Consider the following 144,179-nt stretch of genomic DNA (forward strand, 5'->3'; position numbering starts at 1 on the left):
ACAGAAAATTCTAGAGTTGTGGTTAGCAAATATTTTCCGTGAAAATTTTTGGTTTTGTAGTCTCTGTCAGTCAGAACTACTTAACTCTATTATTCAGGCAGAAGTTGTCATAAATAATATGAAATGAAGGGGTGTGGCTGTGTTCCAATTAAACTTCACTTACAAAAATATGTAGCAGGTTAGACTTGGCCCAAAAGCTATCGTTTTTGAGTGATGTGGCATTTGCCAATGTTTTTTCTAAAGAAGAGAATAATAATCAAGGTAAAAGTCTCGTTGTCCAGAAACTATTGGATATTTTAAAAATACTGCTAAATTTTTTCTAGCCACTACACTGTTTCTGATGTTAATGGCTTTGTTATCATCTTAATCAGTGTTTCTCACATGAGAAATGTAAGGAACCATTTTAAAGAGAAAGCACTTTTGTATAATGCTAATGGTTATTTAAATTACTCTTTACTACGGTATTACTTAAATATACAAAGCATAGGAAGAAGTATAATATTCTTTTGTTTAAAGTTCTTAAAGGTTTCCCTGGTGGTCCAGTGGATAAGACTTCCCTTTCCAATGCAGGAGATGTGGGTTCCATCCCTGGTCACAGAGCTATGATCCCACATGCCTCACGGCCAAACAACCAAAACATAAAAACTCTGTTGTATGTTGTAATGGTGTATTAGATTGGTGCAAATGTAATTGCAGGTTTTCCATTGTTGAAATTTACCATTTGATATTGGAATGCATTCTTAATACATGTAGGTTATGTTATACATCATTTTAATGTGCATTTCTTGCTTTGTTTTTTTGCTAATAACATTACTTGCTGTTTATTTTATATTTATTTTAGACTATGAAAATGATGGGGCTTCCCAGGTAAAACTAGAGGTAAAGAACCTGCCTACCAATACAGGAGATGTAAGAGACGTGGGTTCAGTCCCTGGGTCGGGAAGATTCCCCTGAGGAGGAAATGACAACCCACTCCGGTATTCTTCCCTGGGAAATCCCATGGACAGAGGAGCCTGTCAGGCCACAGTCTACAGGTTCACGAAGAGTCGGATGCAGCTGAAGCGACTTAGCACATGGAAATGATGGTAGACAAAAGGCAAATTTGAGTGATTTTCTTATTCGAGTTCAGAATGAGTCACAAAGCAGCAGAGACAACTCGCAACATCAACCACGCTAATGGCCCGGGAACTGCTAAGGAGTGTACAGGGCAGCGGTGGTTCAAGAAGGTTTGCAAAGGAGATGAGAGCCTTGAAGATGAGGAGCACGGTGACTGCCCATCTGAAGCTGACAATGACAAACTGAGAGCAATCATCAAAGCTGGTCCTCTTACAACTTATGTGAGAGGCTGCTGAAGAACCCAGTGTTAACCATTCTATGGTTGTTGGGCATTTGAAGCAAATTGGAAAGGCAAAAAAGCTTGAGAAGTGGGAGCCTCTTGAACTGATTGAAAAAAAAAAAATCATCGTTTTGAAGTTGTCTTCTCTTATTCTATGGGTTTCCTTTGTGGCTCAGCTGGTAAAGAATCTGCCTGCAATGCTGGAGACCTGGGTTCGATTGGTGGGTTGGGAAGACCCCCTGGAGAAGTGAAAGGATACCCACCCCAGTATTCTGGCCTGGAGAATTCCATGGACTGTATATCCATGGGTCTCAAAGAATCGGACATGACCAAGCAACTTTCACACTTTCTTTCTTCTCTTATTCTACACAACAACAATGAACCATTTCTGTATCAGATTGTGATGTGTGACGAAAAGTGGATTTTATATGACAACCAGGGATGACCGGTTCAGTGGTTGGAAGGAGGAGAAGCTCCAAAGCACTTCCCAAAGCCAAACTTGCTCCAAAAAATTGGTTGCGGTCACTGTTTGGTTGTCTGTTGCCCATCTGATCCACTACAGTTTTCTGAATCCCAGTGAAACCATCACATTTGAGAAGTATGCAGGAAATTAATGAGATGCACTGAAAACTGCAATGCCTGTAGCGGGCATTGGTCAACACAAAGGGCCCACTTCTCCACGGCAAGGCCTGACTGCACGTCACACAACCAATGCTTCAAAAGTTGGCGAGCTGGGCTGTGAAGTTTTGCCTGATCCACCATATTCACCTGACCTCTTGCCAACCGACTACCACTTCTTCAAGCATCTCAACAACTTTTTGCAGGCAAAATGCTTCAACAACCAGCAGGAGGCAGAAAAAGCTTTCCAAGAGTTCGTTGAATCCTGAAGCATGGATTTTTATGCTATAGGAATAAGCCAACTTATCTCTCATTGGCAAAAATGTGTTGATTATAATGATTCATATTTTGATTAACAAATATATGTTTGAGCCTAGTTATAATGAATTAAAATTCATGGTCTGAAACTACAATTGCTTTTGCACCAACCTAATAACAATAGTCTTTAAAAATGGTCCCCATCAAAAAATCTTAAAGAGCTCTGGTGTGTTTGTATAAGCAAAACTATGAAGCCAAGGACTTCCCTAGTGGCTCAGACAGTAAAGTGTCTGCCTACAATGCAGGAGACCTGGGTTTGATCTCTGGGTTGGGAAGATCCCCTGCAGAGGGAAATGGCAACACACTCCAGTACTCTTGCTTGGAAAATCCCATGGACAGAGGAGCCTGGCGGGTGGCAGTTCACAGGGGCGCAAAGAGTTGGACAGGACTTAGTGACTTCACTTTCACTTTCATGAAGCCAATAAAACTAATATTAACACAATTCATTTGATGTAATGAATGAATATCTTGTTCAAAATAAATAATTTTCCCAGGCTGAAAATGGTATGAAGTCTTTTAAACAAGGACTACTTTTAGTTTGAAGTGACTATGTGATGACTCAAGTCTCCATAACTTTTTTCTGTTGAACTACTTTGAATATTTTGTGTAGTCAATATACTGATGTAGTTGGCCTTTACTTAGCACAACTTACTAGTTATATATAAATGGTCACTTTTTTATTATACTCTGACAATTAAAAGCTCTTTCTTGTTATACTGTTTTCATAAACATCAAGGGGTACTGAGTTTATAAGCCCATTCTTACATTTAAGATGGTTTTCACAAGATCTGGAATACCTTACATTAAATATCATATAAAAATTAAATCATAAATTTAAAAAATATTCTAGACAATAATCCTTATAAATACATAAAACATCATAAAAATCATTTGGGAAATGCTGATCTTGAATCTTTCTATTTAAAGTTGGTGCAGTCTTTCATGAAAATAACATCTGCCTAAACTTATCTATGGGAAGATCTCCTGGAGAAGGAAATGATAACCCACTCCAGTACTCTTGCCTGGAAAATCCCATGGACGGAGGAGCCTGTTTGGGTACAGTCCATGGGGTCACAAAGAGTCAGACACGACTGAGCAACTTTACTTCACTTCAAACTTATCTAAAGTCTTTTGGAGAAATGGGTACGTGTAATTTACTTACAGGTGTTCACTTATGTATAATTATTTTGAGGGATTTACATGGAAGCCTTGTCATCAGATTCTGAATTCTAATTAGTAATATAATGTTCTTCTGAGATATAACACAATGCATTTTTGTACTGTTATTTAACAGGTATTCCTGAAGGAAGAAATGGGTTCCCATTCCAGTGTTCTTGTCTGGCAGGCTACAGTCCATAGGGTTGCAAAGATTTGGACACGACTGAGTGACTGAGCACACACAAATTAACAGGTGTTCGTTGAATATCTACTGCATGCTAGTACTGGAAATGAAAAGAAAATTAATGCTTAGTCCTTGCCCTGGAGCAGTTTATTAACCAGTTTAGAAAACAAGACATTCATATTAAATTTGTAGTTATCAGTAGCAAACAATTATCAAAAGCTTACTATTAAAATTTCCAGGTTCTATTCTAGGTTCTTTACATGTGTTAAATTATTTACTCATACAAATAACCTTACAAGGTGAGTTTTATTATTTTCCTTCCTTTATAGAAGTTACTAAATGACAGTTTAAGTAATTTGCTCAAGATCTCACAGCTAATAATTGGTGAAGCTACCATTCAAATCATAGCAAATAGATGGGGGAAAAAATGGAAGCTGTGACAGACTTTATTTTCTTGGGCTCCAAAATCACTGCAGATGGTGACTGCAGGCATGAAATTAAAAGACAGTTGCTCCTTGGAAGAAAAGCTATGACAAACCTAGACAGCAGAGACATCATTTTGCTGACAAAGGTCTGTCTAGTCAAAGCTATGGGTTTTCCAGTAGTCATGTATGAATGTGAAATTTGGACAATAAAGAAAACTGAGCACCAAATAATTGATGCTTTTGAACTATGATGCTGAAGAAGACTCTTGAGAGTAACTTGGACAGCAAGGAGATCAAACCAGTCAATCCTAAAGGAAATCAGTCCTGAATATTCAATGGAAGGACTGATGCTGAAGCTGAAGCTCCAATACTTTGGCCACCTGATGTGAAGAGCCAACTTATTTGAAAAGACCATGATGCTGGGAAAGATTGAAAGCAGGAGGAGAAGGGGACGACAGAGGATGAGATGCTTGGATGGCATCACCGACTCAATGGACATGAATTTGAGTAAACTGCAGGAGTTGGTGATGGACAGGGAGGCCATGGGGTCACAAAGAGTCAGACATGACTGAGTGACTGAACAACAAACCATTCAAATCAATCAATCTAACTCAATAGCCTGTGACTTTAATTCTTACTCAGTATTGTTTCCTCCAAAAGGAAATTAGTATCATCCAATTGGCTGGTCAGAGCCAACCTTTTAGTCAATTGATTCTACAGGTTGCATTTTACTATCTAATACCCCTTTGTCAATCCAGTCAGTATACTAATACAACCGTTTTTAGAAATTATACATAATTGGGGAAATTATCTGGTCATTATAATGACTAAATTTGATTGCATTTTTGGGAAAAAGTCCACTACCTAAGCATTTTCAATTTTCTTTTGAGAGGCTCTTTCAGAATGACTGACCCTTCTATGGATTGCCCTAGGTTGGACTGGAAAAGGCATTGAATTTAATGTAGAGATTTTATTTCCTGTATAGCCATGTTGAATATAAAAAAGAATCAGGAGTTAAATGTATCGAAGTCAAATAAACCTAATAAAGTTGAAAATGTTATTGATATACTTTATTGATATATTGGTATACTTTAAAGATTGTTTCTAAATATATTTAAGTGGTCACTTGACACTTTTAACATTCATGAATTAGTCCAAAGAGGATGAGTAGTTTTGTTTGTTTGTTTGATTTTTAATAACTTCAAAAATAATATTGACAAAAGACAACCCTCAGAATGGAAGACAATATTTGCAAACAAAGCAACCAATAAGTAGTTAAGCTCCAAAATATACAAACAGCTCATGTAGTACAATATAAAAAAAAAATAACCCAATTAAAAGATGGACAGAAAATCTAAATAAATATTTCTCCAAAGAAGACATACAGATGACCAAAAAGCACACAAAAAGAAGCTCAATATCACTATTCATTAGAGAAAGACACATCCGAAAAATACCCTGAGGTACCACCTCACACCAGTCAGAATGACCAGCATCAAAAGAACTGCAAAGAGTAAATCCTGGAGAGGGTGTGGAGAAAAATCTCCCATAGTGTTGATGGGAATGTAAATTGATACAACCACTATGGAGATTCCTTTAAAAAGCTAAAAATAGAACTACCATATGACCCAACAATTCCACTCCTGGGCATATATCTAGAGAAATCCATAATTCGAAAAGACACACATGCCCTAATGTTCAATGTGTGCGTGCATCTTTTCATTTACAATAGCCATGGAACCAACCTAAAGTCCATCAACAGAGAGATGGATAAAGAAGATGTGACACATATACACAATGGAATATTACTCATCCATAAAAAGAACAAAATAATGCCATTTGCATAACATGGATGGACCTAGAGATTGTAATACTGAATAAAGTAAGTCAGACACAAAAAGACGTATGTCATATGATAAGTCATTCCACATATAAGTCATTCCACTTATATGTGGAATCTTAAAAAAGGGTACAAATGAACTTATTTACAAAACCGAAGTAGAGTCATGAATGTAGAAAACAAACACGGTTTTCAGTGGGTGGAAGAGGAGGAATAAACTGGGAGATTGGGACTGCCGTGTACACTGCTGCTGCCAAGTCGCTTCAGTCGTGTCCGACTCTGTGCGACCCCATAGACGGCAGCCCACCAGGCTCCCCCGTCCCTGGGATTCTCCAGGCAAGAACACTGGAGTGGGTTGCCATTTCCTCCTCCAATGCATGAAAATGAAACGTGAAAGTGAAGTCGCTTAGTCGTGTCCGACTCCTAGCGACCCCATGGACTGCAGCCCACCAGGCTCCTCTGTCCATGGGATTTTCCAGGCAAGAGTACTGGAGTGGGGTGCCATTGCCTTCTCCGGACATATATACACTACTATATATAAAGTAGACAGCTAATAAGAACCTGGTATATAGCACAGGGAACTTTACTCAGTACTCTGTAATGGCCTGTATGGGAAAAGAATCTAAAAGAAAGTGCAAGTATGTATGTGTATCACTGATTCACTTTGCTGTACGTCTGAAACTAATACAACATTATAAATCAACTATACTCCAATAAAAATTTTAAAAGCTGATCAATAGAACTTAAATTTGATGAAATATTTTTCACTGAGTAATTTTTATGAATACTATTTAGTGAAAAAATTGCAAATATAAAACTTAGTTAACCTTTTTTTGTGATGACTTGATAATTTGGGCTTTTTCTTCCTCTAAATCTGAGCCATTTAATAAACAGCATATCACTATAATTTTATATTTGCTTGTCCCCATAACTACTAAACCACAGAAACCAAGTGTTTATAGAATAATACCTTAGTTACTTTAATAAAATAACACCTTAGTTATTTTATAGTCTTATTTGTTGTGCCTATTTAATTGTTAATATAACAGTGAGGATATACAAATATGATTTGTTTGGTTACAGTCCTCAGAGAAGAAATGGCATATACTTGATCCTTTAAAAGATTGACTTGTTTAGTCATTTTAAAACCAAAAAGAATGGTAGCCTGGGGGCAGCAGGAGTAATCAGAGTGATGAAATTGGTGGAGAAATAGAATGAATTTCAATAAAATGTGAACACTTATAACTGAATATAAAATATATATATACATACATAAAATTTATATATGTATATATAAATATATATACATATATATGTGTATGTTTACAGCCCAAAGCTGTATTATCTAATTCTATCTAATTTTATCTAATATTATCTAAGTTCTAATTACACACACACATGTATGTGTGTGTATTCAGTTGCTCCAGTTGTGTCCAACTCTTTGCGATGTTATGGACTGTAGCCCACCAGGCTCCTCTGTGCATGGGATTTTCCAAGCAAGAGTACTGAAGTGGGTTGCCATGCTCTCTTCCAGGGGATCTTCCCACCTCAGAGATCAAACTGTGGCTTCCATGCCTCCTGCATTGCTGGTGGATTCTTTACTGCTGAGCCACCAGGGAAGCCCCTGTTATATATACACACAAGTTAATGCATGTGAATGAAATTATTCTAAGTTACATAGCAGCTTAAGGAACAATTGTTCAAAACATTTTTTAGTAATTTTAGTAATTAGAAGATTTTAGTAAGGGACATTTTAATTTGATTCAGAGAAACATTGTCCCCACATTTTAACTTTTTTTTTTCACATTTTGAAATTGAGGTGCATTGTATAATCGCAGTTTCATTCACAGCCCAATGACAAAATTTGGTAAAGAAATAATTTGTTATGCTGAAACTGAGCAGGATCCTATGGTCCTTGCCACGCCCTCATGCCCCACCCTGTCCTCTGTCTGCCTTTTGCCTGTGAAACACTTTAGTTAAAAAGTGTCCTTAATCAGAGAAATAAGAAATGCTGAAACAAAGGAAAACAGTCAAAGGAGACTAAATAATACTAATGTAAGCATTACGCATAGTCAAGGACCTTCAGTTCTTTCTCAGGGTTATAGATAAAATTCTGAGCCACATCCTGTGAGCTGTCTCATAGATACCAAAATACCAGGTGGAAAAGTTAACTACCTGATGATCAGACTGTACCCATGACATGAACTGCCACAATTCCGAGAACTGACCACAAAGAAATGGGAACAAATGTACCTTGGAACTGAAGATTGCTGCTAAGTCGATTCAGTCGTGTCCGACTCTGTGCGACCCCATCGATGGCAGCCCACCAGGCTCCCCCGTCCCTGGGATTCTCCAGGCAAGAATGCTGGAGTGGGTTGCCATTTCCTTCTCCAATGCATGAAAGTGAAAAGTGAAAGTGAAGTTGCTCAGTTGTGTCCAACCCTCAGCGATCCCATGGACTGCAGCCTTCTAGGCTCCTCCGTCCATGGGATTTTCCAGGCAAGAGTACTGAGATGATATTGTTCAGACCACTGATGACCAATTTGAAGATGACTGTTTGAGATGACTGTGCTGCTTCTGCATGTAACCTCCCACCCTCCAACTCTGTCACTAAAAACTCTCAACCTCTGCTAGTCAGAGGGGTATCGGCCTTTGGACAGATGTCCACCACCCTGCCCTCCTCAGTTGCTGGCATCTGAAATAAAGCAAACTTTCCTTTTCACCAATCTGGCCTATCTATTGGCTTTTGAGCGGCAAGCAGCCAGACCCACAAACACATACATCTTTCGGTAACAATGTGGTCTACCTTACCTATGAACCTAATGCTGTAGGTGTAAGTGTATATTTATCTAATTGTTTACTCAGCTAGGTTATTTGCAAGTTGACTGAAATTCAAACAGAAGATTGAATTTTAAATTAATTTGGAACCATAATTGTAACCCCAAATTCATACAAATTATTATATTGAGATGGAACATGTAAATGAAAAATATTAGATTTAAAAGAACATAACAGATCTGTATGATGAAAATTTATTACAAACTGAGCAAATATTTGTTGCTAGAGCATTATCTGCATATTTTTAAAGCATCAACCAAGTAATTTACAGAACCTACTTAGAAAGTACACAAGAAGATAAAGCTGAGTTTTGTTTTGTCATCAAGACATTTAAAAAGGATTTCTGGTCACACTCCAGGCAATGCAATTAAAGAGAAGAGAAATTGCCAAATCTCTTGGAACAGATCACAGAATTTTCAAAGCTAGGAAAGGTTGGTGTGATGACTCATACATCATGAAACTCTATTCCTCAGATACTGAACATGTAACATTCAAAGGCTTCCAGCTGACTTCCAAAAGAAGCTGTTAACTTCCAGGGATACATAAGTCCTATAGGGAGAAAAGGAAACCTTGAATTTAACTAAATTGTAAATGCAGGGAAAATCTTGATATTCTTTGATATGCCAGAAATTATATAGTCCATCCTAAACGTGCTAAAGCAGTCAGGTTCATGAGCATTGACTATAAAATGCAATATTTCTGTGTTCTGTAATTGCATATGCCTGGAAGTGATTCAGGAGAAGCTTTGAATTCTGAATTATTATAATATTTCTGTATTCTCTGGGATAGGAAGACTTATTTCACAGCTAATGTCCAAAGGCTTCTAGCCTATAAATAGGACATTTCTCTTGTCTCCTAAATCAAGATTGTAATTCAAACAATAAAGGGGAGACCTAGAGCAAAGGCTAAAGAGAGAAGTGTGCTGTGCTAAGTCACTTCAGTCATGTTCAACTCTTTGTGACCCCCAACTCTTTGTAGCCTGCTAGGCTCCTCTGTCCTTAGGATTCCAGGCAAGAATATTGGAGTGGGTTTTCATGCTCTCTGCCAGGAGATCTTCCTGACCCAGGGATCCAACTCAGGCCTCTTGTATCGCCTGCATTGGCGGGGGGATTCTTTACCACCGGCTCCACCTGGGAAGCCCAAAGAGTGAGGAGGAGATGCTGAGAGAGAAGAGTAAAGCGAATAGAGGGCCTCCCAAGCTTGAGAGTCTGAACAGGCTGAAAGGAAATAGGCAGAGAGAAGGGAGGAAGACCAGTGGAATGTAGTGTCAGGAAAGTGACAGTCACTCAGTCGTGTCCGACTCTTTGCTACCCCATGGACTATACGGTCCATGGAATTCTCCAGGCCAGAATACTGGGGTGGGTAGCCTTTCCCTTCTCCAGGGGATCTTCCCAACCCAGGGATCAAACCCAGGTCTCCTGCATTGCAGGCGGATTCTTGACCAGCTGAGCCACAAGGGAATCCCACAAGTGTCAGGAAAGCAACGCAAAATTAATGTTTCAAGGAAGGAATATTCAGTCGCTAAAAGCTGCTGAGATACTGAGTAGTGTGAGGCAGAAATGTTTCCACTGAAATTAGTTCTAGAGAGTCAACTGAAACTCAAGAAAGTGGTTTTCACACGGAGTAGGACATTAAAAGACTAACTTGATCTGAGAAGTTAACTGGACAAAAAAAGTACAGATTAAAATAACTTTTCTGATAGGTTTAAATGAGTGAAGGACATGAGCCAAAAGAATATTGGAGGTAAAAGTTTTTTTAATTTTTAGATGGAAAGAATTTAAAGATAAATTTGTATGGGAATAGAATAATTCACGGTGGTTTGAACTGTAGGTTACGACTTGTTAATGTGTTGTAATATTAATTCAGTGAGTGGTGACCAGCATTAATTTTAAAAAAAGATAAAATATCAGTGTATCATGCCTAGTAAGGTAATGTTATCTTGTAAAAAATTTTTTTGGTATAAATTGTCAATTGCAAGTCACAATGAGATATATTTAGTATATTTATACATGATATTTATATATAGTATATATAAAATGTGAATGGGCTTCCCAGGTGGCGCAGTGGTAAAGAATCCGCTTGCTGGTGCAGGGGACACAGGAGATGTGGGTTTGATCCCTAGGTCAGGAAGATCTCCTGGAGAAAGGAATGACCACCCACTCCAGTATTCTTGCCTGGAGAATCCTATGGACAGAGGAGCCTGGCGGGCTACAGTCCACAGGGTTGCAAAGAGTTGGACATACACACACATAATGTGTTTATAATGGGTCACAATGTAATACATGTATTCCTGGTTGTGAGTCTTAGTAAAGAAAAAAAAATACTCTGACAATAAAACATAAAATATTAGCATAGATTCTGAAGAATGTGGGATGAACTGAGACTCAAATTTCATGTAGAAGAACTGGCCTTCAAGAAGAGGAGTAACATGTACTTCTTTGTATTAGAAAGGCACAAGGAGAAGATTGTTACACACACAGGCTAATGACAGATTTGGCAGCCAAATATTGAAGGAATTCCTGTCTGATGGCTCCAGTCATTTTACTTAAGTACAATGCAATCATCTGCTGAGACTGAAGTGTATGGACAAGGTATCATAGTTTGTAAATGATAAAGATGTTTGAAATATGTTATGGAAATTAGGTCAAGATGATCAGAGAGTTACACTGATTGTGTGTAGGTGAGGTTGTTGATTGAACTGATCAACCCATTTGTGTGTTACCAATCCATTTATGAGTGTTTAGTTATCTGAGCATACATACAGACGCTGGTAACAAAGATGAATGGAATCGAGATTGGGAATTTTCTCACTGGAGACTTTAAAAGGATAAATGGACAAGAGAGGTTAGTGTATCGGCACCAAAACGACTGATGTGAAAGACTAGAAAGGTGTAAGAAGTTTGATATTTGGAAGAAAGGGAGTGATCAATGGAGCTGAAGGCTCAGAGATTGCAAAACAGTGAGAATTGGGGTTCTGAGCAGGCAAATGGAAATTTTCCTAAGAGAATGAAATGTTTATAATTTTGAAAGTGGAAATTTTTTCAATAAAGTATAAGAGATTGGTGGAGTTGGTTTGAAATATGCCATTAACAGTAAGAAAGTCTGGAAATGATTAAAACATGATGTTGGATAGGTTGTCTATGTGGACACTGAATTTCCTGAGATGGTGGTAGGAATAGAGAAGGAATGGAATACCCTGAGCTGGATACCAAAATCTTTAGTGAATGAGATGAATTGGACAGGGGGTTGGTAGATGAAAACAACAAAGAACAGGAGTTTTAAAAAGTGGCTGGCAGAGCTTCTGTGAAACAAGGCAGGCAGTGAGAACAGGGAGAACTAGTGCCCCACTTCCAATCCGTGAGGAGAAGGCATTGCCTGAGAGTTCCAACTCTGGGTCCAGACTGCTTGGGTTCCACTGCTGGCCTCATTGCCCTCTACTTCTATGACCTGGATTAATCTCTTTCTGTCTGAGTTTCACACCTCTAAAATATGAATAAAATGCCTACTTCATAGGATTGCTATAATAATTATATGAAATATGGGTATGAAATTAATTCATGAATTAAGTCCATGTACAGTACAGCTGTACACAGGAAGTACACACCAAATGCTTGCTATTATTATGGCTATTACTTTCTAGAATGTTTGACAATTTCTACTTGAGAGAGCTGTGGAAGGTTTCTCACTAGTAATCCAGTTTCAGTTAAAGTAATGTTTGGGGAAGCTGCTAGGATTGTAGGGATTTGCTGGTTTCACTGGGAGTGTTCCAGAAAGGACAATGGGGTTGTTTTGGAAGGAAACGAAGTGTGAGTAGGATAGCAGGTGAAGGATCAAACATACTGAGTATCACAGAGATGAGAATAGAGCTAGGAATAACTTAAAGATCCTGTGGCTTCACAAATACAATGAGAAGTCACAGTCACGACCACAATGGCACATCATTCACACAGACTCTACACAGAAACTGCAGTAAAAACAAGGATATGAGGCATTTAGTGAATTTAGTACCAACAGTCTTTTGAAAGAGGAAAGATATTTTGGCCTTACAGAATACATGCATGTGTGATGCATGAAGGAAAGGAGGTCTTGTAAGTGTGGGGTAGGGTGAAATATTTCCTTTCCTTCTGATGTTGTGAGGGTAACTGTGACTGGGGCTTTGGGTAAATGAGCATAAGCCACACTGACTCTCAGGGAAGTGAAACAGGATGCACTTTGACTATAATCTCCATGCATATGTAGTTGATATAGCTGCCCATCACCCTAATCACTACTGTCTCTCTGTTTCCAGAAAAGTCATTGATCAGTTGTGTGTGACTCTTTGTGACCACATGGACCATAGCCCACCAGGCTCCCCTGTCCATGGAGTTTCCCAAGCAAGAATACTGGAGTATTCTTGTAGAATACAGGCCTATCAGGTCTATACCCTGAGGAAACCAAAACTGAAAGAGACACATGTATCCCAGTGTTCATTGCAGTACTATTTACAATAGCTAGAACAAGGAAGCAACGTAGAAGTCCATCGCCAGATGAATGGATAAAGAAGTTGTGGTACATATGCACAATGGAATATTAATCAGCCATGAAAAGGAACACATTTGAGCCAGTTCTAATGAGGTGATTGAACATAGAACCTATTATACAGAGCGAAGTAAGTCAGAAAGAGAAAGATAAATATCGTATACTAATGCATATACACAATATCTAGAAAGATGGTACTGAAGGATTTATTTGCAGGGTAGCAATGGAGAAATAGACATAGAGAACAGACTTACGGGCATGGAGAGAGGGGAGGAGAGGGTGAGATGTATGGAGAGAGTAACATGGAAACTTACCTTACAGTATGTAAAATAGATAGCCTATGGAAATTTGCTGTGTGTCTCAGGGAACTCAAACAGGGGCTCTGTGTCAACCTAGAGGTGTGGTTTGGGCAGGGAGATGGGAGGGAGGTTCAAGAGGGAGGGGACATATGTGTACCTATGGCTGATTCATGTTGAGGTTTGACAGAAAACAATAAAATTCTGTAAAACAATTATCCTTCGATTAAAAAAAAAGAATAGGAAATAGAAAAAAAAAGAATACTGGAATAAGTTGCCATTTCCTTCTCCAGGGAATCTTCCCGACCCAGGGATCTAATCTATGTCTTCTGCATTGCAGGCAGATTAAGGTCATTGTTTACTTTCTCATTTGCTCATTTACTGAATGTAAAGTAACAAAAAGCAACGCTTCTGTCTCTTGTTTACCATAGCATCTACAGCACCTAAACAGTCACCATCATTTCTTAAACGGAGAAGATCCTCCACTCCTTTCAATTCAGGTGACGTATATAATTCTGAGAATGCTATTCCTCAGTTTAATCTGTGAAGTTACTTTGCCTTTCAAAAATTTCATACTTCTGTTAAGTGCCTACTACTTGGTATAATTTCCTCTTTTGAATTTCTCCTTCTTGTGATACAAGTGGAATCATGATGAATGACTAAGCATGGTTTTGTTGTACCATGGTATACATAATATATTCAGTCTAAATTTAGAATTATTTTCAGTGAAACTTCATACATTTTGTTCTTTTTATTAGTCCTCAGCAAGGAAGAACATTTGGCTCTTCCAAATGTTCTTTACTTGAAATGTGCTGTACTTGAAAGGAGGTGGAGGAAGTATGACAACTTACTGATGCTTTTCTCTCTGAATTGGCCTCTGCTCTGTAACAGCCCTCCTTGGCTTTCCCTCATGGCTCCCAAGATGAATGGAAATTAGTTTCAGCACTGAAAAGTCCAGTAGCTTCTTGGAGAATTCAGAATCATAGCATTTATTATTATTTTTTTTTCTGGGAGCAAATGGTCAACTGGAAACCTTTCCTCAGGGCAAGTGAATAGACATTTTAGAAAGCACAGCTTTCTGAATAATAATAAAGTAGTGAAAGTGTTAGTTGCTCAGTCACATCCGACTCTTTGTGACCCCATGGACTGGAGTCCTCCAGGCTCCTCTGACCATGGAATTCTTCAGGCAAGAATACTGGATTGGGTTGAAATTCTCTTCTCCAGGGGGTCTTCTCAATCTAGGGATTGAACCCGTGTCTCCTGCATTGCATGCGGATTCTTTACCATCTGAGTCACGAGGGAAGCCACAGCTTCCCTGTGATGGTAAAGAGTTTGCTTGCAATGCAGGAGACCCAGGTTTGATCCCTGGGTCAGGAAGATCCCCTGGAGGAGGGAATGGCAACCCATTCCACATTCTTGCTTGGAGAATTTCATGGACAGAGGAGCTTGTTGGGCCATAGTCCATGTCTCTCAACTCAATAAAGTAGTTCCTTCATATATATATTTGCTTTGACAGTCCTGTGGGGTTGAAGGTGTCTGTCTACAATGCAGGAGACCTGAGTTCCATCCCTGGATCAGGAAGATCCGCTGGAGAAGGAAATGGAAATCCACTCCAGTACTATTGCCTGGAAAATCCCATGGACATAGGAGCTTGGTAGGCTGCAGTCCATGGGGTCGAAAAGAGTCAGATAAGACTGAGTGACTTCACTCACTTCACTTTGATAGCAGAGACCACATTTAGCATTTGGAAATTAAGCATCTCATAAGATTCTTCTTTATTATTCACTTTTTGCAATAGGGTTATAGTGAATATTAACAATTCCTATATTTTGTCTTATATTTTGTTCCATTTCAGTCTACTTTGTTGATGTTCCTTAGGACTTGATCTGGGTCTTGCTAAGTTCTCTGTCTGCACTCATCCCTTACCTGTTCTAATTTCAATATACATATATATAGATAGATATATTAACAGAACTTCCCAGGTAGTTCAGTGGTAAAGAATCTGCCTGCCAGTGCAGGAGATGCAAGACGTGTGGGTTCAATCCCTGGGTTGGGAAGATCCCATGGAGGACGAAATGGCAACCCACTCTGGTATTTTTGCCTGGAGAATCCCATGGCCAGAGGATCCTGATGGGCTACAGTCCATAAGGGTCATAAACGGATACACACACACACACACACACACACACACACATATACATATATAACTTAGCTCATACCTTTCTCCTAAGATTCAGACTCATGTATCCAACTGTCTTACTGACATATTCACTCAAATAGGCTTAAGTTGTTTCAAGTTTAACAAGAATGGATTTACCTGATTTTCTTATTCCCCAAATCCAGTTTAGGTTTCTTTCTTGCATTGTTTGGGACCACCATCCATCCATCCTCTCTCATAAAACAAAGTCTGAAGTATTTTTCTTCATTATTTCCATCTTTTCTATTAGGAAGGCCAGTCAAATCTACTTCAAAGATATGTTTACAGTTAGCCCTCTCTTCTCTTTCTCCTTACTCAATTCACCATCCTCTCTTTTAGATTACAGTTGACTTTTGAATAGTGCAGAGGTTAGAGTCTTCAACCCCCTACACAGTAGAAAACCCTAGTGGAATTTTACAGTTGGCCTTTTGTATTCGCAGGCCACACCCGCACATTCAGCCAACCGCAGCTTTTGTAGTACTGTGTGCACACGGAAGAGTGCTCAGTCGTGTCTGACGCTTCGTGACCCCAGGGACTGTGGCCCACCAGGCTCCTCTGGCCATGGGATTTTCCAGTTAAGAATAGTGGAGTGGGCTGCCCAGGGATTGAACTCCCGTCTCTTGTGTCTCCTGCATTGACAGGAAGATTCTTTATCACGGTGCCACCTGGTAAGCCCTTTGTAGTACTTTCTATGTATTTATTAAAAAAAAATCCACATAAAAGTGAACCTGTAGAGTTCAGACCCACTGTTGTTCAAGGGTCAGCTGTACCACAACTACTGAAGCCCAGGCACCCTAGAGTCTGGGTTCACAACAAGAGGAGCCACTGCAATGGGAACCCCGAGCACTGCAGTGAAGAGTGGCCCCACTCACCGCAACTAGAGGAGAGCCTGCATGCAGCAAGGAAGATGGAACGCAGCCACGAATATAAATAAAATTATAAAGAAGCTCTATAAGAAATACTCACTCATGGTGTTTATTGCATTTAGACTACTTCTCCAGCACCTTGTATTGTCTGTTAGACCGTGAGCTATCAGGAACATGTTCACCATTCAGTCTCATTCCATGCCACTAACTCCCTCACGCACTTACACTCTTAGATAAAAGTTCTTTTTGTGGCAAAATTGTTTTCCCACCCTAGGACATTTGCACTTGCTGTACTCTTCCTGCAGACATCTTGTGCCTACTCTTGCTATCCTATTATTTCGTATCCCTCATGTCATGGTGCAAACGTCACTTCTCGAGAGAGGCTGTCTCTGCTACTCACAGCCACACTCTTAATTTTCTATTATAGAGTCTATTTCTTTCCTTCTTATGCTTCTCCCAAGCTCTAAACATCAGTTGCTATTGCACGTCTTCCTAAATGCAATATAAGCTCCATGAAGAGAGGAATTAAATTACTATTTTTTAAAACTCAGAATTTACTACAATCTCCCTGGGTCAATATAGTCTGAATCACTAAATCCCTAAGGGCTATTTATGCCACTATTCATTTTTTATATCTTCTTACACAGGTCAGTGCAATATTGTGTAATATTTGTAGTATCTAACTGCTTTACTATTAAAGTTTTATAATGTGTATTCTATACCAGCATTAACAAGTTTCTCTTATTTGAATCAGTTGCTCACATAAAATAATTCTTTTCCTATATTTAAAAAATGCCTTTTAAAATATGTATCACTCATCTCTCCCTCCCTGTACGACTAAATTATATTACCTTCCTTCTCTATAACATATAGATCTAATTTTATCCATTTTAAGATCAATATATCCTCCAGTTATTCTGTCATGTATGCTTTATTTTTCCAGTTTATTTGCATTTTCAATACCTTGCAAGGTCTGAATGGGTCATATTTAGAGTCTAGATGATGATTCATGAAAATGTAAGATAAAGCAATAGGATATCTTTTAAACTACCAAAGGTAGAAGGGACAGGATACAAATGTTTCCATTTGTGAAAGTGAAGTCACTCAGTCGTGTCCAACTCTTTGCAACCCCATGGACTGTAGCCCACCAGAATCCTTCGTCCATGAGATTTTCCAGGCAAGAAGCCTGGAGTGGGTTGCCATTTCCTTCTCTAGGGGATCTTCCTGACCAAGGATTGAACCTGGGTCTCCCGCATTGTAGGCAGACGCTTTATCGTCTGAGCTACCTTGGCAGCTTCCATTTGTACTGTGGAATAAATTCAACGAGAAGTGTAGAAACTAACAATGCTCAGTGTATAGACAATATCTGTAAATATGGCCGAAAGCAGAGGCTAGTGACATTTTCACTGACCTGTACAATTATAGTCATATGAGACTCTGTCCATTCCTTTTGTGAGATATAAGACTTTTTATTACTTATTTTTAGAATAAACAGAATATAGTTTTTGCTAAATGGTAATATTATTAGTAAAAGTTAAATAATAAAATGCTTTTAAATGAGAATTATGTAATTTACCAGACTTTAAAAACTTTTAGTGATAAACTAGAGTATAAATTACTTTTTAGAAGTGGCTGTATGTATCAATTTATAATTTTTTGACTTAATGTGAAAGCTATTACTATAATGTATAGCACTATCATTAACATTTGTATGATCTATGTTTCTCAGTTGGAAATCAAATTGTTGTCAGGGGCTATGCAGCAGACATGTGGAAACAAGTCCAGCGGCAAAATCCCATGGAAGAATCAGTAACCAGAATTTTCAACAAGGTACCAAGAGCTCTTGCAGTAATGTGGTCAGGCACAGGGATTAAAGGAACAGACAGGCATTGTGCTGTGGGGGACAGTATTCAACTTCACTGATGACAGAATGGCTTTTGTATGGTAGATTTTGTCCAGGTAATTTTTTAAAGCACTCTTCTACTCCTTCCAAAAGCAGTTGCATATTTGTTAGGAGGTAAATCGCCTGTCTCTGGTCATTATACCCGGATCCTTATAGTTCATAGAACTGGGCTTCAGGTGTTTCTGAACCTATCAATAACTTAGTACTAAAAGCCTTAATCTGATGATTGTAAGGGATCTCAAAGATAATATAATCTTTTAAAATTACTAGACTTTATCTTTTGGAGCTGTTTTAGATCTATAGAAAAACTGAGCAGAAATTATACAGAGCTCTCATATTGCTCCTCTCTTCCTGCACAGTTTCACCTATTATCATCTTTCATTGTTTTTACTGTTTCCTTAATTCTTGTGCCAGACAACCTGAAGAATTTTAATATGATCTCTATAAATAAAATTTATTCCAAGCATCTCTAGATCTACACATTTGGAGTGGTGGTTGAATGTATGGTCTTTAGTATCAAATAGTTGCATTTGTGATCAAATTCTGGTTCTGTTGCCTGCTAGCTGTGGTATCTTGAACAAGCCCCTTATGGTTTTTGAGTCTCCAATCCATTGTCTGTAACATAGAAGTAAAAATATCTGCCTTGATAGGTTGATGTGGGAATTAAACCAGGTTGTAACACAATATCTATGTTGATAAAGAGTTCAGTTCAGTTCAGTCGCTCAGTCGTGTCCAACTCTTTGTGATCCCATGAATCGCAGCACTCCAGGCCTCCCTGTCCATCACCAACTCCCGGAGTTCATTCAGACTCACGTCCATCGAGTCAGTGGTGCCATCCAGCCATCTCATCCTCTGTCATCCCCTTCTCCTCCTGCCCCCAATCCCTCCCAGCATCAGAGTCTTTTCCAATGAGTCAAGTCTTCGCATGAGGTGGCCAAAGTACTGGAGTTTCAGCTTTAGCATCATTCCTTCCAAAGAACACCCAGGGCTGATCTCCTTTAGAATGGACTGGTTGGATCTCCTTGCAGTCCAAGGGACTCTCAAGAGTCTTCTCCAACACCACAGTTCAAAAGCATCAATTCTTCAGTGCTCAGCCTTCTTCACAGTCCAACTCTCACATCCATACATGACCACAGGAAAAACCATAGCCTTGACTAGATGGACCTTTGTTGGCAAAGTAATGTCTCTGCTTTTGAATATGCTATCTAGGTTGGTCATAACTTTCCTTCCGAGGAGTAAGCGTCTTTTAATTTCATGGCTGCAGTCACCATCTGCAGTGATTTTGGAGCCCCCCAAAATATCTGACACTGTTTCCACTGTTTCCCCATCTATTTCCCATGAAGTGATGGGACAGGATGCCATGATCTTTGTTTTCTGAATGTTGAGCTTTAAGCCAACTTTTTCACTCTCCAATTTTACTTTCATCAAGACGCTTTTTAGTTCCTCTTCACTTTCTGCCATAAGGGTGGTGTCATCTTCATATCTGAGCTTATTGATATTTCGATAAAGAGTGGATGCTGTTATTTTTATTACAAATAAATCTCCCTCTCTTTCTTTTTGTTTTACAGGTAACATTATGGAACTTCAGGAACATTGAAGGAAAAATTTTTAGGAAAAGTACAGTAGTGTAGTACAAAAGAAAAATCAGAAGCTTTGAAATGAAACTGTTTGAAACTGCGTGACTTTGGAAAAATAGTTTAAATAGCCTGGTCCTCTATTTTTTTCAACTTAAAAATGGAAATAGTGTTAATTATATTTTCTCTTGAGAATTAAATGAGATGATACATGTAAAGTATCTTCCAAAGTGTATTTAACATAACTGGCCAAAATATATGACTATGCCTCTATAAGGAAGATGCATATGTAGTCTTTTCAGATTGTCTGAAATAATAAAATATAAATATGGTAAGTGTGGGGCTTCCCAGGGAGCGCCAGTGTTAAAGAACCCACCTGCCAATGCAGGAGACATATGGTTCAACTTAGGTTCAGTCCCAGGGTTCGGAAGATCCTCTGGAGGAGGAAGTGGCAACCCACTCCAGTATTCTTGCCTGGAGAATCCCGTGGACAGAATAGCCAGGTGGGGTACCATCCATGGGTTGCAGAGTTGGACACGACTGAAGCAACTTTGCATGCACGCATGTGCAAGACCTAGTATGAGTTATAATAAGATTTTTGACTGTGCAGAGGGTCAATGTGCCAGCATTGCTCAAGGATCAACTGTAATTTAACATTTTTAATGACAATATTTAATAATATACGTAGAGTTTTACAAACAGCACTAAGTGATGCAGTGGTATAAAATCTAAGTTCTGAGAGACTTAGAAGCAAATAAAGATGTTGACTTTTAAGTAGGTTAGAATTTTGTTTGAAATCTTACAACTAATAGTGACCAGAGCTTGGACTAGAACCCAGGTTTTCCAGCCAACTGCTTTTCTCAGGAAACCATGCTGAAAAGTAGTAGGTGATGTTTTATGTTATTAAGTGCAGAAATACATTTACAGAAAAATGCTTCCAACAATATCTATAGACATAAATATTAAGATTTCAGTAAGCATTAATTTTTCAAAAGGAATGTTTTACAACTGCTGAAAATATTTGAAGAGTAACTACTCATAGTTGCTTGGGAATGGATCTGTCTTTGGAGGATTTGAAAGAGGGTGATAGGGAAATTTCTACACGAATAGGTTTACTGGTTTGGGCCCTCAGCTTGTAATACTGGAGTGGGTAGCCACTCCCTTCTCCAGGGGATCTTCCTGACCCAGGAATAAAACTTGCCTCTCCCACACTGCAAGCAGATTCCTTACTGTCTGAGCCATCAGGAAAATTAAAAAATTCCACTCTTTTTCTGTCTGGAAGCTACACATTAAAAGATAAAGCTCCGAATGATTCTAGTGAGATAATCTTCTATTTTCCAATCAATTCAACTGTTTGATAGTATTTTTTAGAAAATAGGGACTTCCTTCATGGTCCAGTGGTTAAGACTCTGCACTTCCACTCAGGGGACACTGTTTGATACCTGGTCAGGGAACTAAGATCATGTGCTCATGGCCTAAATAAATAAAAATTAAAAATACATTAAAATACCTATTTATTGAGTTTTACTGGTTATTCAATGCTGAACATTTTTGCAGTATATCACAAAATTGTAAATTCATGTGTTTATACATTTAAAATATGTATATTGTGATTTTTTAAATAAAATCTAATATTTGTTTAGATGTGTAGAATAGATAAATGCATGAGGAAAGGAAATGAGCCATAAACTCATTGACAAATCATGAAAAATGAGTGTTTCACACCAGTGCATATTACCCAGAATACTTTAAGAAAAAAAGCATTTCTTAAAGCATAATGACATGTAAATATAAAGAACAGTAAAAAAGAAAGCAAAGTATTGAATGCTCTGTAAATGAAATTTTCATAATCTTTAATGACAAACGTTAGAATATTTGCTGAGACTAGATCACGTGCATTTCTTTAAGTGCCTAGCGGAGTATCTTTCTAAGTAGGAAATAAGTACTTAACAGTGTGTCACTGAATTTATTATTATGCTGGTTTATTTTCTTTCTAGCATTTATACTTGGTATTTGAATTTCAGTTTACATTTAGTAATGTACTCAAAACACTTTCAGTTTTGTGCTCAATACAATTTTTATGGGTATAGCATTTGCTAGTGAAGGCAGGGAAACATTGCATATCAACAAAGTGTGACTTTGTCAGGGTCAGTCAGAATCACTCTCCAAATGCTGCTGCTCATACTGCACTGAATGTCACATTTATGTGATTCAGGCAGATTGATGTCTCTAATCACTTGACAGCATTGCTTATTCAGAAAAGATTGCGTCTTCCATTCACAAAAGATCGCATCTTCCATTCACAAAATATCGCATTCTCCAATGCCTTCATCTCAGTCTTGACCCACTTGGTTAACTTTCAACTAGGCTCTTTTGATAATCCTGATTTCCTTATTTTCTGTTCATAGCTTTTCCAATTTTTCAATGTCCAACCTAAGCTAGATCATAAATGCATTTTCTTTTTCTTTTTTTGGTTCTTACTCCCAATCTTCAAAGCATTAGTGGTTTCAGCCACAAAATTGACCTGATTAATGTTGAGTCCAGTTTTATCTCCCTTGTGAAGTTATGTACGGGTCAATTCTAGAGAAATAAAAAAGAAACTAGTATAATGTATTGAGATCTTGTCAAGTGACTGGCCTGGGGTTGATATTTAACACATACTTTTAACCAGTTCTATCTGCTTCTCTGGTGGGTCAGTGGTAAAGAATCAGCTTGCAGTGCAGGAGCCATAGGAGACATGGGTTCAGTCCCTGGGTTGGGAAGATCCCCTGGAGGAGGTGATGGCAAATCACTCCAGGTTTCTTGCTCGAAAATTTCCGTGGACAGAGGAGCCTGGTGGGCTACAGTGCATAGGGTCGCAGAGAGTCAAACACGTGTGAAGCGACTTGGCACAGATGCACGCACAATAGCTATGAGAGTCACGCCCTTCTTTTCTTTACCATTGCCTCTACACAGATTAAGGATTCCAATTATTATTGGATTATTGGTTTATTACACAAAACCTGTAACAAATTGCCCTATTTCCAGGATATCTATTTAGATTAACTTTAGATGTTGCCCTCAGATAAATCTTTCTATGATATAGTTATCACATTATGCTTCTGTTTCAAAATTTGTGTTGGCTTGCCATTGTCTTACAGTACATTCCAAAGAAGCAAGAGCATATTTAAGTGAAAGCACAAGCACTATGATATGGGAAGAACAATACTAAAGCTTTATTTGTATTATTATAGTAAAAAAAATTATATTTTATAAGTAAGTAAATCAATATAAAAGTGGGGGGTGAGATTTTTCTAATACGGTTTCATGGTTGTTAATAATTGGAAACTGTCATGCCATAGAATGATATCCAGGCACTCGTTTCCTCTGGAACCTTTACCCGAACTCTCACTTTCATGCTGTATTCAGTCTTTATTATAGTCAAATGCAACTTACATTTAGCCACAGAAACTCGCTACTTTCCTAAGCATTTATTCTTTCTACCTGGATTGTCTCCTTTCATCCCTTTAGGCTTCAGCCTTGACCATTTTTCAAATTCTAGCTCAGACACTCCTTTGTGAATTTTTTAGCAGTTAGAACAGAGAACCACTCCAATTGGTGTGATTAATGAAAGAAATAAAGGCTCACATCAGTGAAATATTAAGGTAAGAGAAGGCTCCAAGAGTAGTTTGTCAGGCCCCAAAGCCATTTCTTCATGTGGTTTTTCTCCTCAGGTTGGTTTTCTTTGTGATGACACAGGTTGCCGCAGTTGAAAGCCTCATATGTGCATTCCACACCACACAGAGCAGGCGAGGAAGAGACACTCCCCTCAGCCCCCACCATCGGTGCCCAATTCAGTAAAAACCCTTGGCTTCACACTGAAGTAGCTTAGGTCATCTTCTCACCAAAGAAACACTGATTAGATTAGGTTAGCCAGGCCCTAAATTTTTTGCTTTCATTTGAAAATATTTGTGTATTTATCTGGCTGTACTGGGTCTTTAGTTGCAGCATGTGGGATCTAGCTCCCTCACCAGGGGTCGAACCCAGGCTTCCTGCACTGGGGGTGCAGAGTCTTAGCCACTGAGCCATCAGGGAAGTCCCAGCCCTGTCTCTGTGTTAAGCTAGCCGGGTACCCCCGACCCACTTCTCCCCTTCCCCCTTATCTCTCCCTCTCCCCACCCCCCTCTCCAGCTTGCCCAGAGTTTGTAGGTTATCAATTTCATGGCTGCTTCATAATGGAAATAAAACATTGTATTCTGAATAGGTAAACAACAATATCCACCAGAAGTCTTAAGTCATTTACCAGCTAAAAGTGGGCTTTTCATCTCTCGAATTACTATGATATTTTATTTATGCACTTTCTTTTGTTCTTATTTTTTCCTCATATCATTGCAATTTTTCTTTCATATCTATCAGGTTTTAAGCTGCTTGAGGAGCAAGTACCTATATCTAATTCTTCTTTTTATTCAACTTTCCCCTGTCTAGCATTTAGCAAAGTGTTTTGTTAATATAGTCTATGTAGAGCTAATGAAGAAATACATAAATGAATAAATAAGTGCATGATTGAATGATTATATAAAATTATTTCCTTGAAATATAGGTTCTCTTTTATTAGAAGAATTCAAGCAAAGTTTGGCATAATATATTCAGATATGTTTGGCATAACATATTCAGATATTCAAGAAAGGACTCATTCATTTTTAGAGAAAAGCTGGATACAATGATCTTTAAGAAAATTTCCACTTCAACAATTCATTTACTTCTTGAAGATTTGATCTTTTGAGAGGAGGGACTATCTTTTAAATAGGTTCTTCTTAACTGCATGTCTTTTGTAATTCACAGCTAGTTTGTTAAAAAACAAAAAAACAAAAAAAACCTCTACTTGTGCAGAATAAAAAAAGGAAAGTACAAAGTGGTTTGGGAGGGTTGGAGGGTTGTTGTTCCGTCACTAAGCCATGCCCACCTCTTTGAGACCCCCTAGACTGCAGCACGCCAGGTTCCCCTGTCATCCACTGTCTCCTGGAGTTTGCTCAAATTCATGTCCATTGAGTCAGTGATGCCCTCCAATCAGCTCATCCTCTGCCAACCCCTTCTCCTCTTCTCCTTGTTCTTACTTGTATTTAAATGTTCTTACTCATTCTCACTTGTATTTAAATGTATAATGCTCATTTAAAACTATTATTAGATAAATTAGTTAATTTTGTCTTGAAAAGGCAATTTCTTCTCATTAGAACTTTAATTTAATGACCAAAATGTACATAGTTTTTAAGCTTCCAGATTAACTTTGGTTAAGGTGAACATAAAAACTGTACTTAATGATCACAAAATGTGGACGCTATAGTTAATGAAAACTGTTTTTAAATATCTTTACTTAGACACCTTACCTCAAAATACTTCACTTGAGGATGACACATTAAATTCAAACTGATCTCAAGAATTCATATTTATAGTGGCTTGTTTGAACATTCCATGTTGGTGCCTCACAGTCAGAAACTGAACCTATGATCAGCCCCATCAAACCAGTTTCTCTTGTAAAGTTATCTGTCTTACTAAGTGACTTTTCTCATCCACTGAGTTCTTTTCAGAAACCTGGGAGTCATCCTTGACATTCCCTTTCCTTAGCTCCCTTATATCCAATTCAAATCTTGTCAAGTCTATTCCCAAACGTGCAAAATGTCTTGATTGTGTTTACTTCTCTCAGCCACTCTTATTGCTACTCCAAACCACCATGATCAGCTTCCTGGGCTTGGGCAAATAACCTCCAAATTAGTTTTCCTGTTTCTTATCTTGTCTTTCCCCATTCCAGTACTCACACTTTCACCAGGGTGCTAAACTCCTCATTAAAGCCTTTAGTAGCTTTCCATTGCTCTATGGATAAGCATAAACTCTATAAGATTTAGATACTATTGTTCCTGCCTGTTTCTCCACCCTCACTCATCTCTCTTCTTCACTTGGCTTCATCCACACCAACCTTCTCTGTTTCTGAAATGTCTTTTGTTTTTATAGTCCTTGCACATCCTATTACCTGCCTATGAGGTATTCCCTTCACCTTTTTCTCTTCCTGTCTGCTCCCACCCCCATACTCATATTTTTCCTAGCAAAGCTAACTTCTACTCATCCTTCAATGTCTCACATGAAAGATTTGCCAGGGAATATATCAGATTTTAATTTTCCAGGGAATATTTCTCAGAATCTCTTACCAGTTTAGGTTAATTCCACCTACCATATAAACTTTTATAGTCCCCGGTACTTTTGCCTATTATTATGTATAATGGTCATATTAAATACTTGTTTGTGCAATAATTTCTCAAACACATATTGTCTCTTTTACACTAGAAGTGCCATGAGGGTAGTCACTTTGTCTGTTTTGTTCATTATTGTAGTCCCACTACGTGCTGTAGTGCCTAACATTTAGAGTATATTCAGTAAATATAGAATAAGTTAATAATGAAAGCATTACCAAAGAAAAAGATTTACTAACTGATTCTGTTTATCAAAGGGTAGCTCATAGAGAAAGGTGAGATATGGCCAGCTAGGAAGGGAAAGTGTGAGGCAACAAGTCATAACAAAAGTGTTGCCCACTTGATTAAAAAAATTTTTTTAGCTTATCTATTTTTAGTTGGAGGAGAGTTTCTTTACAATGTTGTGTTAGTTTCTGCCATATATCAACATGAGTCAGCCACAGGTACACATATATCCCTTTCATCTTGAGCCTCCTTCTCACCTTCCAGTCCATCCCACCTCTCCAGTTGTTACAAGCACCAGATATGAACTCCCTGTGCCATACAGCAAATTTCCATTGACTATCTAGTTTTACATATTATAATGTAATGCTTACAATCTCTATGAGCAATGCTTTGACAAACAGAATCTTCATAAAAATCTCCCTAAAACATCTTTCTACCCCCAAATTGTATAGCACTCTGACGCCAGATTAATCTTCATAAAGCAATTCTCTTCATGTCACCCACACTTCAGAAGTCCTTGTTCTTCAGTTTGATTCAGTCACTCAGTTGTGTCCGACTCTTTGTAACCCCATGAACCGCAGCACGCCAGGCCTCCTTGTCCATCACCAACTCCTGGAGTCCACTTAAACCCATGTCCATAGAGTCGGTGGTTCCATCCAACCATCTCATCCTCTTTCGTCTCCTTCTCCTGCCCTCAATCTTTCCCAGCATCAGGATCTTTTCAAATGAGTCAGCTCTTCGCATCAATTGGCCAACTTATTGGAGTTTCAGCTTCAACATCAGTCCTTTCAGTGAACATCCAGGACTGATCTCCTTCAGAATGGACTGGGTGGATCTCCTTGCAGTCCAAGGGACTCAAGAGTTTTGTCTAACACCACAGTTCAAAAGCATCAATTCTTCGGCGCTCAGCTTTCTTTATAGTCCAACTCTCACATCCATACATGACGACTGGAAAAACCATAGCTTTGACTAGATGGACCTTTGTTGGCAAAGTCTCTGCTTTTGAATATGCTATCTAGGTGGTCATAACTTTCCTTTCAAGAAGTAAGTGTCTTTTAATTTCATGGCTGCTATCACCATCTGCAGTGATTTTGGAGCCCAGAAAAATAAAGTCAGCCACTGTTTCCACTGTTTCCCCATCTATTTCCCATGAAGTGATGGGACAAAATGCCATGATCTTCATTTTCTGAATGTTGAGCTTTAAGCTAACTTCTTCACTCTACTCTTTCACTTTCATCAAGAGGCTCTTTATTCTTCTTCACTTTCTGCCATAAGAGTGGTGTCATCTGCATATCTGAGGTTATTGATATTTCTCCCGGCAATCTTGATTCCAGCTTGTGCTTCTTTCAGCCCAGCGTTTCTCATGATGTACTCTGCATATAAGTTAAGTAAGCAGGGTGACAATATACAGCCTTGACGTACTCCTTTTCCTATTTGGAACCAGTCTGTTGCTCCATGTTCAGTTCTAACTGTTGCTTCCTGACCTGCATACAGGTTTCTCAAGAGGCAGGTCAGGTAGTCTGGTATTCCCATCACTTTCAGAATTTTCCACAGTTTATTGTGATCCACACAGTCAAAGGCTTTGGCGTAGTCAATAAAGCAGAAGTAGATGTTTTTCTTGAACTCTCTTGCTATTTCCATGATCCAGCAGATGTTGGCAATTTGATCTCTGGTTCCTCTGCCTTTTCTAAAGCCAGCTTAAACATCTGGAATTTCATGGTTCATGTATTGCTGAAGCCTGGCTTGGAGAATTTTGAGCATTACTTTACTAGTGTGTGAGATGAGTGCAATTGTGCAGTAGTTTGAGCATTCTTTGGCATTGCCTTTCTTTGGGATTGAAATGAAAACTGACCTTTTCCTGTCCTGTTACTACTGCCAAGTTTTCCAAATTTGCTGGCATATTGAGTGCAGCACTTTCACAGCATCGTCTTTCAGGATTTGAAATAGCTCCACTGGAATTCCATCACCTCCACTAGCTTTGTTCATAGTGATGCTTTCTAAGGCCCACTTGACTTTACATTCCAGGATGTCTGGCTCTAGGTGAACGATCACACCATCGTGATTATCTTGGTCATGAAGATCTTTTTTGTACAGTTCTTCTGTGTACTCTTGCCACCTCTTTTTAATATCTTCTGCTTCTGTTAGCTCCATACCATTTCTGTCCTTTATTGGGCCCATCTTTGCATGAAATGTTCCCTTGGTATCTCTAGTTTTCTTGAAGAGATCTCTCTTCTTTCCTATTTTATTGTTTTCCTCTATTTCCTTGCATTGATCACTGAGGAAGGCATTTATATCTCTCCTAGCTATTCTTTGGAACTCTGCATTCAAATGGGTATATCTTTCCTTTTCTCCTTTGCTTTTTTAAAAAATTTATTTTATTTTTTAACTTTATAATATTGTATTAGTTTTGCCATACATCAACATGAATCCGCCACAGGTATACACGTGTTCCCCATTTACAGCTATTTGTAAGGCCTCCTCAGACAGCCATTTTGCTTTTTTGTATTTCTTTTTCTTGGGGATGGTCTTGATTCCTGTCTCTTATACAATGTCATGAACTTCCATCCATAGTTCAGCAGGCACTCTTTCAGGTCTAGTCCTTTAAATCTATTTCTCACTTCCACTGTATAGTCATAAGGGATTTGATTTAGGTCATACCTGAATGGTCTAGTGGTTTTATCCACTTTCTTCAATTTCAGTTTGAATTTTGCAATAAGGGGTTTATGATCTGAGCCACAGTCAGCTCCTGGTCTTGTTTTTGCTGACACTATAGAGCTTCTCCCTCTTTGGCTTTGACATCTATAAATCTAGGCAGCTTACTTTGGCATTCATTGCCTTAGTCTCATTTTTTTGATCTGTTTCTTATGTAAATTATCTGTATCAGTAGTCACACCATATATTCTCACCTGCACAATTTTGTTCATTTCTTTTTTTCCCTTCTTAGGAAAACTTTCTTTCCTACTTTACATGTGTTTTTTTTTTTTTTTTTAACTCCACATTGTATTTCCTGATTTCTCTTGCTGATAGCCATGAACTTTTTCCTCTGAAATTTCTCATCTACATTCTAGGATAATCACATAGGATAATCTATGTAATATTTTCTATCATTTATTTTATTATAATATATAGGAGCTGAACCCCCAACTGAATTGTTAATCATCTGAGAATTTTATTGAAGTCACAGCATCTAGAATAGTAACATCTAGAACAGTAATAAATTAATTGTAGTTTCTTATAACTCATGGTAATACCAGCACTTAGAATGATGTTTAGCATGTAATATAGCTAATGAATATTTAATATTGACCATAATGGAAATCACTTAGTGAAGGGAGGTGGGCCAGATGAACAGAATATCTCAAGAAATACCAAACATGCAGAATATTGCTAGTAGAGGAGCTATACAGTTTATAAGCTTTGAGATTCCTACTGTTTTGTTGGTATCAGCATTAGCTGAATTATTCCCTGTTGCAAGAGACCATGAACAAAGGGCATGTCAATGGAAAGAATGGCATACGAAAGGCTCATGTGTATTAAAGATAGATTAATTTGATAAAAAGGAGAAATTTCTCACCCCATGTGGAGACCATTAGATTATTATCCATTTTATTTTATTTATTTTTTGGTAGGAGGAGGAAAGTCAAGCTGTATTTAAATGAAAAGAAAACTTTTGTAAAGCCTGCATAAAAAGAATCTTCTTTCCTATACCAAGCTATTTTTTAGATAGTGAAAGTGAGAAAATTTTGGCCAGGAAAAGAAGAGAATTGGAGTATAAATAGGTATGTAGCAAACTAGGTAAATAAAATGATACAAACTGAAAAAAAAAAAATTTGAGCCAATTTCCCATGTTCTTACATCCACATTTCAAATTGTATCTCATTTTCCTGAACAGACAAATAAACTATTTCTTGATGTTGATGTATAGTAAATATTGTTGCTTTACACATCCAAATGATTACTTTTATAATTTGGATTTTTTTCCCATTCCTCAATGAGCTGTTGGTATTAATCAATATTTAACTAGAAGAGAGAAAAGTTTAAATCCTTGGAATTCAATAAATATAAAAATTATCTTCTATTTTCTTAAATTTGGGGCTGGAAAGTAATCTATTAGGCCAATAATTAATGAAAGTAGATTATTTTCTGGTTAATAGAAGTCTAACACATCAAAACTATATAAGTTGGTTTCTTAATGGTAAAGTAATATCTTGCTCTAATATTCAGAGAGGCATTTGAAATTTGATATGCTCTGTCCCTCTGGTCCTTAATACAATTTGTTTTTATATTTACAAACCTTTTAGATGTTACCATGTTGATCAGAGAGGCTTGAATATTAAATATTTTTGCTCTGCAAGCAACTTGGTCTTTTAAGATTGCTTTCTCAGGGTTTTGTTCTTTAAGTTTTGTCTTGATTTGTTTTGGTTTTGATTCCACTTACTTGAAAGAGCTCCCAGATCTTTGCTGCAGGACATGCTAAGTAACGGAAGACTGAGTTATGGAAAGCAGGCAAGCGGGTTATTTTGTTTTGTTTTGGTTTTGCTGAAAGTGTGAGCTTGGGGGCTTTTAAGGCATTTAAGTTATCATGTGGGCTGCTTAACCACAGACACTCTAAGACAGAGACCTGTAAAATCATTCACATCAGCTTAATATGCCTCCATATTTACCCGTAGTGACCAATGTCACATGTAGTGACAAATTTGTATTTATCAATTGCCTAAATTTAATTCTATAGTCATAGTCAAGAATATAACAATGCAGGACAAAGCACAGAAGTAAGGTACATGAAACCATGAAGACCCCTCCTCAAATTCATTCAGCTTTTTCCTTTGTGACCTAGCAACCTATGAACCACTTTTTATATTGGAGCAGGCATCAGTGACATTGTTACATCAGTTGTGTTTAGGTGGTAACATCATTGTGTATTTGATGTATTTGATGTGTGGTTGTATGAAGCTGAAAAAGCCACCACTTCTAGAAGCTGTCATGGTGAGAAAGTGAGGAGACCTTGAGAAAAGTCGAGGCTTCCTTGGTAGACAGATTAAGTCTCAACCGTGTCCTTCCTCCAAGTATGAGTGTTGGAAGGCAGAAAAAGTGTATGGTTTTGCTTTTTGTCACAAACACTCATTGCTAGCTGAGTAAAATATTTTCTTTGGATTGATTTTAAGAACTTTGGAAAGTACTGGTAATGTATATTACATTTCCAGTGGCCTAGCTGACATTACTATGGTCTGGAAGGTTGAATACATTGAATGCCCATTTAAAAGGACCTAACCAATGCAATATTGTAAAGTTAAATAAAATAAAATTTAAAAAAAATAAAAGGAAAAAAATAAATAAAAGGACCTAATGATCCTAGAAAGATGGATCACTGTTTCTGGTTTGAAATTACATTTTAATAGAATTCCAGAAAAATAATATGCATTTCAATAAGTTTTATGAAAGGGCAACATTTTCAAAATGCAAAATAAATAGCAAGAGTGATAGTAGTATTTGACCCAGAATATGAAACTTGAAAGTTCTGAGAGATTATGACAAGCTACAGAATGTGTAAGTTGTATTCCTTCTTCATAGTAATAAAGAAGGAATTTGAAAGATTTATAGTCAGGGTCTCAGAAACATAGGATGTACACTATTGAAAAAGGTTATCCTTTTCGAGATAGGGAAGAATGTAGGGAACAGATCGTGAAGTGGGAGAGAGACGAATTGCATGTGCATTGTCAGGGAACACAGACTGTGGTTTGTGAGTAGTGTTTCAAAAATTTTAGTTCTCCTGCTATATCCCCATTATCTATGCATATGTTTAGATCAAGAGTTGGCAAATATTTTCTGTAAAGGAACAGATGGTAAATATTTGAGGCTTTCTATGTCGTATAGTTACTGCTGCAACCACAACCACTATAATCATAGACAATACATAATAAAATGGGTGTGGCTGTGTGTTGACATAACTTTATTCCATTTTATTTTAAACAATGTTTGTTTATTTATTTGGCTGCACCGGGTCCTAGTTGTGGCACTCAGGATCTTTGATCTTTGCTGCATCATACGAGATCTTTAGCTGTGGCACACAAACTCTTAGGTGTGGCATGCGGGATCTAGTTCCCTGACCAGGGATTGAACTTGGACTTCCTGCATTGAGAGCATGGAGTCTTAGCCACTGGATCACCGGGAAGTTCCTCGACATGACTTCTTACGAAAGTAGGTGACAAGCTGATTTGCCCACTCCTTGTTTAGATTCTTGCTCACCAAGTCAAATTTTGCCCAGACCATGACATTAGTTTCCTTGCTATTTGTAAATACAGTCTTCATCTCTTCATTCATTTATTAAAGAGATTTTATAGACCATCAAGTACATACCATATCTCATATCATACACTGTGATACTGTAGTGAAAGAAGACCCTTTCATCTAGAAGTTTTTATTTCTAAGAAATAGATGATAAATAAAGAAGCAAGTAAATGAGATAATAAAACTAATTTTATTACAAAAGAAATAAAGACTATGATATAAAAGAAAGTAATTGGAGGTAGGAGCCCAACTTTTAATAGAGTAGTTAAGGAATGCTTCCTGAAGAAGTTGACATTTAAGCTGAAATCTGAATGATGGAGAAAACTAGGCATCTCACAAGCCTGGGGAAAGAGTATTCCAGGAAAGGGAAATAAAAAGTATAAAGGCTCTGAGATGGAAAGATGCTTGGTATATTCTGAGAACATAAGGGAAGACTGTGTGTCTAGAATGTTGGGTATAAAAAGAGACTGCAGATGAAGATAGTAGCCAGATCAAGAAGGGCCTTGAAGTTCATGGTATTGTGTGTGAAATGTTTCCTAATTGCAGTGAGATGTGGCTGAAAATGCTTTATAAGGGAAAGAATGGGATATCATACCTATTTTAAAAATATTCTGGCTGCTAGATAGTGAATGAAAGAGCAGAAGTAAAGAGATGAGAAATTTCTGAGTGGTTCAGAAGAACGGTTCTGAGAGTGGCTGTAGTTTAGAGAGAGAAAAGAGGTTTGATGGGATATGCACTGAGTGCCAAAGAATTGATGTTTGCAAACTGTGGTCTGGAGAAGACTCTTGAGAGTCCCTTGGACAGCAAGGAGATCAAATAAGTCAATTCTAAATGAAATCAACCCTGAATATTCATCGGTAGGACTGATGCTGAAGCTGAAGCTCCAATACTTTGGCCATGTGATGTGAAGAGCTGACTCTTTGGAAAAGATCCTTATGCTGGGAAAGATTGAGGACAGGAGGAGAAGGGGACAACAGAAAAAAGATGAGATGGTTGGATGGCATCACTGACTAATGGACTTGCATTTGAGCAAACTCCTGAAGACAGTGATGGACAGGGAGGCTGGCGTGCTGCAGTACACGGGGTCACAGTCAGACGTGACTTAGCGACTGAACTGAACCTGAAATACAATAATGGAATGCTGGTGTATTGGATATGACAGTGGAGGAAAAGATGAGTGAGAGATAACTCAAGATTTTTGAATTGAACATCTAGGGGGCTGACATGTTACGCATATTAGGATCAATAGAAGAGAAATGGGTAGGGAATGGGTGAATCAAGAGTTTGCTGTGTGCTTTGGATAAGTTGACTTCTCTGAATAAATTGGGTTTAGAATGTCAATGAGAACTTAAGGAAACATAAAATGGGAAATTGGATATGTGTTTGTAGTTCAAGGGAGAGTGCTGAACTAAAATTTTAATTTTTAGGGGTATTAGCATATACATGGTATTTAAAACATTGTGCTAGGCGTCTGCTTCTGACCACATGGGCACACCTCTACACCTCAAACAAATGAAAGTAGGACAATACTATAAGAAACAACGTTTTTGTTTTTTTTTTTTTTTCTGGAAATTTAACCACCAGCATCTGAGAGAGGGGAAACAAATGAGGTGAATCCTAGTATTGATCCAACTTATTGCCCTAAGAGAATCTCTAGGATGCAGTGCAGAGGGAAGGGACCCAAATGGGCCCTCACAGTTCCCCTGAGTTGAGGAAACAGAGCTGAGAGTGTAGAGAGAAATTTACAGTGCAATGCACAGAAAAAGGAGGTACGTGGAGGAGAAGACAGAGCTCCAGAAGTTGGAAAGGCTTCCCCTTGAGCCTTCCACTGAGCATTGATCAGACTTGATCTGAGACTGGGAAAAGAGGCACACATACTTTGACACTCTCTCCTTCTTCCAGAGGTAGAGTTAAAGGAGGAGAAACTTGGAGATATAACCTTTTTTAAGTGACTGAAATTAACATCATCGGTAATGATATATATTGGTATTATACATCTCCCTGATGTGCTCAGTCATGCACTGCTCCTCTGTGGTCTTATTTCCAAAAATCTGTAACACCAGTGTAATCACGAGGAAACATCAGACAAACTCAAAGTCCATGACTAGTATTCTTCTAAAGTATGAAGAAAAGATAAAGAAAGACTAAAGAACTGTCCCCTGGAGAAGGGAATGGCTACCCACTCCAGTATTCTTGCCTGGAGAATCCCTTGGACAGAGAACCCTGGTGGGCTATAGTCCATGAGGTTGCAAAGACTCAGATATGACTGAGAAATTAACACTAACTACAAAACTGTCAGAAATTAGAAGAGATTAGAGACATAACCACTAAACCCAATATGATATCCTGGAATAAAAAATATATATCAGTGGGAAGGCTGGAGAAATCCAAAATAAATGTCAGTAGTATTATAGTAATGTCAAATTCTCACTTTTCATACTTATGCCTTGGTTATGTGAGATGTTAACATTAAGGAAAAGCTGAATAAAGGTTATAAGAGAACTCTCACTACAATCTTTAAACTCTTCTGTTAAGTCAAAAATTATTTCACCGTATTTTTTTTAAGAGCAAAATTAAGGCTTTACAAATAACGAAGCAGAGCACTGACACATCACTGGTTGGAAACGTCTCTAATTAACCACACACACGCATACAAACCAATGATGTTCATTCAGTCCTTTAGTATAAATATACTGGGGACCTATAATGGATCAAGCACTATGGGGTTAATAGAAGCAAATGAAAGATACATGTTCTTTTAGTTGTCAAAGAGGATGATGTGTGTTATTATTCATGAGTAAAGGGAGACTGAGAAAGTTTGAGTTTGCAATAATGAAATTGGTTTGGGGGCTCATTCATAAGAGTCTTTGAATCATCCTCAAATTTTGGTTATCTTCAATGTGGATGTGTATTGAGAAAACTAACATTTTGTAGGAAAATAACAAAACCATGTAACTGAAATACTTCTAATCTCTAACGGTTATGCAAGAACCCTTTTTTCTGGTCTTTGATGATCACATGTACCATAGGCTTCTTCATTACCTGAATGAATTTTGGGTTTAATTTGAGTCAGTAGTGTTGGTATTGGACTCTTCTGGTGGCTCAGATGGTAAAAGATTTGCCTGCAATGTAGGAGACCCAGGTTCGATCCCTGGGACCGGAAGATCCCCTGGAGAAGAGAATGGCAATACACTCCAATATTCTTGCTTGGAGAATTCCATTGACAGAGAATACTGACAGGCTACATTCCATGGAGTTGCAAAGAGTTGGACCTAACTGAGCAACTAACACACACACACACACACACACACAGCTATTAAGGCAGGCTTGCCAAAATGTCTCAGGTGTATGCCAAACATTATATATTTTTTTAAAGGTTAAGCAGTTTCTTTTTTATTATTTTTATTTTTATTTATTTATTTTATTTTATTTATTTTTTAAAATATAAATTTATTTTAATTGGAGGTTAATTACTTTACAATATTGTATTGGTTTTGCCATACATCAACATGAATCCACCACGGGTGTACACGTCCTCTCCATCCTGAACCCCCCTCCCTCCTCCTTCCCCATACCATCCCTCTGGGTTGTCCCAGTGCACCAGCCCCAAGCATCCAGTATCATGCATCGAACCTGGACTGGCGATTTGTTTCTCATATGATATTATACATGTTCCAATGCCATTCTCCCAAATCATTCCATCCTCTCCCTTTCCCACAGAGTCCAAAAGACTGTTCTATACGTCTGTGTCTCTTTTGCTGTCTCGCATACAGGGTTATCATTAAAATTAACACCAAAAACATTTTTTATTGGGGTATAGCTGATCAACAATGTTTTAGTAGTTTCAGGTGAACAGTAAAAGGACCCATATACATATATTAATTAGTATTAATGTTGTGAAATCAATATCCATATGAATACTTTTCCCACTTCCAATATTCCTGTTCTGCATCTTCTATTAAAGGACACATTTAACAGAGCTACTTTTCTATCTTCTCTTCATTCATATGTGAATGGTAATATTTAAGGGGATTATAAATATATTAAAACAAGTAGGCTGAATTTCAAATGATTGAAGAAAGAGGTATTTATGAGATTTGTATGCTTCTGGAATCCTCCTGGGAGCTTTTGCTGGCAGTGTAGCCTGAACATATTTAATATTTTCCAGAAATTATCCTCAGAGGCTCAATCCATTAACTCAAGAGCATGCTATAAAACAAATTCATATACTATTGACAGTACATGAACAGAGGAAGGAAAGAAAATGGAATGAATTTTCTATCAAGTGGCATGATTTAGTCACCTCTGTGTTCTGTGGATTTAGTTCAATTGTTGGCAATATTAGAACTTATAAATTCAATTTTGCTGAAGTTAGTGAATAAATGAATGAACATATCATCAGAAGCTTCATTTAAAGAGCTTAAAGCATCACAATCTTTTTCTTTTGTCTCCTAGAGTGTCCTTGGCAAAGCCATTTTCTAGTGCAGTTCAACTATTTCAGGATTATTTCCATATACCAGTAGATGGCAGTCCCTCTTCACTTCTCATTTTTATTTAACAGAGAGGAAGCAAGAGATTGAAAAAGAAAGGGATGGAAATGAAAACGGATAAAGATAGATTTTAAAATTCAGCACACTGTGTTTATTTAATTTTTACAAATGGATTTTTTAAAGCAAACTAAGAAGAAAGGACAAGTAAAATATGTCTTAAGTTAATTTGAAATAAGTCATCAAACACAATTGACTTTGTGCTAGCTCATCAAATTTCATACCAATGTGTTATATTTTGATTAAATGACATGGTGTATTTTCTTCTGAAAAGTAAGCTCATCAAGAGTCATGTGGAATATGTATTTTTTCCGTGTAAATGGCACTTAGTTTCTTGCCAAGCTGAGTTGTTTTTTAGGATTTTGGGGGTCCACTTTGTCATCAGCCTGATACCTTGGAGAGTGCTTAGGGAACGCCTCAAACTATTTTCCTCTCCAAAATGTTTGAAATTTGTTGAGCAGCTCAGGATGCTGCCGACATCTGGACAAATACATGCCCTAGCACTGAAGCATAATAAGGAAAACTGTCCCAACAGGAGGTCATTATACATTTCCATGGAGATTCCCAATATGTGAAACACATTGATGCATTCAAAATACATCTCTGCTACAGTAGTTGCTAGCGAGCAAACTGAGATCACCAATTTCATTTCCTTTAGAAAGTGTCTTCACTTGAAACTTAAATCATGAGTTCCAGAATAATTTCCTCAACTTCTTCCCCTCATTACATTCATCACTCTTCCATCTACTTCAACCCTCTCATGCTGACCCTACACCAATATGAAAAAGCACGACTGAAGCCTGGGGAACTATTCAGAATTTTAAATACCAGATCTAGTTTCAGCTTGATTTTGGTATCCTCTTCTTTAGCCTATATTACAATTTGTCAATAACTAAAAGCATAACAACCTTAAACATTTTTCTAACTTTAACCATTTTTAACTGAAGAACACAGTCATGGGAAAATACATTTTTCTTGAAGAGGGGTGTCTTCTCATTTGTTTCTCATGAAATTCATTCATCTGAAAGTAAACTGCTACAGGGATAGTTTGAGCAATTTTATATTGTATTCAGATCTGTATTTTATCTAGTTGTCAATTTTTAGGGGATATATAAAACCAGCTACATAGTTATAGTAGAAATAGGAAATAAATAAATTGCAAAGGATGTAGAAAGATACTTCATATACACAATGAACATATGTGTTTTCCCTTGATTGACCTGGAAATAACAGAATGAATGCACATAAGTCAACCACTGCAGATACATACTCTATTATAATTTCTGATGTTTGTGTGTGTTTCCCCATTAGACTTTAAGACCGTTGAGGGCAAGAAATATTCACATTAATTTATTCATGCAATCATGTTTTTATCAACCATTTATTGGATACTTAATATGCAACAGATTGGGGGATAAAATAATGAATAAAACATAACATCTGCCTTTAAGAAGTCTAAAGTATGCAAAGGCAAAGCAGACACATAAAGGTAAGGTCAATAAATCACAGGTGCCATGATGGAAGTATGTATTGGTTGCAGTGGAATAACAAAAGATAAATCTTTTCTGTCTATTCAAATCCAAGGTGGAGTGACGGAAAGCTTCGTTAAAGAGGAAGTCAAACTATTTTGGAAGTTGTATAGGAGTTCAGTAGATTGACTAATTGTGAAGTATAATAATCTACACAGAAGGACAATTGTAGAAATTTTCAAAGCGTGTACATAGTGTGGTTTATTTGAAAATAGAAGATTTGTGTGAGAAAGTGCAAAATACAGTAAATGTGGATAGCAAAATGATCAGGAAAGCCTTTCATGTCATATCAAGAAATTTGGACTTTATTATGTGGGTACTTAGAGTCAAGAATGAGTTCTAAGAAGGAAAGTGACATCTTAAATGCATTTTTGAAATTTCACTCTGACAGAGTATAGTGGACAGATTGAAGGGTGGGAATTGGGGAGCAAGGAGGTAAGTTGGGAAACTTTGCAGTAGTTTAGCAAGAGATGGAGAATGAGATGAGTCCAGGAGAAAAAAAAAAAAAACAAGCTCAGTTTTGGATAGATTTCAGTTGAGATGCTTGTTGAGATTCCAAGAAGATATATATAGCAGCATTTGGAATCAAGGGACAAGTCGGATTAGAACTGTGGCCTTGGGAATCTATCCATGTATAAATAGCTACCAAAGACATGGATATGGATGAGATCCTCTAGTGAAAATGAGAAAAGAAGAAAGGACAATCCATTGGAAAATGTAACATTTAAGTAAATGAGTAAAATGGAGCTCTAAGACGAATAATATGAGAAAGGTGGGAACAAAAGAAGGAGAAAAGGGCCTTGTGGAAATAAAAGTAGAAACATGACAAATGCAGAAAGGAGACAAAATACGGTAAAAATTGACAAGAGTCTATTGAGTTTGGCAATAAGAAAGTAATGAGGATCTTTCCCAGAGTGGTTGATATGGAGTAATAGGCCTGATGGTTGAAGACTGAAGAGGGAATGGCAGATGAGGAAGAGATAAATATACAGATTATTCTTTCAAAGAACTTGATAGAGGGAAAATGAAAGAGATACCAACTGAGAGGGTATTACTGTATATATTTGGAATCGACCTTACCAGGCATACTTGGTCATCATCACAATATTGCTTGCAGACGCAGGTATGACCCATATAACACTCAGAAACATTTATGTTCTGTAAGTGGATGTAATTCTCAGAAAACTTACTGATATAATCAGGTGGAACAATCAAGGTGTAGTCTGATCAAAGATGAAAGCTTATGGTCATGTAAGGGGAAACAGTGTGGAATTAATTCATAGCTCTACTTTTGAAAATTCTCTTTGAGTTCATCAGATGGATGGGGTTTGTTTTAGCTCAGCATCGCTTGGTATTGTGAGTTGGAAGCAGAGAATTTCATGAGCTATTTAAATGTATGACTAAATGGAACAAAGTGTGTGTGTGCTTAATCACTCACTCAGTTGTGTCTGACTCTTTGTGATCCCATGGGCTGTAGCCTGCCTGGTTCCTCTGTCCATGGGATTCTCCAGGCAAGAATACGACAGTGGAGTGCCATTTCCTCCTCCAGGAGATTTCCCCAACCCAGGGATCGAACCTGCATCTCCTCCATCTCCTGTAGTGCAGGTGGATTCTTTACCACTGAGCCACTTGGGAAGCCCAAATGGAACAAAGAGGAGCTGTTAGCTCATAAAATGTGAAAGCTGGAAAAGTCCTCAGCAGTCATCTGACCACAAAAAGGCCTGTACTCCAAAAACTATAAGAAACCACGGTGAAAGAAATTGAAATTGACACAAGCAGATGGAGGATATACCATATTCTTGGATTGGAAGAATCAATACTATTAGAATGACTGTACTACTCATGGCAATCTACAGATTCAATGCCACCTTCATCAAATTACCAATGACAGTCTTCACAGAAATATAATAAAAAAATTAAAATTTGTATGGAAACACAAAAGACCCTGAATAGTCAAAGCAACCTTGACACAGAAAAAAAAGTTAGTAGTCTTATTAATAGAATCTTGTTTTCCTAAATAAATTTATGTAATGCCAATATACAACACTGATAAAAGTGGAATTTAGTTTAAACTTACACATTTAGATTTATAATAGTTATATATTTTGAACTTAAGAAAATTAGTTTAATTAACACAAATGTCTAAAAATCTGAATTTTAAAGTTGCAATTATATTATCACACAACATCCAATTTATTTGTGTATTTTTCTTTGATTGTACTCTTCAGAGGAAATCCTGAATCACACAGGTAAGTTGTTGTAAATGGAAACAATTTTTACAACAAATCATTTTGGAATCTTAGGAAACTCATCAAATAAACTATCTGGAAGGAGAAGGACACTGAATATTTGTCTATTCATACACAGATTATAATTGAGACTATTATGAAGCACCCATTAAACATTTTAATATATGAAGACGTTTGAGCCTTGTCGTACAGCTGCTAAGTCATGTCTGACTCTTTGCAACCCCAAGGACTGTAGCATGCCAGGCTCCTTTATCCTCCACCGTCTCCTGGTGTTTGCTCAAATTCGTGTCCATTGGGTCAGTGAGACTATCTATCATCTGACACTCCCATCTCTTTTTGCCTTCAATCTTTTACAGCATCAAGGTCACTTTATTTTAGATACTTACAAATATTTAAAAATTTAAAGAGATATTTGTATACTTGTGTTCATAGCAATATTATACAAGATGGTCAAAAGGCAGAAGAGACCCAAATGGGCATCAATGGATAAATAAATGTACTATATAAGTGTAGTATACACATGCAGTGAAATATTATTCACCCTGATAAAGGAAGGAAATGCTGACACATGCCATAACATGGATGAAACTTGGGAACATGTGGCATGAAATAGGCCAGTCACAAGAGGGCAGAACTGTGTGATCTCTCTCAGATTCTGTGATTCTCAAAGAAACACAAAGTAGACTGGTGGTTAACAGGGGTGGGGGGAGGGGGACATCAGGAGCTGTTTAAAGGGCATAGAGTTTGAATATTGCAAGACGAAAAAGTTCTGGAGATTTGTTGCATACCAGTGTGAATACACTTAATACTACTACATCATGAGCTTAAAAATGGTTAACATGGTAAATTTTATGTTCTGTGTATTTTACGATAGTTAAATATATACATATATTTTAACAGTAAACTAGAATAAAGGATTTATGGAATCCCTACAGCCACTGTGAACACAATTTAAAAGCCATTGCAGGGCAGGAATAGATACAGATACAGAGAATGGACTTGTGGACCCAGCAGGGGACGAAGAAGGTGGGACAAGCTGAGAGAGCAGCATCATTCTACCAGGTATGAAATAGGCAGCTGGTGGGAAGTCGTACAGCGCAGGGAGCTCAGCTCGGTGCTGCGTGATGACCTAGGAGGGTGGGATGGGGTTGGGAGGGAGGCTCCAGAAGGAGGGATATCTGTATGCTTAGAGCTCATGCACACTGTTGTGCAGCAGAAACACAACATTGTAAAGCAATTATCCTCCAGTTAAAAAAACAATCTATGATAAACCATCATGGAAAACAATATTTTAAAAATGTATATATGTAAGTGTAACAGAATCACTTTGCTGTACAACAGGAATTAACACAGTAAATCAACTAAACTTCAATAAAAATAAGAAAAAAAAAAAGAAGCCATTGCTTTACCCCAGCCACTTAGATTTGAAACTTGAATGTAGAGCACCTAACCAAGCTGCTCATGTGTGCCCACAATGTTTGTGAAATCTTTACACATGACTCTGAGTTGAGTTCTTTCTGAAATAAAATACTTTTTATAAATCCCGCTTTGTCCTAAGAAAGTCTATTTCTATTACTAGCACTCCTATTAAGAAAATAAGTATTCATTATGTCTGGTTTGATTTTTCCTTTGTTGTGGCAGATAGAAAACATACTATATTTGACTCTTGATTTTGAAAAGAACACTAGAAAAATGCAGGCCCCAAATATATATTCAGATTTAAGAGATATATGAATTCATTTCCATATTAATAATTAAATAAGAGTATCTTTATAAACTTGATTATCTTTGCTTCTTGTGGTATAAGCGCTAATATATTTGTTTGATTTCTTTGAGGTTAAATTGTGGTCATAAACTTATATTACAAAACAAATGAGCAAAAACTGGATTTTACATGGGGCTTGACTTAATTATTGTACGAGAGGTTTTATGCCATTTTAGAAATGAGCGGCACCACAGTCTACAAATACAGCATCTTGTAAAACTAAATGGCAGAAAATTAAAAACAGATTGAGAACATGTTTAAACTAAAAAAAGCCTTTATACTCCAATACATTTAACCGCATAGATTAACTCCGGGGAAACCTATAACCATTGCAATTTGCTCAGTTGTGTTCACGTGTCATGATATAACTAGAATGAAGTCTGCAATTATGCAAGTAGTAAATGTAACAGCCGTCCTTGAAAATCAATTGTACATGTCATAATATAATAGCATATACTCAATTTATTTTGTCTATATCAACAACTGTATGTGAATTTGTAAAGAAAAGCACTTTTTTGTTGTCTAAATAGTAAGACCTCTTAAGCAGTATAGTGTCACAATAATTACAATACATTGTAATGCTGCTAAATGTATTGCAATGCAAGAAGTGCTTTGAGGCTTCAAGTTGGCTTAATAAAGGATCTCCCCTCAAACGGTTAATGAAAGAGAAAGACTAAACATTTCTCTTCGTGCCTTTCCTTGATTCACTTTATCTTTTGCATGTTTTTTTCTTTTCCCATCCTCCTGCTTTTCTGCTTTGCATATTTGATCTGGTTATCTGTTACCTCTTCCTGTTCATTCTTTTCATTTTTGTATTCATGCCTTAATTATATAGTTTTTTCCTTGATATACAAATGTTTTATTTGTTCTCTGTGGCTGAGTGTAAGAGACAATTAAATGTGAGAAGTTAAGAGAGTGAACAGTGGCAAGTGGTAGATAATTGTGTGAAGTGGCTGAAAAGATTGAGGCTTTTCATTTGAGTCATAAGAAGGTCACTAGTTACGTTTGTAGATTAAATATCTAGTGTTGAGTAGAATGCTTCAAATAGATGTTTGAGAGATGAATTTGAAAGGAGGAATAAAAAATAGATATTGATCTTTGCCTAGAAAATGTAATGAACAAATGGAAAACAATGCTTTACCAAATGTAAAGAGACAAACTCAATCCATGTTTTTCTACAAAAATTGTTAATTTTAACAAGAAAAACATTGAGAAATATATATTTTACTATGTCTGATTCTAAGATTACCATGTTTCCCCAAAATTAAACATCTAATTATTTAAATTTAATAATTAAATTTAGAATTTAAATTTTATAGTGGTATGATAAATCTCCATTTTCCCAGAATGATATATGCTAAAGTATTTTGACTAATGGAAAATTCTTGTTAACTGAGTCTTGCCAAAGAGCTCATATTTTTCACGGATCCTAATGTTTTGAAATCTGTACCTTCAATAATTACCAGTTTGCTACCAAAACTTCTTAAACATTTAAAGTGCAGAATTAGAATTCTTCAGACCTCTGTTTTGTGTTCCATCATTCTTTAAAGGTGTAACAAATTTAATGAGAGTAATAAATACATTTTTAAAGAAAGCTGAAGGATAGGGAGGCCTGGCATACTGCAGTCCATGGGGTCACAAAAAGTCGGACACAACTGGGTGACTGAACAACAACAACTTTATAATTATACAGCTGCTTTTTAACACACTTCTTATTCATAATCATCAGTGTTTGTGTAAAGTACTGTGTACGTTCAGCTCTGAATATCTTGATTGCAGGGAGTTAAGGTGTTCTTCTTTGAATCCTCAGCATACTTCTTTGCATGTAACAAACAGTAAACATTTATAAACCTATTGAACTTGTGACTTAGGGCTTTTCATTCTGACACAGAAAAGAGGCAAAAATCCTAGAAGCCTACCTACTTATAATCCACTTGGTGAGGGTCACCTGGGCTCCAGAGCACAAGCTCAATAGTTGTGGCACACTGGCTTGGTTGCTCTGTGGCACTGTGGGATCCTCCTGGACCAGGGATCAAATCTGTGTCTCCTGATCTGGCAGGTGGATTCTTTACCACATGACTTCCCTCATGGCTCTCAGTTCAGTTCAGTCACTCTGTCGTGTCAGACTATTTGCAACCCCATGAACCACAGTACCCCAGGCCTCGATGTCCATCACCAACTGCCAGAGTCCACCCAAACCCATGTCCATTGAGTCGGTGATGCCATCCAACTATCTCATCCTCTGTCGTCTCCTGTTCCTCCTGCCCTCGATCTTTCCCAGCATCAGGGTCTTTTCAAATGAGTCAGCTCTTTGCATCAGGTGGCCAAAGTATTGGAGTTTCAGCTTCAACTATCAGTCCTTCCAATGGACATTCAGGACTGATTTCCTTTAGGATGGACTGGGTGGATCTCCTTGCAGTCCAAGGGACTCTCAAGAGTCTTCTCCACACCACAGTTCAAAAGCATCAATTCTTTGGCACTCAGCTTTCTTTATAGTCCAACTGTTACATCCATACATGACCACTAGAAAAACCATAGCCTTGACTGGATGGAACTTGGTTGACAAAGTAATGTCTCTGCTTTTTAATATGCTATCTAGGTTGGTCATAACTTTCCTTCCAAGGAATAAGCGACTTTTAATTTCATGGCTGTAATTACCATCAACAGTGATTTTGGAGCCCAGAAAAATAAAGTCAGCCACTGTTTCCACTGTTTCCCCATCTATTTGCCATGAAGTGATGGGACAGGATGCCATGATCTTAGTTTTCTGAATGTTGAGCTTTAAGCCAACTTTCTCACTATCCTCGTTCACTTTCATCAAGAGGCTCTTTAGTTCTTCTTCACTTTCTGTCATAACAGTGGTGTCATCTGCATATCTGAGGTTATTGATATTTCTCCCAGCAATCTTGATTCCAGCTTGTGCTTCCTCCAGCCCAGCGTTTCTCATGATGCACACTGCATATAAGTTAAATAAGCAGGTAGACAATATACAACATTAATGTACCCCTTTACCTATTTGGAACCACTCTGTTGTCCCATGTCCAGTTCTAACTGTTCCTTCCTGACCTACATAAAGGTTTTTCAAGAGGCAGGTCAGGGGGTCTGGTATTCGCATCTCTTTCAGAATATTCCACCGTTTATTGTGATCCACACAGTCAAAGGCTTTGGCATAGTCAATAAAGCAGAAACAGATGTTTTTCTGGAACTCTCTTGCTTTTTTGATGATCCAACGGATGTTGGCAATTTGATCTCTGGTTCCTCTGCCTTTTCTAAAACCAGCTTGAACATCAGGAAGTTCACAGTTCACGAATTGCTGAAGCCTGGCTTGGAGAATTTTGAGCATTACTTTACTAGCGTGTGAGATGAGTGCAGTTGTGCGGTAGTTTGAGCATTCTTTGGAACTGCCTTTCTTTGGGATTGGAATGAAAACTGACCTTTTCCAGTCCTGTGGCCACTGCTGAGTTTTCCAAATTTGCTGACATATTGAGTGCAGCACTTTCACAGCATCATCTTTCAGGATTTGGAATAGCTCCACTGAAATTCCATCACCTCCACTAGCTTTGTTCATAGTGATGTTTTCTAAGGCCCACTGGACTTCATATTCCAGGATGTCTGGCTCTAGCTGAGTGTAAGTGATCACACCATTGTGGTTATCTGGGTTGTGAAGATCTTTTTTGTACAGTTCTTATGTGTAGTCTTGCCACCTCTTCTTAATATCTTCTGCTTCTGTTAGGTCCATACCATTTCTGTCCTTTATCGAGCCCATGTTTGCATGAAATGTTCCCTTGGTATCTCTAATTTTCTTGAAGAGATCTCTAGTCTTTCCGATTCTCTTGTTTTCCTTTATTTCTTTGCATTGATTGCTGAGGAAGGCTTTCTTATCTCTCCTGGCTATTCTTTGGAACTCTGCACTCAAATGGGTATATCTTTTCTTTTCTCCTTTGATTTGTGCTTTTTTTCTTTTCACAGCTATTTGTAAGGCCTCCTCAGACAGCCATTTTGCTTTTTTGCATTTCTTTTCCATGGGGATGGTCTTGATCCCTGTCTCCTGTACAATGTCATGAACCTCCGTCCATAGTTCAGCAGGCACTCTTTCAGGTCTAGTCCTTTACATCTATTTCTCACTTCCATTGTATAATCATAAGGGATTTGATTTAGGTCATACCTGAATGGTCTAGTGGTTTTCCACACTTTCTTCAATTTCAGTCTGAATTTAGCAATAAGGAGTTCATGATCTGAGCCACAGTCTGCTCCCAATCTTGTTTTGCTGACTGTATAGAGCTTCTCCATCTTTGGCTGCAAAGAGTATAATCAATCTGATTTCAGTGTTGACCACCTGGTGATGTCCAAGTGTAGTCTTCTCTTGTGTTGTTGGAAGAGGGTGTTTGCTATGACCAGTATCTTCTCTTGGCAGAACTCTATTAGCCTTTGCCCTGCTTCATTCTGTACTCCAAGGCCAAATTTGCCTGTTACTCCAGGTGTTTCTTGACTTCCTACTTTTGCATTCGAATCCCCATTAATGAAAAGGACATCATTTTGGGGGGTTAATTCTAGAAGGTCTTGTAGGTTTTCATACAACTGTTCAGATTCCTCAGCGTTACTGGTGGAGTGATAGCCTTGGATTACGGTGATATTGAATGGTTTGCCTTGGAAACTAACAGAGATCATCCTGTCATTTTTGAGATTGCATCAAAGTACTGCATTTTGGATTCTTTTTTTGACTATGATGGCTACTCCATTTCTTCTAAGGGATTCCTGCCCACAGTAGTAGATATAATGGTCATCTGAGTTAAATTCACCTATTCCAGTCCAACTTAGTTCACTGATTCCTAGAATGTTGATGTTCACTCTTGCCATCTCCTGTTTGACTACCTCCAATTTGCCTTGATTCATGGACCTAACATTCCAGGTTCCAAAGCAATATTTCTCTTTACACCGTTGAACCTTGCTTCTATCACCAGTCCCATCCACAACTGGGTGTTGTTTTTGCTTTGGCTCCTTCCCTTCGTTCTTTCTGGAGGCTCTGCTGGTAAAGAATCTGCCTGCCAATGTGGGGCATGCAAGAGACATGGCTTTGATTACTGGGTTGGGAAGATTCCCTGGAGAGGGAAATGGCACCCCACTCCAGTATTCTTGCCTGGAAAATTCCAGGCACAGAGGAGCCTGACTACCTACAGTCCATGCAGCACAAAGAGTAGGACATGACTGAGCACACATGCCTTCTTTACCACTGAGACACCAGGGAAACCCCTTCTCTAAATTTTTGAAGTAGCTACATTTGGAACTTTTGGTTCTCAGCCTCAAGAATACTGTACCTTGGCTGAAGACAGTTTAGAGAAAGTACACATAACTTTCATTAGTAGAGATCAGAAAGTATAGGCTTTAATTGACCTTGTTATAAAACATTATCTTACACTGAATAAGAGTCCTAGAGGGGAAAGTAATTTTGGGCCTTATTTTCTTCTCATGACATTAAGTATTTAAGTGACTGTGAAACTTCCAGTCTAAGAAAAAGGAAAAACAACAAGAACATGTTTAATTTCTGTGATTATAATGGTTGTACAATTAAGAGTTATATTGGAACAATAGCCAAATTGCAATGGGATTACTTAAGTAAAAATCTATACATCCTCCATTTTCTATCATGATTATATGAGCTTCTCTATGTTTGCTGAGGAAAGAACAGTGCAGGATATTCAGCTATTTAACTATGATTTTTGTGATTAATTTCCCAAGAACATAATATTTGTACATGAAGTTTGTGATGACTAGAAAACTGACATGTTTGTCATAGGTTATTCTATTTATTTGCTCAGGCAAGTAGAATGCATTTATTTAATGGAAAATTGGATTTTATAAATTGCCTGTAAATGAATTTATTAATTTTGAGAAAATTAACTCAGTGCTCTATAAATGAATACCATCATATAATCACCATGTGTGGATTTTCTGGTTAAAAAGAACATTTTGACTAGCTTTCTTCCATACCTGTTAAAAATTAGTATTCCATTAATAGATCTAATTTAAATACAATGTGAAATTTGGAGCATTTTACATGGGTGACAACAGCTTAAAGTTTAGGACTTTTAGTTAGAAAACATAAAATCTGGGAGTAGCAATCACCTAAGTTTCATGAAGATAATGGATATTGTTAGCATTGACTTATTTACTTGGAAACACTCAAACTTGAAAGAATAAACCTGAGACAAATGAGAATATGCAGGTGAATACTAAGAAATGTTAAAGGCTTAAACATGAATTAGGCCAAGATGATATTAGTTCAATTAATGACAGATGAAGTCAAGATTAAGATAGGGGAATATCATTAAACCTTCTGAGTTTGTTTTCAGAAAAATTACTCTGCTTCTTCACCAAAACACATCTTTATATGCTACCATCAAAGTATTATTGGATTAAATAAAATAAATTATTGTGTCTAGTGTTTGAAATCTATATATGTAAGAAATACATTAAATATTTGCAATTAGTTGATAATTTTTACAATATTTTAAAAAATTTTCTAATAATGTTACCATTATCAGATGATCATTATATCTACTACTGTGGGCAGGAATCCCTTAGAAGAAATGGAGTGGCCGTGATGGTCAACAAAAGAGTCCGAAATGCAGTACTTGGATGGAATCTCAAAAACGACAGATGATCTCTGTTCATTTCCAAGGCAAACCATTCAATATCACTGTAATCCAAGTCTATGCCCCAACCAGTAACGCTGAAGAAGCTGAAGTTGAACAATTCTATGAAGACCTACAAGATCTTTTAGAACTAACACCCAAAAAAGATGTACTTTTCATTATAGGGGATGGGAATGCAAAAGTAGGAAGTCAGGAAACACCTAGAGTAACAAGCAAATTTGGCCTTGGAGTACGGAATGAAGCAGGGCAAAGGCTAATAGACTTTTGCCAAGAGAACACACTGGTCATAGCAAACACTCTCTTCCAACAACACAAGAGAAGACTCTACACATGGATGTCACCAGATGGTCAACACTGAAATCAGATTGATTATATTCTTTGCAGCCAAAGATGGAGAAGCTCTGTACAGTCAGCAAAAACAAGACTAAGAGCTGACTGTGGCTCAGATCATGAACTCCTTATTGTCAAATTCAGACTGAAATTGAAGAAAGTGTGGAAAACCACTAAAGCATTCAGGTATGACCTAAATCAAATCCCTTATGATTATACAGTGGAAGTGAGAAATAAATTTAAGGGACCAGACCTGATAGAGTGCCTGCTGAACTATGGACGGAGGTTCATGACATTGTACAGGAGACAGGGATCAAGACCATCCCCATGGAAAAGAAATGCAAAAAAGCAAAATGGCTGTCTGAGGAGGCCTTACAAATGGCTGTGAAAAGAAGAGAAGTGAAAATAAAGGAGAAAAGGAAAGATATAAGCATCGAATGCAAAGTTCCAAAGAATAGCAAGGAGAGATAAGTAAGCCTTCCTCAGCAATCAATGCAAAGAAATAAAGGAAAACAAGAGAATGGGAAAGACTAGAGATCTCTTCAAGAAAATCAGAGATACCAAGGGAACATTTCATGCAAAGATGGGCTCGATAAAGGACAGAAATGGTATGGATCTAAAAGAAGCAGAAGATATTAAGAAGAGGTGGCAAGAATACACAGAAGAACTGTACAAAAAAGAGCTTCATGACCCAGATAATCACGATGGTATGATCACTCACCTAGAGCCAGACATCCTGGAATGTGAAGTCAAGTGGGCCTTAGAAGCATCACTATGAACAAAGCTAGTGGAGGTGATGGAATTCCAGTTGAGCTATTTCAAATCCTGAAAGATGATGCTGTGAAAGTGTTGCACTCAATATGTCAGCAAATTTGGAAAACTCAGCAATGGCCACAGGACTGGAAAAAGTCAGTTTTCATTCCAATCCCAAAGAAAGGCAGTGCCAAAGAATGCTCAAACTACCACACAACTGTACTCATCTCACATTCTAGTAAAGTAATGCTCAAAATTCTCCAAGCCAGGCTTCAGCAATACATGAACTGTGAACTTCCAGATGTTCCAGCTGGTTTTAGAAAAGGCAGAGGAACCAGAGATCAAATTGCCAACATCTGCTGGATCATGGAAAAAGCAAGAGAGTTCCAGAAAAAACATCTATTTCTGCTTTATTGACTATGCCAAAGCCTTTGACTGTGTGGATGACAATAAACTGGAAAATTCTGAAAGAGATGCGAATACCAGACCACCTGACCTGCCAATTGAGAAACCTATATGGAACAACAGACTGGTTCCAAATAGGAAAAGGAGCACGTCACAGCTGTATATTGTCACCCTGCTTATTTAACTTCTATGCAGAGTCCATCATGAGAAACGCTGGGCTGGAAGAATCACAAGCTGGAATCAAGATTGCTGGGAGAAATATGCAGATGACACCACCCTTGTGGCAGAAAGTGAAGAGAAACTAAAAAGCCTCTTGATGAAAGTGAAAGAGGAGAGTGAAAATTTGGCTTAAACCTCAACATTCAGAAAACTAAGATCATGGCATCCTGTCCCATCACTTTATGGCAAATAGATGAGGAAACAGTGGAAACAGTCAGACTTTATTTTTGGGGGGCTCCAAAATCACTGCAGATGGTGATTGCATCCATGAAACTAAAAGATGTGTACTCCTTGGAAGGAGTTATGACCAATCTAGATAGCATATTGAAAAGCATAGATATTACTCTGTCAACAAAGGTACATCTAGTTAAGCTATGGTTTTCCCGGTGGTCATGTATGGATGTGAGAGTTGGACTATGAATAAAGCTGAGCATCAAAGAATTGATGCTTTTGAACTGTGATATTGGAGAAGACTCTTGAGAGTCCCTTGGCCAGCAAGGAGATCCAACCAGTCCATCTTAAAGGAGATCAGTCCTGGGTGTTCATTGGAAGGACTGATGCTGAAGGTGAAACTCCAATTCTCGGACACCTCATGTGAAGAGTTGACTCATTGGAAAAGATGCTGATGCTGGGAGGGATTGGGGGCAGGAAAAGAAGGGGACGACAGAGGATGAGATGGCTGGATGGCATCACTGACTCGATGGATGTGAGTCTGAGGGAACTCCGGGAGTTGGTGATGGACAGGGAGGCCTGGCGTGCTGTGATTCATGGGGTCGCAAAGAGTCGGACATGACTGAGTGACTGAACTGACTGATTATCCTGCAATCCTATTCCTGGGTATATATCTGGAGAAAACTCCAATTTGAAAAGATGAAGGTTCAGGATGGGGAACACGTGTATACCTGTGGTGGATTCATGTTGATATATGGCAAAACCAATATAATATTGTAAATTTAAAAAATAAAATAAAATTAAAAAAAATAAAATAAAATAAAAAAAGAAAAGATGGTTGGGCCTCTACATTTGTAGCAGCACTATTTACAATACAATAGCTAAGACATGGAAACAACCTAAATGTCCATCAACTATAAATGAATAAATAAGATGTGGTATATATACATATACATATATGCACATATATTGATATATAATAGAATATTTTGTGCTCAATCACTCAGTCATGTCCAACTCTGTGTGACCCCATGGACTGCATCCCACCAGGCTGTCCATTCATGGGATTTTTCAGGCAAGAATACTGGAGTCAGTTGCTATTTCTCCTCAGGGGATCTTCTCAACTCAGGGATAAAACCTGCGTCTCCTGTATTGGTAGGCATATTCTTTACCACTGAGCCACTTGAGAAGCCTTATAATGGAATATTACTCAGTCATAACATGAGTGAAATAATGCCATTTGCAGCAACATGGATGAACCTAGAGATTATCCTATTAAGTAAACTAAGTCAGATGGAGAAAGACAAATATCATATGATATCACTTGTATGTGAAATCTAAAAAAAAAAAAGAAGAAGAAAACAACAAAAACTATGTTGTTTTTGTTGAATGAAGTTATCTACAAAGCAGAAAAAGACCCAGAGACGTAGAAAACAAACTCAGGGTTACCAAAGGCTTAGTGGTGGTGGGGGGAGATAAATGAGGAGTTTGGGATTACAGATACACAGTGCTATATATAAAAATATAAACAGTAATGGACCTACTATATTTCACAAAGAACTATTCTCAGTACCTTGTAATAACCTATAATGGAAAAGAATCTGGAAATAAATGCACAATTGAATCACTTTGCTGTACGCTTGAAAGTAACACATTTTAAATCAACTATACGGTAATGAACAAAACATATTCTAACTTTTACCTTCTAACACGCTCTTTTTGGAATCTCCCTTTCCTGTCTCAGGAGATCCCATAAATTTCTGGTCATATTTGGATTAAAAAAATTCTAGTTCAGTTAGTTCAGTTCAGTTCAGTCGCTCAGTCGTGTCCGACTCTTTGCGACTCCATGAATCACAGCACGCCAGGCCTCCCTGTCCATCACCAACTCCCGGAGTTCACTCAGACTCACGTCCATCGAGTCAGTGATGCCATCCAGCCATCTCACCCTCTGTCATCCCCTTCTCCTCCTGCCCCCAATCCCTCCCAGCATCAGAGTCTTTTCCAATGAGTCAACTCTTCGCATGATGTGGCCAAGGAACTGAAGCTTCAGCTTCAGCATCATTCCTTCCAAAGAAATCCCAGGGCTGATCTCCTTCAGAATGGACTGGTTGGATCTCCTTGCAGTCCAAGGGACTCTCAAGAGTCTTCTCCAACACCACAGTTCAAAAGTATCAATTCTTCGGCGCTCAGCCTTCTTCACAGTCCAACTCCCACATCCATACATGACCACAGGAAAAACCATAGCCTTGACTAGACAGACCTTTGTTGGCAAAGTAATGTATCTGCTAGTTCAGTTAAGTACAATCTAAATCAGCTGAGTATTTTAAGTTCATATTCTTCCCTCTGAATAACTCTTGCTAGACCTCAGCCTGAGGGACTCATTGCAAAAGTGGGCAAAGTCAACTTTTTAACTACGCTCCTGCCTTCTTCTAGGATCAGAGATGGGGAAAGGGGCAGAAATCTGTGGCTTAATTGATGTCCTTCCAGTATTCATGGTTTTCAACGAGATGGATATGGCCAGCACTTAAATGGTGACTCTTTCATGGAGATCCTGTGAGATCATCTCAGATTTTGGAGGTTTTTCCACTTAACAGTTTCATATTAATAATATGGAAGCCATCTTTTCACACCTTCCTTCAGCTCTCTCTCTCCACAGTATACTCTTCTTTTGCTGCTGGAAACAGCTTCTGAATTGACTTCAAAGCTGATTTACCTTTTTATCTGGTTCATGGGAAATTCCCACACCCTTATCATGCCAAACAGTTGAAATGTTGGGTGTCTCTCTGCCATCTCCACTCTTTGCTTTGCATGATATCTCCATTTCTCTCTTCTTCCTTCACAAATAACCTTGAGGGCCATAGGCTGTCCACTTAGGACCATAGGGCCATAGCTGTCCACTTAGACACTGAGATGCTATCTTGTCTTCTTATGTGAACCCCAGTCTCTGTAAGTAGTTCTCTGGGAGCCTCTTTACTGGAATGAGAGAAGCAACCTTTATCCTCCCTTTGTGAAGGGAGGATATAAAATTTTACTACGATATCTACACTTCCTGGGGCTTGCTTCCCTCGTAGCTCAGTCAGTAAAGAATTTGCCTTAAATGCAGGTTCAATCCCTGGATTGGAAAGATCTCCTGGAGGAGGAAATGGCAAGCTACTTCAGTATTCTTGCTTGGAAAATCCCGTGGAGAGTAACGGATTTTATTTTACTGGGCTCCAGAATCACTGTGGATGGTGACTGCAGCCATGAAATTAAAAGATGCTTGCTCCTTGGAAGGAAAGTTTTGACAAACCTAGACAGTATATTTAAAAGCAGAGACATTACTTTGCCAACAAAGGTCTGTATAGTCAAAGCTATGGTTTTGCCAGCAGTCATGTATGGATGTGAGAATTGGACCACAAAGAAGGCAGTGTTAACAAATTGATGCTTTCAAACTGTGGTGCTGGAGGAGACTCTTGAGAATCTCCTGGACTGCAAGATCAAATCAGTCCATCCTAAAGGAAATCAGTCCTGAATATTCATTGGAAGGACTGATGCTGAAGCTGAAACTCCAAGACTTTGGCCACCTGATGTGAAGAGCCAACTCACTGGAAAAGACCCTGATGCTGGGAAGGATTGAGGACAAAAGGAGAAAGGGGCAGCAGAGGATGAGATGGTTAGATAGCATCAGTGACTCAATGAACATGAATCTGAACAAATTCTGGGAGATAGTGAAGGACAGGGGAGCCTGGCGTGCTGCAGTCCATGGGGTCGCAAAGAGTCAGACATGACTTAGCGACTGAACAACAACTACACTTCCTATAACTCTATTAATGGACTCTTATATTTTATTTTTTCTCTCGTATGGTCTTGGGGGATACCAGTAGGGTTGATGGTATCTATTTCTCTCAGTTACTACTCCCATAAGCCTTCTTTAGAATACTCATGGTTGTACTTGAATGCAACTCTAAAGCAATAGGAAAAGTCATATTAACAATTGATTACATATTATATATCGAGCTGGAGATTTGCAGTAATACTTTTTATCCAATTTTTTTTAATTCTCCGCCTCTCCAATTTCTAGATACAATAAATTACTTGAAGAAGGTGCTCTTTAATGAAATAGTAAACACTTTAGAATCATTCTATCCTCCATATTTTCTCTCTTTAAACCTGAAGAAGTTTCATCTATCACTCAAAATTTAAATCCCTTTTTCCAATTTCTCATTCAATTAATTATTCATATAAGTAATTCTCAACTTCCTATCCTTGGAGACCTATGACTATATTATGATAAAAAAGAATAAGTTTTATCACTGTGAATATTTTTTATAACTAATATTTATTTAAATGTTTGGAAGAACTGTAGTTCATCTCTATCTCACAGACATATAAGGGCCAATACAGATTATATATATCTATGGGAAAAAGAGATTAAATTCACATACACTTGTGACTTCATGCCTGAAAATTATTTTTATTAATGCTTTAATATGTATTTTATAGTGTTCATAATGAAAATAACTTTCCTCTCCTTTCAAAAAGAGTCTATTTCTAAGGAGACTAAGCTAAGAATGTTTCTTTCATTTAAAGACAAATTTTTATTTTGAAGAGTAAAATATGCTTGCTTATTAAAAATTCAGTTTGTTAAATCCGATTGAAGATTCAGTCCAAAGCTGCTTTGAAAGACTAGTATTTTAACTGTATGCTATAGTTTTTTTTTTATGCATTTATTTTATGCAGCTGTCTTTCTGTTTTGTTAAACAGTCAAGCAGTTGTTGATAGGTATATTGAATTTAGTAAGACTGCCTTTCTTACTTAAATGATGTATTTCCATTGAATTGCCAGTTAAGATGACCTCATGCTTGCTGACATATTATTAGTGATTTATTGTTAAAGAAATGTTGATATTTCCTTATGCTGTTTATTTTGTTTCTTCATATATCATGTTGACCTTATATTTTTGTCCTTTGCACACTTTCTGTTTTCTCCAAGATGGACACAGATAAATGTTCATAAAACAAGTTATGAATTATATCATGGAAAAATTCAAATATGAATTAGTGGCTTTAGAAATCAAAATTTCTCTGCTAAAATATAAGAAATAAAATCTCCCTTTTGTAGATTTTTCTTATTTATGCTATTTATTTCACCTTTGAGTTACCATTAGTATGTGCTTAACATGAAAGACTTTAAAGTTTTTCCAATATTTTCTTATAACACATCTAACTGAAAATAACTCCAAGGAGCGTGGCTGTGCGGGTGCAGGAGGGCCGAGAGGAGCTACTCCACTTTCAGGGACAGGAGGGGTGGCTGTGAGGAGATGCCCCTCGCCCAAGGTAAGGAGCAGCGGCTGCGCTTTGCTGGAGTAGGCGTGAAGAGATACCCCGAGTCCAAGGCAAGAGAAACACAAATAAGATGGTAGGTGTTGCAAGAGGCATCAGAGGGCAGACCCACAAACCATAATCACAGAAAACTAGTCAATCTAATCACACGGACCACAGCAGTGTCTAACTCAATGAAAGTAAGCCATGCCGTGTGGGGCCACCAAAGACAGGCAGGTCAAGGTGGAGAGGTTGACAGAATGTGGTCCACTGGAGAAGGGAATGGCAAACCACTTCAGTATTGTTGCCTTGAGAACCCCAAGAACAATATGAAAAGGCAAAATGATAGGATACTGAAAGAGGAACACCCCAGGTCAGTAGGTGCCCAGTATGCTACTGGAGATCAGTGGAGAAATAACTCCAGAAAGAATGAAGGGATGGAGCCAAAGCAAAAACAATACCCAGCTGTGGATGTGACTGGTGATAGAAGCAAGGTCTGGTGCTGTAAAGAGCAATATTGCATAGGAACCTGGAATGTTAGGTCCATAAATCAAGGCAAATTGGAAGTGGTCAAACAGGAGATGGCAAGAGTGAATGTCGACATTCTAGGAATCAGCAAACTGAAATGGACTGGAATGGGTGAATTTAACTCAGATGACCATTATATCTACTACTGTGGGCAGGAATCCCTCAGAAGAAATGGAGTGGCGATCATGGTCAACAAAAGACTCTGAAATGCAGTACTTGGATGGAATCTCAAAAACGACAGAATGATCTCTGTTCGTTTCCAAGGCAAACCATTCAATATCACAGTAATCCAAGTCTATGCCCCAACCAGTAACGCTGAAGAAGCTGAAGTTGAATGGTTCTATGAAGACCTATAAGACCTTTTAGAACTAACACCCAAAAAAGATGTTCTTTTCATTATAGGGGACTGGAATGCAAAAGTAGGAAGTCAAGAAACACCTGGAGTAACAGGAAAATTTGGCTTTGGAAGATGGAGTGAAACAGGGCAAAGGCTAATAGAGTTTTGCCAAGAGAATGCACTGGTAATAGCAAACACCCTCTTCCAACAATACAAGAGAAGACTCTACACATGGACATCACCAGATGGTCAATACCGAAATCAGATTGATTATATTCTTTGCAGCCAAAGATGGAGAAGCTCTATACAGTCAGCAAAAACAAGACTGGGGAGCAGACTGTGGCTCAGATCATGAACTCATTATTGCCAAATTCAGACTGAAATTGAAGAAATTGGGGAACACCACTAGACCATACAGGTATGACCTAAGTCAAATCCCTTATGATTATACAGTGGAAGTGAGAAATAGATTTAAGGGACTAGATCTGATAGACACAGTGCCTGATGAACTATGGATGGAGGTTCATGACATTGTAGAGGAGACAGGAGTCGAGACCATCCCCAAGAAAAAGAAATGAAAAAAGCAAAATGGCTGTCTGAGGAGGCCTTACAAATAGCTGTGAAAAGAAAAGTAGCGAACAGCAAAGGAGAAAAGGAAAGATATAAGCATCTGAATGCAGAGTTCCAAAGAATAACAAGGAGAGATAAGAAAGCCTTCCTCAGTGATCAATGCAAAGAAACAGAGGAAAACAAGAGAATGGGAAAGACTAGAGATCTCTTCAAGAAAATTAGAGATACCAAGGGAACATTTCATGCAAAGATGGGCTCGATAAAGGACAGAAATGGTATGGAGCTAACAGAAGCAGAAGATATTAAGAAGAGGTGGCAAGACTACACAGAAGAACTGTACAAAACAGATCTTCACGACCCAGATAATCACGATGGTGTGACTACTGACTTAGAGCCAGACATCCTGGAATGTGAAGTCAAGTGGGCCTTAGAAAGCATCACTACAAACAAAGCTAGTGGAAGTGATGGAATTCCAGTGGAGCTATTTCAAATCCTGGAAGATGATGCTGTGAAAGTGCTGCACTCAATATGCCAGCAAATTTGGAAAACTCAGCAGTGGCCACAGGACTGGAAAAGGTCAGTTTTTATTCCAATCCCAAAAAAAGGCACTGCCAAAGAATGCTCAAACTACCAAACAATTGCACTCATCTCACACACTAGTAAAGTAATGCTCAAAATTCTCCAAGCCAGGCTTCAGCAATACATGAACCATGAACTTCCAGATGTTCCAGCTGGTTTTAGAAAAGGCAGAGGAACCAGAGATCAAATTGCCAACATCTGCTGGATCATCGAAAAAGCAAGAGAGTTCCAGAAAAACATCTATTCCTGCTTTATTGACTATGCCAAAGCCTTTGACTGTGTGGATCACAATAGACTGTGGGAAATTCTGAAAGAGATGGGAGTACCAGACCACCTTATTTGCCTCTTGAGAAACCTATATGCAGGTCAGGAAGCAACAGCTAAAACTGGACATGGAACAACAGACTGGTTCCAAATAGGAAAAGGAGCACGTCAGGCTGTATATTGTCACCCTGCTTATTTAACTTATATGTAGAGTACATCATGAGAAACGCTGGGCTGGAAGAATCACAAGATGGAATCAAGATTGCCAGGAGAAATATCAATAACCTCAGATATGCAGATGACACCACTCTTATGGCAGAAAGTGAAGAGGAACTATAAGCCTCTTGATGAAAGTGAAAGGGGAGAGTGAAAAAGTTGGCTTAAAGCTTAACATTTAGAAAACTAAGATATGGCATCTGGTCCCATCACTTCATGGGAAATAGATGGGGAAACAGTGGAAACAGTGTCAGACTTTATTTTGAGGGGCTCCAAAATCACTGCAGATGGTAATTGCAGCCATGAAATTAAAAGACGCTTACTCCTTGGAAGGAATATTATGACCAATCTAGATAGCATATTCAAAAGTAGAGACATTACTTTCAACAAAGGTTCATCTTGTCAAGGCTATGGTTTTTCCAGTAGTCATGTATGGATGTGAGAGTTGGACTGTGAAGAAACCTGAGCACCGAAGAACTGATGGTTTTGAACTGTGGTGTTGTGGAAGACTCTTGAAAGTCTCTTGGCCAGCAAGGAGATACAACCAGTCCATCTTAAAGGAGATCAGTCCCGGATGTTCTTTGGAAGGAATGATGCTAAAGCTGAAACTCCAGTACTTTGGCCACCTCATGTGAAGAGTTGACTCACTGGAAAAGTCTCTGATGCTGGGATGGATTAGGGCAGTAGGAGAAGGGGACGGCAGAGTATGAGATGGCTGGATGGCATCACCGACTCAATAGACATGACTCTGGGTGAACTCCGGGAGTTGGTGATGGACAGGGAGGCCTGGTGTGCTGCAATTCATGGGGTCGCAAAGAGTTGGACACAACTGAGTGACTGAACTGAACTGAACTGAAAATATTTAAAAAAATTTTAATTGAGTTGGTAACATCTTGGAATCACTTAATTCATTCATCCTTCTATTCAGAGTCTTTTTCTAAACATCTGCCATGTGCCAGCATTGAGCTAAATCCTAGAGATACACCGGTAAACCAGAGACAATGTCTCTGCCCTTGCAGAGCACTGCAGAGTCTGGTTATGGAAAAAGGAAAAGAAAAACAACTAGAAAATGGATAAACTAAAAAACTGAACATTGATGAGCATCTGAAGAAAACAAGAGGCACAGGGTTCTTATAGTTCTTCAGTTCAGTTCAGTCGCTCAGTCGTGTCCAACTCTTTGGGACCCCATGATTCGTAGCATGCCAAGCCTCCCTGTTCATCACCAACTCCCGGAGTTCACTCAGACTCACGTCCATCGAGTCAGTGATGCCATCCAGCCATCTCATCCTCTGTCATCCCCTTCTCCTCCTGCCCCCAGTCCCTCCCAGCATCAGAGTCTTTTCCAACGAGTCAACTCTTCGCATGAGGTGGCCAAAGTACTGGAGTTTCAGCTTTAGCATCATTCCTTCCAAAGAACATCCAGGACTGATCTCCTTTAAGATGGACTGGTTGGATCTCCTTGCAGTCCAAGGGACTCTCAAGAGTCTTCTCCAACATCACACTTCAAAAGCATCAATTCTTTGATGCTCAGCTTTCTTCACAGTCCAACTCTCACATCCATACATGACCACTGGAAAAACCATAGCCTTGACTAGATGGACCTTTGTTGGCAAAGTAATGTCTCTGCTTTTCAATATGCTATCTAGGTTGGTCATAACTTTCCTTCCAAGGAGTAAGCGTCTTTTAATTTCATGGCTGTTGTCACCATCTGCAGTGATTTTGGAGCCCCCAAAAATAAAGTCTGACACTGTTCTTATAGTTCTTATTCCATTGCAAATTTTTCATGATAAACTCAATTATTTGATGTCAAGTATGCAAAGCATAGACACATACACTTTCACTCTCCCCCAAATCACTATAGTTTATTTGAACTTTAAAAAGAGTCAGTCAAATACCATTTTTAACTATGATAGCTTTATATTTAAAAACAAATTACACATTCTCAGATGAGGCAAAATGGACACTTGACAAGAAATTTTGTTTTCATGAATTGTCTGTGACAGCTATGGACAACACGGGATACAGGTGCCCCTAGAAAGAAGGCTAGTTCTCCAGCCTTATCTCCCACTGCTCTTCGGTTACCCTTCCTTACTCATGTTCCAGTCGTAGTGAAGTCCTTGCAGGTATGTATATTTTGTTCTTTCTTGCCTTTGGCCTCTGAATGTACCATCTATATTCCCTACATTCCCTATACTTTCTCTCTCTCCCTCCCCTTACAAAGCTATCATGTCTCAGTTTAGACAAGAACTCTCAGGATGTGGTCCCTAGAAGCATCAGTATAACCTGGTCTTCTTAGAAATGCAAAAGCTCAAGTTCCACCCAGATAATGGACTAGGGCGCTCTGAGGTGGGACCCAGTAATTTGTGTTTTAACAAGCCTTGCAGTAGACCAACACACATGCCCACTATTACTTGAGCAATTCTGGCTTAAACTTTTTCTACTATCTCTGTAAACCCTCCATGGACAAGTGAGGCTGTATGCATAGACTCTTATGTATATTTCTAATACAGAGTTGGCCAAACTATAGCTCTCCCCAGACCAAACCAGCTTGCAACTCATTTTATTTTAAAGTAGAATCATTGGAATAAAATCACATCCATTTGCTGTGTTTTGGCTCTTTTGAGTTATAATTACAGAAGGCAACAGAGACTGTATGGTCTCCAAATCCTAATTCACTTAGTATCTGCCCCTTTGCAGAAAAGAAAAATAAGGCTGAATCCTGCTCTAGTAAGAATAGCATAGCACTTATTGCACTAATTTATCCTTAGCTGTTTACGTACTATTCCTTTATTGCCAGGTACTTTTCTGAGTTCTGGGATGCATTTACCTTCATACTTACCTTCCCGTGTGGGTGGGATAAATGGTGAAGAAATAAATATTATTCCCTTATTCAGTAACAGGATGGGAACTGTGTAGTTTCACCATGGAGTCTAGCCCAGTGTCTGGTCCATAGTGAATCTTCCATAAATATCTATTTTTTTCCATTTTTAAAAATTGAAGTACAGTTAACTTACCATCTTGTGTTAGTTTCAGGTGGACAGAAAGTGATTGAGATATATATGGCTATATGGAGAAGGCGATGGCACCCCACTCCAGTACTCTTGCCTGGAAAATCCCATGGACGGAGGAGCCTGGTGGGCTACAGTCCATGGGGTCGGTAAGAGTGGGTCAGGACTGAGCAACTTCCCTTTCGACTTCCCTTAACTTACCATGTTGTGTTAGTTTCAGGTGGACAGAAAGTGATTGAGATATATATATATATGGCTATATATACATATGTAAAATCTTTCTTAGATTCTTTTCCATTATAGGTTATTACAAGATACTGCATTTAGCGCCTTGTGCTATATACAGTAAGTTCTTGTTTATCTGTTTTATATACATAGAGTGTATATATGTTAGGTAACTGTAAGTGTGTTTTCCATGTCTTTGAGTCTATTTCTGTTTTGTGAGTAAGCTCACCTGTGTCATATTTTTAGATTACTCATATAAGTGATTCCTTATGATATTTGTCATGGTCTGACTTACTTCACTTTATATGATCAACTCTAGGGTAAATATTAATTAAATGAACTCCTAAATGAATGGAAAAAATGTCACAGAGTGACAGAAGAGGCAGTTCTGCTTGTATATTGAGGGTCAGAGTACATGTAACTGACCTGTCTTGGGATTACCTTACTCTTCCCTGTTCGTAGCTAATATCTTGAGATTCTACATTCAGTGAGTCTCAACCCTCATTTGGTATTTGATCACCACAAAAAGTGTTACTTACTTTGAAAGTGAAAGTCGCTCAGTCATGTCTGACTCTCTGTGACTGCACAGACTGTAGTCCATGGAATTCTTCTCCAGGCCAGAATACTGGAGTGGGTAGCTTTTCCCTTCTCCGGGGGATCTTCCCAACCCAGGGATTGAACCCAGATCTCCTGCATTGCAGGTGGCTTCTTTACCAGCTCAGCCACCAGGGAAGCCCAAGAATACTGGAGTGGGTAGCCTATCCCTTCTCCAGCAGATTTTTCCCACCCAAGAATCGAACTGGAGTCTCCTGCATTGCAGGCAGATTCTTTACCAACTGACCTATCAGGGAAGCCCTGTTACTTACTTTAGACAATATTAAGAAAATAAAATAAGCTCAGCTTTAAAAATTTGAAAGTAAACATCCCTTTAGGAGAGGGAGCAAGGTTCATATATATGAGTTACTGTGTCAAGCACAGTGACTCATGAGCCATTTCTGCAACTCCTATAGTTGGGAAATACTGTATTCTTTTTTTTTTTGGTCTCATCTCATGATACATGGGATCTTAGCTCTCTGACCAAGGGTCAAACCTGTGCCTCTTTCAGTGAAAGGGCAGAGTCTTAACACTGGACCACTATGGACATCCTGGGAATTATCATACCCTACTTTGTTATGGAGTTTTAAGATATAGGCTACAGATATGAAAAGATACTTTTGATCTTGGTCACATAGTTCACTATTTGAAGCACAAGGATAGTCTTCTGTAAAATAATATTTATCTGTATTGGGAGAGTAGCCATTTTACTTTATGTTGTTTACACCAAGAAAAAATTAATCTCAAATTGCTACCAATTATATATCATTTATACTGATGATAAAAATTCTGATCCAAGGTATTACTTTGTTCAATGGCAAATTCTATCCAATATGACCAAATAAGAAGGGGTTTTATTTTATTTCATCTGTATCAAAGGCAATGAAAACTGCTGCAAAAGTAAATCAGAAGCTTTAAGTGGTTAGTGAATTTCAGATGGAAATAAGAAAATCATGAACAGCTGAAGATTTCCCTGCTTTTGGAACCAATTACTAACACTACCTATGAAATTGGTGTTGACAACCAGCCATTGAAAGTATCAGATTATTTGTACCTTAAAATACCTATTTTGATTTGTTTTTTGATTAAACAAAATGGAGGAGATATCCAATATGGTTTCTAGTGGCCATTTCTAATTATGTGACTCAATACTTAGCCTGTTCACAGAAAGACCCCAGCAATGAGATATACAGCCCCTTAGGTGAGGGAATTAGGGAGATGGAGGAGCTTGGCCCTTTATCAAGCACATAGGTATTCAGCACAAAGTTGTACATGTGAAATCCATACAAAGTACTTAGCACAGTGCTTGGCAGACAGTAAGCAGTCAATAAATTATGGCCATTATTAATAACCAGAATCCAAAAACTGACTTTTCAGATGGACATATTTTCTGATTCAAAGATGAGGGAGACCATCCCAAAGATTTCCTGTCCCTGAAAAAAAAGATTCACAGAGGGATAACATTAGAGGTAAGTCATAAAGATAGTAGTTAATGTCTGAGAGATGTAGATTTCTATCTACATCTACATTTTGGCTGCTCTCTCCTTCCCTTTAGAATTACTCACTCTGAGTGGAGCAGCTTCCAAAGAAAACAAAGCCTGGAGAGGGATAACAGGGTCTTTGAGGAGATCTGGGAGGAAGCATATACGTAGGATTTAGTTCTTATCCAGGCCTGCCTAGATAATACAGAGATCTCTTTTTGCACCAACTAGAGCTCTGTGTTCCTGAAAAGAGGCTGGCCCACCGAGATCCACGGAGTACTAAGAAAAAAGCTAGAACCGGCCCATCTATATTTTCTGTAAAAACTTATTGGTCCCTTTGGTTCCTAAATAGCTCCCACAGTGCTGAAGAATTTGGAAAAGTTCCCTTTATCTCTTTTATTTGAAAGGCATTAACCATTGTAATTCATGGGAGTAGGGGGATTTTCTCTTTCAGACTCAATAGGTGGTCACAAAACCTCAAGTTGATACATCCACTGCTCAGAGGACCAGACACAATATATTTTCCATCAGTTGTGGGATTAGCATCGCGTGGGACTGAAAGCCACAAGAGAGGAATGTCTGAAAGAGAGTGCCCCTGGAAAGGGATGGGTAACCATTATTAGATGCAACTTTTAGTAGAAGCTCGAAACTGATGAGAGGAAAAAGATAAAGGTAATTTGATCAAAGAAGTGAAAACAAGTATGAAAAATATAAAAGAGAAAATGTATAATGGTAGAGAAATTATTGAATAAATTATGCTGCATCTGTGCTTTGGAAGTTTATGCAGCTTTAAAGATAATTAATACAAGCTATATAATTTAACCTGGAAGTCAAATTTCTAGGAGGCATTCATGAAAAATATTGTAGAGAATTATTTATAAGGTGATCACATTTTTATAAAACAATGGAAGATCTAGATGATTATAAGTTTGTGTGTGCAAATAACAGAGAAGGCACGGCGCCCCACGCCAGTGCTCCTGCCTGGAAAATCCCATGGACGGAGGAGCCTGGTGGGCTGCAGTCCATGGGGTCGCGAAGAGTCGCACACGACTGAGCGACTTCACTTTCACTTTTCACTTTCATGCATTGGAGAAGGAAATGGCAACCCACTCCAGTGTTCTTGCCTGGAGAGTCCCAGGGACGGGGAGCCTGTTGGGCTGCTGTCTCTGCGGTCGCACAGAGTCGGACACGACTGAAGTGACTTAGTAGCAGCAGCAGTAGCAGCAGCAGCAGCAGGCAAATAAATTTGGTTGGTTGCTGTATGAATATACAAGCATGAAGAATAATGTAGACTAATAGATATTAGATTTCTAACATGACTTATAGGATGAAGGGTAAGAAGGGGTTGTATTGACAGGAGATAATAAGTATAAATATGCACAAAGAGAGGGGATCTGAGGGAACCAAACAACACAGGAACAGGATAATTAACAGTGATTTGATCAAGCAAGAAAAAAATAGGCTATGGTTTAAAAAATTCACAAAAATGGAAAAAAAATTATGCAATTAATACCAACATGTTAATGTGTGTTTTCAAAGGAAAACTTTGAAATAGGTGAAGGAATAGGAATAGGTGAAGGGGTACCAGACAAATTAGAACCAAAGGAAGGCAGGAGAAGCAAAACTGGTATTAGACAGTTAGGGATTTTAGGTTGAATAGGCGAAAAAGAACCTTGTGAGATAATAAAATACAATTCTTTATGGAAAAGAACAATAATAAACTTGTATTTTCCAAACAACACAGCAGCCAATTATATGAAAACAATTTGTTAAAAGACAGAAGTATTTGATTAAAAAATTACATTAAGATATTTGAGTTCACCTTTATAGATTATGCCAAACCAGGTAAGCAAAAAGAAGTTAAGATAGGAAGAAACCGAATAATATAAACACTCTTGAGAGTGTCTGTGTGTGTGTGTGTGTGTGTGTGTGTGTGTGCATTTAGGGAGAAAAGAGGAAAAAAAGAGAGAACTTTGCATCTCACAAGTAGGAGAGAATTAAAATTTTCTTACATCCATGGAATATTTTTAAAATTAATATTATGCTTATTGACAAAGAATAAATGAAAACATTTTAAAGTAGAGATTTTATAGATCACATTCTCTGATAGTTAATCTTATAATCTAGAAGTTCGGAAAAATCAGTACTTGGAAATTAAGAAACATTTTCTTAGATAATCCTTAAAGGAAAGAGTAATTCAAAGTGAACTTATTAACTATTTAGAAAGTTATAAAAGAAAAACTCTTTATAGCAAAACCCATGGGACACAGCTAGAGCTATTTTCATTGAAAAACCAACATTTTAAATGTTTCTTCAAAGGAAGAAAGATAAAAAGTATGGGAACTCAGTCTTAATTTTGAGAATTTAGACAAACCAAGAATATGCTAAAAAAAGCAGCAGAAAGAATGAAATAATGCCATTTGCAGCAATACGAATGAACCTAGAGATTGTTATGCTGAGTGAAATAGAGAAAGAGAAATACCATATGATATTGCTTATATGTGGAATTAAAAAGAAAGATACAAACAAAGTTATTTACAAAACAGAAACAGACTCACAGACTTAGAGAACTAATGCATGGTTACCTGAAACTAACACAACACTGTCAATCAACTCTGTTGTTTAGTTGCTAAGTCACATCTGACTCTTTTGCAACCCTATGGACTCTAGCCTGCCAGGCTCCTCTGTCCATGGGATTTCCCAGGCAAGAATACTAGAATGCATTACTATTTCCTTCTCCAGGTGATCTTCCCAACCCAGGGATCTAAATCTCATCTTGTGCAAGTGGATTTTTTACCACTGAGCCACCAGGAAAGCCCATTAAAAAAAAAAAAAAAAAAGATTTATAGAAGACTGGTTTATACACTGGAACAATCACATGTATTTAAGAAGTATTTCTGTTTTATTTCTGTGTTAGCACAGGGCTAACACAGAAAGATTTTGATTATGTGCTTATAATCCTCTCCCCAGCCCCAACCTACATTGGCCTTCTAAGTATATACTCCACTATATACTCCAATATAAAATAAAAAGTTAAAAAAAAATCCTATGGCTGAGTATGCAAGCAATAATCCTTTCTTCATAGAAAGCCAAAAAATAAGAAACAAAAGATACTTTCTTAGGATGTTCTGTCTTAGGATAGGATAAATAGTTTTCACTCATAAACAATGAGAAGCCCACTTGGACTATTATTATTTACTTTAAACAATACATCCTAGCAAATGCAATAAGAAAGCAACAGTAAATAATCAGTACTAATGTTGGAAAGGAAGAGTAAAATTGTCCATATTTTTGATAAAATAAAGCTAAGAAAGCTAAGCCTGCTGGTCCTCTTAATGGAAAACTTTCAAAGTGGCTGTGTACATCATAAATAAGCAAACATTAATAGATTCTTCTTTACATTTTATATAATCAGCTATAAATGAAACAAGTTAACCTATTCAAAATGGCAACAAAATCTATAAAATAATTAGAAATAATTTTAACAAGACCAGTATAAGACCTATATTGAGACCCACAAAATATTTCTGAAAGAGACTAATCAAAATATAGACTAAAGAAAAGATTTATATTTCTTCATAACAAAATAGCAAAAATGTGACAGTGTTTCTCAAGGTAAAACATGAATTATGAGAAATGTTAGTAGAAGGCCTAATATATATATTTTGGAGTTGGATTAAAGTTATCTACAGTTCTTTTGAAATAAAAATATTTAAAAATATAATATTGGCTTCAGTTCAGTTCAGTTCAGTCGCTCAGTCTTGTCTGACTCTTTGTGACCCCATGAATCGCAGCACGCCAGGCCTCCCTGGAGTTCACTCAGACTCACGTCCATAGAGTCTGTGATGCCATCCAGCCATCTCATCCTCTGTTGTCCCCTTCTCCTCCTGCCCCCAATCCCTCCCAGCATCAGAGTCTTTTCCAATGAGTCAACTCTTCGCATGAGGTGGCCAAAGTACTGGAGTTTCAGCTTTAGCATTAGTCCTTCCAAAGGAATCCCAGGGCTGATCTCCTTTAGAATGGACTGGTTGGATCTCCTTGCAGTCCAAGGGACTCTCAAGAATCTTCTCCAACACCACAGTTCGAAAGCATCAATTCTTCAGAGCTCAGCCTTCTTCACAGTCCAACTCTCACATGTATACATGACCACAGGAAAAACCATAGCCTTGACTAGATGGACCTTTGTTGGCAAAGTAATGTCTCTGCTTTTGAATATGCTATCTAGGTTGGTCATAACTTTCCTTCCAAGGAGTAAGCGTCTTTTAATTTCACGGCTGCAGTCACCATCTGCAGTGATTTTGGAACCCCCAAAAATAAAGTCTGACACTGTTTCCACCGTTTCCCCATCTATTTCCCATGAAGTGATGGGACCGGATGCTATGATCTTCGTTTTCTGAATGTTGAGCTTTAAGCCAACTTTTTCACTCTCCAATTTCACTTTCATCAAGAGGCTTTTTAGTTCCTCTTCACTTTCTGCCGTATGGGTAGTGTCATCTGCATATCTGAGGTTATTGATACTTCTCCCGGCAGTCTTGATTCCATCTTGTGTTTCTTCCAGCCCAGTGTTTCTCATGATGTACTCTGCATATAAGTTAAATAAGCAGGGTGACAATATACAGCCTTGATGAACTCCTTTTCCTATTTGGAACCAGTCTGTTGTTCCATGTCCAGTTCTAGCTGTTGCTTCCTGACCTGCATACAGATTTCTCAAGAGGCAGGTCAGGGGGTCTGGTATTCCCATCTCTTGAAGAATTTTCCACAGTTTATTGTGATCCACACAGTCAAAGGCTTTGGAATTGTCAATAAAGCAGAAATAGATGTTTTTCTGGAACTCTCTTTCTCCTCCCATGATAGAGCGGATGTTGGCAATTTGATCTCTGGTTCCTCTGCCTTTACTAAAACCAGCGTGAACATCAGGAAGTTCAGGGTTCACGTATTGCTGAAGCCTGGCTTGGAGAATTTTGAGCATTACTTTACTAGCATGTGAGATGAGTGCAATTGTGCAGTAGTTTGAGCATTCTTTGGCATTGCCTTTCTTTGGAATTGGAATGAAAGCTGACCTTTTCCAGTCCTGTGGCCACTGCTGAGTTTTCCAAATTTGCTGGCATATTGAGTGCAGCACTTTCACTGCATCATCTTCCAGGATTTGAAATAGCTCAACTGGAATTCCATCACCTCCATTAGCTTTGTTTGTAGTGAGGCTTTCTAAGGCCCACTTGACTTCACATTCCAGGATGTCTGGCTCTAGCTGAGTGATCACAGGATCGTGATTATCTGGGTCATGAAGATCTGTTTTGTACAGTTCTTCTGTGTATTCCTGCCATCTCTTCTTAATATCTTCTGCTTCTGTTAGGTCCATACCATTTCTGTCCTTTATTGAGCCCATCTTTGCATGAAATGTTCCCTTGATATCTCTAATTTTCTTGAAAGGATCTCTAGTCTTTCCCATTCTGTTGTTTTCCTCTATTTCTTTGCATTGATCCCTGAGGAAGGCTTTCTTATCTCTTCTTGCTATTCTTTGGAACTCTGCATCCAGATGCTTATATCTTTCCTTTCCTCCTTTGCTTTTTGCTTCTCTTCTTTTCACAGCTATTTGTAAGGCCTCCCCAGACAGCCATTTTGCTTTTTTGCATTTCTTTTCCATGGGAATGGTCTTGATCCCTGTCTCCTGTACAATGTCACGAACCTCATTTCATAGTTCATCAGGCACTCTGTCAGTGTGTAAATAAATTAGTAAGACAGGAAATAAAATAATAGGCTACAGAGTATGTTTGTGAATATGCATGTATATGTATGTGTATGTATGTGTAAGGTAAAGATAGTATCTTTACTGTTCACTGTGAAATGATGATCTTTTTGTTTGTTTGTTTGTTTTTTACAAATAATGCCGTTAAAATTGTCTATTCTCCCGAAAGAAAAGCGAATTGAATCTCCCTCCTAAGATTATACTCACATACATACACTGGCACATGAAGTTAAATAAATAAATGAATGAATAAATAAAATTATTGTAAGTTAAATATGGAAAAGTCATCATAATCTTAGGAAAATTGTTAGTATTAATAGAATATTTGTATAGTCTATGAGACTGAAGACTCTTAAAATAACAAATCCAGAAGCCAAAGAGGAAAAGTACATATTTAAGTCTGATCAAGTACATGCTTGATTGTAAGAAAATTTCAGGGCACATAAAAGTTATAGCATTAATACTTATTCCATGTAATCAGCTTTTATATTTGATAGCATGTGGATGACCAACCATAAAAATAGGCAAGGGATTGGTTAAAACACACAAATGACCGAAGAAGAAATTCAAATCAGCAATAAGCACATAAAAAGATTCTCAGACTCACTAATAGGAAAATGCAAATGAAAATATAATGAAATATCTATTTTTACCAATCATATTGGCAAAACAATCACTTTGAGACTGGACAGCAGTTGGGTCCTTTTTCAGATGAAGCCATGGCATGTTCTCTATCGACCAGTCAGGCCACAGGACCATTTTGCTCTCTTAAGTGCTAAGACTGTGCTTGTATATTCCTAGAATGACTAGCAAATTTCTCACACAGAAAGTTGAGTATCCAGCAATGATTAGATAGTTGAGTTCAACCGTTTTTATTGTTTATCATCTATACACTGTCTTCCCATTTCCTCCAGAGTGACTACGTTAATCTGCAGATATGAATAATCTTGTCCATTAACTCCTAGTATAAATTTACAAAATATCATGTGGAATTTTTTTTTAACATAAGTTTCTTAAGGTGAAATGAGCATAAATCTGTCCACCAAAGCTCAATCCTTATAATAACTTTTTTCTTCTTTTCTCCCCTTCCAGTTTTATTAAGCTATAATTGACATACAACACTGTATGTGTTTAAAGTGTATAGCATAATGATATGACTTGCATACATAATGAAATGATTACAATAAAGTTTAGTGAACATCCAGTATCCCATATGATACAAAATTAAAGAAATAGAAAAACACTTTCTTTGTGATAAGGGCTCACAGATTTACTGTATTGATAATTTTCATGTATAGCATACAGCAGCATTAATTATATTTATCATGTGTACATTATATCACTAGTACTTATTTATAACTGGGAGTTTGTACCTTTTGATCACCTTCATCCAACTTCCCCTTTCTCTACCCCACCTTCCTCCACCTTTGGTAACCACAAATATGAACTTTTTTTCTATAAGGTTGTTTGGTTTTTAAGTATAATTAACCTACTTATGGAGAAGGCAATGGCAACCCACTCCACTACTCTTGCCTGGAAAATCCCATGGACGGAGGAGCCTGGTAGGCTACAGTCCTTGGGGTCACTAAGAATCAGACACGACTGAGCAACTTCACTTTCACTTTTCACTTTCATGCATTGGAGAAGGAAATGGCAACCCACTCCAGTGTTCTTGCCTGGAGAATCCCAGGGACGGCGGGGCCTGGTGGGCTGCCATCTATGGGGTCGCACAGAGTCGGACATGACTGAAGCGACTTAGCAGCAACAGCAGCAACCTACTTATAACAGATATGCAGATAACACCACCCTTATGGCAGAAAGCAAAGAAAACTAAAGAACCTTTGGATGAAGGTGAAAGAGGAGAGTGAAAAAGTTGGTTTAAGCTCAACATTCAAAAAATTAAGATCATGGTGGCTGGTCTTATCACTTCATGGGAAATAGATGGAGAAACAATGGAAACAGTGACAGACTTTTATTTTATTGGTCTCCAAAATCACTGCATATGGTGACTGCAGCCGTGAAATAAAAAGACGCTTACTCCTTGAAAGGAAAGTTATGACAAACCTAGACAGCATATAAAAAGCAGAGACATTACTTTGCCAACAAAGGTCCATCTAGTCAAAGCTATGGTTTTTCCAGTAGTCATGTATAGATGTGAGAGTTGGACATAAAGAAAGCTGAGCACTGAAGAATTGCTGCTTTTCAACTGTGGTGTTGGAGAAGACTCTTGAGAGTCCCTTGGATTGCAGGGAGATCAAACCAGTCCATCCTAAAGGAAATCAGTCCTGAATATTCATTGGCAGGACTGATGTTGAAGCTGAAACTCCAATACTTTGGCCACCTGATGTGAAGAACTGAGTCATTGGAAAACATCCTGATGCTGGGAAAGATTGAAGGCAGGAGGTGAAGGGGACGACAGAGGATGAGATGGTTGAATGGCATCACCGACATGAGTTTGAGCAAGCTCTGGGAGTTGGTGATGGACAAAGAAGTCTGGCGTGCTGCAGTCCATGGGGTCACAGAATCAGACATGACAGAATGACTGAACTGCACCTACTTATAATAATTTTAAGCCCCAATAAGACCTGCACTCCCTCTAGCCCATCTGTTACCTGTCTGCCATCACCACTCTGCCACTTTGCTTCATCTCCAGTGTCCTCCTGGTTTACTTAGAATGTATGAAAACTGCTCTCATTCTAAGGCATTTGCACTTCTTGTTTCCTCTGCCTGGAATGCTTTTCCCCACTCCTTTCAGGTTTCTCTCCAAATGCTTTCTTTTTAGTGGAGAGATCATTATTGACTACTTTTAAAAATAGTAACAGTGATGTCACCTCACTCCTCTCTTTGCAAATTATTCTGCTTTATTATTCTATTCATGTACAAAAGTTCACAAGCACGTGAAAAGATGCTCAATATCACTGCTACTGCTGCTGCTAAGTCACTTCAGTCGTGTCCGACTCTGTGTGACCCTGTAGACGGCAGCCCACCCGGCTCCCCCGTCCCTGGGATTCTCCAGGCAAGAACACTGGAGTGGGTTGCCGTTTCCTTCTCCAACGCATGAAAGTGAAAAGTGAAAGTGAAGTCGCTGATCATTAGTAAACTGTAAATTAAAACCATAATGAAATACTATTTCATACTCACAAAAATAACTATAATCAAAGAGACAGATAATAAGTGTTGACAAGGATGTGGAGAAAATGAAAAACTGCTGGTGAGAATGTAAAATGCTACTGTCACTTTGGAAAACAATTTGGTGTAATATGGGAAAGTTAAGGCATAATATGGGAAAGTTATAAACATAAACTTATTGTACAGTTCTGGTATTCTATTCTTAAGAATCTACTTAAGATAAATGAAAAAAATATATTCATGCAAAGTCTTGCACATAAATGTTATATAGAATTATTCAAAATAGTACAAAACTTGAAGCATTCCAATATCCAAATGGTGAATGGATTAAAAATGTGGCATATCTTTACAATGGGATTTATTTAACAATAAAAAGGAATGAAGTTCTGTCAAATGTTGCAGCATGAATGAATCTCAGAAATACGTTAAGCAAAAGAACCTAGATGCTAAATACTACATGCTGATTCCAGTTATATAAAATGTATAAAAAATCAAATCTGTGGATACAGATATGAGACCAGCAATTAATTGGGGCTGAGGTAAATGACAGAATTGACTAAACACAGGATGAAGGAAATTTTTAAAGGGTAATGGGAATGTTCTAAAATTGGATTTTTGTGATGCATATATAATTTAGATTGCAGAGTATTGAGTAGTTCTCTGTGCTATTCAGTAGGTCCTCATTAGTTATTTATTGTATATATAGTAGTGTGGCACCATTGACTCAAGGGAGTTTTGTTTGAGCAAACTCTGGGAGATGGTGTGCTGCAGTCCATGGGTCACAAACAGTTTGACACTACTTAGTGACTGAACAACAACAACAGATATTAATACGTTAAACCCAATCTCCCAATTTATCCCCCCTTCACCCCTAGTAGGAGAAGGCAATGGCAGCCCACTCCAGTACTCTTTTGCCTGGAAAATCCCATGGACAGAGAAGCCTGGTAGGCTGCGGTCCACGGGGTCGCTAAGAGTGGGACACGACTGAGCAACTTCACTTTCATTTTCACTGTCATGCATTGGAGAAGGCAATGGCAACCCACTCCAGTGTTCTTGCCTGGAGAATCCCAGGGATGGGGGAGCCTGGTGGGCTGCCGTCTATGGGGTCGCACAGAGTCGGAGACGACTGAAGCGACTTAGCAGCAGCAGTCACCCCTAGTAACCATTAGTTTGTTTTTACCTCTGTGACTTTATTTCTGTTCTGTAAATACGTTCATTTATACCATTTTTAAAGATTTCACATATAGATGATATGACAATTGTCTTTCTCTGTCTGACTTCCTTAACTCAATATGACAATCTCTAGGTCCATCCATGTTGCTGCAAATGACTTTTTATTTCATTTATTTTTCATGACTGAGTAACACTCCATTGTATATGTGCATCACATCTTTATTCATTCCTCTGTTGATGGATAATTAGTTTGTTTCCATGCTTTGACTATTGTAACTAGTGCTCCTATGAAAACCTGGGGAGCGTGTATCTTTTTGCATTACGGTTTTCCCCAGATAGTTGTCCAGGAGTGGGATTGCAGGATCACACTGTGGCTCAGTTTTTAGTTTTTTAAAGGAACCCACATACTGTCCTCCAAAATGGCTGTATGGTTTTACATTCCCATTAATGAATGGTATAGGAGGATTTCTTTTATGCAAAAATGCTCAACAAAATACTAGCCAACCAAATACAACAATATATTAAAAGAATCATATACTATGATCAAGCCAGATTTATCCCAATTACACAAGAATTTTTCAGTATCCACAAGTCAATCAGTGTGATACACCACATTAACAAATTGAAGACTAAAAACCATATGATCATCTCAGTAGGTACAGAGAAAGCTTTTGATAACATTCAAAATCCATTCATGATAAAAGGTTTCCAGAAAGTGGGCATAGAGGAACCTACCTCAACATAATAAAGGCCATGTATGATAAATCCACGTCTGACATCACAGTCAAAGGTGAAAAACTGAGGGCTTCCCTGGTGGTCCATGGTTAAGAATCTGCCTTGCTATGCAGGGACACTGGTTCAATGTCTTTTTGGGGAAGATCCCACATGCTGGGAGCAACTAAACCCGTGTGCTACAACTACTGAGCCCATGTACTGCAACTACTGAAGTCTGCGTGCCTAGAACCATTCTCTGCAGCAAGAGAAGCCACTGCCTGAGAAGCCCACACACCACCGCAAAGAGTAGCCCCCACTTGCACAACTAGAGAATGCCTGTGTGCAGCAAGGAAGACCCACCACAGCCAGTAAATAAATCTTTTAAAAAGGGCTGAAAGCATTTCCTCTAAAATCAGGAATAAGACATGGAGGTCAGTGCAAAACTTCTTATGACGAAGCCAGAGCAGAGTCTCCTTGCTCCCATTCTCCCTACTACACTTGTGTTAAGTGCTGTAGGCATAAGAATTTACCAGAAATTTAACAAATAGATTAAAAAGTCATATCTTATCACTGTCATTTTCAGACTAACTCGTGTGTGTATGTATGGCCAACATTTGTGTCACTCGAGACAACAGGCATTGGGAGAGCTTAGGGGCTACAGGAAATTCACCTGACAACATTCTCTTCCATATTCAAAATGGAGAGCATCCTAAACCTTATCACATGCTCCTTCACATTTCCCTACAATATAATTTCATCCTTGTTAGCTAGAAATATTACTGAAGGGAATTGAAACTGACAAGCCTCCTTGGTAACAGTTTAGGAAACTAGATTAAGCATTCATTGATTAGCAAATGAAACTTCGTGCAGCACTTCAAAGTAAATCATTCAATAATCTTGTAATAAAAGTAGTCCAAACATGTAAGTCCCTTAAATCATACAATGTAACATGTGAAGAGATCAAAGTATGAGGTATCTTACAAATAACAAAACAGAAACATTTTTTCCCTATGTTAGAAATCGGGTTCTGTCAATATCCATGCTTCCACTGAGGACAGGGGATCACTCAACATGAATTAGGCATTCCTGCAGCAACTATAACAGGAGTACACAGACTAATAGATTGAGGGTTTTTTTAGTCTTCTATCTTACATATATTTAAGGTAAATTAAAAATACATGAAATGTTTCAAAGGGATTTGAATATTGTTTTCACAGTGATTGAATTGACTTCAGGGTTTATTTTAGTCAACGGAAGAAAGTGGGTACATTTTTTAAAGGGCAGTTCAAACTTTGATAATGTATCTGATTTTTAAAAACTTGCTCTGGGACTTCCCTGGTGGTCCAGTGGCTAAGACTCCGAGCTCCCAGTGCAGGGGGCCCAGGTTCCATCCCTGGTCAGGGAACTAGATCCCACATGTGGTAACAGAAGCTCGCTCAGCCACAGTGAAGATCAAATATCCCGTGTGTGCAGCGAAGACCTGGCACAGCCAAATCAATCAATCAAAAAATAAAGCATTTTAAAAATGTGCTCTGATTTCAGAATTACTGTTATTAAGAAATAAGAAAAATATTGACTATTTGCTATTGACACCCCTCCCTCTCTGTTGGGCTGCACTCGGCCCAGATTCAAGACTGAAGAAATAGCTGGCTGTCAGTGACAGAAGCAAGGTCCTGGAGCAACACCCCACAGCATGCCCTGGGCAACTGGCAAGAGCTGGCTTCAGTTTTTACTCTTGGGGGAGGGGGGGACCTGTTACAGGGGAAATTGACATCAGGTTAGCTCATCAGTTACCAGAGAAACCCAGAGTGTCCCCCTCCCCACCGCCGCACTACCCCCTGATAAGCCCTCCAGGTGGAAATGTTCTGATCCAAAGGTTAGAATGGGCTTCCCTGGTGGCTCCCAGTAAAGAATCAGCTGCGATGCAGGAGACCACCTGCAATGCAAGAGATGCGGGTTTCATCCCTGGGTCAGGAAGATCCCTGGAGACAAAAATGGCAACACACTCCAATATTCTTGCCTGGGAAATCCCATGGACAGAGGAGCCTGGTGGGCTACAGTCCATGGAGTACGAGACTTGGACACGACTTAGCTACTGAACCACCACCAAAGGTTAGAACAATCATTAGCTGGGGCCTGGGGCAAGTATGTGGAAAGGTCAGTCCTGTGAGGAGGGTGTAGGTGAAGCAGGCACTGGACCGGCAGGGGATGGACAAAGTGCAAGAGAACAGACATGGTGAGTGGCCTGACCGTACACCCACCTTGGCAAGATTATAATCCTCAGGAACTTTCAATTGTCACTATATATGAGTGGATCACACTAAAAAATATATTGACATAAAAATTGAGATTAAGATTCTAAAATATTTATATGTAAAAAGACTACGGGAGATAATTATATAAGAAGTAGTGATTTTAATATTGTTTATATACTTATATATTCATTTAGTTGGAAAATGTTAATTAGACATTTATTATTTAAAAAGCCCTGTTTCCAACAGGTGTTGGAAATATAATGATTAAGTAAAACACTCATTTCCTGTTCTAATGAAGCTTAAAATATCACATTAGTAAATTGGCAATTATAATTGATGTCTTGAGCTAGCCAAATGATGAGTTTTGTGGTCTCTACTGTTGATCCATTAAAAAGATTGTTAGATTCCTATTTTGTAGATGTCATTTTTATTATTTATTATAGGGATGAGGGGAAAAAATTGTGGTAGATTGCATTTTCTAAAAATGTTCACAGCAATATTTCTGTTTTTGCATGCTCTTAACAATCCTTGTCACACCAACATCAAGACAAGGAGTGCATTTTCTATCCCTTTCAACTTGGAAGGGGTTGTATATGCTTTGAGCAAAAGAGTACAGCAGATATGATACTATGTAGCTTTCAAGGCTAGATCTAAAAAGTACACAGCTTCTACTTGCATCTCTCTTGGGATACTCACCCCTGGAACACAAACACCACGTTGTTAGGCAGCTCAAGTTAAGAGAAGGGTTGTGTGTACGTACTTCAGTTGACATTTCTGGTGAAGGTCTCAGCTGATAGCAAGACCAGCTGTGAGGTGTATGGATGAGCAAGTCTTCAGTTACCTGTAGGCCCCAGTCTTTAAGCTGCCTCAGCTAAGTGGAACCAAGATCAACTATTACCTCCCAAACCCCAGCAAAATAGTGCAGTTGTGAGCAAATAAATGCTTTTAATGTTTTAAGCCATTAAGTCTGAGATTTTTTTAAATGCAGAAATTAATAGTTGGAAAAAATGTCTCTATATCTAAACTTCATTTCAGTTACATAAATATTACAGTACTATTAAGAAAAAAACACTCCTCGGAAACTGACCACTGGTACTTGCCTCCATTTTTGTTTCCCCAAATTCATTTCTGTTTATTGAACTTTTTCTTTTCCTTTTTTTCATATATGCGGTTTATATTTCCAGTCAAATGTAATTTTTCATTTTTGCCTTTTATTCATTCATTCCAGAGACATTTATTGAACATCTACTATGTCGTAGGCATTTTCCCTAGGTATCAGTTTCCCCCGGACACACTATGCTCTTTCACAGCTCCAGATCTGTTTGTTCTATCAGAATATCTTTGTCTATGTTCTGTGAGATACTTCAACTCATCTTTCCATAACCAGTACAGATGTCGCCTCTATTGTTTTCTTTATAGCTCTTGCATACAATTATGATCCTCAGCTTTAGTCTAACTTCTTACTAGATCTTAAATTTCTGCAGGTCAAGAAAAATGTGTTTTGAATCTGTAAATCTCCTGCACTCTGTACCACAGTGTCAGCAATGTATTAGTTTCATAACAGAGGATGGTTGAATATTGTTAAATGATATTTAAGTATTGATTAGGCAATGGCATTTTAAAATTAATTTTAGTACTCTATGAGAGTAAAATATGACACATGGTATCAATTATTTCATTAGCTACTGCAAGTGCTGAACTGAGATCATCAACAAATTTCATGCATGTCACCATGAGCCAGTCAAGTAGGCATAGATTTTGTTCACAACTAGCCTTAAATGATTTTAACAACCTGACAGAATACTGAAGATTTCATCGCCTGTTTCTAAACTCCAAATATATTTAGCTCTCAGATAGCCCTAACATTATCTCTTAAGAAAGACTTTTCATTAACCTATTGAGCTATACCAATGGATAAAAGAGCCCACTTATGTACCACTTAGATATATTTTTCACCCACTCCAGTGTTCTTGCCTGGAGAATCCCAGGGACAGCAGGGCCTGGTGGGCTGCTGTCTATGGGGTCGCACAGAGTCGGACACAACTGAAGTGACTTAGCAGCAGCAGCGGCAGATATATTTTTCACGAAGTATTCAGAACATTTTCTGCTTAACAGAATGTTTCATCTAAATGAATTGGTATGATTGTTAATGGGACTTTTCTTTTTAATCATGAGATCTTCTGAATTAAGAACTGAGCTGTTATTTACTGAGCTACAGTTCACTGGAGTTGAGACAGAGATAAAAGGCCTCTCTGTGATCTTTCTTATTTTAAAGCTCAAACGGAGGTACCTTATGTACTTTTTAGTCACTTACATTTTAACAGGGTCCATTAAGAAATAATGCCATAAAAATCAATGATGTTAGAGTTTCAGCTTTGTGAACACAACCATTAGGAAACCTCAGGGCTCTTAGGGGAAAGTTTCCTAAATTATGAATGCTACTTGGATTGGTATCTCTTAGGAAGAGAAAGAAAAAGTAAATAAAATGACTAATTAGGACTCTGCAAAACAGCCTAGTTATGTGGAATGAACCAAATTGGTGTCCTTGACAGTGAGAACAAAGTCCTTTTTCAGAATGCAATCACTGAGATGCGCATTGTAACAGAACAATAAGTGGTTCATGGGGCAAAAGATTTTGATTGTCTTTCACGGTTTAGTCTCACATGTCTTAGTTGTCTATACCAGAGAGACTTTGGGAATATTGCAAACACAAAGCTATCTTACTGAGAAGACAGCTCTAAGAGAAACGCATTTTTCATAAGTCAAATTGTTACACAGACTGCATTTTCCCCTAAGTTGCATAGGTGCCTATGCACTGTGATTTTAGGAACTCTGATAATGCCTCTTACTGTTCTCCAAATATGCACACTCCAATTTAACTTTCTCTGGTGGCTGAAATTTTTTAACAAGAAAGATTTTCTATTTCATTCCTGATACTAAGATGGAAAATGTGAATATTCTAGGGAAAAGAAATTGATAGAACCACAGAGGACTGTGGAGTGACCAATAGCATCTTTTTTTTCTTTTCAAGAAACCAATTGTGATAGAGTGGACCATGGACTCTGGAGAAGAAAGAGAGGCTTTTACTTATAGAGACGTTTTCCCATTTTATCATTTTGCTTAGGACCAACTGCATCCCCAAATAAATAAAGCTTATCCATTTCAACAAGATCACTGCAGACGGAGACTGCAGCCATGAAATTAAAAGAATGTTTGTTCCTTGGAAAAAAAGCTATGACAAACCCCCAGCATATTAAAAAGCAGAGACATCACTTTGCTGAGAAAGGTCAGTACAATCCAAGCTACAGTTTTTCCAGTAGTCATGTATGGATGTGAGAGCTAGACTGTAAAGAAGCCTGGGTGCCAAAGAATTGATGCTTTTAAATTGCAGTGCTGGAGAAGACTCTTGAGAGTCCCTTGAACTGCAAAGAGCTCAAACCAGTCAATCCTAAAGGAAATCAATCCTTGATATTCATTGGAAGGACTGATACTAAAAGTGAAGGTCCAGTACTTTGGCCACCTGCTGCAAAGAGTCGATTCATTAGAAAAGACGCTGATGCTGGGAAAGATTGGAGGCAAAAGTAGAAAGGGGCAGCAGAGGATGAAATGGTTAGAGAATCACGGACTCAAAGGACATGAATCTGAGCAAACTCCTGGAGATGGTGAAGGACAGTGGAGCCTGGAGTGCTGCAGTCCATGGAGTAGGAAAGAGTCAGACATGACTTAGCGACTGAACAACAGCAATTCATTTAAATTTTATATTTTATATATTTTATATATAATTTTATATTTTATATATTTTATATTTTATATCTCATAGAAATGTGACTAAAATGTATTGTGCATTTCCTTGATTTATTAAAGAGAGCATACTTCACAGAATATAAACTTTCTTCAAGACCAGAGTCATTATTTTATTTGTCCTGAAATTAGATTGTTGTGTTGTAATTCTGTTGTCTGGCTTTTAATGGCAGCCATCCCATCTCAGGGCTGCTTGTTTTAGCAACAAGCTCTCTATTCTTCTCTGTTCTTCACTATTTCTCATGTACTCTAAGCTCTATAACTTTAGAGTGGCAAAGTCCTAGGTTTCAGTTCTGAATACAGCATTTAGAGGCGGTTACTTGACCTTTTTATGGTTTGTTTCAGGGAGCTAATGGTAGTACTTCCTACAGGGTCTATAGTAAGAATCTAACTAAAAATACAGCCTGAAGCCTGAAGCCTTTAGCGATAACTTGTTTAGCTGCCTGTGGTAGCTTAGAGACAATAAAATATACCAAATGAATCCAAGTTTATTAAGTAAGTAACTCAAATTCTAAATGTAATTTTGAAGTCATAAAAATCTCTCCAGAGGGCACATTGATTACTTTTCTCTGTCATAGAATATTTTTAGGTGGTTAGAGGTGTTTTCCACTAATATTTAAATTTAAATGATGTGTAGGAGAGAGGGGATTGTAGAGGATGCTTGCAAGAAAAATGGGTAGAACTGTATTTTACATACTAAAATCTAAGAATAATGTATAAGATTTTGTTCAATGTATAATTATTACCTCAGATGCATCACTTGTCTCTCTAACTATACCACAGTCTTTTGATGTTACCACCTGTCTTTTGTTATTGCATTAGTATCATATACCCAACTTGGGACTCCTTGCAAAAATGACAGGTACACAACCAAGTGTGAATAATTTTAGGACAGACGGGAAAAATGAAGTGTGGTAGGGAACTTCTCTCGCTTTGGGTATCATGGGTGTACCCTCCACTTGAGTCCAGGGAACTGTCTTAGGAAATTGCACTCCAAAGCAATTTCCTAGTTGAAGGATTTTGGGAAACTAAAGCAAATTTTTTTAAATTTATTTTTATTGAAGGACAATTGCTTAAAAGAATTTTGTTCTTTTCTGTCAAACCTCAACATGAATCAGTCATTGGTATACATGTATCCCCTCCCTCCTGAACCTCCCTCCCATCTCCCTCCCCACCCCACCCCTCTAGGTTGATACAGAGCCCCTGTTTGAGTTTCCTGAGACATACAGCATATTTCCGTTGGCTGTCTATCTTACATATGGTGGGGTGTTTCCATGTTACTCTCTCCATCCATCTCACCCTCTCCTCCTCTCTCCCCATGTCCATAAGTCTATTATCTATGTCTTTTTCTCCACTGCTGCCCTCTAAATAAATTCTTCAGTACCATTTTTCTAGATTATGTGTATGTGCATTAGAATATGGTATTTATCTTTCTCTTTCAGACTCACTTCATTCAGTATAATAGGTTCTAGGTTCACCCACTTTATCAGAACTGACTCAAATGTGTTCCTTTTTATGGGTGAGTAATATTCCATTGTGTATATGTACCACTTCTTTATCCATTCATCTGGCAATGGACATTTAGGTTGCTTCCATGCTCTAGCTATTGTAAATAGTGCTGCAATGAACAATGGAATCTCTCTCTCTCTCCCTTTAGTCGCTAAGTAGTATCTGACTCTTGCGACCCCATGGACTGTAGCCTCCCAGGCTCAAATGTCCATGGAATTCTTCCAGCAAGAATACTGGAGTGGGTTGCCATTTCCTTTTCCAGGGGATCTTCCTGACCCAGGAATCAAACCCAGGTCTCCTGCATTGCAGGCAGATTCTTTAACAACAGAGTTATGAGGAAAGCCCTGAACAATGGGATACATGTGCCTTTTTCAATTTTGGTTTCCTCAGGGTACATGCCTAGGAGTGGGATTGCTGGGTCATATGGTGGTTTTATTCGTAGTTTTTTTTTTTTTTTTTAAGAATCTCCATACTGTCTTCCCACTCCAGTGTTCTTGCCTGGAGAATCCCAGGGATGGGGGAGCCTGGTGGGCTGCCGTCTATGGGGTCATATAAAGTCGGACACGACTGAAGTGACTTAGCAGCAGCAGCAGCAGCATACCATCTTCCATAGTGGCTGTATCAATTTACATTCCCACCAACAGTGCAAGAATGTTCCCTTTTCTCCACACCCTCTCAAGCATTTATTGTTTGTAGACTTTTTGATGAGGGCCATTCTGACTGGTGTGAGGTGATATCTCATTGTGGTTTGATTTGCATTTCTCTAATAATGAGAGATGTTAAGCTTCTTTTCATGTGTATGTCTTCTTCGGAGAAATGTCTGTTTAGGTCTTTTCCCCACTTTTTGATTGGGTTGTTTGTTTTTCTGGCATTGAGTTGTATGAGCTGCTTGTATATTTTGGAAATTAATCCTTCGTCAGTTGTTTCATTTGATATTATTTTCTGCCATTCTGAGGGCTGTCTTTTCACCTTGTTTATATTTTCCTATGCTGTGAAAAAGCTTTTAAGTTTAATCAGGTCCCACCTGTTTACTTTTGTTTTTATTTCAATTACTCTGGGAGGTGGGTCATAGAGGATCTTGCTTTGATTTATGTCATCGAGTGTTCTGCCTGTTTTCCACTAAGAGTTTTATAGTTTCTGGTCTTACATTTAGGTCTTTAATCCATTTTGAGTTTATCTTTGTGTATGGTGTTAGGAAGCATTCTAATTTCAACCTTTTACATATAGCTGTCCAGTTTTCCCAGCACCTTTTATTGAAGAGGCTGTGTTTGCCCCATTGTATATTCTTGCCTCCTTTGTCAAAAATAAGGTGCCTATAGGTGCAAGGGTTTATTTCTGGGCTTACTACCTTGGTCTGTTGGTCTATATTTCTGTTTTTGTGCCAGTACCATACTGTCTTGATGACTATAGCTTTGTAGTATAATCTGAAGTCAGGAAGGTTGATTTCTCCAGCTCCATTCTGCTTTCTTAAGACGGCTTAGGCTATTTGGGGTCTTTTGTATTTTCATATGAAATGTGAAAATTTTTGTTCTAGTTCTGTGAAAAATGCCATTGGTAATTTGATAGGGATCACATTGAATCTGTAGATTACATTTGGTAGTATAGCCAATTTTACAGTATTGATTCTTCTTACCCAGGAACATGGAATAGCTCTCCATCTGTTTATGTTGACTTTGATTTCTTTCATCGGTGTCTTATAATTTTCTGTGTACAGTTCTTTTGTCTCCTTAAGTAAGTTTATTCCTAGATATTTAATTCTTTTTGTTGCAATGGTGAATGGGGTTGATTCCTTAATTTCTCTTTATGATTTTTCATTGTTAGAATATAGAAATGCAAGTAATTTCTGTGTATTAATTTTGCATCCTGCAGCTTTGCTAAACTAGTAATTTTCTGATACTATATTTATGGTTTTCTATGTACAGTATCATGTCATCTGCAAACAGTGAGAGCTTTGCTTCTTTTTCAGTCTGGATTCCTTTTATTTCTTTTTCTTCTCTGATTGCTGTAGCTAGGACGTCCAGAACTATGTTGCATAATAGGGGTATAAGTGGACACCCTTGTCTCACTCCTGATCTTAGGGGGAATACTTTCAGTTTTTCACCACTGAGAATAAGGCTTGCTGTAGGCTTATCAAATATGGCCTTTACTATGTTGAGGTAGGTTCCTTCTATGCCCATTTTTTGAAGAGCTTTAATCATAAATGGGTGCTGAATTTGGTCAATTTGTTTCAATTTGTTAATATGGTGTATCACATTGATTGATTTGCATATATTGAAGAATCCTTGTATCCCTGGAATAAACCCAGCTTGATCATAGCGTATGAGCTTTTTGATGTGTTGCTGAATTCTGTTTGCTAAAATTCTGTTGAGGATTTTTGCATCTATGTTCATCAGTGATATTGGCCTGTAGTTTTCTTTTTTTGTCTTGTCTTTGTCTGGTATCAGGGTGATGGTGGCCTCATAGAATGAGTTTGGAATTGTTTCTTTTTCTGTAATTTTTTTAAACAGTTTTAGAAGGATAGGCATTAGCTCTTCTCTAAATGTTTGATAGAATTCTCCTGTGAAGTGATCTGGTCCTAGGCTTTGTTTTTTGGGAGATTTTTGATCACAGCTTCAATTTCAGTGCTTGCAAAATTGGGTTGTTCATAATTTCTATTTCTTCCTGGCTCAGTCTTGGAAGATTGAACGTTTCTAAGAATCTGTCCATTTTTCCAGGTTATTTATTTTATTGCCATATAATTGTTCATAACAGTCTCTTATAATCCTTTGTATTTCTACACTGTCTGTTGTAACCTCTCCTTTTTAATTTCTAATTTTGTTGATTTGATTCTTCTCTCTTTTGTTCTTGATGAGTCTGGCTAAAGGTTTGTCTATTTTGTTTATCTTCTCAAAGAACCAGCTTTTAGTTTTATTAATCTTTATGATTGCTTCTTTCATTTCTTTTTCATTTATTTCTTCTTGGGTCTTTATGATTTCTTTCCTTCTAATTTTGAGGATTTTTTGTTCTTCTTTTTCCAGTTGTTTTAGGTGTAAATTTAGGTTGTCTGTTTGATGTTTTTCTTGCTTCTTGAGGTAGGATTGTATTGCTATAAATTCCTCTTAGGAGTGTTTTTGCAGCATCCCATAGGTTTTGAGTTGTGTTTCCATCGTCATTTGTTTCTAGAAATTTTTTTAAATTTTTCCTTCTGATTTTTGCAGTAACCTGTTTGTTATTTAGAAACGTGTTGCTTAATCTCCATGTGTTTGTGTGTCTTACAACTTTTTTCTTGTAATTGATATCTATTATCACAGCATTGTGGTCAGAAAAGATGCTTGATATGATTTCAATTTTCTCAAATTTACTGAGGTTTGATTTGTGACCCAACATGTGGTCTATCCTGGAGAATGTTCCATGTGCACTTGAGAAGACAGTGTATTCTTCTGCATTTGGATGGAATGTCCTGAAGATATCAGTGAGGTTCATCTCATCTAATTTATCATTTAAGACTTGTGTTTCCTTATTATTTTCTGTTTTGATGATCTGTCCATTGTGTGAGTGGGGTGTTAAAGTCTCCTACTATTATTGTGTTACTGTCAATTTCTCCTTTTATGTCTGTTAGTGTTTGTCTTATGTATTGAGGTGCTTCTATGTTAGGTGCATAGATATTTACAATTATATCTTCTTCTTGGATTGATCCCTTGATCATTATGTAGTGCCTTCCTTGTCTCTTAAAATATTCTTTATTTTAAGGCCTATTTTATCTGATATAAGGATTTCTACTCCAGCTTTCTTTTGCTTCCCATTTTCATGGAATATATTTTTCCATCCTCTCACTTTCAGTCTATATGTCTTTAGGTCTGAAGTGGGTTTCTTGTAGACAGAATATATATGGGTCTTTTTTTTGTGTGTCCATTCAGCCAGTCTATGTCTTTTGGTTGGAGTATTTAATCTGTTTACATTTAAAGTAATTATTGATATATATGTTCGTAATGCCATCTTCTTAATTATTTTGAAGATTTGGTAGATTTTTTTTTCTTCTCTTGTTTTTCTTGACTATTTCTTCCCTTTAACATTTGTTGTAAAGCTGGTTTCAGTTCAGTTCAGTTCAGTCGCTCAGTGGTGTCCGACTCTTTGCGACCCCATTAATTGCAGCACACCAGGCCTCCCTGTCCATCACCAACACCCGGAGTTTACTCAAACTCACGTCCATCAAGTCAGTGATGCCATCCAGCCATCTCATCTTCTGTCATCCCCTTCTCCTCCTGCCCCCAATCCCTCCCAGCATCAGGGTCTTTTCCAATGAGTCAAGTCTTTGCATGAGGTAGCCAAAGTACTGGAGTTTCAGCTTTAGCATCATTCCTTCCAAAGAACACCCAGGGCTGATCTCCTTCAGAATGGACTGGTTGGATCTCCTTGCAGTCCAAGGGACTCTCAAGCGTCTTCTCCAACACCACAGCTCAAAAGCATCAGTTCTTCAGTGCTCAGCTTTCTTCACAGTCCAACTCTCACATCCATACATGACCACAGGAAAAACCATAGCCTTGACTAGACGGACCTTTGTTGGCAAAGTAATGTCTCTGCTTTTGAATATGCTATCTAGGTTGGTCATAACTTCCCTTCCAAGGAGTAAGCGTTTTTTAATTTCATGGCTGCAATCACCATCTGCCGTTATTTTGGAGCCCAGAAAAATAAACTCTGATACTGTTTCCACTGTTTCCCTATCTATTTCCTATGAAGTGATGGGACCAGATGCCATGATCTTCGTTTTCTGAATGTTGAGCTTTAAGCCAACTTTTTCACTCTCCTCTTTCACTTTCATCAAGAAGCTTTTGAGTTCCTCTTCACTTTCTGCCATAAGGGTGGTGTAATCTGCATATCTGAGGTTATTGATATTTCTCTCAGAAATCTTGATTCCAGCTTGTGCGTCTTCCAGCCCAGCGTTTCTCATGATGTACTCTGCATAGAAGTTAAATAAGCAGGGTGACAATATACAGCCTTGACATACTCCTTCCTATTTGTAACCAGTCTGTTGTTCCATGTCCAGTTCTAACTGTTGTTTCCTAGCCTGCATATAGGTTTCTCAAGAGGCAAGTCAGGTGGTCTGGTATTCCCATCTCTTTCAGAATTTTCCACAGTTCATTGTGCTCTGGTTTGGTGGTACTGAATTCTCTTAACTTTTACTTCTCTGAAAAGCTTTCAAAAGCTTTCTCCATCACTTTTGAATGAGATCCTTGCTGGGTACAGTAATCTTGGTTGTAGATGTTTCCCTTTCAGTTCTTTAAATATGTCCTGCCATTCCCTTCTGCCTGCAGAGTTTCTGCTGAAATATCAGCTGTTAAGCACATGGAGTTTCCCTTGTATGTTATTTGTTGCTTCTCCCCTGCTGCTTTTAAGATTCTTTCTTTATGTTTAGTCTTTGTTAGTTTGATTAGAATGTATCTTTGTGTGTTTCTCCTTGGGTTTATCCTCTATGGACTTTTTGTGCCTCTTGAACTTGATTGGCTATTTTCTTTTCCATGTTGGGGAAATTTTCAACTATAATCTCTTCAAAAATTTTCTCGTATCTTTTCTTTTTCTCTTCTTCTGCTGGGACCCCTGTAATTCGAATGTAGGTGCATTTGATATTGTCCCAGAGGTCTCTGATACTATCCTCGGTTCTTTTCATTCTTTTTACTTTATTTTGCTCTTTAGAAGTAATTCCTACCATTTTATCTTCCAGCTCACTGATTCATTCTTCTGCTTCAGATATTCTGATATTGATTCTTCTAGAGTATTTTTAATTTCAGTAATTGTGTTGTTTGTCTCATATGCTTATTCTTTAATTCTTCTAGGTCTTTGTTATTTGATTCTTGCATTTTCTCCATTTTGCTCTCAAGGTTTCTGATCATCTTTACTATCATTATTCTGAATTGCTTTTCAGGTAGTTTCCCCATTTCCTCTTCATTTATTTGAACTTCTGTGCTTCTAGTTTGTTCTTTCATTTGTGTAGTATTTGTCTGCCTTTTGATTATTTTTTTTTTAACTTACTGTATTTGAGGTCTCCTTTTCCCAAGCTTCAGGGTTGAATTCTTTCTTCCTTTTGGTTTCTGCCCTCCTAAGTTTTGTCCAGTGGTTTGTGTAAGCTTCGTATAGGGTGAAATTTGTGCTGAGTTTTTGTTTGTTTGTTAGTTTGTTTTTCCTCTGATGGGCAAGCTTGAGTGAGGTGGTACTCCTGTCTGCTGATGATTGGGTTTGCATTTTTGTTTGTTGTTTAGATGAGGCATCCTGCACAGGTTGCTACTGGTGGTTGGGTGATGCTGGGTCTTGTATTCTAGTGGTTTCCTTTGTGTGAGTTCTCACTATTTGATACCCTCTAGGGAGAAGGCAATGGCACCCCACTCCAGTACTCTTGCCTGGAAAATCCCATTGACAGAGGAGCCTGGTAGGCTGCAGTCCATGGGGTCATTAAGAGTCAGGCACAACTGAGTGACTTCACTTTCACTTTTTACTTTCATGCATTGGAGAAGGAAATGGCAACCCACTCCAGTGTTCTTGCTTGGAGAATCCCAGGGACGGGGGAGCCTGGTGGGCTGCTATCTATGGGGTCACACAAAGTCAGACACGACTGAAGCAACTTAGCAGCAGCAGCAGCAGGGTCAGTTCTCTGGTAGTCTAGGGTCTTGGAGCCAGTGCTCCCACTCCAAAGGCTCAGGGCTTGATCCCTTGTCAGGAATGAAGATTCCACAAGTGGTTTGTTGTGGCATTAAGTGAGATTAAAATAAATATCCCAAACCAAGAAACCAAAGATGAACCCCAGACAAACAGCTGTTACAAAATCAGGCAAATAATAAAATAATGGAATATGTATCTATACATATACACCCATGAGCAAAGTCAAAACAGTCCAACAAAAATAAAGTACAATAGATTGACCCAGTGAACAAAAGAAATAAAAATATATATTTACCAGTTAAGAACAAAACTAACTGAAACACAAAGTGGAAAACAAAACTAAAGTAAGGTGCCAAGTGGGGAATAAAGGAATGAAAACAAAACTAACAAATATGTTGAGGGGAAAGGCAAGAAAGAAAGAATAGATGTGCAAAATTAAATAGAGGTAGATAAAGAAGATTTATATACATTAAAGATTAACTACAAGGTGAAAAGAATAGTCAGAAAAGAAAACAAAGGAATACATGTAGAAAAAATAATAATAGGTTTAAAAAATTTTAAATTAAAAAAAACCTCCCCAGAACTGCAAAAGCCCAAGATAGAAGTAGAGGTTTATAACAACAAAAAATGTGACCAAGAGGAAAAAAAAAAAAAAACTAAAAAGTTTAACTAGATTTCATAGTGCTAATAAAATTGACAACTACAACAGAGCAGGGAGAAAAAGGGGAAAAAAAAGAAAAGAAAAAAATTCAAAAGAATCTACAGAGTAAGTCAAAACCTAAGAATAATTAATGCTTTTCTTGAGTCACTGCTGTCAGAGTCCTTTCCCTTGCTGGGAGTCACAGCCCACCTCACCTCCCTATGATGCCCTCCAACACTGTGCTGCTCCCTGGGCCTGCTGTGGGGGCAGCTCAGGTTCTAATCTGCTCCTACTCCTCTCTGTTCTTGCCTCCCATGTCCACAGCTATCAGCACTAGTGTGTTTTGAACTCTCAGTGACCTTTTATATATTCCACAGACACAGAGTCTGCCTAGTTGATAATGTGGATTTAATCTGCAGCTTGTAGAGCTGGTGGGAGGGTTTTGGGTCTTCTTCCTTAGCCACACTGCCCTTGGGTTTCAGCTGTGGTTTTATTTCCACCTCTACATGTGGATTGACCACTGGGGATTGCTCCTGAGGCTGCCCTGGAGGACTTAGGTTTGCCCCAATGAGGACCAGGTGTGGAGATGTTGCAGCTGCTTGGGTCACAGCGGTTCTGGCAACACCAGGTACTTGGGGGGTGGGGGAGGTGGCGTCCAGGGCAGCAGGAAACACAGTGCTCTAGAAGGGTAGGGCAACCAGTATTGGCCAATATGCTCCAATATTCTTGCCTGGAGAACTCCCCTTTCTGACAGAGAAACCTGGAAGGCCACAGTCCACAGGGCTGCAGAGTTGGACATGACCAAAGCAACCCTGTGCACATACACACAAGACTTTTTTTGCCTGTGGCAGCTCTGTCCCAGTGAGAGTTGAGTGTGAAGGTGGCGCTGCTGCTTGGCTTGCGGGGACCCTGGCGGCGCCAAGTGTGCAGGGACTGGCCTGCCTCCGCGGCAGGAGTTATGGCCCAATAGAGTCTTTTCTCGAGCCTCTGGTAGCTGATGATCAGAAGGCCTCTTTGGTTGCTTTTTCTCCGTAGCTCCACCCATTCAGGCACTTAGAGGGCTCCCTTGCCTGGGGTCCTTCTCTGTTGTTCAGTGGGTCAGGCACATAGAGGGGCCCACTGGCTGGGTTCCTGCTCTGTGGTTCAGGGTGTCAGGCGATTGATGGGCCAGCCCCTCTATTGTTCAGCTGCGGATGCTGGCCTGTAGGGGGATAGAGGCTATGGTGATGGCTCCACCCCCTACATGTGACTCAGCAGTATAGCCTTTCTTCCATGGCTGCCTGGTTTTCCTCCACCTGCATTTCCCACCACAGTCTCCTCCCTCACATCCCCTTGATCTGTCTCTCCACAGTAAACAGCAGCCCTCTCCCTGGGATTGCTCCACGATCCCTAAACTCCAGCTCCCAGCTGCTGCACCTTCCAGGGGACCTGGGTCCCTGTCTGGGTATGCATGGCTGTGGCAAGGACTGTCTGATTCTCATTTATTTAGGCTGCCACAGGTCAGCTGTTTCACTCTCAGCTTTAAATGCTTCTCCTCTGACTCAGACAATTGTCCCAATGTGGGGATCGGATACCTGCTTCAGTTCCCCAACCTGCCGAGGGTAGGTCCAGTCCTACAAACACTGCTGTTTTTTCCCCCAGTTCCTTCATCCTACTGAATTTTGAAAGTGAAAATGCAAGTCACTCAGCCATGTCTGACTCTTGGTGACCCTCTGGACTATATAGTCCATGGAATTCTCCAGGCCAAAATACTGGAGTGGGTAGCCTATCCCTTCTTCAGCAGATCTTCCCAACCCAGGAATCAAACTGGGGTCTCCTGCATTGCAGGTGGATTCTTTACCAACTGAGCTATCAGGGAAGCCCATGAGTTTTGTGTGGATCTGCACATTTTTTTCTGCTGGTCAGGTCCTCCTGTCTGCTCTCAGTGGGCATTCTGCATGCACTTCTGTGTCTGAAGGTGTGTTCCTGATGTATCTGTGGAGAGAGACATACTCCACATCCACCTACTCTTCTGCCATCTTGTTCTCTATCTAAAGTGAATTTTTGAGAGGTCAGTCTTTAGTTGCTTATGGCCTACCTTTTCTTCCTCTTACAGTTATTGCTGACATTCAGCATAGACACAGAGAAAATCCAAGTAAGAGTCGTGCTTGGCAAGTCACCTTTAAATTCCTATATTTTATTTGTCCCCTAGCATCTATTTGGAGTGCCACCATCTTGGAACCTTGAAGGTATACGGTTTTTATTACAATGGCCACTCTCCAAGGAAATAAATGTTTTAAAATAAAAGGCAGGCCAGTGTGACACAAAGTATCTGGACTTCCACCCTCCCAACAGATCACTGCACATAATCTTCAGGGCTTGTCTTTTCCTGGTCTTTATTTTCCAGCTGGGACATTAGCAAAGAAAAATGGCACATTTATAACTCAATTACTTGGGGCTCTTTCAGCCAGAAGGTTCTCATACCAAATGCTTTTGGCACCTTGTGTGCAGTCAATTAGAGTTTGAGGGGAGGAGTTGATATTGATTGAATTAGAGTTCATCTATCATATTATTGCTTAGGAGCAAGTTAGAGAATGAGCTGTGCACTTTGCTCTAGGGTCAGAGCATCTCAATGGAAAGTTCTCAGGTGGTTGAGAGAGTAGTGTTGTCACACTACACTGGCTTCTGAGAATTACACTTGACAAAATTAAAACAACTAAGGCTAACTGGCATTTTGTTAAAATATCATACAGAATCAGAGCACCAAGGTGATGAGAAGAGTTTCTTGCTTGTTTTGAATCCTAATAAGGTTGCTTTCTTTTTCTATTGCTTTCCACAGAAATCTCTTAAACAAACAAACAAACAAACAAACAAAAACTATGATTCCTTTCCAGACAGTGCTATTTTGTCTGATGAGATCAGAAAATGGAAGTTATGGTCTTATCCTTAAAAAATAGACATAAGATTTTTCTTTTAAGAGAAGAAAAGTGGTGGATGTATAGCTAGATATTGACAGCTTCTGGGCATATTCAGATGTAGGTTTTAAAGACTTTTGGTTAGAAACCAACTATCTTTAAGTCTGCTGCAATTTGATTTGACAAGATATTGACCAAAAGGACTCCTGATTCGTCATAATTGAATAATTGAAAAGGAGCAGCTCAATTAAAGCAGTTAAAACTCATTTTCTCTGAAGTCATTCTTTGTCCTTTCCTTTCATTCCCAGCACTGATAATTATCAATAGTCCAAATCTTAAAATTTACTCTACAAGTTGAATAGTCTCGACACAAACACTGCCAAGCAGCTTAGGGCCTATTTTAAACCTATGCAATGCTATGCAATGCTATGCAATGCTATGCAATTTAGACTGATATTTTAACACCAAACATTGTAACAGAGAATACTCATAAAATAGCGAAAAACGCTATTATTGAGGATAAAGTTTGCTGAAGGAATTGGAAGTAAAGAATGAAGGAATACAAGCAAGGAATATCTATTGTAAACTGGCAGTTTGTTTTAGCAATTTGGCTTTGGATATAATGCTTAGTAATTTCATGTACACACAGAGAGTAACATTCGTAATTTGTTATTATATCAGTAAAGAAGGCCAAGTATGCCTACTTTTATAATATTGCTTTTGTGGTGTCACCATTACAGATTCTTATGATCATTAGTTTTGTTGAATTTCCTTAGGAACTGATGTCCCCATACATATCTTGGGGAAAAAGTCTTCTGGCTCACTTTTTTTAGTAGAGAAAAACCAGCAGATCACGTTCAAAGACTATCCAGAGTGGAGATACCAAGGAAGTGGTGCTTGAAGAACTGATCTGGGAGACAAAACACACCATCATCCAAGATGAGTAGTGATAATAATTGTATGAAAACAATGATACAATGTGTATATCATGATTTTGAGAAGTTTAGCACAAGGAATGAACATCAGGAGCCAGGCTTGTCAGGAATGCTGTTACAAAAGTGGAGCTTCAATGCATAGATGTGGATAACATACAGGGGGAGAAATAAATGACATTTCATACATAAAATCCTGGGGCAAAGGACAGAGGCAGGAATGTTCAAAGGATGTATTACTGTTGAAATGTACCTTTTACACTGGAATTGAAGAGGATGGTTGAAAAATTAAGGGGATCAGAAAGCAGAAGGACTGCATGAGTTTTTGAGGGTTGCCGTAGCAAAATACCATAGACAGGGTGATTTAAACAACAGGAAATTATTTTTTTCACAGTTCTGAAGGCCCGAAGTTGTCAGGACCAGCTCGACAAAAGGGTTTCTGAAAGCACAATACGGCGAAAGAATGAGAAACAAGACGCAAGAATTCAGTGAAAAGCGACTATTGGGACCAACGCAGCTCCAGGGCGAAGGTGCCGAAGGTGAATCAAGCCAGCTTTACTATACTTTCAGCCGTGAGTGAAAGGATATGCAGGGAGTTAAGCTATAACTCATGCGGCCTTCAGGGCCAAAGTGATCATTAACGATTAAGAAACAGTAATCAATAACAAATTAGTAACTAAGACTAATATTCTTATCTATAGATTTTCCACCAGATACGTAAAACATGTGCCTCTGAGACGCCAGCTGAGAAACAGTCTGGGGTTGGTTTTCCGACCCCAGGATCATATCTTGTTTTCAAGACTATGAACTGTTCCCTCTGGACCTGTTCCAAGAGTCTCATGCCTTATAGCATCCAGTTTATCAATAATTATGAGTTTCTTTAGCGGCCTTTGCCAGGGCCTGCTTTTCTTTTATGCTTCCTGTCTCCTACATGAAGTCACGAATGAGGTGTTGTGGCCTGTTTGTTTTCTCCTGAGGCATTTCTCCTTGGCTTGCGTCTGGTCATGTCTTCACATGATACTTCCTCTGTGTGCAAGCACCCCGGTGCCTCCTCTTGTTTGTCTAAATTTCCTCTTCTTGTAAGGACACCAGTCAGATTGCATTAGGGCTCACTCTATGTGTGTGTGTGCTCAGTCACTCAGTTGTGTCCAACTCTTTGCGACCCCATGGACTGTAGCCCACCAGGCTCCTCTGTTCATGAAATTCGCCAGTCAGGTATACTGGAACAGGTTGCCATTTCCTGCTCTAGGGGATCTTCCTGTCCCAGGCATCAAACCTGTGTCTCCTGCAAGGGCAGGCAGATTCTTTATCACTGTGCTACCTGAGAAGCCCAGGGCTCACTCTAACAGCCTCTTTTAACCTAATCACATCTTTAAAGGCTCTAAAATAGTTAAAATATTCTGAACTTCTAGGTATTAGGGCTTCAACATGTGAATTCTGCAGGGCCACAATTCAGCCCATGAGAGACTTTGCCATCTTGTGGAGAAGGTTTCACAGAAAGAGCATTAGTGACCTGGGATCTGGTTCTGACTGAGTCATCCCTTTTCTGTGTGCTCCCGAGTGCATTTTGAAAGCATTCAGGTCCTACACATGAAATGCTGTTGAACTGAAAACTCTCCAAGGTCTTCCTAACTAAAATTTTATATCTGGGGGGAGTTCCTAATTGATAATAGATCATATAGTTGTAGATTAATTGACGCTATAAGTCACCTTATTTATAATCAGTTGGACCAAGCCTAGCCTCCAGAGCAGCATTTCTCAAACTCTCCCTGGGACCTGCGGTGTCTCATAAGACACTGACAGATGTTGCTCAAAATGTATTCTGAGGTTACAAAATTCAGAAAATTTTGGAAATTACATTGACTGTAGAACTTCGAAATTTGAGGTAAGCCAAGGCATACTCTGGTGTAGAAGCCATAGAAATAACCCATAGCTGTGTTCTCATTTTTTCCTAGCAGAGCAGATCAGTATCTTCCACAACTTCTCGGTTTGTACAACACATGTAAGGAGCAAGATCAAAGTTATTTTGTTAGAATAGTTAAGCTTGTTCTCTACAGCCTTGGGTTTTTTGAAACTCTTTTATGCAAAAAATCATTTTCTGAGGACATTTTCAGTGATTTGGAGAGTAGTCACTTTAAGTACATTTAAAAATTTTGAAGGGCTTCCCTGGTGCTTCACTGGTTAGAAATCCACCTTCTAATGCAGCGGATGTGAGTTCAATCCCTAGTTTGGAAACTAAAATCCCACCTGCTTAGTGGAGTGAGTAAACTAGTACACTGAAAAACATTTTTTTTTTTTTAATGAAATTAAAGTAATCAAACCAGAGTTAAGGACATAGGAATTCAAGAGACACTGGAATACTCCAGCTGTCTTAATTCTCTTGATTTTATAAACAGTATAAGACTTCACCTTTAAAGTCACATGACATCAGATAGAACACAGAGAAAGGTCACCAGTGGGCTCACGGGCTCCCACGTAATCTTTCCTTGTCACTTACTCACTCCTGGCAGGGGTCTGGGGGTGGGGATGAGACTGAGGCATCGAGTCTGAACCCAGAGGAGCTGAGAACTCCAACCATGCTGCTTCCTGAGATGCCTTACCCTCTCTCCTTGGGGACCTGAAAGGCAGAAGGATATAGAATTTATGAGTCAACTGATCTATTCTCAGTTGGTCCTGGGGTTAGTCAGTGAACACTGGGTTTAGAAAGAAAGGGCCCAATTCCTTTTTATTGAGTTCAGGGAGCACCACACTCGTATTCTAAGAGGCAGAGACAGTGTGCAGGAATTTTCAAGTTTATTTGACCATGTCCTTCTCCATGTTGGGTGGTTGAAGAGGGAGAAGGAGAGGAAGCAGAGGGAGAAAGCATCTCTTTTCACCAGTAGATTTAATTTTGTAGAGCAGTTTTAGGTTTGTGGTGAAACTGAATGGAAAATATACAGAGTTCCCACATGGTCCCTATCCTCACACATCCAATCTTGCACAGCCTCTCATGATCACCACCTCTGCTAGGGTGGACATTGGTTACAATTGATGAGCCTGAATTGCCACATCATCATCACACAATGTCCATAGTTTACACAGGTGTTCACTCTTTGTGTTGTATATTTATGGGTTTTCACACATGTCTGTGTGCATCCATCATGGTAGGTCTCAGAAGAGCTTCACTCTAATGTTCCTTTGTGCTATGTCTGAGAATTCTCTTTTTACTAGGATTTACCAGTATTTCAGGCTTTTCAGGTGGCTCAATGGTAAAGAGTCTGCCTGCCAATACAGAAGGTGTGAGTTTGCTCCCTAGGTCAGAAAAATCTCCTGGAGAAGGAAATGGCAGCCCATTGCAGTATTCTTGCCTGGAAAATACCATGGACAATGGAGCCTGGTGAGCTATAATCCATGCAGTTGAAAAAGAATAGGACACAGCTGAGCTACTAAACAGCAACAACAACCAGTATTACAGTAGACAAATTCTGAGAAACGCTGCTTCTAAAACAAAGGTGGTTTATCTGATTGAACAGGTGAAAGCATCGTTTCTGCTTTATTGAAACCAGCAAGAGGAACTGATTCAAAACACATGCTACTTTATTGTCTAGTACAAGTCCCTGACAGTGAACATGTGCCTCACTTTATATTTTGCTAATCAAATAATGGAAATGGCAACCCACCCCAGTAGACTTGCCTGGAGAATCCCATGGACAGAGGAGCCTGGTGGGCTACAACAGTCCATGGGGTTGCAAAGAGTCAGACATGACTGAGCAAATAAGCACCTAATACAAATAAACTAGTTATGGATTTGAGGCTCTAAGCACCTAATTTATTGCTCACTCACACTTGGTAAGTATTTTAAAAGGAAAAGTGCTTATATTTCTGCCAGGAATGTGAGAGTGTGCAACACAAAACTACATAAGAGTTTGTATGTTCTCTTTTATGATTGAACCTCGTGAGAATTTATGGCAAAACCAATACAATATTGTAAAGTTAAAAAATAAAATTAAAAAAGAAAACAGAAAATCTACACAGATCAATTACTGTAAGGAGATTCTATCAAAAAAAAAAAAAAAAGAAGAAGAAGACAGGTGTTGCACCTGAGGTCTAGAAGTTTGGTGGGGATGAGAACCATTTCTCGACTGTGAGGTATGTTTTATGATCATGAAACATGTTGTAATGAAATAAGGACATGGGTCTCCATCTTCAAACTTAAAACCATAGAATTTCAGAGTCTAATCTGGATAAATAAATTAGTATGAGCATTTTTGTTTTGTATGATTATCAAACAGTACCACAGAAAGACATTAGCTTTCCTGAAATACACTGAAAGCATTTGCAATAGCAACGGAACTTTCAATTTCAAAGTAAGAAAATTACATGGATGTTAATGGGGGGTATTTTGTTAGTAGGGTTCAATCTTGACTTGTAAAGGGTTCAAGGAAGAAAAAAAGATAAGAGCACCAATCTTGGACTATGGTACTTGGTTACTTTCCTTAGCTACATAATGTTGGGCAAAATACTAACTCCTTTGTTTATAAAAGGAGAGGCCCAGATGATCCTTAAATGATCCAGGCTGAGATCCAAAGATCCTTAGCCTGGAGAGCCTTAAATGATTCTTAATATCTTTCTACTCATAATACTCTCACAATTATAAGCAATGCTTTGGTGAATGTTAATATAATATAGGACTCATATGTCTGGTCTCCTGCAATTCCTCCCTCTCTCCCCATCCCCTCTCTTCCTTTCTTCTTTCCTGTCTTCTTTCCCCTTTCACAGATATTTATGAAGCTTGTCTACCAGGTTTTGGTCCTGACAAACAAGACAAAGTCCTTGATTTTAAAGAGCTTTTAATTTGGTGAGGCAGATATATAGTGAATTAGAAATTATAATGCAGTGTGACAAGTTGTACCATAGGGATAAATACCATGGGAGCAAATAGAAGGCTTCCCTAATCTTCTCATGGAGTTTATAAAAAGGAGATATTTACCTAGTTTACAACAGAATGGCTGAGCCCCTTACGAAAATGGTGAGCTCTTCTTAACGATTTGATAATTAGCCTCTATCTGTACTCCCAACAATTTCCCCTTACACTTTGGATACTCAGATTTCTCTCCAGAGACATTCCTCCCACACCTTGTCTTGACTCTGCTGCCGAGGGGTTAATCTCTGAACTCTGTAAGGCTTCTATGATTCTGTCACAGTAATGTCGCCTCTGTCCTTGCCAGCAGGTCCCAGTGCTTAAGTCATATTTGTTCAATGCTTTGAACATCACCTTTAATTCATAGACTGACTCTTGGGAAATTGATTTATGAAAGATATTTAGGAGTGAAAGAGAGAAGGGTGATTGAGAATATTTCAGACAAAGAGGTCAATGTGTATGCAGGTTCACTGGTGAGAGAAAAATCAGTAGGCTTAAGAAACTGCAAAGAGTTTAGTAGACCTGTTCTGGTGAGTACTCATTCTTCATCCATCTCTCTGTTGCTGCTTCTAGTTTAATTTCATGGTGGTCTGAGAACATGATTTGTGTGATTTCTATTTTAAAATTTTGTTAAGGTGTGTTAGAGTCCCAAATGTGGTCTATCTTGGTTGAATGTTCCATGAGATCTTGGGATGAATTTATACTCTGCTGTTGTTAGATGGAGTGTTGTATAAATGTCAGTTAGAGCAACTTGATAGAGACAGTGCTGCTTATGTCATTTAAATCTTTATTGATTTTCTGCCTGCTTAATCTATCACTGACTGAAGAGGGCAATGTCTTGACATTTCCAACCATAATACTAGACGTGTGTGTTTCTTGTTTCATGTTAGTGTATTTTTGCCTCATGTATTTCAGTGCTCTGTTTCCAGTGCACACTTGTTTGAGACTATGTCTTCTTGGGGTGTGACCTCTTCATTCATTATAGTGTTCCTTGTTCTGAAGTCTTCTTTGCATGAAATTAATGTACCTACTCCAGCTTTCTTTTGGTTAGCATACTATGTCCTTTTCCATCTTTTTACTTTTAGCCTGACACTTTATATTTAAAGGGAATTTCTTGTAGACAATATATAGTTGGGTCTTATTTTTTTCCACTCTAATAAATTTTGTCTTGTAATTGATGTGTTTTGATCATTAAGATATAAAGTGATTGTTTATATGGTTGGATTAATATGTACCAACTTTTTGATTCATTGAATTTGCTCTGTTTCTTCCTTCCACTCCTTTTTCTATTTTCTCTGGTTTTAACTGAGTATTTATGTGCTTCTGTTTTATCTCCTTCCATAGCATCTCATTCATACTTCTTTAAAAAATTTGTAGTGATTGCCTCAGAGTTTACAGTATACATTTTAAACAAATCTAATCCATCTTTAAATAACACTTTAAATAACATCTTTAAATAATACTGTTTCACATGTATTATAGGCAAATTGTAACAGAGTATTCTATATTCCTCCATCTCATCTTTATGATATTATTTATTTCACTTTCCATCTTTATGGGCTTCCCTGGTGAACTCAGATGGTAAAGAATCTGCCAGGAATGCAGGAGACCTGGGTTCAGTCCCTGGGTTGGGAAGATCCCCTGGAGAAGGGAATGTCTATCCACTCCAGTATTCTTGCCTGGAGAAATCCATAGATAGAGGAGCCTGGTGGGATGCAGTCTGTGGGGTTGCGAAGAGTCAGACACAACTAAGTGACTAACACTTTCCCTTTCCGTCTTTTATAATCACATGATATATTTTAATCTTTTTTGTTTTAACTAACAATTACCTTTTAGATTACTTACAAGTAAAATATTTATTTTACTTTCATTTATTCCTTTTCTAATGTTCTCTTTCTAATGTAGATCCAAGTTTCTAAGGGATTTTTTTTTTTTCCAGATCTCATTTGGAGAACCTTATGGGTTTCTGAAAAGAAGGTATGGACGTTTTTTATGGACTCTAACACCAAGGCTGCAGAAGTTGGTTTCTCACTCTTAATCTAGTCTACCTCAGCCTGCAGCATTTAATCAAAACTGCTATTTAAATATTTCTACCACTTAGATTCCAGCAACTTCTGTTTCAGATAATCAGATCACAGTTTCTGTATCTCTCTGTATGAACCTGTCTCTCCAGATTTTGGAGTGGTTAGTCATCCTGAAACCTCAGTTTTGCAAGAAAAGTCTTTAATTTTTATTTAAATTCAGTGTAAATTTTACTATTATTGTAAAGATTGAATCAATGGCTTCCAAACTCTTTGCATATCAGAACTTTCATTGATATCTTGGAAAATAAAAACTACAGGTTCCAATTAATTAAATATATAAATGTACCTTGGAATAAAAAGGGAAAAAATTAGGGAAATTAAACTTCTTTGTCTATATGTGCTTACTTACATATCTCTCTCTGAGGAAGAAGACTAGGGAGATAGAATGCTCACAATATCATTAATGCTGGTCATTGCATATGATTGGGGGGTTTTTGGATTGTGTTGGTTTCCTCATTAAAAAAATTAATACTTCTTTAATTATATTATTATATTTTAAGTGTTGTGCATTTTTTTTTGCCAGAAGCATTTATCACTTGTGTTCATGAATAATGATGACAAACCTTTAAAAGTAGTAGAGTTCTAAATGCTACGCTAAGAAGTATGACCTTTATTTAAGACACAAATGGGTGCTACTGTTGAATTTTGAGCAGAGAAATGATATCATTTGATTATGCTTTTAGAAACCTTATTTAGCTTCTATGTGTTGAATGGGCTGGAATATTGAGCAACTCATTTTGGAAGGCTATCAGAATTATGATAGCAATAATATTTTCTATTTGTCCTGTATTTCAAAATTTATTGAGCACTCTCACAATTCACACTGTGAACCAGGCAGATCAGAGAGTTTTATCTTACTTTGGAAACATGGACATTAGTTCTAAGTAAACTAGACGACATACCTTGACCACACAGTTAATATGTCTCACGACTGGGGCATGAAACCAGAATTTTCATGCTATTTCTTTTCTACATGGAATATCTACACAAAACCAAGCAAAAATAGCCCTATATTTTTTTGGTAATAGAGTTTATCAAATGCTTTCATGGAGTGATCTCAATTAAGGTGAAAATAATATAAATGAAAACAAACAATCCATACCAAAAACAAACAAAAAGGATGCTTGAGAAAAGTGAACAGATGAAAGGAAGTAGGAAAATAAATTAATATTGTTTTTAATCTTTAACTTTTAGTACACCATTACTGCTCTTTATGGAGGTGAATAAATCTGTATTTTGTAGAGGAGGAAATAGAATCTTAAGGAGGTTGAATAACTTGCTCAAAGTAACAAAACTTTTTTAAAAGACACTGCTGAGACATGAACCCAGGTCTGTTGGATTCTATGTATGATGCCATGTCACCTCTTGTGAGTGACTGAGATGCTTACTGTAAATATTCGACTGGCATTGTATTTGTTAAACATTTTTTCAAGATATTAAAATAAAGTATAGGGAGAAGACTGTGGTAGACATGTCGGTGTAATACCCAGACCGCCTTGCTGATCAGGTGTGGGGAACACCATCAGCAGATAGCCTTTAACTGTCAGTAACTTCATGGTCTATTTCAACTGTGGAGAGCTGCTGCCGGAAACCAAGGCAGGTAGCCCCTTGGTAGTCATTTAGTCATGTCTGACTCTTTTGTGACCCCATGGACCGTAACCCACCAGGCTCCTCTGTCCACAGCATTTCCCAGGCAAGAATATTGGAGTAGGTTGCCATTTCCTTCTCCAGGGGATCTTCCTGACTCAGGGATCAAACCTGGGTCTCTTGAATTGCAGGTGGTTTCTTTACCAACTGTGCCACCAGGGAAGCCCCATCACAGCTCAAATTCTTCCTCTGCCAAATGTTGCTTCCTTTCACTTCCTTTCATAGATATCCTTTATAAACATCTTGCAACCCAAACTCCATTTCAGCATCTCCTTCTGCAGAAATAATTTTGTGACAGTTGATACCAGGAGTGGCCCAGGCAAGAGCAAAATAATTAGGGATTTGGAAATTAGATCAATCACTGTCTTTGTTACAGTGAAGACCTGTTAGGTAGAATGCAGACAGCCCCAGGCACAAGATGACACTGCACCTCTCACCAGAGATGGACTGTGATGGTATGCCAGTGGGAGAAAATGTACTTGAGAGTGTGATATTAATATATCTTTTGAGAGATACAAAAGAAATAGTAACTATACAGATAATGGCATTGATGGCTATTTTGTTATTGATATATTACAGAAAGATAACAGTTGATTCTAAGTAACATGCTAACTTAACATTAACCAGAGAGTCTCTTTGGTTGAATAAAATGACATTTTCATCTTCAGCAGTGGAGTAGGGAAAGCTAATAGTCAAGCCTAGGACTTAAGAGAATGGATAAACTTGAAAAACTTAAATGGCTAACTAAGACAGATTTCTTATGCCAAGGGACCTGGCTGGGAAAACCTAGGACACTGATATATTGTATGGTATTTCTGTGAGGATACTTTCTAATATTTTAATATCCTAGAAACCTCTGAATCTTCTGAGCCTGCAGACAAGTCCACCCTTCTTGATTAAGAGCTAAAATACCCTGAGGAGTTCAGTTTCACTACTTGGATAAGAAATTAACATTGTGTTTCATCTTGAACTTTTCTCACATTATTACTGCTCTGCATAGTAGATATTAAATCTGTATTTTATAGATGAAAAAAAAATCTATATGTGATTTTTCATACCTAACCCAAGGCAGTTACAAAGCTTTGCCTAGCAGGGCTCCTGGGGGAAAGCTGCCTGTCCCATTTCCGACTTGGTGCATAGCCCATGCACTGCAGTTTTCTGGAGAAAGTTCAGTCAAGGACTCAGGCATTCTGGGCCAGCCATGTTCACATACATATCTGCATTTGAGCCAAGGAGCCTCTACCTACTCTATAGGGAGCCTTGGCTGAGCACTTTTGAGTGTCTTCCCACTTGTATGTAGCCTTTCCTCCTCTCCCTACCCCTGGTCTGTGACTTCATAAAGACATTGTTGTTTAGTCGATAAGTTGTGTCTGACTCTTTGTGACCCCATAGACTGTAGGCCACCAGGCTCCTCTGTCCATGGGATTCTCCAGGCAAGAATACTGGAGTGGGTTGCCATTCCCTTCTCCAGGGGATCTTCCTGACCCAGGGATTGAACCTGCACCTCCTGTGTTGGAAAACACGGTAGTTTTTTATTCAGATCTCTTTTGCAGGGAGATGATTTCCAGTCTATGCTGTATTCGCCTGACCCTCTCTGTAGGGAAAAATTCAACATGGGGGAACCAGCACCTCTTATTTTTTGCCTCTTGTATTACTGTTGCAATACGTGAATAAAAACTTGATTTTTATTTTCAGTTTGGCTCATTGCCCTAAGTGACTATCATTATACCTGATTGCATGACAGGCACAGTGGGCAGGGTGTTCAATTACACAAAATGTCATTCTGGAAGAGCAAAAAGCCTGGGGGTCTCACTGGGCACTTTGTCAGCCACACAATGTATCTTTCCAGGAGGGTGCTAGAAGATGGTATACAGAAACGTTTTGATTCTGATGGGTATCATTGGTTGTTCTCTTTAGCTCCTGACTTCCTGGCTGAGCTCACCCAGTGGGTCAAACTGGAAATCCAACCAAGGGGCTCAAAGAAAACTAGGAAAGCATTTCTGTAGCTGCTACTCATGGTCCTTCTGTTGTTTAGTCGCTAAGTCGTGTCCAACTCCGCGGCCCCATGGACTGCAGCCCGCCAGCCTCCTCTGTCTGTGGGGTTTCCAGGGCAAGAACACTGGAGTGGGTTGCCATTTCCTCCTCCAAGGGATCTTCCCAACCCAGGGATCAAGCCTGCATCTCCTGCATTGGCAGGTGGACTCTCTGTTACTGAGCCACTCCTACAGTGGAATAAAAGCTGTCAGAGGACCCTGCCGCTGAATAGTGTCCAACGGCTATTGTTATTTCTGTGCAGATCCCTGCTGTCAGTGTGTGTCCTGACACAGCAAGTTACTGAGACTTGGGCCTCCAGGGGAAAAAGCATGCAGAGCCCTTTGGAATTATTCACCTACCAGCCCCAAGAAACCTGACAGTCTTGGTTAGTTTATTTCCACAATGAAAGAGATAATCTTGTCAACCTTAGAAAAGGAAAATGGCATCATGTAGGGTATGTCGCCACAAACTCCCTCTTTCAGAGTGCCCCAACAGAGGCCATTTGGCCATAGGAGGGAGACAGAGCAGGGAGATGAGAGAGGAACACCCAAGCTCTTTCCCTCCTGCAGGTGGGTATAATTTCAGATCTGAAAAGTTTGGCCCACTTGTGATGAAGCCCCTGCCACTGAAAAACAGGCCTCTCCTCCCATCACAGAGGGGGTCCAATGGGCCACCTGGTGGTCTCTTGGGTCTACATTGTGTGGCTGGAAACAGTGGAGGATTAGAGTGCTCACCAGTCTCAGATTTCCCGTTTGGCCCCCACGCTGTCCCTGCTGATGGCTGGTGGTTTGGCCACTCAGTCGTGTCTGACTCTGCGACCCCATGGACTATAGCTTGGCAGGTTCCTCTGTCCATGGGCTTCTCCAGGCAGGAGTGCTGGAGCCCAATTAAACCTCCTCACAAGGTCAGACAGAGAAGGCAATGGCACCCTACTCTGGTACACTTGCCTGGGGTCCATGGGGTCGCTAAGAGTCAGACATGACTGAGCAACTTCGCTTTCACTTTTCACTTTCATGCACTGGAGAAGGAAATAGCAACCCACTCCAGTGTTCTTGCCTGGAGAATCCTGGGGATGGAGGAGCCTGTGGGCTGCCGTCTATGGGGTCGCACAGAGTTGGACATGACTGAAGTGACTTAGCAGCAGCAGCAGCAGCAGCATGAGGTCAGGTCAATCAGACTTTGACTCATTTGGAGTCTTAACTGGCAAATTCTCATCAAGGAAAACATGATCACATCAAGAGAGCAAAAATTCAGCAGCAGAAAGAGCAGTGTATGAGTGGCAAACAGGCATCCTTTCATGGACAACTGGGGCCAGAACTTCTCCCAGAGATATTTGGGTGTGTTTACTTGATAATGGGTCTTAAAGAAGGAGATGGACGGGTTCTCCACCAAGGAATTTATGACCAGGTACCTGGCTATGGAGATGCCTGACAGGTGACCTAGTGAGGTTCTGCGTAATGATGGGCCCTGTGATGCACCCAAGTGCTTCCTCCTCCCAGTGGGACCTGACCGGTGAGTCTGGAGATGAATCAGAATGCCATAAATAAACCTATATGGGGCCTCCCCTGGGGGCTCAGTGGTAAAGAATCACTTGCCAATGCAGGAGATGTAAGACATGCAGGTCTAATCTCTGGATTGGGAAGATCTCTTGGAGTAGGAAATGGCAACTCACTCCAGTATTCTTTATTGGAGAATCCCATGAACAGAGGAGCCTGGTGGGCTACAGTCCATGGGATCAGAAAGAGTTGGACCTGACTGAGTGACTGAGCACACAGCACACATAAATCAATCTGGACTTCCCAACTTTCAAAAGTAAGAGCATGGGTTATTGTAAGCTTCTCTGTCCCCAGTGTGATCAGGGGCTTTTGCCAAAGTTTGGGTTCAGTTGTATTTTTGAGCTTTTTGGATACTGGAGTCACTGTGACCCCAGTCCCTGGAATCCCTAATCCCAGGATGAGGGGAGGACAGATACTGTGCTCTGGTCTTGGGTTTGGGACCACCATCACCAGAACCCTTGCTTAGGCCTGGCTATGAATGGGTCCGTTTGGGTTCCTATAAAGCTCCACTACTATCGACCTGCTACTGAACGTATTATTGGTATAGTTGTATTGTCTACATGCAATCCTTCTTACCCACACTCTGATGGAATTAGCTGCTAATATTCCTAATAGAACAGTGAAGATTCTTTCCACGGAGCTATGGAAACTGTCATAAAGTGCCAGTGTTTCTCAGAAATAATTTTAGCTGCCTGTGAGAGAAAAAGAAACAGCTGCCTTTACCACTGACCTTTAAGAAGCTAAAGTTCCCTGTGAGACTAGGCCTTCATTCAGTAGACCCATCCAGCTTGTAGACAAGGCCTCTAGTATCTGAAAACTCACTTTAACAGCTGACAACTCAAGGCCACAGTGCCACTCTTGATGTATGCAGTACCGATGCTGTGATTATTGCCGAAGCAGAGGGAACTTGGTATATGGGAACTGATACCACAGATACTTTTTCCAGCCTTTCTTTTCATAGCAATCTTGATTAATTTGCCTTTTTGTGGAAAGAGTTGCAGCACACGTTTAATGTAACATAAACTCCTTGGCTATCTGCCATCAGTAGGTAGACAGGAACCTGAAGAAAAGTTTCTTTTCCAATGGGAACACTAGACTTACTGATGACATACTCCTGATGGGCCCAGGGAAGGGTCCTGTCTAATAAGGAGTGGAAGCTATTGATCCACAAGCAGCAACATTGTTGGTTAACACATACGTGTGTGTGTGCTAAGTCGCTTCAGTCGTATATGACCCTTTGTGACTCCATGGACTATAGCCCACCAGTCTCCTTTGTCCATGGGATTCTCCAGGTGAGAACACTGGAGTGGGTTGCCATGCCCTCCTCCAGGGGATCTTCCTGATCCAGGGATTGAACCCATGTCTCTTACATCTCCCGCATTGGCAGGGTTTCTTTACCACGAGAGCCACCTGGAAGCCCGGGACATTAACACTGATGAGGTTAATGAATCCAGGTGAAGTTCCGGGATGTAATCTAGCTAGGGGGTGTGACTTCTCATTTCATTACAGATTTCTGAGCTTTTGATTTTCTCTGCACCAACAAATGAAAAAGAGGTCCAGCAACCGGTGGGTCTGTTCCGCTACTGGTTACTCTCATGGACCCCACGTGCTCATTTGGTGGCACTTGGTGGGTCTGTTCAGCTACTGGTTGCTCTCATGCACCCCACGTGTTGATTTGGTGGCACTTGGTGGGTCTGTTCAGCTACTGGTTACTCTCATGGGCCCCACGTGTTGATTTGGTGGCACTTGGTGGGTCTGTTCCGCTACTGGTTACTCTCACGGACCCCACGTGCTCATTTGGTGGCACTTGGTGGGTCTGTCCAGCTACTGGTTACTCTCATGGGCCCCATGTATTGATTTGGTGGCACTTGTCTACCAGCTTTGTGTGGAGATCTGACCTACAGGATGCCCTGGAGGTGCTCCAATGGGTCACCCAGGACGCTCTTTCCCTGAGCTCCAGTGATCCCCATTTCCCATTTAACTTACGGGTCTCTGCAGCCTCTCCATTCACCAGTTGGAATTACGGCGTGAGGACATCACCAGGCCAGCATCACCACTGAAACTTCTGGATCCATACACACCTTTTGAGAGGCAACAATTGACTTATCATTACATTGTAGTATATACTGAACGTATGATCCATGGGCGTGAAATAGTCCTATAACCAGAAGTCCCAATCATGCCATGAGTCTGACCAGAGGCCTGAAATTGCCAGATGGAAGTGGCTCAGAAATCCTTTCTAGTGAAGTAGAAATGGTACACACAAGCCTGACCAAGTTGGGGTCATGCAACCATGACAAGATCTCCGAGACCAAGAAAAGTCTCAGGGATGCCCTTCTGGCCCACAGGTATATAGCTCTAGGAGCTACTATGGATCCAATGGGGATCCGAATATAGAGACCTCTAGGACCACACATTGGCCTGGCTCACTATTTGCTTCTCCTGGTTAACTTCTACTGGAATGAAATGGGGTGGAGCTACCACCTGACTTGAAAGAGGCCTGCCCCTTGCAGAGGATGGTAAAAGATGCTCAGGACAATTGGCAGAGCTTCAGGAAATTTGGATGGATCTAGGTCACCTCAGCAACTGAGCCGTGCTATGTTTTCACTGGCTTATAGGCTACGACTAATGCTACAGTTGTTTGGTCAGGTCACTGGCAATCCCTATAAACAAGCTTATCCTGTGGGGATAAGGCACTTGGATAAAAATTGCTTTTTTTTCCTAATAAGTGTTTTGTTACTCATGTCACCAGAAAGACTGCTATAATAATGAAGGGGCACGTAGTGAGCAGACTCCTCTCAGCTAAATGAGATGACTGAATTATGCTCTACCCCAGAGCTAGCAGATGTGCAACCATATTTAGATTCATGAGAAATAAAAATTCAATCACCATTCTAGACAGGACCTACATGCATGGATTGCCCTTGTTCATCTGAAGATGCTTAAACAGCATGGGGAACTGCTAGACCCTGTCTAAGGATAAAAATACTGCTTAGGTAGTTTCTTGAACCAACAGGCAGAGTGTTCTTGGCAGATATATCACCTTGAGCCTCTCATCCTATCTGGAAATTTCTCCTGGATCTTATCTGAAGTTGATACTTTCTCTAGGGTTGGCCTAGCTGTGTTCATGCCTTCCACTGATCGAGGCCAACAAGGCCATGATTTTCTCATTTGGGTTCAATGAGCACATTTCATCTTATAATAGATCTGGATGTGTGGCTCAGGGTCCTTGGCAGTGGGGTGATTGTCCCAGTCTTCTCTGTATCTACCTCACCTTCTCTTGGTGCTGTTCTGGTGGGGGAAAATGGAATACCGGGGAGCTGGCACCCCCTTTTTGCCTCTTGCTTCACTGTTATGGTGAATGAATAACCGCTGGATTGATGCTTTGCTTAATTGTCCTAACTGGATACAAAACACATGATTGTACAATCCCTGCACCCACACCCCTGCTGCTGCTGCTGCTAAGTCGCTTCAGTCGTGTCCAACTCTGTGCGACCCCACTGACGGCAGCCCACCAGGCTCCCCCATCCATGGGATTTTCCAGGCAAGAGTACTGGAGTGGGGTGCCATTGCCTTCTCCGACCCTCACCCCTAGCTTTTCTTGAATGAAGACGTTTTCTCATACCCCAGGTTCCCTCCTGACTGTGTCCAACAACCAGAGCTGAGTGGTAGCACACCCAGCTGAGGAGGTGCTGAGACTGAAGAGAAGGCAGAAGGATATATGTCCCAAAGTACCTGTGAGAGCTAACCAGACAGTACCAGCAAGAGCTGGAGGAATACACGTGGGACTAGATTTGAAATTTCTAGATTAAAGTGGCAGGAAGATGAATTTGGATAGAAAATGGTTTGTTGACTTGAGAGTACTCTCCTGACATACGTGATGTAACACTCTGGCATGAACCCCAGATCATGCGAGTTTGCTACCAGCACACCTCCTAGAGCATACAGTAAGAGATATGGCCAACACTTAGCAAGGAAAATGAAAGAAAAGATGCGAGGCCTTGGGGAAGTAGAAGTAGACCTATTGAAATAGATATACTACATATGTCCATAAGACTTTTCAGTTGATTATATTTCATGGGAAGACCATAGCATTTACCAAAGCCATATAAGGAATTTGCTGATGAAACAGGCAAAAGAATCACTACAATTAAGCACCTTGCTGCAATTATGGTGACTGTCTTCTTTTCATGAGGGGTGGTGGCAGGACAGGCTATTACCAGAAATTTGAATCACGGAGAATGAAGAGGACAGGACTCTGAAATAGTAGAGACCATGTTGGCACTCAGCTGCCAGATGCCTGGGGCTCATAATCATTGTAACGAGCACTAGGGTCCAAGTGGCAGTTGAGGGGCTGACCTGCATCTGAAAAGTTATAAAGGTGGTTAACAGAATGCGATTTTCCTAAGCAGAAGAGATGGGAAGCTGCATCTCTCTTACTTAGCTTGTACCAGCAGAAGAAATTAAGGACAGGTTACTAGGTAGATTCCTGAGAGTAGCCTCCCAGATAAAATGTCAAAATCTTTTAACCAATATCCAAACCTGGGTTAGTTTTCAGTCTAGCTTTCAGTAAAACCCACTGACTGGTGAAGATGTCCTTTTTCTATGGGAAAAGACACCACATTACCATGGCAACTATACACAGTAATGTCCTTCCCAGTTTTCTTCAAAAGAACCACAGGTGTTTTCTTCACTGGGACAAAGGTTTATGTGTTTTCTGAGTTGTTTTAAGTGGAATCTGAATTAATATTTTGTATTTGGAGAGCTGAAGCAGCATCCTTGCTTTCCTTTTAGAGTGAGAGTGTATGAGGCCGGAAGATGCACAAAGCTCAGAACAGTTTTAGCTTACAGTGGATCCCATAGGCCTATTTGCATACCAGGTTGTAATACCTTCAGGTCCCAAATGTGTAATTCAGATGCATACTTTGTAGTAGGTAGTGCAACCCTCACTGGGCGTCCTGAGCCTGTGAGGAATGGCTATTATAATGAGAAAGCCCAAGTGGAAACCTCTGAAATTCTCTTCCTACTGAAGCCCAGATAGTAAATCAAAACTAGTACTGCACGGGGGATAGGGTGTGGGAGTGATCCCTGAGGGCATCTAAAGCATTTAATAATGATTGTCCTCACATTGGGCTTCCCAGGTGGCGCTAGTGGTAAAGAACCCCCCTGCCAATGTGGGAGATGTAAGAGACATGGGCTCAACCCCTGGGTCAGGAAGATCCCCTGGAGGAGGGCATTGCAACCTACCCCAGTATTGCCTGGAGAATCCCATGAACAGAGGAGCCTGGTGGGCTACAGTACACAGGGTTACAGATAGCTGGACATGACTGAAGCAACTTAGCATGCACACATGTCCTCATCATATTGATGTTTAATTCAGCAGACCATTCCCTGCAGAAACAGAATAAATCCTGGAGAGTGACTATAGACTTTACAAACTCAACTAAGTCATAGCCACTATGTTCATGGCTGTACCAGATATGAAGTCTTTGCTAGAACAAATCAGTGTGGTTCAGACTCCATCTCAGCATCTGCTCCCAGGGAGACCAACCTGCAGCAGAGAAAGATGGCAGAGTTTGGCGATCTGTGTTCTCATTTCACAGGGAAAATCAAGGCAGTCATAGTTTACAGTAAGAGGGAAAAAAAGACGTAAGTGTGTTTCTCAGTCTTCCTCTGTGGCCATCAGCTCACTTTGCTTCTGATATGCACTAGAAGCAACCCACTCTCACACATACATACATATATACCTATGTACGCTTGGACATACACATCAATACATATATCCAGGCTTTCTATTTCCAAGCTAAGTATGCATGCCCAGCCCTAGCTTCAGGGCATCATTATTTATGAAGCTCAGCATGCATGATGAAAAACATGAATCTCAAACAATTTAGAAGATACCGAGTTCATCCTGCTTTCAACACTTTTTTGTTAGACTTACATGTTTATTACTTTATTATCTGAATGATTTTTCTTTATAACATTAAAGGAAAGTTATACTAACACAAGATGCTTTCTGTGGTCTGCGAGCCAACTAACTAAACATTTTAGAGGCTTTTCATGGGGACCAGAAGAGCTTACATGTGTTTATCCCAAAGAAATCTGACATCTGTCACTAATTCTGTGAAAGAACATTTGGGCTATAAGCATAGCGGACAATTTGTATTTATTTCTTCATTCAGATGCCCCCCAACACCACATTCTTTGTCTAAATAACCATGAAATAATTTCATCTTTGCAGAATAATTTAATATTTCCAGGTTTTGTCCACTTTGAACAGTTTGTTTTCTCCTCTGCCAGTGACAACAACCAAGTCTGTTGCCCTGTTTTTGTTTTTTCAAGTGGTTCCCTGAACAAGGACCCCGAAGAAGGAACACAGCGGGGTGAGATCTTTCCATGAACCCTGCCTTGGCATTGGGTCAGTTTGAGGAAAGTGGTGCTTTTCTGTGATTTATCTACTGGGAGAAGGCAGCTTTTTCTAATTCACATAAAGGCATTTTATATACTATTGGTGACTCCGCTTCTAAGTCAGCTCAGGAGGTCAAATTATTTATTGATATTTCTCCATTTAAAACTTAAAAAAATAAATTAGGGTTTTATAATTCCTGCTTACAATTTGAGATACTTTTATCTCTATGAGTGAAATCTTAAACATATAAATCTGAAAAAAGCATGCTTTCCTTTCTTAATCATTCTTTGAAATTTTTATATTTTGCTAACTTATTTTCCACAGTGAAATATCAGCTATTAATTTCATAGTTTCTTCCTTGGGAACTTTCCAGACTATTCCAGCTTTAGTCGTCAGTAATAACTTAGAATTTTATAAGTAATTTGCCCTTTTTAATGTAAATTAAGCTAATGATAAATTCACTTTTTAAAGCTTATATTTTCCAGCCTTAAGGGAAGACAGTATCAATGATTTGGGGCTTTTAACAGGAAGATGAGGGAAGAAAGACTTTTGTGCTAATCATAAAGAACCTGGTGTCTGTCATTTTTTCACTTCCCAGAGCCCTTTAAACACCAAACTCAAAACACACTAGAGTGTAAAACTGCTTAAAAACAAAGATTTTTACTTGTTAGCACATAGAATAGTGCCAGCATGTATCAGGCACTCAAAAAATATTTGTCATATAAAGTAATGCAATAAAGCCCTCTGAGGATCATGCCTCTAAATTGAAAAAATCCCTTAAATTTTGCAGATTATATTTTCATTCCTATTTCTTATTTAAGGATTTAACCTCAATAAAGCAGACTTTCCCTGTTAACATATCAAGGGATCTGAGTACCCATTGCAAAGGATTGCTATGAGGAGTAAATTTAATTACATGAAATATGTGTGTTCCAGACATTAAATATTTTAATGTATGGGACATTATACACTTTTAATATATGTCAAAATATGTATGGTATCTCCACACTGTTCTTCTTAGTGGCTGTACTAGTTTGCATTCCCACCAACAGTGTAAGAGGGTTCCCTTTTCTCCACACCCTCTCCAGCATTTATTGTTTGTAGACTTTTGGATCGCATTCATTCTGACTGGGGTGAAATGGTACCTCATTGTGGTTTTGATTTGCATTTCTCTGATAATGAGTGATGTTGAGCATCTTTTCATGTGTTTGTTAGCCATCTGTATGTCTTCTTTGGAGAAATGTCTATTTAGTTCTTTGGCCCATTTTTTGATTGGGTCATTTATCTTTCTGGAATTGAGCTGCAGGAGTTGCTTGTATATTTTTGAGATTAGTTGTTTGTCAGTTGCTTCATTTGCTATTATTTTCTCCCATTCTTAAAGCTGTCTTTTCACCTTGCTAATAGTTTCCTTTGTTGTGCAGAAGCTTTTAAGTTTAATTAGGTCCCATTTGTTTATTTTTGCTTTTATTTCCAATATTCTGGGAGGTGGGTCATAGAGGATCCTGCTGTGATGTATGTCGGAGAGTGTTTTGCCTGTGTTCTCCTCTAGGAGTTTTATAGTTTCTGGTCTTACGTTGAGATCTTTAATCCATTTTGAGTTTATTTTTGTGTATGGTGTTAGAAAGTGCTCTAGTTTCATTCTTGTACAAGTGGTTGACCAGTTTTCCCAGCACCACTTGTTAAAGAGATTGTCTTTAATCTATTGTTTATCCTTGCCTCCTTTGTCAAAGATAAGGTGTCCATATGTGCGTGGATTTATCTCTGGGCTTTCTATTTTGTTCCATTGATCTATATGAGAATTGGACTATACAGAAAGCTGAGTGCCGAAGAATTGATGCTTTTTTTTTTTAATTTTATTTTATTTTTAAACTTTACAATATTGTATTAGTTTTGCCAAATATCAAAATGAATCCGCCACAGGTATACCTGTGTTCCCCATCCTGAACCCTCCTCCCTCCTCCCTCCCCATACCATCCCTCTGGGTCGTCCCAGTGCACTAGCCCCAAGCATCCAGTATCGTGCATCGAACCTGGACTGGTAACTCGTTTCATACATGATATTTTACATGTTTCAATGCCATTCTCCCAAATCTCCCCACCCTCTCCCTCTCCCACAGAGTGCAAAGACTGATCTATACATCAGTGTCTCTTTTGCTGTCTTGTACACAGGGTTATTGTTACCATCTTTCTAAATTCCATATATATGCGTTAGTATACTGTATTGGTGTTTTTCTTTCTGGCTTACTTCACTCTGTATAATAGGTTCCAGTTTCATCCATCTCATTAGAACTGATTCAAATGAATTCTTTTTAATGGCTGAGTAATACTCCATTGTGTATATGTACCACTGCTTTCTTATCCATTCATCTGCTGATGGGCATCTAGGTTGCTTCCATGTCCTGGCTATTATAAACAGTGCTGCAATGAACATTGGGGTACACGTGTCTCTTTCCCTTCTGGTTTCCTCAGTGTGTATGCCCAGTAGTGGGATTGCTGGATCATAAGGCAGTTCTATTTCCAGTTTTTTAAGGAATCTCCACACTGTTCTCCATAGTGGCTGTACTAGTTTGCATTCCCACCAACAGTGTAAGAGGGTTCCCTTTTCTCCACACTCTCTCCAGCATTTATTGCTTGTAGACTTATGGATCGCAGCCATTCTGACTGGCGTGAAATGGTACCTCATTGTGGTTTTGATTTGCATTTCTCTGATAATGAGTGATGTTGAGCATCTTTTCATGTGTTTGTTAGCCATCTATATGTCTTCTTTGGAGAAATGTCTATTTAGTTCTTTGGCCCATTTTTTGATTGGGTCATTTATTTTTCTGGAGTTGAGCTGTAGGAGTTGCTTGTATATTTTTGAGATTAGTTGTTTGTCAGTTGCTTCATTTGCTATTATTTTCTCCCATTCTGAAGGCTGTCTTTTCACCTTGCTAATAGTTTCCTTTGTTGTGCAGAAGCTTTTAAGTTTAATTAGGTCCCATTTGTTTATTTTTGCTTTTATTTCCAATATTCTGGGAGGTGGGTCATAGAGGATCCTGCTGTGATGTATGTCGGAGAGTGTTTTGCCTATAGAATTGATGCTTTTGAACTGTGGAGTTGGAGAAGACTCTTGAGAGTCCCTTGGACTGCAAGCAGATCCACCCAGTCCATTCTAAAGAAAATCAATCCTGAATGTTCATTGGAAGGACTGATGCTGAAGCTGAAACTCCAATACTTTGGCCACCGGATGCAAAAAACGGACTCATCTGAAAAGACCCTGATGCTGGGAAAGATGGAAGGCAGGAGGAGAAGGGGATGACAGAGGATGAGATGGTTGGATGGCATCACTGACTCAACGGACATGAGTTTGAGTAAACTCCAGGAGTTGGTGATGGCCAGGGTAGTCTGGCATAGTGCAGTCCGTGGGGTCACAAAGAGTTGGACAGGACTGAGTAACTGAACTGAATCTTTGTATATTGTGTATCGCCTATATGACTCTACAGAAAAAATAGGAAAATTTGAGTCATGTACTTTAGAATGAATACGAATAATAATTATAATAATAGAAATATTTGACATCTATTGCACATTTACTCATGAATTCTATGGTAAGCATTCTCCAAAGAATTTGATACATAAGACCTCCTTTAAGCCTCACAATAAACCCTGAGGTACGTGCTTTTGCATCCATGTTTTCAAGTTGAGAAAGAGAAAGTCAAAGGGATTAACAAATTGTCTTGTGCTCATGCAGCTAGTAAACATCAATGCCAAGATGAGATCTTTGCAACCAAAGATGTTAACTATTGGTTTATAATAGTCATGAATCACTGACTCGATAGAAAAAGTAGAAAACCCAGATCAAATTTCCTTAAGAAAAAAAATAAAAGAGGATAGGGGATTATTTTAGCCTCTGATACTTTGATTTAGGGCTTCAGTGATGTAATCAGGGTGAAATTAAAAAAGAAATCTTACAAGTCAAAAAAAAGTGTATGGTAAGGTAATACACTATACTTGATGTAATATAAACTTTTGCTTTGTTTCTGTTTCTCTTATTTTTGGTTGTAAAAAAATAGTCCCTATCCATTTGATTGTCATTCATTAAACAAATAAACAAATACTTTTTTCCTATATTCTATGTCATATTTTTTGTATCATCCAGCATTTTAGATGTTTTCCTAATTTATTGAAAATATGTTCCAATATTTATTCATCAAACAAGTAAGTAGAGTAGAATCAGTTATGCTTATTCATACTCTAATGTAATAATGGAAACAGAATAATAGACTGATACAACTGTTTCAAAGAAATCCTTTAGTTAATTTTTATTTTCTTAGATAATCATATGCTATGCTCCTTGAAATTACCTCAAAATTAGCATTATTTAGGTTCAAACTTCAATACTATAAAAATACAGAGAATTAACTTTCTTAACTAACAATGTTCAGTTAGATATCTTTTAAGAATGTGAGTCAGTGTTAAGTTCAGAAACATTATGTGTAAGTATGTGAATGTACAGTTTCTACATAGGGAAACTATGAAGGTAATATTGGCTATGTATTCTGGCTATTATTGACATATATACAGATTTCTAAAATCTATATGTCGATACTAAGTTAAATATTAAAATATAGAGTTAATGTATTTTCAGTAATCTCTGTTACTTAATATCAATAATGTTCTTGTTCAGTGGCTCAGTCGTGTTCGACTCTTTGTGACCCCACAGACTGCAGCACGTCAGGCCTCTCTGACCCTCACCATCTGAAGGATGTTAAATATTAAAATTTATAGTCAATGTACTTTTAGTAATCTCTGTCACATTATTATCAATAATACATCATGTTTAAATCTTGACAGTAAAAGGTTGATTAAGATGTCAACACCCAAATTAAACAGTAATTGTTTATCTTGTCCAGAAATAGAACACAGATTTGAAAATACAGTACAGGCTGGGTACTTCTTCCTTCTCAATCTGTTATAAAAGCAGGCATTAACAACATCAGAAATCAAAGCCCATTATGCGGCTGCTGCTGCTGCTAAGTCGCTTCAGTCATGTCCGACTCTGTGCGACCCCATAGGCGCCAGCCACCAGGCTCCCCCGTCCCTGGGATTCTTTAGGCAAGAACACTGGAGTGGGTTGCCATTTCCTTCTCCAATGCATGAAAGTGAAAAGTGAAGTCGCTCAGTCATGTCTGACCCTCAGTAACCCCATGGACTGCAGCCTACCAGGCTCCTCCGTCCATAGGATTTTCCAGGCAAGAGTACTGGAGTGGGGTGCCATTGCCTTCTCCAATTATGCTGCTAGGTATCTAGTTAACTGATTTGCTAACTTATATTCAGAAAACGTGCACACCAGGGTTTATAGTACATTTATTCATAATCAAAACTAGAAGCAAACAAGATATCCTTCAACAGATGAGTGGTGGACATTGCTTTCCCCTAAAGTGTAAATTGCTTGATGTAAAGAATTTTTGCTCTCTGCTTCTCAAAAAGAATGCCTTGTACAGAGTAGATACTTAGCAACTCAACAGTTGCAGTTTATTCACTACTAAATGAATTGCAGTTGCTCACACAGGATAATGTATTTCTTTATTGTTTTATTTATTCAGTCAGATTTTACTAGTATGTTGTGTGACATGCTCTATGCTAAATGTTAGCAACTTTAAAATAAGCATGACAAAAATTCCCACCTTAAAAAAAATCATAGCCTAGTGGAGAGGCAGATCTATGCTAATAACTGTAGTATGTTTTCAGCATTTAGGTTGGAATAATGCCATGGACAAGAGGAGCCTGGTGGGCTACAGTCCATAGGGTCCCAAAGAGTCAGAACAACTGAAGCAACTTAGCACAGCACAAGTATGGTTTTAATATAATATCAATGTGGATACATAGGGCGAATAACGCTAGAAACCTAAAAACCAAAATGGCACTGTTTTTTAATCTATCAGATATTTTTAGGAAGCAGAAGTTTTCTTATCCCATTTAGCTTTCATTTCATTAATAACACAAAATAAAACACCCAAAATTACTTATATATATCTTTGGACAAAAAGAATAGTACTCTGTTAGTGACTTCTATGGACAGCATCCACAGTGGTGAGTAAAAGAAATCCACAGAAATCTCTGCATCCTTAGCTTAACTCTCTATCTTGCAGATGACTCTCTTGGGGCTAAAATCATTTGTTCTGCTGTCATTTTTTTATGGCGCTGCTTGCATTAAAAAAAAAAAACAACTCCATATGAAGTTGCTTGCTACCATATAGATTAGGTGGTTCAGATGGTAAAGAATCCACCTGCAATGTGGGAGACCTGGGTTTAGTCCCTGGGTTGGGAAGATCCCCTGGAAGAGGGCATGGTAACCCACTCCAGTTTTGCTTGGAGAATCCCCATGGGCAGAGGAGCCTGATGGGTTACAGTCCCTGAGGTTGCAAAGAGTCGGACATGACTGAGCAACTAAGCACAGTGCAGCACAGCACAACTTTTTGACTCTCTTGTCCTTAGCTGAATGGAAAATGCCGGTTAGTTTTATCTTTCTCATATGCAAGTTCTATTTGTTTTTCAACAGGCATTTGTATAGATGTTATTTTTATGTAACCCAGATATTTATACTCTCTTATTTTATATATATATATATATATATATATATATATATATAAAATACTCTTAAAGATGTAGACTTGTGATGAAGACAAGGTCATAGTTCTTCTTTTGAAATAATTCTTTTGCTTACTCTTTCAAGACAAGTGAGCATCTTCTTAAGAGAGATGGCTTTATTTGTAATTACTTATTTAAAATTTTTTTCTTTATTTGTAGTTTTTATATTTTAACTTAATGGTTATTTCACACTGTTTTTACAAAATCAAAGTCCTGGACATTGTTCTCAGCTCCAACCTTTCCAATCTCTGAAATCCTATTTTTGAGGCAAATTCTATTAACTGTTTATTAGTTTCTTCCAGAAACTTCCTCTGTATCTCCAAGGAAACTTGCTTAACTTGCTTATTCTTGACTTATCAATTTTAAGACTATCTTATGATTTCTACGTACAATAGCTGAAGATTAAACTATCCACACCACTTGCACATTTTGCAGGAGATTCATTGTACTGCTGTGCCCAGTTTTTACATTAATACCTTGCTTGTTCACACCTTTTGGAAGTTATCACCTCATACTGACTTTGAACTTGACCATAAAGTTTTTACACTGGGACTTTAGCAAAACTGATGCAAAGAGAGGCTTGAAATAGCATTAGTCCATTTATACTTCCTCTCTTGGATCCCTGCCAACGCCAGAGAATGAGCCGTATCTAGCCTGCCGTAGGATAAGAGGCTCTGTGGCTCCAAAACAAGTAGTCTGAGCCATTCTTCACCTTCCAGCTCTCGCCTGACTGACAGTGCTTGAGAAAATCTAGAATCACTCCACCAAACTTTGGACTCATAAGATGGATCTATTAAATTTTAGAGTGAAAGTCTTCACTTTCACTTTTAAAAGGGAGAGGGTGGGATGATTTGGGAGAATGGCGTTGAAACATGTATAATATCATATATGAAACGAGTCGCCAGGCCAGTTTCGATGCACAACACTGGATGCTTGGGGCTGGTGCACTGGGACGACCCAGAGGGATGGTACGGGGAGGGAGGAGGGAGAAGGGAGGAGGGTTCAGGATGGGGAACATGTGTATACCTGTGGCGGATTCATTTTGATATATGGCTAAACCAATACAATATTGTAAAGTTAAAAAATAAAATAAAAATAAATAAAAAGACAATATTTCAAAATAAGGTAAAAAAAAAAAGTTTTATCATAGTCTATCTATCTCCTTCCTTTCCCCCCATCTTTTGTTTTGTTTTGAGGCATCTTACATCATGTTTAATCTGAAATTGTTCTCTAGATGTGATTCATCCTGGAACTTCTAGTTGCCACTCTTCCAGGTTGAATATTCAGCTAGTACCTGGAATCTTTGACTTTGTCCTTTCTTGGTTCACTCCCTTATGTTGGAGGGCATATTGTCCAATTCCATTTAAGAAAGTGTGAATGTGATGTACATATTCTGAGTGCTTATAAATCTGACACTATTCTATAGTCAACTCATTAGATATTTTCATTTCCCAAGTGGAAAATTATTTCTCCTGAGAAATTTGAAAGTATTTATCCTAGGTCTTTGAGCATGTATGTCACTATTTAAAAGTCCATGTTTTAGTGTCCTTCCTTTGTATATGACCTGCACTCTGCTCTCTATAAGTATTTAGAATCGTTTTCTCTGAATTTCTTCATTACATCAAGAAATAATAAAGTGAGCAACAAAATAACAAAGTGGGTTTGTTTAGAAGGATGTCAGATGGTAAAGCGTCTGCCTGCAATGCGGGAGACCGGGGTTCAATTCCTGGGTCGGGAAGATCCCTGGAGAAGGAAATGGCAATCTACTCCAGCACTCTTGCCTGGAAAATCCCATGGATGGAGGAGCCTGATAGGCTAAAGTCCATGGGGTCACAAAGAGTCGGAGACGACTCAGCGACTTCACTTTCACTTTTTTTGGAAAACTAGATCTATCCATTGAGAACAGTGGTACTGGATTTATACTAACACCATAGATTCATATAGAAATCAGTTGAGTCAGTAAATGAAAAATGTAGGAAAATGTTTTTATGATCTCTGAGTTAAGAAGAACTCTAAAAAAAAATCAAAAGTATAAACTTTTAGACCTGAAGGTTAAATTTGCCATTTGGAAGGACAATCTGAACTGTATCTATTTATATTTCAATATTAACATTCCTTCATTGACTAAGAATGAAGTCTTGAGATCTCTACTTTAATAAAGTAAATCTTATTTCCACATCATCCATAACATTTGAAGTCCTTGTTTCTTATATAAGTATTTGTTACATTACCTTTTATTTTAAAAGGAGAAACAAATAATAAACTGCTAGGTCTGTTGAAAAAAATAGGTTTTTTTGTTCACCGAAGTGTATCATAGACAAAATTAAGAGATGACAAATATGGATACAAGACCAGCAATGATTAAAAATGAAAAGAAGACAGAATACTAAGTATCTAAGAAGCTATGCATTCAACAAGAAAAACCAGTAATCTCACTAGGAGAATGGGCAAATGAAATGGAAAAGATAATTAATAAGAAACCCAAAAATCTAATAACCTGATGAAGAGAAGACAAAAAGTTATTAGTAATCATTGAAGTTGGATTTTAAAACTGCAGTGTGATATCACTTACAGCTATGGTATTAGACCAGAAACATTAAAAAACTAAATAACGCCAAATGCTGTTAATATATTGGGGATATATTAATAGAAACTGTCATTCTCTGCTAGTGGAAGTAGAGACTGGTGTAGCCGTTCTTGAACGAGTCAAAATAAGCACGTTAGACATGACTGAGCAACTTTCACTTCACATCATATACTAAGCACTATGACAAACTGAGAATATAACGATGAATAAGACAAATTACCTTTGGCTCCCTGAAGGTTACATAATAAATTAGTATTTGGGGGGAATGAGGGTGGGGCCAGGTATATGAGAACCTCTTTATTCACAGTATCATTTAACAAATATTTTCTTGTTTTTTTGAAATGTAATTGATAAATTTATGTTCTACTCTCAGCATTTCAACTATAGATTAATGTGCTATTAATTATAGTCACCATGTTATACATTAGATCCACTGGTAACTTTTTAAATCTCTATTTCTCTGTTTGACTTTTTTTTTTTTTAAGAGTTCACATTTAAGTGATGCCATTCAGTATGTGTCTTTCTCTGTTTTGACGTGATGCTCTCCAGGTCCATCCATGCTGTTACAAGTGACAGTATTTTCTTCTTTCTCAGGCTGAATGCCGTGCCACTGACTGTATCCACCACATTTTCTCAATCCAGTCATTCGCTGATGCATATTTAGCTGTTTCTGTACCTTAGCTATTGTGAATAGCGCTGCAATGAGCATGGGAGGACACATATGTCTTTGAGATGAAGGTTTCCTTTTGGTGGGGAGGGGGATGACACATACCCAGAAGTGGAATTCCTGGATCCTACGCTAATTCTATCTTTAATTTCTGGAGGAATGTCCTTAATATTCCATACAGTGGTTATACCAGTCTACGTATCTACCAATAGTGTACAAGGGTTCCCTTTTGACCATATCTTCACCAGCATTTGTTAACTCTTATCTTTGATAATAGCTGTTGTAATATGTGTGATTTGATAATGTATTTTTTTTTTTCTTATTCTGGTTTTGATTCATATTTCTGTCATGATTAGTGATGTTGAGCACCTTTTCATGTCACTGTGGATCTATCTTCTCAGGAAAAGTGTCTATGCAGGTCCTTTGCCCATGTTTTAATTGAGTAATTTAAATAAATTTTTGTTACTGAGTTGTGTAAAGTCCTTGTATATTTTGGATATTAATCCTTATTGATTACATGATTTGCAAACATTTTCTCTCGTTCATAGGTTGCCTTTTAATTTTGTTGATGGTTCCCTTTGATGAACAGAAGTACTTTAGTTTAATGTTGTCCCACTTGTTTGTTTTTCCATTTGTTGTCTCTGTTTTAGGTGAGTAAATAATGTTGCCAAGATCAATGTCAAAGAGCTTGTTCCTTATGTTCTCTTCTAGAAGTTTTACCTGTTAAGTTCAAGTCTTTAATCCACTTTGAGTTGTGTTTTTATATTTGAGCTGATGATTTAAGATGCACCGCTTTTGGATTTCTCCTGGTGGGTGCCCTAGAGGCTTTAAATGCTTGACCTGCATGCAAATCTTTGTAGCAGTAGGTCTTTAAATGGGACAGACAATAAGGAAGAAAAGGAGAAAGAGAGAGAGAGCAGACAAGGCAGGGAGTAAGGCAGCACCTCTCAAGTGCAAGGGAAGTGAGAGCCTGAGGCCTACCAAATTCTCCTGTCTGGCTCCCCAAAGATGTTCCTTGGGGGTAGGTTCCTGTCTCTCATTGCAAAAAATAACTCAGAGACCATACAGGGAGCTTAGGAAAGAAGTAAAGGCTTATTTAAGTGACCTTAAGGGACCAGGGGGCAGGCTTAGGTACATAATTGCTCTGAGTTTCTTTGGCAAACCCATCATGTGGGGCACGGAGTAAAGGGGCAGAATACTCACCGGGGAGAGAGGGGCTTGGGAATCTTCCTCCCTGATTGTCATCCCAGCTTCTCCTCCCCGAGGAGTGGAGGGATTTACATCCCTAGTCTTGGCATCGGTGGTACTTCATATCTGTAAGGCTAATATCGTTGTAATGGGGCTATAATGAGCAAAAGGTTACATTTGGAGGCTAGAGACCCCTGCCTTTCCCCACCTTTGTCTGCCTCCAGGATGCATCACCCTCAACTGTGTGCTTTGCTGTCAGTCTGGAGGTTACTGCTTTTCTCTGCCCAGGACCCTGGTGCTGACAGGGTGCCTGGTTTCCTGCTATTTGGCCTGTGCTCCCCTTTCTCTGCTCACATCTCTCTGACTGACTGCTTCAACATTAAAACTGCTTCTTTGACTGCTGCAGCCCCAGGGAACCCTGAATGGAAGTCCTGCTCTGCAGGACACCCTGGGAACCTGTCACCTGGACAGCATCTGCCCAACCTGGAGCACGGAATAAAGTATGAGCTCCGCCCAGGGAGACACTGGCGACTTGCAGGAGGCTGTGGAGAGATGGCAGGGGAGTGCGTGGGTTTCTCTGTCTCCAGGAAACGTTGCAGGCTGCCCCTAGGTATGTGCTGAGAAGTTTAATCCCAAGGCAGCAGTCTTCAAAGTAAGTACATGGACCCCTTTCAAGGAAAGACTGGGAGATGGGTAATTTTACCTGTTCCCCCTAAACTGAGACCCATAATTAGAGCCACAGCAAGTGCTTGTATGCCTGTTAATAACCGCCTTTATGTTTTCCACTGTCTTCTGGGTCTCATGGAAGCAAGCCTCATTGGTTTTTAGAACCAGATGTTTTAGGGTCCCATCTCTTGGATGAGTCTTCAAAGTTGTGGTGCTAAATATAGGACCCAAACCCTTTGATGCTTAGGGAGAAGCTGGTAGTTCGGAATTCCCTCTTTTTAAAAAAAAAAAAAAAATGTTATTTATTTATTTTTGGCTGTTCTACGTCTTTGCTGCTGCTCACGGGCTTTCTCTAGCCGCAGCAGGCGGGGCTTCTCCTGGTGCGGAGCGTGCGCTCTAGGGCACATGGGCCTCAGGAAGTGCAGACGTGGGCGCAGCGGTCCCGCCCCCGGGCTCCCCGGCACAGGCTCAGAAGGTGTTGGGGCACAGGGTTAGCTGCTCCAGGGCCTGTGGGATCGTCCCGGGTTGCATTGGCAGGTGGATTCGTATCCACTGTACCCTCAGGGAAGTCCCAGGAATTCCCTCTTGATGGTATGGTGTTGTTCCCAAGGTGGAGCTTGTGGTCAGACTGTCTCAGCCTCCCCCCCCACCCCGCCCCCGCTTTATGATGCAGGCATTTTTTCACTCACGTGATGGGTAAAAGCCTCTCCGTTTCTGGATTTCTTACAGAAGCAATAGCTCCATGTGTACCCTGGGTGCACCTGTGGGAGGAGAGGTCTTCGGGAGCCTGCTATGTCATTGCCTTTGCTGACCTCTTGACACTTTTATCCTTAGAAAGAAAGGAAACAAATCACGAATAATAATAATATGGCTGGCCCTTGGACAACACAGGCTTGAACTGCACAAGTCCACTTATATGAGAAATTTTAAAATGAATACATACTACAGTACTCCACAATCAGCAGTTGGGTGAATCCATGGGTGTGGAACCTTACCAAACCATAAAGTTTATGTGTGGAATTTCATCTACATGGAGGCTGGGCCCCGACTCCTGCATTGTTCAAGGTCAACTGTACTGCTCACTATTTACTACACATACCAGTCTATTTGGTATTGTCATTGTACTGGGTACTGTATTTTATGACTGAAACAAAGAATGAGAGTGCTGCATAATAAAACATGAGGGAAATACAAGTTTATTCCTCTTTTGTTACACAATCCCTGTGATGTAGCTTGATTTAATTTATATAAACTTATTCCTACACATACATGCACCTGAAAACACAAGTGGTAAGATCTCAAAGAATACAATTGTGAGTTTCTTCAGTACGAGTCATACTATTGATGTAATCCCATTTAATTCATTTTTGTGCCTTCAATGCTTATATTATATTATACATTGAATCATTGGAAAGAATTCCTAGGATGTAGGAAAATTTATAAAGGAATAGAGAACAGATTACACATTCTCCTACCACCCAGACACAAACAGGTAGTATTTATGTATTGCCTTCAAATATTTGTTTCACTCAGCAGCGGTTTTGAAAAAACTCCCTTGTTCCCATAAACACTTGTGCAAAAGTGGCAAGAGAAGAATAGAGAACATGATCTTGTGAGTCATATTTCTTTTATCTAATTTTTATTTTGAAATGAAATGACTTCCTTGTAACATCTCTAATATTAAACAACTTTTAAAGCAAGTTAGACTGTCTACAAGGCTTTTCATAATATCTATGCTAGGAATTTTGACAATCACTCCTTATTTAAGTTCTTTCAGAAAAATTAATAATGAACAGTAATTTGCAGGAGTGATGGAGGTTAGGGAGCACAAAACAGAGAATGAGATTAGGTTTTTAATGGAATGACTGGGAGTAAATTCCATAAAATTCAATAAATACTTATCAAATATTGGAAGAAAGAAAAATCTGTAAAGGAGGAGACACTCTGTATGATGATGGCATTGCATTTTAGTTACCATTGAAGTGGATTTGGGCACAAGTTTAATAGCTAACTCCTTATACTGCCAGAAAAAAGACCTTCATGGAATATATTTCACTAGGAGGCCCTTCTCACAAATAGTAACAGGATTTTTCAGGATGCCCTATGATAAACTGTGGCCTGGAATGTAAAAGCTATCCTTATTACCTTCTAAGAATATCTTGATAGAACTTACCCTAAGATATACCCAATGATCTGAATTAGATTCATGGATGCCTGATCCTTAATAATTCATACTCATTCCAGGGAGCATACCTATACAGTTGCACAGAGATTCCTGTCAAAGGGCTTAACACTTTACTTAATGCTCAGCAATTTTCCATCCTGAAATTCTTAATAATTTTTGAACAAGGGGTCAATTTTTTTAAAGGTCATTGAAAAATAAAAATCTGGTAAGATTGGTTATATAGTGCTTTGTTTTACTCTGAGTTAGTATCAAGGAAATGTAATGACATCACATCATGTTCTCCTCAAAAAGAGAGACTCCTTTTCCTTTTCTTTCTTTTCTCACCTCACAAATTCTCTTCATTTCTGTTTTACTTGCATTGTTTACAGTACATAAAATCTCATTTCATGACATTGTGTTTTCATTTGTGTAAGATGTTTCTCATACTAAAGATATTTTATTGTTACTGAATATTGGAAAATGAATGGACCATGGGTACTGAGGATTAGATAGCGTAAGTATATTTTTCTTAATTCTCTAATGAAATGACACGTTTTCAAGGGTATAGTGTTTGGATCAATTTTATAATGTTGCAGGGCTCTCCATAGGCCCATTGTAGTCTTCTTATTTATAACCTTTCTCTTTGGCACAGCTTCCGTATATGTTGAAACAGTGATGGTTGCTTAATCATATTAGGAAACAATTATAGCAACAAAAACTATCCTAATTTTTTATTTTGATTTGATTATAACATATAGATCACGCACTTTTGCTAAACAATCTGCACAGAGTACGTATCTATACTGCTTGATAAATTAACCCACCACATAATGCTCCAATTTCTGTCCTTGCAAGTAATGCCACTTATGCTCATGTGTTTCTGGTTTTTTGGTTGAAGTTTTAATTGCAGTACTATCCTGTCTCTGGTAATTGTAAAGTACGTGGAATCTATTCTTCTCACAGGCATATCTGTCTTCTGGCTCCATTCTGCTCTGCTCCACATAGATCACTAATCTTGACACTGAGTGTCACATTTCTATAAGCAGGTTGTTACAGTTTTATTTATTTATTTATTTTGCTTCTATTTACTCTCCATTGCCTTCTCATTACTGGCATTACTAGGATCTAGCAAAACACCAAATAAAAGTATTAAATGTTTATTAGTCTGCTAAGACTGCCAAAACAAAATACCACAAAGTGGATGGTTTAAGCAACAGATATTTATTTTCTAGCATATTGACTAGAGGTCTAAGATCAAAGGAACACAGGCAGTTTTAGAGTCTTCTAAGGTCTCTCCCCTTAACCTGCAGATGGCTCTCTTCTTGCTGTGTTCTTACAAGACCCTTCCTCTTTGCACATGTCTCTGGTGTTTTTCCAATTCTTATAAGACACCAGGCATACTGGGTTAGGCCCCACTCTAACACCCTCTTTTTAACTTAATCACTTCTTTAAAGACCTTATCTCCATATATGATTACATTGTGCAGTTACTGGGGTTTGGACATCAACACATGAGTTTTGGGTCTTCCTTGGTGGCTCAGTCGGTAAAAAATCTGCCTGCAATGCAGGAGACCCGGGTTCAATCTCTGTGTCTGGAAGATCCTCTAGAGAAAGGCCATGACAACCCACTCCAGTATTCTTGCCTGGAAAAATCTGCAGACAGAGGAGTCTGGCAGGCTACAATCCATGAGGTAACAAAGAGTTGGACATGACTAAGAGACTAACACTTTCACTTTTATACTTTCATATGAATCTTAAGGTGACACCACTCAGCTTATAAAAAAATGGAACCTCAGAAGATCAGAAGAGACTTTCCTCATGGCCCAGTGGTTAAGAATCCACCTTGCAGTGCATGGGACATGGGTGTGATCCCTGGTCAGGGGACTAAGACCCCACCTGCCATGGGTAAACTAAGCCTGGGCACCGTAGCTAGAGAGACTGTGGGCCACAAGGAAAGATCCATAAGATGCAACTAAGACCCAACACAGCCAAATAAATAAATTTTTTTTAAAAAAGGTCAGCAGCTAAAGGTCTAAGCATTTTGAGTCTATAAAGTGAAGGCAGGGATATTGATTTCTATGACTCTCTGGTAGAGGTAAACATATTAGTGCTAAAGTGTAATAGTCAAATGTACTTTAAATCTTTAGCTTTGAAATTGCCCAAACTTTTGGGCCATTAAAATATGTAGGTACTATAAAATTATAAAGCAAAATATATGTTTGATCTTTGCAAATTTTCTTAGTTGAATTCTTTCTAAATTACCTCAAGCAGTCTGATTTTTAGGTGATTCAAGTTTATAAGTTAAAACAACAGAGATGTTTTAAATTTTAAAGATATGATACTTTTATTCCCATTTACTTTGACAAAGGTTAATTGGATGTTTACTGTGTGACACTGGGCTGTTCCCTGGTCTATATGGCCTGACATTTTTCTAGACTCATATCAACCACTAACTGGGAGAATCTATAGGAAATCTGTCCCATTCAAGCCTTTTCAGTTTAGACTGAAGCTGTGAAGTCTGGAGAAAGCTCACATTGCAGACATTTATTTTGGCATAATATTCCCATTTGACATGACCCTGCTTTATCTTTCTCTTTGCCTTCCTGAGGAATTCCTCCCCTGATCCCCAGTCCCACCCTGTGATCAATATCAACCTCCTTGATTCTTCCTTCTCCAAAAAGAGACCCACATACGATTTCACCTGTGATTTTCAAAATTCACACCCTTTCCTCAAGTGGAACAATTTAGTGATAAGCATTACTTTACCTCAGTATTATTTCCAGAATATCAGCTTCTCTCCCCACCTAAATGAGTTATCTACATAGTTCCTTCGAAAGATGAATTTGCCCTTTGAGGAAACTCAATTTGCAAAATAAATTGATAAATTCATATTTAAAAAATTCTGTGTGCATGCATGCTAAGTCGCTTCAGTCGTGTCCAACTCTTTGAGACTCTATGGACTGTGGCCTGCCAGGCTCTTCTGTCCATGTCTGTGGGATTCTCCAGGCAAGAATACTGCAGTTGGTTACCATACCCTCCTCCAAGTGAACCTTCCCAATCCAGGGATCGAACCCAGGTTTCTTGCTTGGCAGGTGGATTCTTTACCACTGAGCCACCAGGGGAAGCCCAAAATTCTGTATCTCTTCATGGGGTCACAAAGAGTCGGACATGACTGAGCGACTAAACTGGACTGAACTCACTCTATTTATCTGTTTCTACCCTTGTACTCATCTAAAAATCATTTATTCTATGACCAACTTGTTACCATTATTGTAGTCTTTTAAAAAAATAGAGTATGATTTCTTTACAATGTTGTTTTACTTTCTGCTCTACAATCAAGTGAATCAGCTATGAAAAGTGAAAGTCGCTCAGTCATGTCCCACTCTTTGCGACCCCATGGACTGTAGCCTGCCAGGCTCCTCTGTCCATGGAATTCTCCAGGCAAGAATACTGGAGCAGGTAGCCATTCCCTTCTCTAGGGAATCTTCCCAACCCAGGGATCAAACCCAGGTCTCCTGTATTGCAGATGGTTTCTTTACATCTAAGCCACCAGGGAAGCCCAAAATTAAGTAATGTGTTGTGCTATGCTTAGTTGCCCAGTCGTATCCGACTCTTTGCGACCCCATGGACTATAGCCTGCCAGGCTCCTCTGTCCATGGGGATTCTCCAGGCAAGAATACTGGAGAAGGTTGCCATGCCCTCCTCCAGGGGATCTTCCCAACCCAGGGATTGACCCCAGGTCTCCCACATTTCAGGAAGGTTTTTTACTGACCAAGCCATCAGGGAAGCCCAAGAATACTGGAGTGGGTAGCCTATCCCTTCTCCGGGGGATCTTCTTGACCCAGGCATCAAACTGGGGTCTCCTGCACTGCAGGTGGATTCTTTACCAGCTGAGCTACCAGGTATCAGCTATAGGTATACAAACATCCTCTCCCTCTTGAACCTCCCTCCCATCCCTCTAGGTCATCATAGAGCACTGAGCTGAGCACGCAAATAGGTTCATACCATTTTTCTAGATTCCACATATGTTTTCAGGTCATGTAATTTAATCCAACCCTCTAACCCTATGAATGAAATGAGAGGGTGTCTGATGTGTGCTCCCTGGATAATTGGTATCAGGGCTAGAATCAGACTTTTATCTCTTGATTCTTTGTCTTGATCTAGATCTTGGTTGCCTCTTCTATTACATAAGAACAATAATGAAGAAAAAGGGCTACAGTTGACAATTTTAATTCTTATTCACTTATTTAAGTCCTGTGTATCCTCACAGTTTGTGCTCGAATTTATTTACCTATGGTGTGCTCTCCAAACTTTCATAGAACTTGATGTTTTCCTTTTCAGTTCTCTGATTTTACTTTGTTACTTACTATAAAATATCTCTGTATTAGTTAGGGTTCCTGACTGGAAACAAAACCACCAGCTCTGTGTCATATAAGCAGAAATTAAATTTATTAAAAATGGTTATGAAGACCACATAAATTTAAGGAATAACAAAACATTGCTGGGTGTCTTATCCACTCTTCTATGAATGACTCACCTGGGACCCAGTGATTGGCTCTGTTGCCAGTGGATCCTGGTTATCATGGGAGATTATACTCTGTGCCACTGCACTCAACTGGACTGTATTCACTGTGGGTAAATTCTAATTGACTAATACGTTGTACTATCTTCCCAGGATTCAAATTTCTAGGTGGGAGCATCTGCTCAGCTATGACTGAATGACATACCTAAGGTTCTAAGCTCAACCTGATGTTACAACAGGTTCTAAGCTGTGGTGCTCAATACTGTGGCTGTGAGAAGTATGAGGCTACTGAGCACCTGAAATGTGTCTAGTCTGAAGTGAAATGGACAAGTGCAAAATACACACCAGGTTTTGAAGATTTAGCCCCTTTCTTCAAATAAAATATCTCATTAATAACCTTTATGTGGACTGCATATTGAAATAATAATATTTTAAATATATTGGATTAATATTTAATGCTATTTTATTTAATATTATTAAATCATACAAGTTGCCAGTCCAGGTTCGATGCACGATACTGGATGCTTGGGGCTAGTGCACTGGGACGACCCAGAGGGATGGTATGGGGAGGGAGGAGGGAGGAGGGTTCAGGATGGGGAACACATGTATACCTGTGGCGGATTCATTTTGATATTTGGCAAAACTAATACAATTATGTAAAGTTTAAAAATAAAATAAAATTAGAAAAAAATAAATCATACTAAAATTACCTTTTTCTTTTCAAAATATGGCTTCTAGAAAATTTAAAATTGCATATGTGACCCACATTTGTTACTTGATTTATATTTCTAACAGACAGTGTTATCTGGAATCCTCATGTTTCAGTTCAGTTCAGTCGCTCAGTCGTGTCCAACTCTTTGCTACCTCATGAATCACAGCACGCCAGGCCTCCCTGTCCATCACCAGCTCCCGGAGTTCACTCTGACTCACGTCCATTGAGTTGGTGATGCCATCCAGCCATCTCATCCTCCGTCGTCCCCTTCTCCTCCTGTCCCCAATCCCTCTCAGAATCAGTCTTTTCCAATGAGTCAACTCTTCACATGAGGTGGCCAAAGTGCTGGAGTTTCAGCTTCAGCATCATTCCTTCCAAAGAATACCCAGGACTGATCTCCTTTAGAATGGACTGGTTCAATCTCCTTGGGAAGATAAAATCAATTCCCTAGGGGCATTATACCAAATAGGATTCATATCCATCCATAATCACTTCAACCAGTTTGTTTCATATTCTGTGATTTTTTTCTTTCTCCTTTGAACATGATGAAAATTCAATACATAGATTTTTCTCACTTATGTGACCCTTCAGCATAGATTTTTGCATGGGACCCAACAGATCCTCAGTATCTATTTGCTAAATTTGTTAGCTGTACATCCATGATTTTATAGACTTACCAAAATGTTTTGGAATCTCTAATTGTTATGCAGTTAATTTAAGCAGTATACTAAAATAATCATTTAGAATTTGAGAAATAACTTATTATACAGAGTGAAGTGAGTCAGAAAGAGAAAGATAAATATCATATTCTAACACATGTGTATGGAATCTAGAAAAATGGTACTGAAGAATTTACTTACAGGGCAGCAATGGAGAAACAGACATAGAGAATAGACTTATGGACCTGGGGAGAGTGGAGGAGAGAGTGAGATGTATGGAAAGAGTAACATGGAAACTTATATTACCATATGTAAAATAGATAGCCAACAGGAATTTGCTGTATGGCTCAGGAAACTCAAACAGGGGCTCTGTATCAACCTAGAGTGGTGGGCTGGGGAGGGAGAGGGGAGGGAAGTTCAAAAGGAAGGGGATGTATGTAAGCCTATGGCTGATTCATGTTGAGGTTTGACAGAAAACAACAAACTTCTGTAAAACAATTATCCTTCAATAAAAAAATAAATTAAAAAAATGCTATGGGAAGGCAGAGTATGCACTTATTACTATTATTTCTACTTCTGTAATAGAAGGTTGAAGAAAGAATGTGTGGTTTGCACTAGGCACCTTCACTTATAATATCATTTAATATGCTTAATAATCTGGTAGTACCAATTTTAATGATCAACTAATGAGATTATGAAAAGTTCACTAACTTCCTGAAGGTTTTATAACCCCTTAATTGTCCAGACTGAAGTTTGAAGCCAATATTGTCAGACCACCTAGCTTAGGCATTTTGTACTAAACTATGTATTCAATAACAATGACGTTTAAATATCTAACATTAAAAAAAATTTTTTTAATGATTAAAACAAGTTACTTTTGAAAAAAAAAAACTAGTTATATCAAAGGCTGCATGAGAATCATGTAAACATTTTGCTAAGCAACATTTTTTAGTAAATTAAATATACATAGCCAGAAAATAGCTGTGTCTTCAGTTTTCTTGTAAATACATTTTAAATTAGAGACAAAAGGCATAGGAAAATATAATTTAGTATTATTGAGTCCCTAATGCCTGACTATATCTTAAGATCTCTTGAAATTCTGCAACACAGCTGGGCAATGTATCTTGGCATAATTTATTTTTTTAAAGCCACTCACACCTGGTTGTATTTTCAATGTACTGGGTTTTGTGGATTTAGTTTTTCGCAAAAAGCACTTATGCCTAGTCAAAATTCATTCTACTCTAAATGAAGAAATCCCTAAGGTTCACAATGAATATGGCATCATAGCAATGGTTTGTGCCATGATTAAAGCAAATTATTTTTATATGACATTCATTTAAACAGTATAGTATCCATTTCATGATCTGGAAGTAATTTTTAGTGAGCATTTTGCCATTTCCATTAATGATGAAGTAATGGAGGACACTGATGGAGATTTAAAAATGCCTGGATTCAAATTTCTCATTAATATGGCATTTTAAAGACAAATAGCACTGTGCCTGTCTCTGGTGAGGGAGATTTCTTACTTTGGATATAAGATCACCTTTCTGTGCTTGTAATACATGAGTGCAGGATTTTGCTCCTATAATAGAAATTCTAAAAAAAAAAAAAAGACAAAAAAGACATCACATAATTAAAATAAGCATTTCCAAAAGCATATTTCTTGATGTTAACAGTTTTGTTTTTTAGCCAAAGAGCCAAAAACCTCAGGGCCTTACGATTAGTTTGGATCCTTTGTTTGCAAGTGACAAAAACTGCAACTCAAACTGTAACCAGGAAGAAAAGAGATCAACCAGGCTTAAAATCTTCAGCTCACTCGCTTATTCTGTCTCTCTGGTCTTTGTCTCTCACTGTATATTATACAAAATGATTACAGTAAGCTCAAGAAATCACTTTGCCAACAAAGGTCTGTATAGTCAAAGCTATGGTTTTTCCAGTAGTCATGTACGGATGTGAGTTGGACCATAAATAAGGTTGAGTGCTGAAGAACTGATGCTTTTGAGTCATGGTGCTGGAGAAGATTCTTGAGAGTCTTTTGGACAGTAAGGAGATCAAACCAATCAGTTCTAGAGGAAATCAATCCTGAATATTCTTTGGAAGGATTGATGCTGAAGCTCCAATACTTTGGCCACCTGATGGGAAGAACTGACTCATTGGAAAAGACCCTGATGTTGGGAAAGACTGAAGACAGAAGGATAAGGGGACAACAGAGAATGAGACGGTTAGATAGTATCACTGACTCAGTGTACACGAGTTTAATTGAACTCCTGGAGATAGGGAAGGAAAGGGAAGCTTGGTGTACTGCAGTCCATGGGGTTGCAGAGTCGGACACAACTTAGTGACTGAACAATGACAACAAGTTCCAAACTGACACTGTTAGTGTTTGCACCAGCAATGATAAAGGATTCTTCCCTACCAACTGAAGATAGAAAATACTACTGAAGGATTTGATTGACTCAGCTTGGGTCATAGACCCATTCTTAACTGAATTTTTGTGCCATGGAATATGGACACTTATTTTCACATACTGAGGGAGAGATCTGTAACCAGAAATACTATATGGGAAAGTAGCATCAGCAGACAAAATTATTACAGAATTCAGAAACATTTGAACTGACTTATGTACTCAAGGCCCTTTAAAGTCTGTAATATGATAATATGGATTATGGGTCTTGTAGACAAGAAGGTTCCCTGATGGCTCAATGGTAAAGAATCTGCCTGCCAAGGCAGGAGATGCAGGAGATGTGGGTTCAATCCCTGGTCAGGAAGATCCCCTGGTAGAGGGCATGGCAATCCACTCCAGTGTTCTTGCCTGGAGAATCCCATGCAAAGAGGAGCCTGGTGGGCTACAGTCCATAGGGTCGCAAAGAGTCAGACTCGACGTAGTAACTGAGCATGCAGGTACACAGACAAGAAGGATATCTTATCCAACGTTTTCCAGGTATATTTGAATACAGAAATTTCTTTTTAATGGGACATCATGTGAGATTAATGTGCTATATGGTCGCAGATTTACTCACACACAACTAGCTTCTTCAGTTTCTGTTATCAGTCTAATAATTTTCTTGAACTCCTACACTGCTGAGTGGATGCTCTAAGGTGTGTATTTATACAGTATGTGGGTGGTGAGTATGTGATCGTGGGTAACTTTAGTTGTCAATCAAAGATATCTCAGAGTTTTCAAGCTTACATAGTCTCTTTTGATAAGATCATCTCCCTGGATGAAAGACAAAATTAGTTAAATCATCTCCTTCATCTCTCAAATCAACGTCTGGCTGTATGTAAGGATGGTCCTGTTTATCTTACCTCTTGGCGATGGAATCTGTGATCTTTCCTGTGGATTCTTGCCAGCCTTTACTATGGGATGGTCAATCTGGATCCTTGGTTCCTTTTGTGAGGGTTTGTTGAAATGTGGCTGGTGAACTTAGAGTTTATAATTTGGCCTAAGTTGGACTTTTTGGCCTTCTTTTAATAACTGGCTCTCCCTCAGTTCTTGCTAGTGTTATACACATTTATGTTGAAATAGCTTGCCTTCTATCCCTGCCCACGATGTCTTGTCAATAAAATGAATGATCTTTTCCCTCACCATGGTCATTCCATGAAATATAATGGGTCCTTTACTCAGCTACTTTTCACATATTCCCACCCTACCTCCTTGGATTGAAAAGGGAATTCTGGAGAATTTTCACACTAGATCAGAGTTGAAGATGGATGAGGAGTGTAAACTCAGGACTTCTCTTTTCTTAACTGAATTTGGTACTCTTTTCTATCCTGAAGCTTCCTCCACATATTGACAAATCAGTTTTTTTTTCAGTTGAGTTCAGTCGCTCAGTCGTGTCTGGCTCTTTGCGACCCCATAAATCACAGCACACCAGGCCTCCCTGTACATTACCAACTCCCGGAGTTCACTCAGACTCACGTCCATCGAGTCAGTGATGCCATCCAGTCATCTCATCCTCTGTTGTCCCCTTCTTCTCCTGCCTCCAATCCCTCCCAGCATCAGAGTCTTTTCCAATGAGTCAACTATTCTCATGAGGTGGCCAAAGTATTGGAGTTTCAGCTTTAGCATCATTCCTTCCAAAGAAATCCCAGGGCTGATCTCCTTCAGAATGGACTGGTTGGATCTCCTTGCAGTCCAAGGGACTCTCAAGAGTCTTCTCCAACACCACAGTTCAAAAGCATCAATTCTTCGGCGCTCAGCTTTCTTCACAGTCCAACTCTCACATCCATACATGACCACTGGAAAAACCATAGCCTTGTCTAGACGGACCTTTTTTGACAAAATAATGTCTCTGCTTTTGAATATGCTATCTAGGTTGGAAACCTGGGTTCGATCCCTGGGTTGGGAAGATCTCCTGGAGAGTTAAGTTTCCTTCAGTTGCTCAGTTGTGTCCGACTCTTTGCAACCCCATGAACCGCAGCAAGCCAGGCCTCCCTGTCCATCACCAACTCCCGGGGTTCACCCAAACTCATGTCCATTGAGTCGGTGATGCCATTCAACCATCTCATACTTTGTCATCCCCTTCTCCTCCTGTCCTCTATATTTCCCAGCATCAGGGTCCTTTCAAGTGAGTCAGCTCTTCACATCATGTGGCCAAAGTATTGGAGTTTCAGCTTCAGCCTCAGTCCTTCCAATGAACACCCAGGACTGATCTTTTTTAGGATGGACTGGTTGGATCCCCTTGCAGTCCAAGGGACTCTCAGGAGTCTTCTCCAACACCACAGTTCAAGGAATGGCAACTCACTACAGTATTCTTGCCTGGAGAATTCCATGGACAGAAGAACCTGGTGGGCTACAGTCCCTGGCGTCACAAAGAGTCAGATAAGACTGAGCAACTAACACTTGCACATTCAACTAACAGGGACTTCCCAGGTGGTGCTAGTGGTAAAGAATGTATTTGCCAATGGAGGTGACTCAGGTTCTACTACTATACCGATCCCAGGCTACAGTCCATGGGGTTACAAAGAGTTGGACACAACTGAAGTGACTTAACATGCATGCAAACTAACAAAGCCTGCAGACTACCCTCACTCCACTAGTCATAAGGGATGTTCTTATTGGTGTTATTATAGGTAAAATTAGCTTAGAATTTTAGCAATTCTTTTTTTTTTCTAGTGACAAACTTTATTCCCTACACTGTTTTCTAGAGATTGATTAGAAAAAAATAATGAAGTCAGCTTTGTGATTCAAACCTAAAGAAGAGCCACATAGTTTCAGGTAGAATTTGCTCTCACCTTGAGAGGACCAATGACATTGAGTCAATGGGTTGGAGGGTACACAGTATAGATTTATTGGTTATTGGTTATGAGAGCACATATGAAAATATTTCAAAAGGATATTATTGTCACTGTAAATTTTTCATAGCACAAGTTTTGGGGTATGCTGACTTAGTCCAAGCTCTTAATTAGCTTATGAGAGAAGGCAGCCTAAAAGATGTGTTTTTTTTTTTTTTAACTTTATTTTTATTTATTTTTTTCTTTTTTTAAAATTTTAATTAGAGGCTAATTACTTTACAATATTGTATTGATTTTGCCGTACATCAACATGAATCCGCCACGGGTATACATGTGTTCCCAATCCAAAATCCCCCTTCCAATTTCCTCCCCATACCATCCCTCTGGGTCATCCCAGTGCACCAGCCCTAAGCTTCCCGTATCCTGAATCGAACCTGGACTGGCAATTCGTTTCTTATATGATATTATACATGCTTCAATGCCATTCTCCCAAATCATCCCCCTCCGCCACCACAGGGCCCAAAAGACTGTTCTATACATCTGTGTCTCTTTTGCTGTCTCGCATACAGGGTTGTGGTTACCATCTTTCTAAATTCCATATATATGCGTTAGTATACTGTATTGGTATTTTTCTTTCTGGCTTACTTCACTCTGTATAATAGGTTCCAGTTTCAACCACCTCATTAGAACTGATTCAAATGTATTATTTTTAATGGCTGAGTAATACTCCATTGTGTATATGTACCAGCACTTTCTTATCCATTCATCTGCTGATGGACATCTAGGTTGCTTCCATGTCCTGGCTATTATAAACAGTGCTGCAATGAACATTGGGGTACACGTGTCTCTTTCCCTTCTGGTTTCCTCAGTGTGTATGCCCAGTAGTGGGATTGCTGGATCATAAGGCAGTTCTATTTCCAGTTTTTTAAGGAATCTCCACACTGTTCTCCATAGTGGCTGTACTAGTTTGCATTCCCACCAACAGTGTAAGAGGGTTCCCTTTTCTCCACACTCTCTCCAGCATTTATTGCTTGTAGACTTTTGGATCACAGCCATTCTGACTGGCGTGAAATGGTACCTCATTGTGGTTTTGATTTGCATCTCTCTAATAATGAGTGATGTTGAGCATCTTTTCACGTGTTTGTTAGCCATATATATGTCTTCTTTGGAGAAATGTCTATTTACTTCTTTGGCCCATTTTTTGACTAGGTCATTTATTTTTCTGGGAATTGAGCTGTAGGAGTTGCTTGTATATTTTTGAGATTAGTTGTTTGTCAGTTGCTTCATTTGCTATTATTTTCTCCCATTCTGAAGGCTGCCTTTTCACCTTGCTTACAGCTTCTTTTGTTGTGCAGAAGCTTTTAATTTTAATTAGATCCCATTTGTTTATTTTTGCTTTTATTTCCAATATTCTGGGAGGTGGGTCATAGAGGATCCTGCTGTGATGTATGTCGGAGAGTGTTTTGCCTATGTTCTCCTTTAAGAGTTTTATAGTTTCTGGTCTTACGTTGAGATCTTTAATCCATTTTGAGTTATTTTTGTGTATGGTGTTAGAAAGTGTTCTAGTTTCATTCTTTTACAAGTGGTTGACCAGTTTCCCCAGCACCACTTGTTAAAGAGATTGTCTTTCTCCATTGTATAATCTTGCCTCCTTTGTCAAAGGTGTCCATAGGTGCATGGGTTTATCTCTGGGCTTTATATTTTGTTCCATTGATCTATATTTCTGTCTTTGTGCCAGTACCATACTGTCTTGATGACTGTGGCTTTGTAGTAGAGCCTGAAGTCAGGTAGGTTGATTCCTCCAGTTCCATTCTTCTTTCTCAAGATTGCTTTGGCTATTCGAGGTTTTTTGTATTTCCATACAAATTGTGAAATTATTTGTTCTAGCTCTGTGAAAAATACCATTGGTAGCTTGATAGGGATTGCATTGAATCTATAGATTGCTTTGGGTAGTATACTCATTTTCACTATATTGATTCTTCTGATCCATGAACAAGGTATATTTCTCCATCTATTAGTGTTCTCTTTGATTTCCTTCACCAGTGTTTTACAGTTTTCTATATATAGGTCTTTGGAGAAGGCAATGGCACCTCACTCCAGTACTCTTGCCTGGAAAATCCCATGGATGGAGGAGCCTGGAAGGCTGCAGTCTAAGGGGTCGCTGAGGGTCGGACACAACTGAGCGACTTCACTTTCACTTTTCACTTTCATGCATTGGAGAAGGAAATGGCAACCCACTCCAGTGTTCTTGCCTGGAGAATCCCAGGGACGGGGGAGCCTGGTGGGCTGCCATCTATGGGGTTGCACAGAGTTGAACACGACTGAAGTGACTTAGCATCATATATAGGTCTTTAGTTTCTTTAGGTAGATATATTCCTAAGTATTTTATTCTTTTTGTTGCAATGCTGAATGGGATTGTTTCCTTAATTTCTTTTTCTGTTTTCTCATTATTAGTGTATAGGAATGCAAGGGATTTCTATGTGTTGATTTTATATCCTGCAACTTTACTATATTCATTGATTAGCTCTAGTCATTTTCTGATGGAGTCTTTAGGGTTTTCTATGTTGAGGATCATGTCATCTGCAAACAGTGAGAGTTTTACTTCTTCTTTTCCAGTTTGGATTCCTTTTATTTCTTTTTCTGCTCTGATTGCTGTGGCTAAAACTTCCCAAACTATGTTGAATAGTAGTGGTGAAAGTGGGCACCCTTGTCTTGTTCCTGACTTTAGGGGAAATGCTTTGAATTTTTCACCATTGAGGATAATATTTGCTGTGGGTTTGTCATATATAGCTTTTATTATGTTGAGATATGTTCCTTCTATTCCTGCTTTCTGGAGAGTTTTTATCATAAATGGATGTTGAATTTTGTCAAAGGCTTTCTCTGCATCTATTGAGATAATCATATGTCTTCTATTTTTCAATTTGTTGATGTGGTGTATTACACTGATTGATTTGTGGATATTGAAGAATCCTTGCATCCCTGGGATAAAGTCCACTTGGTCATGGTGTATGATCTTTTTAATGTGCTGTTGGATTCTGATTGCTAGAATTTTGTTAAGGATTTTTGCATCTATGTTCATCGGTGAGGTTGGCCTGTAGTTTTCTTTTTTTGTGGCATCTTTGTCAGGTTTTGGTATTAGGGTGATGTTGGCCTCATAGAGTGAATTTGGAAGTTTACCTTCCTCTGCAGTTTTCTGGAAGAGTTTGAGTAGGATAGGTGTTAGCTCGTCTCTAAATTTTTGGTAGAATTCAGCTGTGAAGCTGTCTGGACCTGGGCTTTTGTTTGCTGGAAGATTTTTGATTACAGTTTCAATTTCCTTGTTTGTGATGGGTCTGTCAAGATTTTCTATTTCTTCCTGGTTCCGTTTTGGAAAGTTGTACCTTTCTAAGAATTTTTCCATTTCTTCCACGTTGTCCATTTTATTGGCATATAATTGCTGATGGTAGTCTCTTATGATCCTTTGTATTTCTGTGTTGTCTGTTGTGATTTCTCCATTTTCATTTCTAATTTTATTGATTTGATTTTTCTCCCTTTGTTTCTTGCCGAGTCTGGCTAATGGTTTGTCAATTTTATTTATCCTTTCAAAGAACCAGCTTTTGGCTTTGTTGATTTTTGCTATGGTCTCCTTTGTTTCTTTTGCATTTATTTCTGCCCTAATTTTTTAAGATTTCTTTCCTTCTACTAACCCTGGGGTTCTTCATTTCTTCCTTTTCTAGTTGTTTAGGTGTAGAGTTAGGTTATTTATTTGACTTTTTTCTTGTTTCTTGAGGTTTTCATTTTCATTCATTTCTATGCATATTTTGATTTCTTTTTTTATTTCTTCTGTGATTTGTTGGTTATTCAGCAGCATGTTGTTCAGCCTCCAAGAGACGTGTTTTGATTTTCCAATGTCAAACAATTCTTTAGTGTCAGGGCTAGAACCCAAATCTCCTATTGCAGGATCATCTTGGTCCTCACTTAACCTTTTAGTTTGTTTTTTTGAATATAGTCCTTCATGATGTATTTTTTAATTTATTTTTTTATTGAAGGATAATTGCTTTACAGAATTTTGCTGTTTTCTGTCAAACCTCAACATGAATCAGCCATGTGTGTTATGTATGTTATGTGTGGTTGTCACTTAGTCATGTCCGACTCTTTGCAACCCCCCAGAATGTATCCCGACAGGCTCTTCTGAATCAGCCATAGGTATACATATATTCCCTCCCTTTTGAAATTCCCTCCCATCTCCCTCCCCGTCACACCCCTCTAGGTTGATACAGAGCCCCTGTTTGAGTTTCCTGAGCCATTGCAGCACTATTTACAGTAGCTAGAACATGGAAGCAACCTAGATGTCCATTGACAGATGAATGGATAAAGAAATCATGGTACATATACAAAATGGAATATTCAGATTAGATCAGATCATTCGCTCAGTCGTGTCCGACTCTTTGCAACCCCATGAATCGCAGCAGGCCAGGCCTCCCTGTCCATCACCAACTCCCAGAGTTCACTCAGACTCACGTCCGTCGAGTCAGTGATGTCATCCAGCCATCTCATCCTCTGTCGTCCCCTTCTCCTCCTGCCCCCAATCCCTCCCAGCATCAGAATCTTTTCCAGTGAGTCAACTCATACTCAGCCATAAAAAGGAACACATTTGAGTCAGTTCTAATGAGGTAGATGAACCTGAAACCTATTACACACAGTGAAGTGAGTTAGAGAGAGAAAGATAAATACCAGATTCTAACACATATATATGGAATCTAGAAAAATGGTGCTTCATGATATTTTAAATTAAGAAGCACTACACAGATATTGGGCTTCCCTGGTGGCTCAGTAGTAAAGAATCCACGTGTAATGCAGGATAAGAAAGAGAGGCAGGTTCAGTCCCAGGGTCAGGAAAATCCCTTGAAGGAGGGCATGGCAACTCACTCCAGTATTCTTGCCTGGAGAATCCCATTGACAGAGGAGCCTGGTGGGCTGCAGTCCATAGGGTCGCAAAGAATTGGACCAACTGAACCTGCAAAAGTGAGCCCGCAAGCACACAGATATTAACAACTTCAACCTTTCAGAAGATTCCAACTGAGAATAGATATGGAGGGAACATTAAAGCCTAAAAGTCTCTCTAGGTAATAATAGCTAGTGATTTCAGCGTTCTTATGTGCAGATGTTTTGAACATAGTTTTGAACCCTAGTTATATTAAATCATTTCTCACAACAATTCAGTGAACTAAAACTATCTCCCCGATTTACAGATAAGAAAACTGAGGCACAGAGAGACTGTATAACTTGCCTTCTGTTTCATAGTGAGCGATAAATCTAAGGATTGAACCTAGGTGGTCCTCCTTCAGAACCCATGTTTTGCCCACTACACCTACTGTCTCTTAAAAACCTTTCCAGGAACCATATCAGACTTCATCTGACTGAATTTCACATTTCTCAAAGATCTGATTGACGAGAAGTGAAATAAAAAGTGGCTATGATTACCTTATTCAATCGTACAATCGTTTCAACTGCTCAGGTAGGGAACGAGAGAGTTCTAGGTTCAAATGTCATAGGGATTTTTAAAAATTTCATGTGCCATGATTCAAACCATTCTTAATAAAGTAGGATTTGGGGAGTAGGAGATAATATTAAGGGGGGAGCTCAAATACCAAAAATAAATTCTCTCTTACGGTAACCGTTGTGATACTGTCTTAAGACATCCAATATCATGATTGGAGAAAAGCTTTTTATTCCTTTCCCCTCACTGCAGTCCCTGAGATCTCTCAATCCTGGTATCTCTACATGGATAATAAATGATGCCATCTAGGGAAAGGAGACAGTTGAGATTTCACATGTGAGTATTATTAATAGCGTTTTAATTTTTCCTGACAATGGACTCCAAGAAAGGTCTTGTTTGCAAACTTTCTGAATGCTGAATTTCAATTGTGGTCAGATATTAAGGCTTGGGATAGCAAGTCAGTTATGGGTCCTTAAGATTTTGGGATACGTATAATCAACTACTCTGCAGGGATGAGCTCATCATCTGAGATGCCAAAAAGGAAGCTCAACTTTGTCCCAGCTGTCCAATCCTTTTACTTTTTAAACTGCCTTATTTTGGAAGAGCCCTCCAACAATGGAGGTAAATACCATTTTATAATGGATTATGAAATGCCGTATGAGAAGAATTGGTGTGATAGTGTGAAGAGCACTGACTTTGAATTTGGGTCGATCTGACACAAATCTTAGCACTGGTTCTTATTTCCTATGTGATGCCACTGTAGCTCATATTCTTGAGCTATAAAATGGAAATAATATCTTTTTTCTAAACTTTTCTGGGAATTAAATGCAGCAACTTTGACAAAATGCCTGCTGCTGCTGCTGCTAAGTCGCTTCAGTCGTGTCCAACTCTGTGCGACCCCACAGATGGCAGCCCACCAGGCTCCCCTGTCCTTGGGATTCTCCAGGCAAGAACACTGGAGTGGGTTGCCATTTCCTTCTCCAGTGCATGAAAGTGAAAAGTGGAAGTGAAGTCGCTCAGTCATGTGCGACTCTTAGCGACCCCATGGACTGCAGCCTACCAGGCTCCTCGGTCCATGGGATTTTCCAGGC

The sequence above is a fragment of the Bos grunniens genome, chromosome 29 (genome assembly GCF_055505025.1).
Source record: "Bos grunniens cultivar Pamir isolate PY7600 chromosome 29, Bosgru_T2T1.0, whole genome shotgun sequence".
Lineage (NCBI taxonomy): Eukaryota > Metazoa > Chordata > Mammalia > Artiodactyla > Bovidae > Bos > Bos grunniens.